This window comes from Peromyscus maniculatus, chromosome 12, assembly GCF_049852395.1.
Source record: "Peromyscus maniculatus bairdii isolate BWxNUB_F1_BW_parent chromosome 12, HU_Pman_BW_mat_3.1, whole genome shotgun sequence".
Taxonomy (NCBI): Eukaryota; Metazoa; Chordata; class Mammalia; order Rodentia; family Cricetidae; genus Peromyscus; species Peromyscus maniculatus.
This window is the reverse complement of record NC_134863.1, coordinates 33,110,235-33,254,413: the sequence shown is the minus strand read 5'-3', so window position 1 is coordinate 33,254,413 and position 144,179 is coordinate 33,110,235. Positions and strand designations below refer to the sequence as shown.

The 144,179-nt window shown below is 39.8% G+C and overlaps 1 protein-coding gene across 1 annotated transcript; it reads left to right on the top strand.

Annotated features, from left to right (window-relative positions):
- The first annotated feature begins 25,600 nt into the window (after positions 1 to 25,600).
- Positions 25,601 to 120,493, top strand: Gap43 (growth associated protein 43). Its single transcript, XM_006975751.3, has 3 exons — positions 25,601 to 25,733; positions 74,236 to 74,806; positions 119,820 to 120,493. The coding sequence occupies exons 1-3, from the start codon at positions 25,704 to 25,706 to the stop codon at positions 119,903 to 119,905; spliced, it is 687 nt and encodes a 228-aa protein (XP_006975813.1). The 5' UTR covers positions 25,601 to 25,703; the 3' UTR covers positions 119,906 to 120,493.
- Positions 120,494 to 144,179: the final 23,686 nt, after the last annotated feature.

Here is a 144,179-nt window from a genome sequence, read left to right as displayed (position 1 = left end):
AATAAACTCATCTGTGCTTAAAGAAGCTCATTAGACATCACAAAAGCCACTCCCACCAGGCAAGAAATAAAATTCCAAGGGTTTTAGGGGGTTTTGTGCCAGAGACGGGATGAAGCCCAAAGTAGTTCTTTTTAAAAAATAATTTTAATTTATTCTTAACATATACAGACATACACAGCATTTGACATATTTGACATTGTGTACCTCCTTGGGCCCCCACTACTTCACAGAAGTAAACGTATGTCTGGGATATAAATATGGCCAAGATTCTGTGGCTAGGGAACTCAGAGGCCATGAAGTGAACATATTACCAATATTTCAATAAATAGAAATATATCAAACTGTGTTCTAAATATATATCTCTCTACCCTCAGATCAATGCCATTTTCAGTCCTTATCAGAGAAGCATCATTTTTGTACAGATGGTGGTTAATACAGAGACTAAGACTAATACTGGCCAAAGTGCAGAGAACAGTGGGGTCTAGGACAGACTCTAAGGGCCAGAAGACAGGGAGGGCTGGGGCAAGTATTTTAACAACATCTCATTCCCCATTTCCTTTTCTCCATCTAGAGACCATAGAAATAACAAACACATGAAGTCCACATTTCTCCAGATGGGAGTAAGAAGTGTATTAACTTCATAAAATGATCAGCTCATAAGCCTCAAAAAGGAAGCAGCGGTAAGCAATTTTAAACTGTGGAGATAACTATTGAGTGTTGAAAATCATGTCTTCTAGACTGGATGACATTTCCATCACACATTCTCCAGAAAATTCAAGATTCTTTTAGGCAGATGAGAAACATTTCATATGAAGGAAAGTACAAAGACCTTTTAACCTGGGTGGACGATCATTTAGAGAAGTAAGTTCCTTCAGCAATAGATGCATTGAAATTAGATAATCTGTTTATGGAGTTCTCATCAACCTTGCTATTTTGGGCACCTCTGAACACTTCATGCCATGGTAGACACTGCAGCCTTTCTGCCTCTTCTGTCAGACAAGGACATTAATAGTCCTTTTAGATTATGGAAATGACTCTTCAGGTTAACGTCTAAGGATCAGAGGAAATTTGCACATGAGGCAAAAGTCTAAGTCAGCTAGGCTAGGAATTCTACTTTCTAGAAAAAACAAGCCAGAAGCAGGCCAGGCCTTTGAAGATGAAAGGTTTTCAGAGACAGGGCATAATAGAACGAGCCAACCAGACCCTAAAGACCTGGTTGGCTCGCCTCAAGTCTTCTAACTTTCATTTTACCTCCCCCAGAGATCAATTGAGCCATGCTCTATTTGCTCTCAACTTCCTCACCTTAGATGCTGCAGGGCACTCTGCTGCTGACAGGCACTGGCACCCTTCTCCAGATGCCACCCGGCCACTAGCCATGTGGCAAGATCCCCTCATAGGGCGTTGGAAGTGCCCCGACCCAGTCCTTATATGGGGATGAGGTTTGCCCTGCATTCTTGACCAGATACACTCTGCTCCCAGATGGTTACCAGAATGCCTGGTTAGAGCTGTAAATATACCTCATCTGCCCAGGAGAGATAGCCCCTCTCCTGAGGAAACTTCTTCTGTTTTAAATGCTGTCCCTCCGGCTAGCAATCCAGGCTGAGGTCCTCACCCACAGCAATCCCCACCAGCCCTTTAGCTCTGTTATCACTCTGCTCAGAGTTCCTGAGGGGGGAAAGTGGAATCTTTACAGCAAACTGTGTTTGAGACCTTTCACACAGTATACAAGTCCCATAGTCAATCACGTTCTGGGCTCAGCAGGGACACTGCTTGTCACAAATCCAGTCTGACAGCAGGGGTCACGTTTCCAAGGACAGTGCTGAACTTTCATCCAAAGTGTCAGAAAGGCTTGTTGGACTTGCTGGCCTTGGTGTCACAGGTGGTCATAGCCATGTTGAGCCAGCTTGACACAGCCTGTGGCTGGCAGGTAGCACAGCAAACAGGGTAGCACCAGAGATGCCACTCAGGGCACTTAGGTCCCTTCCACCTAGACTAACCTATTATTCCTCAGATCAATTCCTAGATCTCTAGGAAGAGAAGCCACACTGAGACGACTGCCTTGACGGGAGCCTGTTACTGCCATCACCTTAGCAGTTCTTCTGGGGGTTGGAGCAGCGGAAACAGGCACAGAAATTGTTTCTCTGGTCCTGTTCAACCAACATTACTCTGAGCTTCACCTGTCCATAGATGAGGATATTGCCCAATTTGAACAGGGAATTTCTGCTCTCGAGTCATCCCTTTCCTCCCTAGCTGAGATAGTTTTACAGAACAGGAGAGGCCTGGATCTCCTCTTTTTACAACAGGGTGGCCTTTGTATTGTGCTCAAAGAGGAATGTTGCTTCTTTACAGACCACACTGGGGTAGTCAGAGATAGTATGGTAAAGGTTAGAAAAGGACTAGAAAAAGAGAAAAAGAAAAGGAGAACAAGAGCTTCGGTGGTTCTAGAATTAGTTTTCCAAACTTCCCTTGGCTAACGACCCTTCTTTCCTCCTTCCTAGGACCTGTTGTAGGCCTGCTCCTGGTCCTTGCCTTTGGGCCATGAGCACTTTCCTGGCTCACTTGGTTTGTCCGAAGCCAAATAACAGACCTGCCGGCCAGACAGATCCAGGTTCATTACCACTGCTTTGATATGCAGGACTCCAGGGTTGAAGTTTCCCCTGATGAAAGATGCCCCACACAGACCCCTTCACTCGGGGGAGGCTGCACCTGTGTATGGGGAAAAAGCTCACTCAAGGCATGATTGGAGTGCAGCTGGGCCTGCACAGGCTGGGGACCATGGTACCCCAAAATCCCGAGAGCCTGGATTATATGCCCTGTTGCATAGCGGTTGTGCAGTAGCAGCCTTGCGCTTACCTATTTCCACTCCCTCAAAAAACTGCACGGTCCATTGATTCCCGCACTATTGGGACACCTGTGGTGCTTGAGTCTGGAGAGACATTCCCTCTGGGACCTTTTCCCACAACTTTTAGAGGGATAGGGACTCTGTAATCCTCCATGCAAAGCCTGTTTCAGAGCCCTCCTTTTAGACCATTCGAACCTGGTTTATGTTGGCCCTTAGATTTATTACTAAGAAGGGGGAGATGTCAGGGACAAGGACAGAACCTCTAGTTAGTGGAAAAATACAGACCCTTATAAGACAGGGAAGTAGATCAGCTTACAGTCAGGTTGCCTAGCAACAGGACATTGAGTCAGAGCCCTTGACCCTCTCACCCTGTAAACATCCTATACAAACATCCTGTTAGTTTGCCCCACCTTATGCAGATGACAGCTTCTTGCTCCCCCCCCCCCCCCCCCCCCCCGCAGGAACTATATAAACCCTTGTGGAAGGAAATAAAGTTGCACCTTGATCAGAATCTAGACTTGGTATGTTTTCCTTTGTATCTCCTGTCCCTACATTCCCTCCTTAGGGTGGTCGAGAACCCGTTGTAGCCCTGCAGGTGGGGCAAATGACATTTGTTAAGTCTTCCTCCATAGAGCTGTCCTGATCAGGGCCAGGGTCTTCCTGAAATGCTTCCTTATGTGCACAGAGTTACCCACCCTTTGGGCTGTTTGGCTAGAAATTTAACTCTCTTCTTTCAAGCACTCAAATAGCAACTGTTTGACTTAACCTCTAACACACATTGGTATGTCCATTATATTTCCTTATAATTAGTCCCTTGATCCAATTGGTTGCCCATGACCTCATATGACCTTATCTACTATCAAATCACGTGGCCCAGCATAGAGCAAATGCATGCTTATATCTGTAGCCCAGTTATTGCAGGGAGGGTCCTACTAGTACTCTGCAAAATGCTGCTGCCAGAAAACCAAATGCACTGAGGTACATTGGGGCACACACAGAGAAGCAAGGCAACACTTAAGTATTGGTGATTTTTTAAATAGTTATTTAGGAAAAAACAGATGATTCTGACCCTTTATAAATAAAGTTGTGTTATTTTTTTTTTTTTTTTTTTTTTTTGGTTTTTCAAGACAGGGTTTCTCTGTGTAGCTTTGCGCCTTTCCTGGAACTCACTTGGTAGTCCAGGCTGGCCTCGAACTCACAGAGATCCGCCTGCCTCTGCCTCCCGAGTGCTGGGATTAAAGGCGTGCGCCACCACCGCCAGGCTATAAAGTTGTGTTATTAATATAAAACATTTTCTTTAATTGTAAGGTTTTGGGTGTTAGCAAGACATTGTAGAATTCATTCCCCAGGACCTGCATGTACTAAGCCACTTAGTCTGTTCTAATAATTTCATTAAAGAAATCAGCAAACAAAATTATTTCCTCCCCCAAATACACACACACACACACACACACACACTGACTATTCATTTATCAAAGCATTAACTTCTAGCTAAACAGCGTTTTATAGACCAAGCCCAGAAGACAACACAAAGCACTCGCCAGACATTGGAAGTTAAGAAGATTTTAAGTGGAGAATGATAGACAGGTCTGTCTGCAAGATGCGAGCATGACATGTCCAGAATAAATGTTCTTAATATTTGCATATGGATTATAGTCAATCTAAAAATATATATGCATGTGCATGCCTGTGTTCAGCATATACTTACATAAATGTGAAAAATGCCATCTGCATTTGTTAAACCTTTGCCTATATGTAAAATAATTTACACTAACATTTGCTTTTGAGGAAAAGTAAGGCAAGCTGGAAAGCTCACATAAATGTGACAGAGAAAGCTGAAACACAGAAGAAAATATGTTTCCTAATTTTGCAACATACTTGTGTAAGTCTCTGAAATGAACAATGAGTTCAAAATGAAGACTAATGGCTTTACAGATCTGTTGCTAATAATGTAAATTAAGAAAATCAAAGTAGTTAGAAGCTAACAGTGATGGCGAGCCTAGAGATAACAACAGGAAAATTGAGTGTTTCTAGGCAATCAGAACAGGAAAAACAAAAAACAAAAAACAAAAAACAAAAAACAACCAAATCATAAAATGCATAGAAACTGAAACCAGTGTGTGTTTGGCAATTGTGTGTGTGGTTGCTTCATAGAACTGATCAAACCAAACACTGCCAATTTGTTTTAGTTTGTTTCCTGCCCTCATAATGGATGGATACTGAGAAGTTGATTGTATCATTGTTCAGTTGGCTGGATTTGGTCATTAAGATGGATGAAATGATTGAATCAAGTATCCCATGGTCTGATGATCTTGTTCACTTTAATAATAATAATATTGATTATAGAAAGATCTGACCACCATGAATTCTCTTCCTCTTCAGTTGATATACTATTATATAATCTATACATTTTTCTAGTGGCTATTTTCATGTTATCCCTGTTTACAAAATAGTCTCAGAGAAATAGGCTGTGGCTAAAGAAAATATAAACTTAACACAGATCAACAACATAACTATATGAACACACATAAATCTGTAAACAAGTTGTAAGTAATAAATTCATGAATACCACCTACCACTGAGATGCTGTTTTGAAAAGGCTACAAAATAAATTTTTCCTACAGAATTATCAAATTAAGCTTATGATTCCTGACAGAATTTCTCCCATAATCCACCCCCAGCACTCAGGTCAAAAATTTAAACATAAATTGAATTCTAGCAACTGCAGAATATAGTGATATAGTGCCCTATCTTCACATTGAATTCATAGTGGTAGAAGCCACCAGCCTTAGCCCTGTCTCATGCCATGGAAGAATGCTCAATGAGGCTGGGAAATAAATCTGGAGCCCAAGACCTGAGGCCTCAAAGTTTAGCTATGGCTGATGAACTTTCTTCATGTTTTATGGCTGTCTTTTGCTGTTCTTCAGAACCAAATACTGAAATTCCAGGGTGAAACTTGGATGCCCGGGGAGCCAGTGCCTTAGTTCTTCCCTGATCCTGGCTCTGTCTGAGTTTGCATTTGCCTAACTTCTTCTGTCTTGATTACAACCAATCATCCTGAAACAGGTCTCTGTCTCTATGCTCAGAGTGACAGGCTCTATTGCAGTACATTTGGCCAGTCCCTGGGCCCCACCTGGCACCTGTCACTCCACCCCAGGAGACAGAGCCTTGCCCAAACTCAGCCTTCTGTCAGGGCTTCTGCAGCATATGGGCACATCCCCTAGAACCATGACCGCCACCTGCCTGGCTCCCAAGGGCTCACCCACTGCTGTGCCCTGTCCTTCCACATTGCACCTAATGCTCAAGATTGCCTGAACCATGCTTGTGTTTTCTCTGAGTCCCTGCCCTCTCCTGAACTATCTCTCCACTATCATTTCCACAGCTCTCGTCCCACTTCTCCAGTATATCCAATACTAATGTTTCTCATGCAAAACCAACTTAGGCCTAGATCTAGCAGAGGAAATATTAGAGTGAGGTCAAGGAAACTATAATTGTTAGCATTGTCTCAGTGGTGAATTTAATAATGCTGTGACCCTAAAGGCTTAGCCCTGTAATCCTAACTAGTCATTTTGACTTTCTGTATCTGTTATCTGAACTGTAAAATGAAGGGTGTTAGAGCATGATGCCCCAAACTCCCTTTAGTTATAATTTCCTTTGACTGCACAAAAAAACCTAAGGCTTTGGCTTAGAGATGTGAAGACATTGTAAACTGAGGATGCAAACAGTTGGTTAGAAATGTTTGCACCAGGGTGACTCAAAAGTCAAAGTTCTACTTTCCAATTTGGTTCTAATTAGTTTTACATTCATGATCTGGGTAGGGAAGTATCAGCAGCATGCTGGTGATATACATTTATATTAAAATTTGTACTCACAGCTATATTAGAACGTTGGTTACAAAAATATCAATGAATGTACTAGAGAAGAAAAATGATTCAAAACAGGTGTTTCTTAGACCTGCAAAGACTGTAGAAATCATGTGCAAACTATCCAGGAACAACTTTGGTAAAAAAAAATTTTAGTTAAGAAAGCAATGGAGTAATATAAATTAATGGTCAACACTATTAGAAAATATAGAACAGTGGTTAGGTGTAGAGCTGATCTAGTTCTCTATAAGGAAGATGGGAGCTGCTTTTGAAATCTCCTTCACTCTTTACACACACACACACACACACACACACACGAAAAAACAGAGACAGAGACATAGAGGCAAAGAGAAAAGAGACTAGCTTTTCCAGTCTCCTGTTGTCTACCTTGGTTGTTCAGCTCAACTCAGTTCTGTGAGTTCTGACAGGATTTTGTGAAAGCTATTAGTTTCAAAGAAAAGACAGCATTCATAGAACCTGACAATGCCTGGAACCATAGCAGCCTTTTTACCACCAGAGGCAACAAACCCGTAGAACTGGGTGGTAAGAAGCAAAAAGAACCAACACAAATAAAAACATTAACAAGGACTAAGTAGATGAAAAATAAAAAGAGAGTCTGGGTCTCTAATGATGCTGTCCATGAATTGAAATGGATAAATGCAATGTTACCTACTCACATACTTTTATTATGTAATCAAGTTTAGCTCATCTATTCAGATATCATTAGCTGGGTTTAGTTCCTTATAACTCTATAACGTTTGTAGGCATACCCCCTGATTTTCTACACATATGCACATTGAAATTACTTTGCCCGCCAATGAGAAGTCTTATGTAATTGGAAGAATATTTATACTTTTACTTATAGAGGTAGAGAGCTACATTTAGGCAAATTTAATTTGTATTTTTCAAAAATTAAAGAAATGGCTCACTGGGTAAAGGTGCTTGCTGTACAAGTACAACTACCAGATTTCAATGCCTAGTCAAGCGAATCTCTAGATCTGATAGCACCATTCAGAATCACAGCATTCTCACCTAGAGGTGGGAGTCAAAGACAGGAGAATGGACAAAAAGCAGCTCAGGGAGATATCTAAAACAGCAAGGGAGAGAAAGAGAGACCTGCCTCAACAACATAGAAGGTGAGAATTGACTCCTCAGAATTATCCTCCAGTATCTCTCTCCTTCTCTCCCTCTCTCCATGCATGCACAAGCACGCACACACACACACACACACACACACACACACACACACACAGAGAGAGAGAGAGAGAGAGAGAGAGAGAGAGAGAGTAAATAAATGAACAAACATTATTTAGACATGAAATACAAGAAATTGAGAGTCATCCATTTAGTGAAGGTTTATTAAGTCATGTAAGTATGCTCCAGGCCCTGTTCTGGGAAACTGGAGACATGAAGATAAATAAGACTGAATTCTTTCCCTTAAGAAAACTTGATGGTGTCTCAGTTTCTGTACTGAGAAATGGTGGAAACAGGTTGGTGAATAAGCACTGTTGATAGCAATGTGGTGAGAAGTGCCTGTGTAAGAAAGAAGACCAGGTGACCTGAGGAGAGTGGTCACAACAGAGTCAATTTCGCCTGTTATTTGGAAGAATAAGAATTCGATCACTAAACAATGAGGGAATCATCCAGTGAATTGAAGCCACTGTACACAGAGGCATGGAGATAATGAAAGTGTAGATGTCTGGGAAGAGGGCAGAAATTAGATGTGCAGGGCTGATACTGGAGAGAGAGGTAGGCAAGCTGCGTGGGGATGAGACATTTGGGGGATTTCCTGCAATAAAATGAGTTGCTGTGGGGCTTGAAGGAGACAATGGCCATGATCAGGGAGGTCTGCTTAAAATGATGGTTCTGAATCTAAGTAGAAGATTGAAGTAAGAGGCTGTACCAGGGAAAGCAAAGTCTTCTTTAAAAACTTGCTTTGCTTGACTATCCCATTCCCTTATGTTCTCATCCCCCAGTAATCAATCTGTGAATAGCCTAACTTTCATCTTTGAGCCGAGATCCAGGAGTCCAGTCCAAAAGAGAGAAAAGGAATTCTATGAGCAAGGGGCATCAAGATTATGATGGGGAAACCTAGAGACAACCAAAACAAACTAGTGGGAACTCAGGAACTTTAGACCAACAGCTGTGGAGCCTCCACGGGACTGGACTAGGCCCTCTGCATAAGCGAGACAGTTATGTAGCTTGATCTGCTCAAGGGGGGCCCTAGAAGTATAATAAGGATCCATCCCTGGTGTATGAGCTGGCTTTTTGGAGCCTACTACCTATGGTGGGACACCTTGCACAGCCTTGAGGCAAGGGGAGGGGCTTGGATCTGCCTCTACTGAATGTACCAGGTTCTGCTGACTCCCCATGGGAAGACTTACCTTCTTATAGGAGGGGATTGGGAAGTGAGTTGGGGAGGACAGGCAAGGGGTGAGAGAAGGGAAGAGGGGGATTGGTGATTGGTATGTAAAATGAATAAAAAATTTCTTAATAGAAAAATCTGTTTTGTAATAAGAACTATAAATCTTGACAGTTAAAGGATTTCATGACTTAGTGAATGGAGGTAGAGAAAAATCAAGAGACTTTTGGGATGTTTTGGCCTGGGCAAGTGGGCAGGTGGTGGCCCTCTATACCAGAATAGGAGTTACAGGAAGAGGTGCATATTGTGGCAAGAGGATTCAGGGGGAAGATAAGATGTTCATTTTGGGAGAATGAATCATGAATATGGAGAACTGCATTTGAAGCAGGATTCCAATAATGTCTGGGCTGAAAATAGAGGTTTAGGAGTCATACACGAAGCTGCGGTGGTGGTGGAATTGTGGGCACTGCTAAAAGGACCCAAGCAAGTGGTGGCGGAAAGAGAAGCCTGATGAGGAGAAGGCATTCAGAGTTGGAAATCAAAATGAGAAGCTAGATGTCACTGAAACAAAGACACCAGGGAAGTACAGGAAAATGAAATCCAACAAGATTAGTGAGTGTAAAAGCTGCAGAGAACACTTGAAAGGTAAGAAATGAAAAGGTGTGTGGTGGTGGTGGTGGTGGTGGTGGTGGTGGTGTGTGTGTGTGTGTGTGTGTGTGTGTGTGTGTGACTATGAAATTCCCAGTGACTTATTGCACTCACTAATTCAATGAATAAAAAAAGTAAATTGCTGTGAGCTGAGGTTCGAAAAAGAGGAAGTAAAGATGGCAGGGGGGGACAATGAGATGGATATTTGGGGTTGAAGGAGAGCATTTTTTAAATAAAGAGATGGAAGAGGATACAGTGTTCTTAGAAGATGAGGCTAAATGTTTGGTTGAGAGGGAAAGGTGTCGTGTCGATGTGCCAGGGAATAGAAGAACCAGGGTCTCTGTGGAATGAAAGGAGACTTTTCCAATTGTGGAGGAGAAGCCTCTGCCTCCAGTTGGCCAGGTCCTGATGCTGCTGAACAGGAAGGTGGCAAATGAGCAAGTGGCTGATGTCTCTGGCTGAATACATTTACTTTGCGAGTGGGAACAAGGTCATGGTGTTCATCATTTGTGGAGAAATAGCAGAGGGCAGATTTCCCTCTGGTAAGGCCAAAGAGCAGAGAAAACTTGAAATGTGAACTCTTTCTTTTTTTTTTTTTTTTTTTTTTTTTTTTGGTTTTTCAAGACAGGGTTTCTCTGTGTAGCTTTGCGCCTTTCCTGGAGCTCACTTGGTAGCCCAGGCTGGCCTCGAACTCACAGAGATCCGCCTGGCTCTGCCTCCCGAGTGCTGGGATTAAAGGCGTGCGCCACCAACGCCCGGCTGAAATGTGAACTCTTTCTAATAGAAGGAGAAAACCGAATAGAAAAAGCAGAGGTGCCAGGCATTGCTTTGATGCTGTGTTTCTAAGGGAAAGCTGGGGGAGTAGACAAAGAGGTTAAGAGACAAAGCAGAGGGACGGTTGGTGGATCCTGGGGGAAAGGGACCGGTTCTGCAGAGGGGCAGCATAATCCTCTTCTCTGGCATGAGGTGGTAGTGACAGTTTCTAGACTTAGTCTCACACTTCATTAACGAAATCTCCAGAGTAACAAGGACAAGGTAGAGAAATTTGGAGTGGGTACTGAGTTAATTGAGCAGACAAATATTTTGGTGATGAATGTTCTGGGCTTTGTATGGAGAGAGTTCTATTTTCATGGCCATCGATACTGTCTTTGGCTCTGTCTTAACAGATTTTTTTTTCTTATTAGAATAAAAAATGCTTCCTTCATCAGATGTGGGGATAACCCGAAGCTAGAAAGGACAGAAATGACAGAGATGTGTGGTGACAGAATTGGGATCTGAGGAGTTATTGACAAGGTGGAATAATCAGTTGAGTTTACAAGATGAAAATAGAACACAATGCATATATAGTATTTTACTCAAGGGAAAGAAAAAAAATCAAACAGATCTTAACAATAGGGGCAGAGAAGTTCAGAGTTGTAGAAAGGACACTTCGTTTTTCAATATGTCATGTCAAAATACAGATTGGAGCACACTGGTGCTGTCCTAGACATGGCTGTGTGAACTTCTATGAATCAGCTGTTAAGTTTTCAGTAATCTGAAGGCCAGTGTTAAATGCAGTCATTATTAAAAACCAAATTGTAAAAACTGAAAATTAAAGCTATATTAAAATGAGTACTAATTACATCCATTTCTAATTATTTATCTATGCCCTTTTTGTGAAACAGGTTCTCATTGTACTTTTGAAATGGGGAAATGCTACAAATATACATATCCCATCCCTGACAGCCAGTTGTTAGAAAACTCACCCCTACACACAGACATATCCACACATGCACACATACACTACAAGTTCTCACAGTTCTCAGATATATGCATTAAAATGTAGTACTTACGATGATGATTTGTTCACTCTTCCAATCAAATTCATTCTCACTTCAAATATTACTTATGGATGCTACATTTAAAAAGTCAGAAATAGGGGCTAGATGAGTAGCTCAGTGGTTAAGGGCACTTACTGTTCTTGCAGAGGACCCAATTTTGGTTCCCAGCACCCATGTTAGGCAGCCCACAACAACCTGGGACTCCAGCTTCAGGGTTGTCTGGTACCTCTGACCTCTGAGGGCACCTGCACTCATGTGCACATCCCCACATTCAGAAACACAAATGCATGCAATTAACAGTAAAGAAGTGTAATCAATAAGTAGTATACTATCTTGGAAAGCAATAGAAAAGCATCTCAGAGTCACATCCAGTGAACTCTAAAGGGGCGTGACATGAAGAAAGCTCAGGGTATTTTGACTGTAGGAAAACACTTGCTGAAATAATATGTCGATAGATTTATTCTTGGTGGTCAGAAGTCCTGCAAACAGGACTCAGAGGATAATCACATGGATAGGCAAATAGCCCAACAATAATCCAAAGTTAAAGATGAAAACCTTTGGAAGTTTTCTTTAGTGTAAAATATTTTAACCTTTAACAGTGTCCAGTAGGGAGATGAACCAGCATCTTATAGATGATGCTGTCTGACCTGGAATCTTTGAAGTTAAGCAGCATGCAAGGTAGGCCTGAAGGCATGCAGCAGGGACCAATTTCTGTGAAGCTAATTATTTCATGGCTGATTAAAAGGGAGCCCACGTCCTCATTGTCATTCAGACCATTAAACACATCCATTTTGATGGAAGCCTAGAAGATGACAATTTACTAACATTCGGCAAGGAGACTCCCAATATAGCCAATATCAGAAATGAGGTAGATAAAACTTCAATGAGAGGTCCCCGAGTTTCAAAAAATGACAATAAAACTTTGGAGAGATTAGCTGGCAGTAGGGAGATAAACAAGGTGACATTTTTGAACTTTAGTTCTCACTTCAAATAATTCTAGTCTTCCAATGCTTCAAATAAGCTAAAGAAAATGGATTAAAAAGTCTAAGCTAAAGCCAATACACCACTTTCTATAATCATCATTTAAATGTGCATTTGAAAGATTATGTTGTGGGTGGTTATGTAGAGGAGCTGCAGACAGCTTTCAAGAATTAATGCTTCATAATTTTGTCTTGGAAATGCAGAAGGGTATCTTTGTCAGCAAATAGTTTTAAGATGCCTGGATGGTTGCCATATTTTGATGGAACTTTAAGGAAGTTTGGGATTTTGAGATGAAGTGAGGAGTAAAGACTTGCCTCTAAAGACCTTGGATGCGCAGAACTAAAAACCATCGAAAGAACTGTGCAGAAAAAAAGAGACAAATAGGTACTAAAACCAGTTTAAAGAAAAAAACCAAGCGAGCAGTAATAGGAACATTTACCCCAGTGCCTTAAAATGAAAAAGATGGAGAAGTCTGAGGAAATTCTGTGGGCGGAGCCCATTGGCTGCCTGGGGTCGGCTTCATAAGCTCTCTAGGAAGGATCTTATTGTAAAGGGAAAGGGGAGGCTTAGCTTTCAAGCACCAAAGGGTGAAGGTTGCTAAGACCTGATAGGATAGTGTTAGGTTGGGACAAGAGTACAAGTAGAAAAATAAGCCAAAGGACAACACAATTCCCTCAGGATGAGGCTGAAGTTTGGTGAAGCTTTAAGTCAAGACATGCCAACAATGTGACGTTATGAAGGTGAAAGTTCATGTGTTATACAACTACAAGTTGTATGCTACATATACTACCCGAAACTGTCCCAATAATAGAATTGTAGCAGGAATCTTAAAAGTTCTTATTAATAAAATCATACCCGAGGCCAGTTATTGGGGTCAATGCTGGTAGATCAGAGAGACAGAACAAGCCACAGCTATCTCACCTCGCCGGATCCTCAGCTGGTCCTGTTTCCTCAGACTGGAGGCCTCTGAGTCCTCATCCGGAATGGGTCTCAGCTGAATTACTGCTCAAAAGCCTGAAAGCTTAACCAGCCAAAATGCTTAACCAGCCAAATGCTTCTAGTTTCTGGTCCTCACGCCTTATATATCTTTCTGCTTTCTACCACCACTCCCTGGGATTAAAGGTTGGCTTTCTGGGATTAAAGGCGTGTGTCACCATGTTTGGCTATTTCCAATGTGGCCTTGAACTCACAGAGATCCAGAGGGATTTCTATCTCTGGAATGCTAGGATTAAAGGTGTGAGTGCCACCATTTTCTAGCCTTTGTATCTAGTGGCTGTCTGTTCTCTGACCCCAGATAAATTTATTAGAGTACACAATATTTTGGGGAACACAATACCACCACATAGAATGTTTTAGAAGAAGGTGTCAAAGTGAATGAAGAATCATGGGCTGGATTTCCTGGGGCTGGAGAGCAGATAAAGGTGATGGGTTTAGGGATATGGTCTCTAAACAATGACATCCTTTCCCATGGGATGGCAGCTGATATTTAGTGGAACCCAAATGAGGAGCTTTATATTGGGAACCCAACAAGAAGACTGTAGGTTGTTATTTCTCCAAGCTGTGTAAATTCTAGAAGTAAGTATAGAATGAGACACGTTTGGAGAATGGTGAAAGATGTCTATGATTGTGTTGAAAAAAAAAAAAAAGACTGTTGTAGATTGAAACACCTGGGTGTCCTGAAAAATCAGCATGTCAGCATTTGAAATTTAGATCAACCATTTTTTCTTTTCCTTTTCTTTTTCATTTATTCCTTTTCTCCATTTTCCATTCTTCTCTCTCTCTCTCTCTCTCTCTCTCTCTCTCTCTCTCTCTCTCTCTCTCTCTCTCTCTCTCTCTCCCTCCTCTCTCCATCTCTCTCTTTTCTTGGGCTCAGCAGAGGGATCATTAAATATAAACTTTGCTGTGAAAACCTGAGGTCTGGAGTTTGGATCCCAGAACCCATTCATAAAGTCAGAAGGATCAGCTGGTATGGTAGCCTCCTGTAATCCCAGAGAAAGGTACTTCAGGCAAACTGGTTAGCTCAAGGGTCAGCAAGAAATCCTACATATATAAATAAGCATGATTGATGAAGACACCCAATGTCAACTTAGGGCCTCCACAAATATGTACACACATGTGTACCCATACATATGCTAACATGCATACAAGCCTGTGCGCATACTACACACAGGCACATACATTATTTACTAATGATTTAATGGCTTTACACTCTAACCAGAAGACAGATGCAGATCAATTGGTTAGTTAACACAGTTTGAGCTTTGAGGCTCTTTACTTGAGTGGGACATGGTTCACATTCTTGTGTGTTTGCATAAAACTTGAAATAGTAAAATATTTTAATAGCAGTTGCTTAAACTTTCTGTTTCTACTTATTTTTTTCCTTTGCAATATTTCCCTTTATGTCAGTTTTGCATAATGACTGCAGACAATTTCAGGAACCAGATAAACGAGGTATCACAGCATTGCATGTAGATTGGGTTTAATGGGATTTATTAATGTTGCTTCTGGGGACTTCTGTGTACCTTTAAGTTACTGCCAGTGTTCCTGGAATAGGAACGGTTTGAAGAAATATAGTATGACAACTCATTGGGCATCACAGACAGAAGCCAAGGACCAAATGCTGAATGACACTATAAACATGTTCTACATCACCTGGCACATGCACCATGGTTAAGATGATAAGCAAAGCTTGGCATGTCTGACTCAAGAGGCTGTTCTGTTGGGAATTCATCCTACGCCCAGCTGTGTAAAATGTTAATTGGAAGAGTCCATTCTCTCTAAAATAGATCAAAATCAAAGTTCCTTCTGTCAAGAGTTACTTTGATAATATCATTCATATACACAATATCAATCTATCATACACATTTTTCTCATTTGATAGCAATCATTTAAAATAGAATTTTCCAGGATCCATGTGCTTTTGTATAACTGCTAGTGCCCTCCACTGCAAAATACATCTCTGCAGGTCAGTGAGACGGCTCAGAGCGTGAAGGTGCTTGCTGCTCAGGCTGACAACCTGGGTTTCATTACCCAGATCCATGTGGTAGAAGGAGACAACACGACTTTCAAAAGTTATCATCTAACCCATGAACACACACACACACACACACACACACACACACACACACACACACACACCAATGTACACACAAAGTAAATTAATAAATGTGATAAAATATGAAAAACAATCTCTATATGGGACTCACATGTGTCATGCCCCATCTCAATAATAATAAATAAACTGTGTGGAATAAAAATTCATATTATCTTTCCATTCTCTTAAAAATTCTTTTGCAGGTGGGTGGTAGTGGCACATGCCTTTAATCTCAGCACTCTGGAGGCAGAAGCAGGTGAATCTCTGAGTTTGAGGCCAGCCTGGTCTACAGAGCAAGTTCCAGGATAGCCAGGGCTACACAGAGAAACCCTTTCTAGAAAAACCAAACCAAACCAACCAACCAAACACACACACACACACACACACACACACACATTTCTTTTGCGTAGTCAATGTCATACAAAGAAGCCATCATATAAATCTTAAAATGTGGGGACGCAGTACAGACATATGCTAGCAGTTATAAAATATTACATTTTCAATGTTGTCATTATTAACCACTCCAACACATAAAACTGATCTTCTTTTGTAACTGCTCATTTCATTCTTGATTTTTTCTGTTTTGTTACTGTTGCTTTATTCTTATTTTATTTTGTTTTTGAGATGAGGTCTCATGTGTCCCAGGCTGGCCTCAAACTTGCTGTGCGGCTGAGGATAAACTTGAACTTTAGATCTCCCTGCCTCTATCTTCCCAATAGATTACAGGTATGTGCCACTATGTTGAGTTTATATTGTGGTGGGGATAAAAACCTGGGATTTCACGCATGCTAAGCAGGAGTTCTACAAACTGAGCTACATTCCAATCCTTATTTAATTCGTAATTGTGTGTAGGGGGTGCATCTTCCTGATATATTTTCTACATATGAACATGTGTGCACATACATGTGAAGGCCAAAGGACAACCTTGGGTGCTGATCCTCAGGAGCTGTCCACCTTCCTTAGAGACAGGGTCGCTCATCTTCCTAAGACTCACAGAGATTCAGCTAGAATGGATTGAAAACCCCAGGAATTCTCCTTTTTCACTTCCCCAGCACTGGGATTACTCTTGCAAGGCTACACCAGGCTTTTTATGTGATTTCTCGGGGTCAAACCCAAATCTTCTTGCTTTTATGACAAGCACGTTGCTAACTGTCCTGTCTCTCTAGCCCCCTGTATTATTGGTGTTATCAATCTTAAAAGGCTGACCAAATTATAAAAGCTTGAGGTCCTATGAAACCCATGTATATTCCCGGAAATACCCAGAAGAAATCTGAAACCCAAGACACTGTGTTTGCTATCTGGAAATGTGCATTCTGGGCAAAGCATAAAGAGGTAAACAGCCCTTTCCTTTACTGAATGGATAATAGAAAAGAAGTCCAGGAAGAAACTCAGTGGTTAGCCCAGTGATGAGTCAAGAAAAGCTGATTTCAGCCTCTGGAGTGTGCCCATGATGAAGCAGGCTGGTGTCATCTCCAGGAACCTTTCCACTTGGGCTGCTTGATACACTCATAGGTCACTAAGTTGCATCTATTCACTCAGGCAGTCACCAGCATGGCAAACTAAACCCTATTTTACAGGCTATGTGCCTTTCCTCTTTCCTTCCAGTGCTAAATGACTACCTGTCTAAGATCTCCTTTCAGGGGGAGGGAATATTGTCTGATCAGTGATTCAGATGGCCTTCAGGGTGTGTTGGAATGGGGCAAGGGGCATCTGGTAAGATCTAAGGCACAGCTGGAATGGTAGACAAGCATTAGAGGGTCTTAAAAATCATACAGTTTCTGGCTTCAGAAATCTCATCTGACCACAAGAAGCATGGTGAATCCTGGCAGTGGGGCCATACTGAGATGGTATCAGCCTAATTAATAGGGTGACATCATATCACAGAGGCAAGACTCACCCTGGAACAGATGTAGCCATGTCTTCCTGGAAGCCTTTGGCAGGTTCTGCTCCGCAGCAGTATGCTAGGCCAGTGATCCAGTGTCTATCTATTTTGTGCCAGCTCCTGGGCCAGGTCCTAGAAATATAAAGATGAATTAGGGAAGGTCCTTGCAAACAATAAATAATAAAATTTATATTTGAGTGTGGAAAGTAAAAGGCAAATCTTGAGATGATAATGATAAAAATGCTCTGCAATGGGACCCAGAGCAAGCAAAGGGAGCCTTTGCTAAGAGTTCAGTGACAGCTCTTCAGAGAAATTTGCTATGTATCTGACTAATGATGATTCAGTTTTTAAGACTCATATAATGTATTTTTTTCAAGAATAGCCAAACAAATTTAAACAAAATCACATGTTCAATGAACATATTTTTATTTTTATTTTAAAGTATATAAAGGGTAAAATAAAAACATGGCTGGAACAGTGAAAGGGGCTTAGGAATTTGAGTTTGGCTTTTGTTCCTCAGACTATTCTTCAAGAGTGATCCAAAGATATATGCGTGGGAATTGTCTCAGTGTATCGTAACACTGCAGACTTGAAAGTTTAGCATATGCATATGAAGGTCAACTATTTGTTAAAGATGTCTAAAAAATTCATGTTCTAACAAATTCCTCAGAAAATTTTTAATGTGCACTGAAAGGTTGAGAGTAACGCCCATGGACATTCACAAAGGGATTTTAAGAAGACCATCATGAGATTGTCACATTTTAAATACATTTCTTTTTAATATTTAGTTTTTAATTTTATCATTATTATCGGTGAGTGTGTATGTTTGCACATATGTATGTTTAAATGTATGCCACATATGTGCAACCAGAAGAGTGTTAGATCCCCAGGGAACCAAATCTGGGTCCTCTGGAAGAGCAAGAAGACTCTTCTCGGCTGTCATCTCTCTAGCCTCCATGATTATCATTTTAGATAGAAACGTGCAGGTAAAATATGAAAGGTGGAGATAAGAAGGGGGTAAATATAAAAGTAGCAAAGCTAGTTAGGATGTTCCTGCATTACTTTTCTCAAGAGGTGACGGTGGGCTAAGCCAGAGGAATTGAATGAGAAAAAGAAAAGGAATATTTGGGAAAAACTTTCAGAGATGAAGAAGACAAGCTGATTGTGGACACACCATCTCATATAGCAGCCAGAATGAAGGATCTTGTTCTCAGTGGGTTTTTTGCAGGGGGTAGGGGAGGAGGTTCTGATTCCTGCAGCTGTTGAATGTGATCCTCTTTCCTAATGATTATCAGAAAGTAGTGAACTGCCAAAGAGAAGAGGAAGAGAGGCAGTGGGACCTTGAAACAAGGAAACAGAAGAAAAGGAAAGGAGGCTAGAAGCTGGAAGATGTCCAAAGCAATCAGATCCAGATTCTGCTGAAGACTGAAGCAGAGAAAAGAGAAAAGGAGGTTTGGGGAGGTTGCCACCCTCCCATCGACTTTTGTAGAGAAGGACAGGGAATTACCCCAAGGCTTTCCTTTTGAGGAGGACTCAAGACCTTGATTGTAGTCTTTCAAAGTTGCTATTCCTCCAAGATATATGAGGAGCTAAATAGAACAAGATCTCCAATATAGCACAGCAACTTTTCCCTGGACAATATGGGTGACACAATAGGGTATAAAACATGCAAAGGTGTAATTGTCAGGAAAGGTAGGGGCAGGAAAAACACCAGCTAAACCTACACTGTGAGTGAAGAAGATCGGCAAGATCTTTATGGGTGATGGAAGAGAACAGAGGAGTCTCGGGATGCAATGGAGAAATCAGATTCAAATCCATGAACTGAAATACGTAGGTAGTGTCCTACTAGTGTGGCCCTGCTGAGCAAGGTGCAGGAAAGGTGATGAAGACTTGAAAGATGAAACCAATAAGAAGAGGGAAGCCATGGCAATGTGGGGAAATGTGTGATATTTGAGATTCCCGTCGTCCTGGATGATGAAGTGGTATGCATACTTTCAGAATTTAAGAGAGTTGAATCAGCAGTGATGTTGTTGTTGATCTCAATGGAAGAAATTTTGGTGACTGAGTGGTGAAAACATATCTGTATAATTTGGATAAATCCAGAATCTTGGATCTGGAAGAACAAGTTCGATTTAAGAACTGGAGTCATCTCCATGACCCTTACACGAGCTACAAATGTGCAATTAAACACATCAGCCTCAACAGCTCTTTGACGCTAAGACTCTTAGATGAATTCTGATAATATATGTTGATGGATCCCTTTTTGATTTTGTGGGTTGTTAATATTACATAAAAGTCTTTTTTTAAAAAAAGTGTCTAAGGCCGGGCGGTGGTGGCGCACGCCTTTAATCCCAGCACTCGGGAGGCAGAGCCAGGTGGATCTCTGTGAGTTCAAGGCCAGCCTGGGCTACCAAGTGAGTTCCAGGAAAGGCACAAAGCTACGCAGAGAAACCCTGTCTTGAAAAACAAAAAACAAAAAACAAAACAAAACAAAAAAAAGTGTCTGTCATTCCATAGACTAGCTACAGATACTTATAAAATCTCACCTACATATGTTTAGCTAGGCAAGTCTTTGAGGAACAATGAGTCCTATTGGTTGTAGTATTAAGGCAACTCCATGTAGTTAAAAGGGAGGTTTATGGGGTAACTTACAAGTAAAGGGATAGGTTACAGTGTCCGGGAAAAGTATAGCGCAGTCCATTGGTGTTCTCTGGAAAACTCCGCTCAGTCTACCTCCAGCATCCAGGATCCAGGAACCAAGAGAGCTGGCACATCTGGATCTCGGGTCTTAAGGGCTCCTGTCTCAGCCCTGCCTTGTAGGCGTGACAGTTACTAGAAAGCTTGGAAGAGAGTCAAGAATGGAGAATGAATTATTCTTCAGTGCCTCCAAGAGATGCACGTCCTCAAGTACTTTGATTTGGAATTTCTGGACTAAAGAAATTTGAGAGAATACATTTTTGGAAATTTATTATGGCAGGCTTAGGAAGCTAATGTATCCTTTTTGTTTGATATTTTTAAAATAAAATTTATTTCTTAACTGGTATAGAAAAAAATTGCACCGACAGCAGTGGCATACGCCTTTAATCACAGCACTCAAGAGGCAGAGCCGGGCGGATCTCTGTGAGTTCAAGGCCAGCCTGGTCTACAGAGCAAGATCCAGGAGAGGCACCAAAACTACACAGAGAAACGCTGTCTCAAAAAACAAAAAAAAACAACAAACAAAAAAAACCCACCAAAACACAACAAAAACAAAAAAAAAAAAAAAGAAAGAAAGAAAAAAGAAAAGAAAAAAAATTGCATGGGTAACCATGGGATATTTTAACAGATATATACATTGTGCAGTGTTCAGTTCTTCCTTTTGAACTATTTCTTATTCCCTCATTGTGAAAATTGTTGAAATTCTTTCTTCTCACCTTTTGAAATGTACAGTGTAGTATTGTTTTCTTGAGTCACTTTATTGTAGGTGTATTGCTCCAGCTTCAAAACTCATTGCTTAAACTTTCCTTAACCCCCACCCTCAGCCTCTGGTAACCACCATTGTACTCTCAGTCTCTATGAGACCAATATGTAGCAGATTTATCAGACCCTACATATGAATGAGCATATGTACTAGTTGTCTTTCTGTGCCTGACCAGAATTTTTTTTTAATGATTTCTAGTTCCATCAACATTGTTGCAAATGGAGGTGTTCTTTTGTTTTAGTCAAATCTTTAAAAATGTATTTATTTATTTATTTATTTGTTTGTTTATTTAGTGTGTGTGTGTGTGTGTGTGTGTGTGTGTGTGTGTGTGTGTGTGATAGTATGGTATGTATGTGTACAGGCCCGTGACCTGGAGGTCTTGTGGAGATCAGAGGTAAACTTTGAAGAATCAGTTCTCTCCTCCACCTGTCCTTCTTTCTTCTATGCTGTGTATTCCAGAAAACCTGGAAGCTTCCAGAGTCTCTACTTCCTGTCTGTCTGCAGGAGTAAAGGGTTATAGATGTGCATGCCACCATCCCCAGATCTTTAAATCTAGGTTCTGGGGATCAAACTCAAGTTTACAGGCTTGTTTGGCAAGTGTTTTACCTGCTAAGTTACCTCATGGGCTGGTTAATTGACTCTTTAAGACACCTGTATTCAGCCTACCTTTTCAGACTTGTCATTACTACTACTACTACTACTACTACTACTACTACTACTGTCATATGTCTGTAGATTGACAGCTTCTCAATCATGTTGTCACTATCTGTGGTTTGCCTTTTCTAATAGAACCTGTCTCCTTTGTCTTAGATAGGGTTTCTCTTGCTGTAATGAAACACAATGACCAAAAGATAAGGAGGAAGGGGTTTGTTTGGCTTACACTTCCACATTGTAGTCCATCATTGAAGGAGGTCAGGATAGGAACTCAAATAAGGCAGAATCTTGAAGGGCAGGAGTTGATGCAGAGGCCATAGAGGAGTACTGCTTACTAGCTTGCTCATTATGGCTTGCTCAGCCATCTTTCTCATAGAACTCATGACTACCAGACCAGGGATAGCACTATCCCCAATGGGCTGGATCCTTTCCTTTCAATCACCAATTAAGAAAAAGCCCTATGGCTGGATTTTATGGAGCATTTTCTCTCAATTGAGATTCTCGAGGTTTCAGATGACTCTAGGGTGTGTTAAGTTGACATAAAATTAGCCAGAACAACCTCTCTTAAACTCACTGTGTCTTCTCTCATTGTTCAAATTCTAATCATATCTAATCACAAAGCCAATCCTAGCCCACACTGCTTTCCTATTCTGATTGTTTATAGCACATATTTGACATTTAACTAAGTCGTGTTTGACTAACATTTGTTTTGCCTTTTACATGTGTGTGAATCTCCTTGAGGGAGTGTGCATTTTACAACTTCCAAAATGTGAATGACATAGATGAAGTCAGCTATGGCTAAATTGTATTATGTGACCATGTAGGTGCCAAGGAACTACTTGGTTTACTATGAAAATACAATTTTAATGCAAAGAACAAAGAGATCTGAGAGTGGAACTGGAATCTCGCTTCCTAATCCCCTCTTCTTCCAGAGTTCAGAAACTGACTGGTCATTTTATGAATTAATTTGCTAGCCTAAACCTTATCATTATCAGCTGTGAGGTTCAAAGCCATACATAGGCTGAAAATGGTGACAAGGGAATAAAAAGCAGGGTAGTAACCTAGAAAAGGATGAGGATAACCACCCTGGCTGTTATTTTCTTATTATGTATGCTCATATATGCTTTGTTGTTGTTGATTTGTTTTGATTTTGGTTTTGTTTGTTACTCATTTGGTCTAAAGTCAGATCAAGGTGTGTGTTTTCTTGTTCTGCTTCTTTTCTTTCTCATTCTTTTGCCAGCCCACAAACTTCCATAGCTTTGATAGGCGGTTGGGGAGACATCTTGGAATTGGTTCCATAGTTTTCAAACTCAGCTTCCAATCCTGAGTTCCCCTTTGGTGAAGTAACTTTTAGAGGCTCCTTGGCAACATGTAGCATTCCTGTCCAGAGAAAGGCATTCGAAACAATGAGGATTCTGCACACTGAAGCAAGAGGGTGATTAAAGACCCGTCATCTGGTTAAAAATGTACCAACGGCTATCTGGGTGAAAATATCAGTTTGTTCTTCATGGATTTTCAATAAGGGTTGGACTTAATAGGTGGTCCTTGACTAATGCTCATTTCAACACAGAATCTATAGGTTAACTACTAAGAACCAGAAGCAATGATGCACACGCCCATTGTGTGATGATGTAGCTAAGTTGTTGAAAAGGATTTGGAGTCTAAGTTATCTCCTATTAGCTGGGTGAGCTAGTCAAAGATCTTACTTTCTCTCCATCTTTGAATCCCACAAAATGAGATCCAGGCTGTCTCCATGCCCCCCAAAATCAGACAAAACAAGTCATAGAAGCTGATGAGGAAGCCAATGGCACAATTTTGGTGTAACATACTCATTTACAAAGTTCATCCATACCCATGTCTGATTTTGAATCTCCCTTGTTATGATGGCATGATGCCTCATTGTTTCTCAAGTTCCTTCCCATAAATAAAATAGGAAAGGAAACATAAAGGGAGGGCTGAGGTGGTGAAGTATATGAAAAGAAAAAGAAAATGATCTTATCACTTGAGTAATAAACCTGTTTTAATGGTTGAAAACCTGTTTCTTCTCCTGTGCTCCCAGCCCCACTGGCTCTGCTTCCTTCCTCGGGTACTTTCCACCACTGGAAGGGTGATCCTAACCCAGAACTTTAATGCCTGCATTAGAAGCCATTTCCTCACATTCTCTACCTTCTTCTATCACTTACATCCATGAAAGCTGCTTTTGAAGACTCAGCTCTGACAGGGATTACCACAAAGTTCAAAGAATATTAAAACCAGAATGTGTTTCCTTTTTAAGAGAAAGTCATAAAATATGAAAACTGAGAAACAAACTGAGTGGGGAACAGACCAAGGGGCTTGGGTCTAAAGCAGGCCGTTCTCAGAGAGAACCCCTAGGGATAATTTCTAACCATCATCGTTGTCGATATCATCATCACCTCTGGTCATCTTTCTGAGCTGGTCCATCTTAAGGGGCGTGTCCTTTGGTGTACTAAGTATCTATGGCACTCAGCAGTTACTGAAACATAAATGATAAGCTGTCTGGCTGCTTTGTTGAACAAGTTTATGTCTAGAAGGGATACAGAACAATAGGAGCTATTTAATTAGAGGTGCTTGTCATCACTAATGAACAACAAGGAATAATTTGGGAAGTTCTTTGAAGTAGTCTCTTAGACATGTCATCAACATTTCAGAAAAGTTGTCGCCTGTGAAACTGCTATTCCCTGAGAGTGGCTCCCATGTTCCTTGTGTGCATTGCATCTCATCCTATAGCATGTTGGCAAGACTGACATTATTAGTCCCATTTTACAGATGCAAAGGGCTCTTCAACCCATACAATACTAAATCTCTACAATGTGCATACTGCAAGCTTGCAAGTTACATATCCCCCCCACACACCCCCAAATTAAGGAAGGCACCAGAAGGAACTGATGCAGACTTCAGGGTATGCTTCTTTCCTCAAGACAGGACTTACTCCTATCCATTGTGCTCAAATTGTAAAACATCACTGTCAATGTTACACAAACCTGTCATTCACATATACTTGGCTTTTCCGGTAAAAATTAGAAGGAATGGCAGTTGTCAAATAAGCTTGTGTGCTAAAATCACCCACTATGTGATTTTGGATACGGATGCTAATTCCTAGACAATAGTTATTTCCACATTCAAATGCTTAGAATGCTTAAGTGCTCTGTGTGTGTGTGTGTGTGTGTGTGTGTGTGTGTGTGTGTGTGTGCAGATTGTGTATTGAAGCATAGATGACATATGTTTGTGCATATCTAAGCTTATTATATGTATGCATTTAGGTTACATAAATAAAAACAGTATTTTTGAGGAAACTGAACCTCCACGATTACCAACTGCACATAAAATCTAAATGGCATCTATAACTTATGTATCTCTAGCTCCTCCTGGAATGTTTGCTCTTGTGGTTCTGGGAAAGAGGGGAGTTAGGAAAGATACAGAAGCATTCCTCAGGCCCCACTTCCCTAAAACATGTTCCATCCATCTCTCCAACTGTCTGGAATATCCTTCTCTGCCCCCACCCCATAGCTCTCCCAATGTAGTGCGAGAGAGTCGGTGGGTAATTGGGTCCAGATTGGAGGTGTTTAAATATTCATGAGGTTGGCAGGGGACTGGGAGGGGGCGACTGTCTAGAATGGGGGTAGGGGCTACGGGAAGTGATTAGTCACGGAAAGCTAGTGAACATTTCTGAGAAAGGGACCCAGAGAGAAGGAAGAAAAAGATAGATTGGGTGGGGAGTGGAGGAGGAAAGAGAAGAGAGAGAAGAGGGGAGAGGAAAGAGGAGGGAGGAGGGACGGAAGGGAGAGAGAGAGAGAGAGAGAGAGAGAGAGAGAGAGAGAGAGAGAGAGAGAGAGAGAGAGAGAGCAGAGCATGTGCGGTGAGCAATAGCTGTGGACCTTACAGTTGCTGCTAACTGCCCTGGTGTGTGCGAGGGAGAGAGAGGGAGAGAGAGAGGGAGGGAGGGAGGGAGGGAGAGAGAGCGCGCTAGCGCGAGAGAGCGAGTGAGCAAGCGAGCAGAAAAGAGGTGGAGAGGGGGGGAATAAGGAAGAGAGGAGGAAAGGAGAGAAGGCAGGAAGAAGGCAGGGGAAGATACCACCATGCTGTGCTGTATGAGAAGAACCAAACAGGTAGAGTTAAAGATTTTTTTTTTTTACTTCTTGCTGTTGTGAAATGACCAGAGCACAGTATTTCCTTGTAAAAGGCAGAGGGGAAAAATCATTTAAAAAAATTTGCTTCTGCCCTGGTGTGGTGCTCTGGTCTTCTTAGCATATGGTAACTGATGGTTGCATCCCAGCTTTATTCTTTTCTGTCTTTCATGCTCTGGTTTTGGAATGCTGATACTAATTAGGGTGAGGGTAGAGAAATATGCCGGCTTGGCTGGAAATCCGATTCCCTCTCGCCTATTAGTAAGTGCATAGCCGCTAGGTCTCTGGTTTTGAGGGTGTGGATGTAGAAAGGGGTGTGGGGACAATGTGGGCTCTATGTACAAGATAAGAAAGCGACCCTTTATATTATTTCTGAAAAGCGTGGCTTGAGAGAATTATAATCACAGTTGAACGTTGCCGGTTCTGTGGTTTAATTTTTCTCACATGTGCTTGCGGAAGATACCTGATTTCGAGCTCGCAGGAGCTTTAAAGGGGAGCAGGTAGATGTGGAAAAACATGTGGAGATCTTATTTATTTATTTATTTAATGAATGAATGAAACTAATTTGGGAGATTTTTATTTTTAAAGAGAGCCTTAAGACAACGGGGGTTCGGGGGGAACTGGCTGTGCAGAGGGGGAAAATCCCCTTCCTAAGATCAGAGGCGGATTGTGCGCCAGCTGGTCCGGGAAGAGGGTGGACCACGCCCCTATGAGCTTTGAGCTTGGATGGGATGGGAAAGGCAAGCCAGTATTACCTGTTGGAAACCGGGGCTTTTCTCCTTCCTTCCCCCTTCCTGCGAGTCTTTCCTTACATTTGCAGTGACCAGAGGTGTGCTAATATCCCGAAGGATAAGCATGGTGACTCATGTTCATCAGGATGAGGGAAGCCTCCAAGACAAGCTAGAATCCTAAGCTCCCCTCCCCCAATGCTTAGATTTCCCCCCCCCCCCCCTTTCATTTCAAATTGCTCACTTATTTCTTGAAAGACGTTTTGGAAACTTAATTGGGGTGAGGGTGGAGAGAGCAAGAGGCATGGTATTCCGCAGTAACCCACAGCGCAGCAACACTCACCAAATGCAGCCTTCAAACATCCCTACAAGCACGTTTGAGTGATTTTTGGAGAGGGTTAAGAAAAAAAAGATGGGTGTGGGGTCTGAGTGCCTGTGTGCTTGTGTGCCCATGGTGGGGTGGGGTGGGGTGGCAGTAGTGGTTGATGAACCCCTCTGCAAACTGATTGCCTTAGGGGTGGGGTACAAAAGTGGAGGATTTGGTATTATTCTTGTGCAGGTATTGGAAACTGGGCAATGTGTTAAACACTCTGTGAATCCAAAGGGGGTGGAGGAGAGTGCAGAGGAAACAGCCATTCAGCCTGGCCACATGTAGCCAGCGCCCTGGAAGGAGGGGTGGGGAGTAGGGATGAAGAAGGTAGAGGAAAAGAGGTATAAGCAGAATGTCCAACTAGTTAGAGGAGAAGCAAGCCCCAAATAACAAACAAACAAATAAATGTAGATATTTGGTTGTAAAGGGATGCATGGAGAAAAGTCTATCAAGGCGGGGCAAGGGGTGCTGCTGACTGTATTCCTCCAGCTGCTCTTGGTTGCAGAAACTGCTACTTCCATGGGAACATTTGTAAAGCATTTAGTCCCATGTCTTCCTTCATTTTAATATATAAATGCAACAGATACAGGTGCCAGGGTTAAACACGCCCTCAAAAAAAAAAAAAAAAAAAGGCTTTATGATGACTACACTGGCCAGCTGGTGATAAAATTTAGGAAGGTAGAGCCTTAAGAAAACCAATTCTATTCATTTTAAAGGCTTGAATTTTGGGGGGAAAAGTGTGCTGGCTGACAGCTTGTTCCCACCCTATTTTTATGCATGGGAGTATGGGAGTATCCACACATCTCCTTCAGTCAAGGGAACCAAGCATGGTTTTTAGACAGGCAATTGGGGCTGAAGGAATTCCCTCCCCAATTGAGGACAGCTGCTTTCACTGGCTCCATCTCACTGACAGCCTGGAGCACTCACTCTGATGTGCAAAGTGATGAAGATGAAATTGTGTGTTTAGGGACTTGTAGGAATTTGCATGTAAATGTGTATAGCTCACGCATACTTCCCATGCAACCACCATGCATGTGCTCCGTATGGATTCCACATGCCTGCCTGTGTTATAGTGTCACCGTTGCAAAGGGGGAAATGGAAGGTGTAGAAATGGTCCTTTTTGCCCACACATTTTATAAATAGGTTCCTGGGCATGAAATGGTTATGTACCCTATGTAATAGTGTTATGTCTCATTTGCATAAGTTAGTATTTAAGATATCATTAAGCCAGACAGAAGGAAATGGTGTCTTCAGGGTGTGGGCTCATATTACACTGACTGACATTTCTATAGTATGGATACTTAAGTCTCACGCAGGTTTTCCTCTTGTGGGGGGAAATGATGCTCTCTCATTTCAGGGAGAATCTAAGGGTTTCATTTCTTCTTCTGGAAGGTGATTATCATCTTAGTTCTTAGCAGGGACTAAAACAAGGGTACAAACCTGCAAAGGTCTAACTCTGCCACACCCATGAAATCCAGTAGCAATATGGGAGGGGGACTGGAGGGCTTGCACTTCCTTCCTCTTCCACTTGAGCAGCACAAGCAAGCAGCCTTAGATATTTCTAAGTTGTAATACATTGTCAGTGGGTGAGGAGAACACGTAAATGATCTCTATTAGCCATTACTTACCACAGTAGATTATTAAAGCAGAAAGAAGAGCATGAGAGAGAGAGAGAGAGAGAGAGAGAGAGAGAGAGAGAGAGAGAGAGAGAGAGAGAGAGAGAGAAGACTACAAGGGAGTAGGCAAAGGAGGATTAAAATAAAAGATTCCTGAAGATTTTATTGGCTCATGATTTTCAAATATCTTGGGGCTTACTTTAAATAGCTCAATTACCATGCATATTGCAGATGATTAAAAACTTGCAAGGTGTCATAGTCTACAGAGCAAGAAAACTATGAGATGTTTCCTTTGTTTAAAAATTATGACTTTATTTTGTAGCTGAAGTGTAAAAATTACTCTGTAAGCAAGCAGACCCCAATCTTTACCCTGCTAGCCTATGCCTTTCCTCCAGTATGACAAATAAGTCTTATCTTTAAAAGACTGATCCATGCTTTAAAATTCCAGCCTTGCTGTTCCCTCCCCCTAAGAACATCAGGAGGTGTGGAAGGGTACAGTTCTGCTGCTGGGTGGGGGAACATTCTTTCGAGTAAGAAATTGGATTCCTGCTCAGTCTCTCTGAGCCACACCCAGTGTCATCCAGGGATTTAGTCAATTGATTCAATAGAGGCCTTCTACTTAATATAATTGAAGCTCTTCATTTTTTTTAAAATCATGGTATCTTCCACATATTTCCAAAATTAAACAGAAGATGTTATTTAAAAGGGTTTCTTCCCCCCATTCTTTCCAAATCATCTGAACTCGCAGAGAACCTTCCACAGTTTGTGGTGAATTTAGAAATGTGTTCACTTCTGATTATTAAAGTTACGCTATGGCACATGCACAATGATTCCTGATCCTTCATGCTAAGAGAGTCCTCTGAATGTCAACCTGGTATCTGCTCACTCTACTCCTGTGAGCTATGCTGAGGCAACTGGAGGAAGAAAATACAGGGTTAATTTTCCTTCTTGCTGAGCTGGTGAAACTGCAGCAACCTCCTTTGATGTGGCAATGTAAAGGGCAGAGCTCCTGCTCACCAAAAGGAAGGGTGGCCCAGGGTCTTCTGCTTCTGTCACAGAGAAATTACTAGTGACATGCCGGGGGCAGAATTAATCCATAGGCTTCAGAGTTTTACTTGGTCCCACAGGGAAGGGGTGGGGGCTTTCAGGCGATAATGGAGCAGCTATGTGTTAACTCATTGTATTCCCACTTCACCCCACCTCTCCCCGACATACTGGTCATACTGACTTTAAGACACATCTAAAATCTTATCTATGAATAGCTTAAGAAATGCCTCTCAATAGAAGCTTCTCAAAGTTCATCAAGAGAAGATACAACATTTAACTCCTTCACTTCTCTGTTAATTCTAAGAGAGTAGCACTTGTAAAAAGAGTGGATGATGACACCAGTGTATTGTCCCTTGAATTTCAAAGTGTAGACAGTCTGTCTCTGTGCCACTGAGTTGAAATCATTATAGAAGTCTCTGGAGAACACTGTGCTGTGAGTCCCTAGTTTCTACCATTTGTACACTCAGGGACTTTGAATGGATCACGTCATAGGGTGTGTTTCCTCATGTCAAGGGGATGGAAGAATAAACCCTCCAATCAAAGAACTAAACAGCCCCACCCCATTTACCTTAAAGGGTTTTTTATAAGGATTTTCTCTATTCTGGACAGGGCAGCCCTTTCCCTCCCCGCTCCACCGCCACAACTGTCAGAACATTATTTTGTCTTTTTCATCAGAGACGTTACTTTTGGTCACACTGAGTGCTCTGTCTGGATTCTTGATCTCTCTACTTTGTTTTCTCCAGATCCCCACTCACGTCTGCTCCATTCCCTTGAGATTTCCTCAGTTTGTGTTGCATTAGCTGGTTTCCCTGTGGTCAGGGGCTGTGCCTTGCCTCCTGCATTTTAGAGTCTCCTGACTCTGCAACCCCATCTCTTCAGCGCTCCAACTCACTCTCCTTTTAGAACAAAGTTTCCAATGGCATTCCATGCTCATGCTCTTCTCTGTCACTCATCATTCACTACTCTGCCTGGTTAAAGAGACCTCTGTTCCCATGATTCCACTGGCACAGGGTACCATTGCAGGTAAGTCATACATGGTTTAAAGAGACCTCTGTTCTCCTGATTCCACTGACACAGGCTACCATTACAGGTGAATCATTAGTCTATATCTTGCTTATTTTCCATTGCTCTGTCTTCTCATTGTCCTTCCTTGATAGTTCTCCCAATTCCCTTTCTCCTCAAGCAGGACCTTTTAAAGCTCTCCCCCACCACCCAAAGTCAATGACTTCCCATATGTAATCTTGGTTCTTTTTCTTTCTTTCTTTCTTTCTTTTTTTTTTTTATTTATTTATTTTTATTTATTTATTTATTTATTTTTTTATTTTATTTTATTTTATTTTATTTTATTTTTTTTTTTGGTTTTTCGAGACAGGGTTTCTCTGCGTAGCTTTGCGCCTTTCCTGAAGCTCACTTGGTAGCCCAGGCTGGCCTCGAACTCACAGAGATCCGCCTGGCTCTGCCTCCCGAGTGCTGGGATTAAAGGCGTGCGCCACCACCGCCCTCTTTCTTTTTTTTTTTTGCTGTCATACCATTCATTAATACCAGATAAATGTATCCAATGCAGAATTCAGTCAGGTGTCCTCTGTTTTGGACCACCCTTGGACTTCCTACTCCATTGCTCTAGCACTATCCATCCAGCTCCAGAGTTCCAGAAATCGAGGATGTGTCCCAAATGTGACCCTTCATTTCAACACCCACATTCAGTTACAGAATCTTTTGACTGTAGTTGAAAAGATTGTGAACACATTCTTTGCTTTTTACCACTTACCTGTTGGTATAAATAACTTGGCCCAATCTTTTCATTACCTTTCATCTGGCCAAAGGCAACAGCTGCCTACATGGACCCTCATTCCACATGCTCTGCTTTCTCTTTTCGCTCTCCTTGCAAACAACAGAGAAACTGTCTTTACCTGATGTAAATCTGGTCACACTGATTTCCTCATTAAAGTTCTACAACATCTCTCTGATGTCTACAAACCATTAAACAACTCTTCAGGATGCATGGCATGATCTAGTATTGCCTATCTTCATGGGGCCATCTTTAAATACTTCCTCCTTCTCATGCCTCAGTCTTTTGCTCACTTTACACATTTTCTTTAGCCGAGGAAATTTCCATTTCCCTCACAAGAGGTAGCTCTTTAAACTCATTCTTTCATTAATGAGGTTTCTTCTACTATTGTTATACCCATATTGCATTTTGAACTATCTCCATTACTAGAGTATCTCCAATACTCTAGTGTTGTACACTATGAGCTTCTTGTAAAAAATGATAAAATTGTATCCTCTCTCTTTCCTTACTGATTATCATACTGTATGGTTCATAGGTGAATACTTTTAATTATGAATGATCTGCTGGGCTAAACACATATGGAACCAGATGTTCAGTCTTGTCACACTTGTGGCATATTTAAATGGATAGAATCACTGGTAGATTTTAAAGAAGCTATTGGTATGAAATTTTAAAGTGGAATTATTTCATCCTCATTGACTATTGTTGAAAACTTATAGATGTGGCAACTGTCTGTTTTTCATGCAAGCAGGCACAGAATTAGCCCATTTTGTACATTGCATTTCTCCAAACATAGCTGGAACTATCTGGACACTTCCTTTCCATACCCACCACCCCTAGGAAACAATACACCAGTCCCATCCTCAGAGGTGAAGAATCCCAGTCTAGATTTGGCTACTAAATTCTTGCAGCTCCACGTGGCCTTTTCCTGGGAGCCTGGTGTACTCATGATCCTTGCTTTATCCTACAACTATCACTTAAAGACTTCATGTCCAACTTTTGCTGCTCACAGCTGATTTAGTTACTTGGCATGTAGTGTTAGCCTGTGTTGAAGAGTATATGATAATTTTATTAATAAAAATAATTAATTTTATTTACATTTGAACTTTTTTTTTCTCCCTAAAGTATCTGAATAATAAGATCTATCAACATACATCTTGTGTGGAGCTGAAGGGAAGGTGAATAGCAAGTAATCTCTTAAACTTGTGTTAAACATACATTAATCAGATCATTTGAATCTTTGACAGTTTTGAATAGACTTCATGGTTTGTGGTCTTGATATGAGTCTAGGTGTCCAGTATGGAGAAGATTGCAACCACGTATTTCCATGACTTCAAGTGCTGTATTCCCACTAGCTTTGAGAAAAAAAAAAAAAGATAAAAATATTTGTAGGCAAAGTTTGTGTTTCACTGCCAAAGTTAGATGGTATTTCTCAAACCTGATGTCCTTGTCCTATATCTTACTTAATGCTGTACGCATCTCTGGCTTGGGGTTTTCTTATCCTTTTCTCCTCCCATCCAATGCAAGTGAAGTTTTTCAGGTTAGTACACCAGTTTCTGCGAGTGTTTGGAGTTTGAGGCTATGAGAAGAGGATGTTAAGTAAAAGTGTATCTTGCCCAACTTTCCAATACGTGTTTTAGGCAAATCAGGCACTTTAAGGTATACCTAGCATGGCGTGGACTCTCAACACATATTTACTTGAGGGAATGCAAGACTCATCATGATGGAACCTGAGAAGAGATGTTTTGAAACCAAGACTGTCCTTATATACCTATTCAGAGCCAACCGGGGGTTCTACTCAATGCTGTTTGTCTTTCCAACAGGATGACTGTGGTGGAAGTTATAATTCTCTGTCTTATTTGCTTAGAGTGGCATACTTACAGCCATTTGGGGTTCAGTGTGGGACTGTGAATTTCCACATTTCCACTCCGTAATTATTTACGCATCTTGCTTTCTTAGATGTTGTTTGTTTAATGTCCTGTTCCATGTCTTTGTAGTGGAATAAATCCCTCCCCTGGGTTCTAGACCTGGCTCTGCCAATTGCTTGCCCTGTGATCTTAGGTAAGTAACTGAATTTTTCTGAGCCTCAGCTTACTCATCTGTATTATGGGCATAATAAAAAGCCTCCAACTCCTGACTCACTTTCTTTACTAGGTTGGTATGAGGCTCAAATAAAATGATGAAAAATAAAAAAATATACATTTTGTACACAATGCCTTTTTGATTATCCTTAAAGTGTTCATGGTGCTACACAAACAAGAAGTCATTGAAAATATGTATTCTCCATATCCCCCTCCTATTCTCTAAGTAATGATAGCCACACTGATGGATGAGAGCATAGCATATCTTTATCATGTCCTTTGAAAACTTGAGTGACAGAACTCAGATAAGCACACACTTAAATTGTCCTTAGCTCCAACATGTCAAGAACACGAGAAATATCCACTGTTTTCCTATATATCTTTTTTTTGCCTTTGCATTCCAATTTCATCTCTGTTTGCTAAGTCTGCTGCTTGCCTCCACACCCTCACCCCACACTTCACCTCCAAACTGGCTTCTGATGATTATCATACATGCTGTGCTCACATCTATCACATGAGGGCCCAGTCAGGCAGAAGAAGGTAGAGGGAAGGTAGGGCCACTCTGGAGCCTGAAAACAGAGCTACAGCCTGTTTGGAAGCCCAGCAGATTATTACCTGGTACCGTTTCCATAGCAGTTTCAGGGCTCCTCAGTGCACCACTGATAAACCTCAATCAGGAGAGCATGGAATCCTGAATCTTTTATAACTCAACTCTGAATGCCGTAAGTAATCTCCTAAGTCCCCAGATCTCTACAAAGGACATCGCAGTTCCCTTGGGTCCATAGCTAGGACTGGGATAACATAACAAAAATTTCACACAAAGCAAAGAAATTATGCAGTACCCACCCCACAAGAAAATGAGTTTTATATGCATAGAAAGTATTTGGAATTATTTTAAAATACAACAATCATATCATGTTAGTGCAAAAATTCTGTCTTTCCTAGAAGCCAAATATCTAACATAGGAAAACCAGCATCACACATTTTACAAGAACTAGTTTTACATAAAGGATCCCATAAAGGCTTGTAATAGAAAGTGTGCTAATGATACCTAGGAATAAACTGCTGGTTAGAAGAAAAAATAATTATATTTATAGTTTGCTAATGATCAATATCATCTTTAATCTCTCTCTAGTCTCTACTGTTATTTATGAGTTTCTTAATTAGGTATAAGTATCAAAATTTGACTTTAAGTGTACATGAAAATAATCCATTGGAAGGAACCTAGAGATCCTATGAGTTAAAAAAAAAATTCAAGCCTAGAGCAACAAGGGCAGATGTGGGAATTTAACAGCAGAAACTCACTCATGAGAGCTTGCCATTGGGGTTTTCATCAAAGCAGTTCAGTTCCTAACACCCCAGCTTCTCTGCCTTTTGATAAAGGATAGAGAGAAAAGAAATTAAAGAAGGAATAGCAAGGGGAGGGGGGAGGAGAGAGAAAGAGAGGGAGGGGAGAGAGAGGAGGAAAGGGGAGAGAGAAAGGAAGAGAAGGAGAGGGAGAGGGAGGGAGAGAGAGTCAGAGACAGAGACAGATAGACAAACAGACAGAAAAAAAGTACTTTAATGGTCTTGCTTGGATCAACTACTGCCATTTGGACAATTCTCTCTGATTGTAAGAAAACCTAAGTCAAATAGTTTCTGGAAGCCCACACCTGTAAATCTAAGAAGAGTCAATGCTGAGAAAGAGACCCTGGATCTATTTCCACATACCTGTCATGGGGCAGCTAACCCAGTCTGGAAGAACTTGCCTCAACTGTGCTAGGTCACTACTCTTTTCTTTGAGTTGTTTTTTTTTTTTAATTTTTTTTTTTTTTGCTTCATGTATTCATACTAGCTCCATCTCTGCCATTGTGATGCAGTCCCCTGCCAAAAAGCAACTTAGGGATAAAAGGGAAGGCATGATGTCAGTCAGGGAAAGCCTGGTGACAGGAACAGAAGGCTGGCTGCTCACATTTGCATCCACACACAAGAAGCAACGAGAGAGAAGTGGGGAAGACTATCAGCCCTGAAGCTCCCTGTGATGGACTTCCCCCAGCAAGGTCCACTTCTTAAAGATTCCACAATGTCCTCAAACAACACCGATTACGGACCAAATGTTAAATACATGAGTCTATGGGAAACATTTCTCATTCATACCACCACAATATGCTTAGTATTAGAGTTCTAGGAGGAAGCAGTTATCTCACAGATTACTGATTTTATACACCCAATGAAGTCAGAGCCAATCTCTATCCCCAGAGATGATTTCCACTGGATTTCCACTGCCTCTAGAAGCCTCCACCTGACAGGTACCTCGGCTCTAAGAGGAACCCTGGTTGCTGTACATTCTTGCTAACTGGGCATGACATAGCTTTGTTCCCACTTTTCTTGTTCAGTTTATAGAATCAGTTTCTGCCCCAAAATTGGGCAATATGGGTATAAAACAGATCTTCTCAATTTATACCAGAGAAGCACTACTCCTTGATATTAGTCATCTCGTTTTGAATGTTCTTGAATTAATTCCAGCAATCATCACCATATTTATCTATTTTTAGCAAATTGGCACTTTCTAAAATATTGAGCTGTTGTCTCCATATGCACTAGTTTGCTCTAAATGTAGAATGTTGGTAATTAGCCTCACATCCATTATTTGTAATTCCTGTTCCAATAACTATTCAAAATGTTGTTTTTAAATGGAAATTGGAAAAACCCTAATATCTTCCCATTAATGACTACATAAGAGAGCTAGATGAGGCAAAGACAAAAATAAGTGGCGTGAACTTCAAAGGTTGAGGAAACTCAGGAATCGGCTGCTTTTAAAAGTGACTTTAAGAACATTTTAGTATAACTAGCCTAGGAACTAAGATTTTACTCATCTTGCATATATATATATATATATATTATCATATATATCACATACATATAACATATATGAAAAAGGTGAGCCAATAAAAAAAGACAACTTTCTTTCATGTGAGCTTTTCAGATATTAAAAATGTTTTTCCTTTTATTTGTCTTCATCTCAGAATATGCCAGTCAACATTATATTTTTCCCATATGAAGTCTCTGACATTTCTATTATTGGTGATATATTTTTTTAATCTACCAGCACATTCCTGGGTTCCCAGGTCTCAACATAGAAATAACTGCTTATTTTCTTACGTTATGAAGTCACAACGTCCTTTGCTGAATGTTATTTCTAGTGTCTCTCATACCTGTTCATCTAATCTTCTGAAAATCTCTCTAGGTGAGTGTCCAGAAGAGGGCCAGGTCATAGATTTCCAAGGCCCTTATGCCCACAACAATCTATAATGAACTAGCCTCTTCTCAGTGCATTAAGATGAGTGACAGTTACATACCATCCTCAGAGAGAAGAAAGTACTTTTTGTGTTATGTGGTTCAAGCAAGAAACAAGTGATAAAATTAACAGTCACCAAGACTCTTTGTTTTCATTACACCATGTACTTACTGGCTGCTACTTAATTTTACATTTAATTTACCTTTCTCCCAGAATTCCAATGGTTTTCTTTTGTTTAGAGAGTTAATTACAATTTAATTATATGTGATTTTTTTCATTGTTCCTCAGAATTTGATATCTATCCAGTAGTCTTCTCTTCTCTTCTACTGAGGCTTTCATTAACCTGGCTTGTGAATTTAAACAAATTTAGTCTATATGAGTTATTATGTCCTTTCAAGGAAAATGAAAAATTTGAACAAAGTTGATTCCAAGGCTTCTGAAATTATAGAATATATCTTCTGTCAAAAAAAGTTAACCTTTTCTCGGACACCCTGTCTCACTGCACTTAGTATGAACTAAGGTACCAGCTGTCCTTTGCTCCTTCTCATTGTCACTGTCAAGGCTTCAGAAAACCTTTCCCCCATTGGTTAGTCTCTTCCAGCCCTCCTACTCTGAACAGAGAGTTTCCTCACTTGCAATGGCTTTCCCTACTCTCCTGGTTCTCCAGGATCACCTCCCTCCTCAGCTCTCCTGCGGTGTATGAAATCACTCTTTCCATCCCTCAAGCAGAGCCTTGCCTAATCACCACATGTGTTTATTTGTACATGATTCTCATAACTGGTTCACAAACTCTTTGAAGTTAAGACATCCAGTTCATCATCTGACTCAAGAACTATTTCTTGAAATATTGATTTATATATACTCTGTGATGAACTCTGAGTTAGACTTGAAGATATTGCACAAGACAACAGAAGTTTCAGTAGAGCCTCAGAAAGAGAAATAAGACTATCTTGCTTGACTTCTTTAGGATATTCAAAATTACGATCAATGCCTCCCTTCTAGAACCTATTTTTTTCTTGGCTTCCATAATAAACATTTCTGCTGGAATTTTCCTCTGTTGTTTTTGTTTGCATATTACCTATCTAACTTCACCTCCTCCTCCTCCCCTCCTCCTCCTCCTCTTCTTCTTTTTTTGCTAAAACCTTGGTGTTACTAAGACTTTTGTCATTATTATGACTTAATGCAGAGCACATGAACGATCTCATCCATGGCTGCTCTGCTCTTGTGGGTTAGTGAGTCTCAGACTGGAGAATTCCAGGCTCTCTCCAGCCAAACTTGCTTTCTCGAAGTTTGCATATAATTGTTTCTTGGAATAAGTCTTGATCTCTTAATTAAGTCTCTTTCTCATCTGGTCATATAATTCATAAATTGAACACTTGAGTCTCCCCCCTTATCTTACTTTTATCATTAGATGTTTGTGAATTACCTCCAGTTTCCATGAAAACAGGAACAAATAAACAAAAAAATACTATTCTGCTCTCCTTTACTCCATTTCCTACCCCCTAAACGGTCTTCCTTCTGTCTGCCATTCTTTCTGGTCATCTTTAATGCAATATCTATGGTAGAAACTAGAAACACAGGCTGCCTTATAGTCCCCCCTTTCTACACTCCATACATCAAAAATCATTCCTTCAGAAGCCAGAGTTGTCTCTTTAAAAGTGCCTCTCAAAATGTATGTCTGTCTCTGAGAGGTTTCCTCTCTACCTACAATCAAAACCAAACTCACAATTACTAAGGCCTTTGAACTGCTCCAAACCCAGGCCTTCTCTTTTTCTCTGACTTCTCAGATTCATTTTCCTGTTGGTCACTGAATCTTCAGACTTCCTTTCAGTTTATAGAACACATCAAGTGTGGCTTCTCTCCAAGTTGTTTGCATGCATTGTTCCCAGGGCTAAGAATTCTCTTTCCACTCTTTACTGAAAGGGTTATTTTCATCTAAACAATGTCTGAGTTGCTTAATGACACTCCACATTTCTTCTGTTTTTAAGATTGCTCACAATCCGAATCAGAAGGAATTTGTTAACTTACATGCCCCTGCTTAACTCTTCAAACTTCCAAACCATCCAATTTTCATCTCAGACTTCATTGCAATTCTGTGGTCTCAAAGAATGACCTACATAATTTCACCATTTCCTTCTTCATTCCTAAACACTATTTTTTTTCTGATTAGAACCCTCCTTCCACTCTTTACCTGCATAACACAGTTCTGGCTACTCAAGTGTGATTGTCCTCTCTCTGTTTCCTGTATGCTACTGTAACATCCAATCCACTTTATTATATGCATACTCACCACTATGTCTTTCTGAACTAAGAGTTCCTTTAGGCAGGAGTTGTGCTTCATTTGCTGGCCATGTATAGCTTTAGTTCAATGACTGGTAGGCTGGCTGCCAATAAATAGGAGTTGAGTAAATAGCCCATACAAATGAACAAACATTCATGTTTCATGAGTACTATGTGGTGGCAAAATTTGGTTAGGACTAAGAACGACAAAGGTTGCCAAACTCCCACTGATCAATCATAGGCACTGCCCAATTATGGCACAGTTCATAATAGGGCACCTAATAGATATCTCACACAGAACTAGGACCACACAGTCTTGGATTTCACCCAAGTAGTGCCAGCTGGCTGCTTCAGCAAATAACAGTCACCATTTTGTAGAGAGATTCTTTATTGTGATCAGAAATACAGTAATACTAATACTATCAACCATTTTCTTGCTACAGATGCACAGTTATTTTAATTGTACAGCTTTGTTTTCTCAACCAATAATTATGTCTCCTAAATCAAGTCCGGAACATTCTGCCCATTCATAAGGCATCTAAAACTGTTGTTTGGTATTGCTGCTACAGTATTACTGGTTCAACTTTCTGTTTATTATATGACCCCCACCCCTACACACACACACACACACATACTTTCTTGACTCCAGTCTTTAGTTTCTCCTTAGAATAAGTATGTACAACTATGCTTAGTTACTGTTGTTTTTCCTGGCCTTCATCTACTGTGGAGGCATCTCTCTGATACTGCTGTACTCATTCCCAAACTCATTAACACAAATTAAGATACTAATAGATTTCACTGGAGATGGGTAAGGTTGGACACATTAATGGCTAAGAGGTGATGACTTCAACATTCAATATCTTTTACACACAGCGATAAGATTTCGGGGAAGTGGGATCAAGCTTCTTCATGGAATTCTGATGAGGAGGATATTCCCTTTTCTTTGTAAAAATCAGTTCTGTGAATCACAGAGGGGGATGAATGGCCCATGAACATTCAGAAACTAGGTCATTTTTTTTTTTTAACTAAAAAAGCTAGCTGACATAGAGAACAAATCTTCTTTTGGAATTTTGTCTGCACGAAAAACTAATACTTGTTAAGAATTATCCTCCCCCCACCCCCCGAAACAATAGTGGAAATTTTAAACCAATAACTATAAAATTAGAAAGCTCCAAACCAACAACTTTTGGAATATATTGCACATGAAAGTCAGATTTGGCAAGAACCAAAAGAATATCATTTTCCTGTTCAGAGAGCAAATGATTACAAGAAAAGCAACGGGAAGCCGACCTAAGCCTAAACGTCTATGACTCACCATTCTCAGTTGTGCATTTGTATTTTGGTAATTGTGTGGGAGGCCAAGAAGATGCTGGAGTAGTTTGAGTTACTGAGAAAGTGGATTAGCGAGACCTTCAGCATTGGATGAATTTTTTTTTTTTTTTTTTTTTTTTTTTTTTGGTGAGGTATGGTAAAAAGTGAAACAAACCAGTCAGGGATAAAACCACAAAGAGCTGCTTACAGAAGAAAGACTTATTTTTTTCCATCCCATTGATTGACCCTACATGCCTCCACTTCCAGTCTTTACAGATGATATTTTTAGGTAACTTTCACAACATAACCTTTTTTTGATGGACTATAAAGCTACACCAAATCGGACTCCTCAATTGATGTTTGCCTTGGTTGGCATACCACAGGGTCAGGCCACCGAAGATGCTCAGTTAGTTATACCAATAGTCATGTGATGCCCCGGGAATGGCCAACGAATCAGTTATTCCAGTTAAATCACACTTATGCTGAATTCTGTGGAACTAAGAAGTGGGTTCTCGGGGATCCCAGTAGTGTTTCAGCAGGTCTGTGTGGATACAAGAAAGCTAGAGATCAAATTAGGGAGTGACAAATATTGCCAGGCTCACTTCTTACAAATAAACTGTTACTACCTCCTAGTCTTGAAGCTGATGAAATTTCCTGAACTGAAATACTTTTCCTCCACTCTGTGCAACCTGCTGCTACATCCAACCATTCTATTGAAATGTCACCCATTTTATTAAATCACTTCAGATACTTCCACTCTTCCTGTTTGCTGCTCCATGAACACTACGGTGACCTCCATTGCAATTTCTTCTGATGTTGTTTTATCTCTTTTTCTCTACAAAACATATATTATAAACACAAACATAGAGCCTGCATGTGTATCTATGTCTATAAAGTATTTACCCTTGCGTGTGGGTGTGTGCACAAGTTTGTATACACGTCTGTATGGGCATGAAGGTGGAGGAGAGTGGTCAAGGTTTGGTGTCTTTTTAGATTACATTCCACTTCATTTTTAAGTTGTGATTAGTTTTTTTTTTTAATTCTTTAACAGTTTGCTATATGTAGCAAATGATCACTTCTGGTCATTTTCAACACCCATTACCTCTTTCTCCTATGTGTCCCACTGAAACCCTTCTTTCTCCCTTACAAGTCCCTGTAGGTTTCTCACTAAACTTAGAACTCACCAATTGGCAAGAGCCCTAGCCAGCAAGCCCTGTGAATTCTCTTGCCTCTCTTCATACACTGAAATTACAGACACATGAATTATCACACCCAGTTTTTTCAGGGGTGCTAGGTATCTGAACTCAGCACTTATGCTTGCACAGCAGTTTACTCATTTTCCCAGCCCTTAGCATTTATGTTTTCATATATAGTATAATTATTTTTTCTTTAGAAATGTCTCAAGCCCCATTTCTAAATTTCCATTCTTTAGACTATATCGGTCACTGAACAATGCATGCGCACACTAGGTCTACTCTTAAAGCCACCTACTAACATTTTATTAAATCTTTTAAAGATTAGCAACCTCATTTTCTGTATAGATAAAGGTAACTACTGCCATTGATTAATAGAACTCAAAAGATACTGGGGATTAGTGGTTATTTTAATTTTTTTTTTTTTTTTTTTGCCAACTGTACTTTTTGACTTAGGAGAAATATTGCTCAGACCCCAAACATATTATATGATTAAGATATGCTGCTTTGGATAAAGCAAAGTTTGGTGGTCCAGTAATCTATTTAAGCAACCCCACCCCATCTCTTCTGGGGCCCTCCGATGAAGCCTAGAGGATGGAGGTTTTGGAACACTGATGTATGAACAATCTTCCATGGAGTTGATGTTGAGATGTTCAGTGCTCGAGGTCCTTCATGTTGGAGAGGGCCAAACTGGAATTTTAATCTTGTATCAGTCTTGATCCTTTGAAGGAGACAGAATAAGATCATGTGACAGATCTTTGGATGCCCATATCTTTGTACTTTTAAAACGTAACTCAGACTTTATGTGGTCCATTAACAGGTTCTTTTACAAAAGGTGACCACAAGTCATTTTGCTGCTTTTTGCTTTTTGCCTCTGGTTTCCATCATGTTAGTCTTTTTTTTTAAGATTTTATATTCTGAAGAAAGTATTTTCCTCAAATATCATAAAAGTATATTTTATTCATTTAATATGAATTTATTAATCATCTACTCTGAGTCATGATTACACCAAGCACATAAAATAAAGAAATAATATTCATTTAAAAAAGAAAACAGTTTTTGTATGTGTGTCAACTTGAAAGTCTGTGTTCTATACTATCTTCTGATTGTTTTTTTTTATTAATCTAAGGTACTATCTCCAAGATTGTTCCAGAATATTTTCTAACATAGAAATAATAGACTTGTGTTTCTTTTTGTAAAGTTGGATTGCTGGAGGTCTAGAGGATGAATTTTGTGAACAAAATGACATTCATAGGTCTAAAGATTTAAATAGTACAGTTCTTAAAGATTTCAATGATTAAATGAATGTACACATACACACACATTTTAAAACTTAACTGGCACGTAGTAAACACTTAATTTTAGCTATTGCTTATTCTTGTTGATGCTACTACTGACAGATCCATGTTAAGAGAATCACATATCTAGGTATGTTTTTATAAGGATTCTCAGAAGTCCAGTTTCTGGATTTAGGGTTATGTATGTGTATATATGTACGTATATATGTTATATGGAGTTCAGTGGACACATAATTGGTTAACAAAGGAAAGAGATATTAATGCTACTGAATTGTGTACATTCTGGGATTTCAACACTCTTTAGGCCTAAATGTATTGGTTGTTGGAGTCTGGAAATCAGAGGTATAATTGGCAAAACATACAGGTGTGGCCAACATGAAAGAAGGCTGAGCCTTCCTTAACTCAGGCTGCAGAGGCTAGCTAGCCACTGCTAGGAAGCTGTGCATGGGCAAGACTAGATTCACCCACTTTTATCCACTTTGAACCTTCAGTCAATTATGCAGAGATGCAGTGCAAATTACAAGTTATCCTCAGTGGTTTTGCCACACAGGTCCTGTGGCTGTGCTACTGATGGCCCATATTTTATCCAGTTGGCCTCTCCTTCATTATGTTCCCCCAGACCACTTTATTTTGGTTCCTGCCTATGTTTTGAACCTATTTCTCTGGCCTTCCCATCAATAGCATGAATTCAAGTATTATTCTAATCAAAGCCAAGTTGTATTGTCTGCACAATAATCTCACAGGTACAACATTGTGTCCAGAAATCAGACCAGAAGTAACAGCATTTTTTACCTAGTTGATTTTGATAGTGTTGGGGCTTTGCTTCTGGGTGCTCCCTCCATTTGAAAGGCTTGTTTATGACATATATTCATGATTACCTCCCTTACTTCCTTGAACTCTTAGCTGTTCACTCTTCTCACATGCAACCCTCACCTGTTCCTGTTCACACACGTTCATCTTTACCTCTAGCCGTGGTTTCAACCCCCGGTGCTAATTTATTATAATCTGTGCACGCAGTGGGATGCGAACTGCATGCAGGTTCCGTGACTCTGCTGGTGACATATATTTGCTGTAACCTACGGCAGTCCCTGACATATCGGAGTTATTTAAGAAATGTGTATTTAAGGCTGAAATACACACGTTTAAATTCTGCTGAGATCTAATAATAATTAGCAAAGAAATGCAATCACTAGAGAATCCATTCCACCTCTCCCCTTGTCAATCCTGGTTTTTGTCCCTTCATCTTGACTAACAGCATCTCAGATGTTTCAGTCCAGCTGTCAGCACAAGACATACGATCAAGTGAATCTCCAAAGAGGAATGAAAGAAAACTTTGGTTCTGCCTACTGCTCTAACACATCTATTTATTTCTTCTTTTATATCTTAATTGTTTAAATATTTGGGGAGGGTTTTCCTGCTGTGATAAATTTATACTCATTAAATTGTCAAATGTGACTGTATTATTTATTTATTTATTGCAGGCACTGCTGGGGAGCTGCTTGCTTTTGCCACTGGCACCATCTGGCTTTGACTGATTATTGCATTTTTACCTGATAGTCTCTGGGCAGGACTATCAGGGTGATGAATGGGCAAAAGTAGGAGGAGGTCAGATTGTGGTTGAGGAAGGTTAAAGAACCTGGGGCAGTGAGTCTGACACCAGACGCTTCCTAAGCACTAAGATAAAGCATTCACCTGTATCCCATTTGCATTCTGGGTTAATCTTCAAAGAGTGAACATGGCAACATACTCAAGATAAAACTAGCAAGATCTTCTAGAACAGATTTAAGTTTCAAAGCAAAGAGACAAACCCTTGGGGATACCGGCTGTGCTGTGATTCTAGTTGAGATTGCCCCTAAAATCTCCCACACTTCTTAACATCCATGACTTATGAATGGGGATCTTTTTTCAAGTGACCCTTGCAGGACATTTTAAAACACTCTGAGAGATGTGGAGGAACTGAAGGGGAGAGTGTAGGGTGAACTGGAACAGTGGCAGGCATAGTTCCTGGGGCTGTAACAATGTCACCTCATAGCACTTGATGCACTGGGCTTCCCAAAGCCTGATCTCTATCAAACCTTTCATTTGAGGTGGAAGTTGGGGGTGGCTCTGTGAATGTGGGGTGTGTTCAGCATGTCTGAGGTCATCTCATGATCTTGCTGTGGCAGGGAAGCTACAGAAGCTATTTAATCGTTCATCTTTCCCCAGAGGGAGAAATATCTTTAAAGTATATATATATATATATTTAGCCCCAATATGTCCCAATGTATTAATACCTCCATTGATCTCTAAGTTGGCAAGGATTTCAGAAGCTATGCTATCTTCGAATCATTCATTTATTCATTAGGAAATGGTTATTAAGTACCCAGTATAAAGAATGCCAACTAAAGCCATGCTATTGAAATAGTTAGGTACAGGGATCAGAACAATATATGAATGCAAGTGCTAAAGAGTTAATTATTATTGTTATTATTATTAATAATAGTGGCTGTAGTTTTGCTTTTTGGAATAGGGTTGGCTGTGTAACCCAGTAGGGCCTTAAATGAACAAATTCTCCTGCCTCTACCATTCTAGTGCTGGGGTTACAAACTTTTGTCTTTATTTCTTGCATTTCACTCTCCCTGGCTGTTTTCTGAGCTCATGCAGAGATGGACCAATGCAAGGCTATATGTTTACAATATACATGTAATATAATTTATTCCACAAATAACATCTTGCAAAGCCTCTTCATGCATCTCAGAATGCTTGTCCCTGGTATTAAATGAAGCCTAAATAACTTCACTTATTTTTATTTGTACAGTTACATTCAAGCTTTAAAGTAAAGCTAAAATGCTAAAATGAAATTCTTCATGTGGACAATGCTTATAAATATCTCCAGGAAGATATTCTTGAAGCTTTTCAGCACTGACCTTAGAAAGACTTAAGGCATTATAAAGTCATAAAATAGAAAATATGGTGCACACAAAAATGAAAACTCTGGAATTTAGAGACTTGAGAGATTTTATATCTTAGGTGTACAGTAAAGGTTAATGTTCATTAATCAGTAGTTTGATTTTAATGATAACTGGTAAAAAGAAATATTAGACTAATTTTCAAACTTTTAAATATACCACTTCAAAAGCCTATTGGATTATGCCTTCTTATAGGATTATTCTTAAATCATGACCTAAGAGTCTCCTGTTATTCTCTCACTGCCAGGATCCAGAAACTTGGTGCCAAGGGTAAGTCAGCCTTGGATAAACAGATTGTCTGGCCTGGGCCACCAATCTGTCCCACGTTTGTGACCTATAAAGATTTTTCCTGCAGGCAGCTCTGCTTGTGTCAACTGTGTGTGCATAGTGGAAACTTCCAAAGCTGTCACATCCCAGGTTTGTTTTGCTTATACAGCTAGTTACTACTGCCCTGTCCCTCTCCCTCTCTCCCTCCTTGCCCCCGTCTCCCTCCTCCCTCTCCTTCCTGTTATTCTTTGAATTCAATAAAGGCTTGATGAAAGTGTACCATTTGGTCAGAGATTAGAATACAAAGACCTCAAGATTGTAACCCTTAAGCTTCAATGTGTTTGTTGTGTAGAGGGACTGGCGTGGTTGTCACATGTGGCCAAAGGAAAAGGAAGCCTTCTAGTATTCTATATTAAACATAACCTTCAGAAATATTCGCAGGGCCCTAAGTTAGTAGGCAGCCATCTCTTATAGACATAACATAGTTAGGGCTGAACCCCAATACAAGAGACTTCCCAGCTGAGACTCATTTGTAAGTAGGCACCACATATTAACGCATCAAAACCCCCCTTCTTACCCTGTTTTGCATTATTAACCACCAGTTGTGTTCTCCAATCCCTTATGGTGAATCAGTCTATTAGATGCCCCAGGGCATATTTTGGTGGGGACAGTGGATTAAAATTCCCGTTTTCACAGAGGGAGGATGCTATCCTACGAATGATCACACCACACCCTAAGCCTCACCTGTTGAAATTCTAACCCTTAATGTGATGATCATGCACTGTGTAAGAGCCAGAATGCGAATCTTCTCCAAACACTAACTCTGTCAGCTCTGTAATCCTGGACACCCCAGTCTCCAAAACTCAGAAACAAAATTATGTTGTTTATAAGCAATCCAGGTTCTACTATTTTGTTATAGCAGTATAGACTCAGAGAGGAACAGGGCTGATATTTAGTAAATGTGTACAAACTAAGAATATCATTCAAGAAAATAACAAAACAAATCTGTTGATTAAACCAGGGCTTCTTGTTTTTTTTCCACTTTTTCCTTTTTACATAGGAAATTTTTACATGATCCCAGTATATAGTTATATAAAATGACTACACAAATAAAACATTTACTGATAATAATTCATAAATATATTTAAGTCAATTAATATGCATATTACTTCATCACTTATTAAAGACAAAAGCAAATCTTTATGTTAATAAGATGACTATTTATGCTTATTTATTTTTATATAAATAATTGAACCTTGGGTGAATATTTGATGTAGCAGGATACGGACTGTGTTCAGAGCTTTTTAGTGATGATCAATATTTTGATGATTTTCAGTGATGATCAATTTCAGAATTGCCAGTGCTGAAAATACCTGCTCATAAATGTGTATACAACATTGTAGAAGGATGGCACAGGCCATTTCAGGAATTGTTTGAAATTCTGTCTCAATTCCAAGCTAAACATCATTGAATGACTTTTGATGAAACTCAAGTCAGTGTCTCAAATAGCAATGCTTAAAAAGTCAGATATTATGAAATAATACAACCCTAAAATACACCAATTCAACACTTTCATGATGAGGAGTATTGGACATTAAGAAAATGTTCCATCTTTCTTTTCTGTAATTAAATCTATATATTCGGTAAGAGCAGGGAACTTTCTATACACAGTAAAAACATTGCCATTCATAATATAGGACCATCTCCAGCAATCCTAGCTGAGGTGCTATAGTCAGTGTGTGGTGTGAGGCAATGTACAGCGCAGTGTGTTCAGAACCAAGGCTCCAGTGAAGTCACAGGATGCAACACTGGTGAGAAACTGCTAGAAACACCTTGGATTCATTACACATTCGATTTTGAGCTAGCCACTAGTTTGGGGTTGTTGAATGTTCAGAAACCCTTTACTGTTACTGATTTTTTTAAAATATATATTCCTACTTGACAATGGTAGGGTCCAACCTCCAGTTTAAGAAGTTTAACTTTTAAGAAGAGAGGCATGATGAGAACCCAGGGAGGATTCCTTGGAGGAGACAAGGGATCCTGAGAGCTCCAAAGATAAGGAAACCAGGAGGGTTCTCACAGCGCCTCAAGGGACCATCCTGCAAACCATGAGGAGTGGTAGTGAGGACTAGTCCATAGAAACGAGTGTGTAGGCTGTGACCTAACTCAAACCATTTTGTGTTACATAGCAAGAAATGTGTGGTTTCAGCTAAAGGGCTGACATAAGAAGTACTCGAGGCAGCTTGCACATACCAGATTGCACAGGAGTACAGGAAGACATATTCAGAGTTTATTTTAAAAACACATACATATGAGGAAATGACACCTTCAACTAGAATTCTCCAAGTTGAAATCTAAATGTAAAGCTAGTTGGAGAACCTTGGGGGCGGGGAATGAGCCATTTTCAGTACTTATATAGAGAAAAGTCTCTGCTAATGTACATAGTCTGTGACCTTTCTGAACTGGCTGGCCAGGTGGTAGGGTGTACAGGAGCTCTCCTGACTTTAAGCAATTACCATAGGACCTTCTGGAGATCCAACTTTTAGTTTGTTTCATCATTATTAGATTGAGATTCTGATACCACATATTTTGATCGTATTAACAGATTAACCTCATCTTCCAACTCTGCCCAGATCGACCCTCCTTCCCGTGCTCACTCAACTTTGTATCCTCTTTTTAGAAACCTGTCAAATTCAGTTTGTGCTGCCAATATACTGTTGGTGTGTGGCCAGCTTCTGGAGTGTGGCAGACTTATTGGAGGCCAAACCATTAAAGAAAACTAACTTTTCCCCACTCTCAGTAGCATCACTTTCCCATAGCTGCTTAGGTAGGGTAGGACTTTATGCTCACTTCCTCCCTCCATGCTTAGATATGTCTGGCATGAGTTGGCATAGATTTGTGTTGTCACAACCCCTGTGAATTCATGTATCCAACTTCCCTGTTGTGTCCAGAAGTCAACGTTTTCTTGAGGCCGTCCTTTGCCTCTGGTTCTTACCATCTTTCTGCCCCCTTTTGCAAAATGATCCCTGAGTCTTAAGAGGTATGAGATACTGATATCTCATTTAGGGTTGAGTATTCCAAAGTCTCTTATTCTCTGTACCATGACCATTTGTGGATATCTGTGTTAATTGCCATCTATTGCAAAAAGAAGCTTCTCTGATCAGGGTCTAACTATAAGTGATTGGGAGTTGGTATAATACTATGCCTACTTAGCAGAGTCATTCCCCCCATGGCCTATGACCTGTCTAGCCATAGGTTAAAAATATAGATATTATCTTGTAGAGTGTGTCTTAAATCTAATCAGAAAGTGATTTATTACTGCCATGACATTTCTACCACTGTTGTACAAGTGAGCTTCTCTTGAGCGGTTGGTCATTGTAGCTCACAGGGTTCACAGACGGGTAAGATTGAAAATCACTATTCTCATCACGTAGCATGCATACAACTTATGAAAACTAGCCAGTAAGAAGAAAGCTTCCAGATTGATTCCCCCATGTTCTTTGTCTCAAGGATGTGGTGTTTTCAGCAACAGGGTCTTACTGTCAAGTTCTAGCATGACACAAGAGCAGGGGCAATAGCTTATAGAGTGTGGGGGCCAATGGGATCTCACTGGCCGTCAACTCCAAAAGAGGTGACTCATTCCTTCCTGGTACTGGGCTTTATGTTGGTGTTGTTGTCAGCCTACCTGTGTCATCTTTTTGTAGGGTGGCTCCATTTACCATCTATAATGCATACACACATGCGCACGCGCGCGCGCGCACACACACACACACACACACACGCATATAAGTTTCTGCAGTCGCAGGCTTTCATGTGGCTTTTTACAAAAGAGCTTTGGTGTTAGTAATCTCTTCTTGTACTTTCTTTCCCTTAGGTTTTAGGCTGCTATTTCCATGCCCCAACCATGCTTGCTACTCCTGAATTCTTCTTCAGTGTACTCCATTGGATATTCTGTCTTAGCCTCTGAGATAGGGAGCCATCTGTCTATGGGGCTGTTCTGCTCTCTAGCCTTGGGCACTATCTAGTATTTTCTCTTCAAACCCATTGAACCTTTAAGTGAGGCCAATTCCTCTAATTTTCTCTGGGATGGATAGAAAAATTAGTATGATTTCGAGCTCAGACTTGCAGAGTGGAAGTATTTTTGGCAGGAATGATAAACATGAAGGGAAAAGTTCAGTTGATAAAGAATACTTAAAAACAAAACAAAACAAAACAAACAAATAGAAAACAAAACCAACTTTCCCAGTATGCTCAGCATGAGTGAAACTTCAAGAAAAGAAGTGTTTACTTGGAGAATCTGAGCTAGAGGCAGGGGACAGGGAGCAAATGACTCCAGGAACAATTGAGAGACTTCTTAACTTCAGTTGACAGAGATTTACAAGCAAGCCTAGAGAAAGACTTACCTACTCCCCTCCCCATCAATGCAAGACATGCTTTATTGAAAGAAACAGAAAGATGAGTCAGCAAAAGAACTGGCATGTGGAGTCAGAGATGCCAGTGAGCAGAATGCTGCATATTAAAATGATCAAAACTTGAACCCAAGTGATCAAGAAGGGTGAGAGTGGAGAACTGGCCACTGGATATATAAATAAGGAGGCCATTGATAGCCTCAGAGTGGACAATGCAGTAAGTGCGGAGGAGGAAGGGCAGACTGAGGAGTTCAGAAGGTGAATGGACTGGAAGGAATGCATGCACATGGGCAGGACACATGTTGGGATGTTTGCTGTTTGTTCAGCTGCAGTCCTCACAGCATATCACAAACTCAATGACTGATGGACAGTAGATATTTATTTCTCACTGTTTGGGCATCTAGGAATTCCAAAATCAAGACACCAGTAAGTCACGTGTCTCGGGAGGGCCTTCTTCCTTTCTGTTGTCATCCTGTTGCTGTCTGTGTTACCACATAGTGGAGGACAAAGAGGAATAAACCCATGCAAACTTTTTTTAAAACGAGTACTAATTCCATTCCTGCAGGCTGGACCTTCATGACTTGATTATCTCCCAACAGTTCCATCCATTAATGCTGTATAGGAGGTTCAATCTCAACATGAATTTAGGGGAGACACAAGCATTCCAACCCTAGCAATGTTAAATGGAAGAAGAGGAGTGAGACTACAGTGAGAGTTTTGCCCTAAACCCACCTGATCTGAGCACATAATAACCAGCCCCTCTTGCCAAGAGACTCCCAAAAGAGGCAAATAGATCCAGAACTGTGCAGAGTATAATTTATTGGAGAATTACAGATAGAAACATCATCTTGGGAGACAGAAAGAAGAGGTAAATGCTCATGATTTGTGTTGGAAACAGGAGACTTGTATAGTCAGGACAAAAGTGACTTCATCCAAGCTGGAATCTATCTGAGTTATCTTAAGCTCATATTAAGGACATGACACATTCCTGTCACTGATAAGTCCAGGGTTATCTTAAAATTCCACATGCCACTCCAGATACTTAGTTTATACTATGCTGGGAAACATTCTTTCTGTCTCTCTATCTCTGTCCCAGTGTTTGTGTGTGTCTTTGTGTGTATGTGTTTGCCTCTGTGTGTGTGTGTGTGTGTGTGTGTGTGTGTGTGTGTGTGTGTGTGTGTGTGTGTGTTTATTAACTAGGATTGTCATAGAGCAATCAGGGTTTAGATGAGATGGTCATGTTGGGCTGAATCTATACAAGGATGCTATTTTTCAAGCCAGGAGCAGACACATGTTAGAGGAGATTGGAGATTGAAGAAGAGAAGGAATCCTGGAAGACTGAATAGGGAGTCAGCATAGCATGAGAGGGAATAGGTTAAACCACTTAGATTTCCAGAGGGCTCCTTGTGGAGAAATGAGATGAGCTGGAAATAGAGAGGAAGTAGAGGAGAGTGGGAAAGCACTGATTTGGGAAGGTGTATGTTCTGGGACCCCATCAAAAGTCTGAGCCTCATTGTTTTTCTGATGGAGCACATTCAGAATGAAGATGGGGAAACAAAATCCGTCAGGAGGACTTCCTGAGTGAAGACAGCTAAGTAGCACTTCCCTGTGTCTTTTGTGGGTAACTTGAGCTTATATCTTCCAGAGAAGTATCAGTTCTTCAGAATATTCTTATGCATTAAATCCAGGAGTGGATTTTGCTGGAAGATGGAGCTATTTGAAAGTTTTGACCAATTTAGGAACATAACAGGAAGATACATGGCCCTCTGGCTGCAGGGAGCTTCCTCTTCACAATCCTCACAGTGTTTCCTTCTCTGGGTATATTGTCAAGAAAAAGACTAGAACTCCTCCAAGTATGTGTTAGCATGGTTCTAGGTTAGGTCCATCATATCTGAGAGATCATTAATGTTCATCTGTAACTAAAACAAGAATCTCAGTATTGGTTGAGCACATACATGAAGTTCATGATTTCATACATATGTTTATCTACTGAATTGCCTCCCAGTCTACTAAGAACTTATATCACGTTGACATCTGAAGTCTCATTTTTTTTTTTCTGTAGCCTTCTGGAATCCAACATTTTTCTCCAAACTTTGTTTTCCTTTGCATCCGCTTATTGAATTTCTTCCAGCCTCCCTGATGACTCCATGAAATTTCTAAATCACATATTTATATTAACCAAGCCACATGCTTAATTCTGAGTGCCTGCTGCCTGTGTCTCTCACTTCTTTCATTTTATTTTGTCTATTTTGAAGACATCTCTACATCTTTGTCTTCCCAGCTCCTATATACTTTTCAAGAAATGATTTTTTTTGTTTGTTTTTGTTTTTGTTTTTCGAGACAGGGTTTCTCTTGTGTAGCTTTGCGCCTTTCCTGGAACTCACTTGGTAGCCCAGGCTGGCCTTGAACTCACAGAGATCCGCCTGCCTCTGCCTCCCGATTAAAGGCGTGCGCCACCACCGCCCGGCAAGAAATGATTTTTTTAAGAAGATATTTCAATTAAGTTGCTAATAGTTTGTAATGATCTCTTTCCTGGTAAATTTTGAAAGCACTGACAGATCATGGAAAAGTTAGTAGATACAAAGATTTAATATTGGTTTGAACCACCATCTTGGGACCAAATGGCAGCTAGTAAATTGATAGGGGCAATTCTCTAACTACTGTCAATAGAAGTCCTTATGTAACTTTGTACACTCCGTTCTGTTTGGCTCTTCAGCATCTCTCAAAGAGACAGTTACCAGCCAAAACATTATGAGGTAAATTGAAGGTTCTCATCAGATTAGATTAGCTAGATCTCCAGTGTGAAGCAGGATGAGCTAAAAACCTGAGACTGGATGTCTATACCTCACCTGGGAGCACAAGGAACACTAGGGAGCATCCATTTTCTTATATTTGTTTTTGTTTGCTTGTTTTTTTATTCAAAAAATATTTATTCTTTGTGTCTTTCATATCATGCATCTCAATCCCACCCACCTCCCGTCCCCTCTCATCTACCCTCTGCCCCTGCAACCCCTCCTCAAATAAAACAAAATAAAATTTAAGAGAAAAAAAAACCCAAACATATGAAAATGGATGCTCCCTGAGTTTACACTCTTCTCCCAGGTGAGGTATAGAAATCCAGTCTCAGGTTTTTAGCTCAGCCTGGGGGTTTACTGCGTGACTCACTGTGTCACACTGCAGCTTCCATGAGGAGACAGTTGGTTTTTTAAACAAAGTGTGGAGCAGCTTTTCAATCTCAACAGACAGAAAGATGAGGACTGGCTTCCATTCCCATGTTGTACTTTGAATCACTGATTCACTAACTAACCTCTGGCTCTCCAATGCTTGTGTCTTCCTGGCACTGTGTTTACAGGTTCTCAGCACTAAAGGGTTGGAAAGGACCTGCCTGCCTCATTCAAATCTCTCATTCAGAGGTCCCCTGTCTTGTTGCTAATCTTGGTTGTAAGTTTGGTTTTCTGATCTTGTCGCTGGACCTTATCTTTGAGGCTCCTGCTCTGTATTGGCCTTAGAGTCTGGGTAATTTCATCCAAATGTAAATATTGCTATCTGGACAAATGTAACATTTTGCCTTGTTTGTGTTTAATGGCTTTTCCCATGAAAAGCAGACCCAGTACTGACTTTTTAAATAGTATTTGAGCTTTTAAAAACGAATGCTAAATTTTTTTAAATATATGAACCACCATTAGAGAGGAAATACTGGCTATCTTTTCCCCCTGTCCATTCACCTCACACCAAATCCACCTTGTATACGAACTTGGGTTTGACTTTAGTGATCCATCTTTCTGTTAGGGTAGAAAACTTAGTGTAATGGATTCTCATAGGTCAGAAGTTTTCTGTCTTGGTGTATAATCTTACACATTTCACCCACTCATTGTGTTCATTTTAACTTACCAACTGGCCACTATGTGTATAAAGCAGAATTCATTGGTGCTTAGTAAAGTGTTAAGTAATTCAAGAATTGAGCTAATGTGTTCATTTTCAGTATGGCCTTAAGCAAGTCACACACACACACACACACACACACACACACACACACACACACACACACACACAGCTGCAGGAGATAAAACAGCAAAGTACCTGAGTTTAACTGGAAAGTTCTTCTCCAGAGAAAGATACTTAAGTAATATAAACTATCTTTAGTAAAGAGCCTGGCTCTTCCTGGAAGATCCTAGGAAATGATGAGCAAGCCCAACACTACGGCTGCATTCTTCTCTTACAGCCTGGCTTTTAAAAGCTCTGTTTTACTTGAACATTATGTTCCTGAGTCAAAAGAGTGCTTCAACAAAATCTGCTTTCCTGGGGGCAAAACTAATCTCACCCAGAAAGGGTTTCAGAAACGGAGATACTGCTGAACACTGACAAAAGATATTTTTTCCCTCCAGCAGAAATTGCTCAAATTGCTTGAGAAAGAAACACAATATGATGTTTATCCATGTTTACAGATGTTTAAGCAATGCCCCCTTCACAGGGTCATGTGACTACAAACAGCATCATGGCTAATTATATCTGCTGCTGCAAAAAACAGATGTGTAAATTGGTGGTTTCTTGAGGGAAAATAATGCCAAGTCCACTTTCCAGAAACGGACACAGCGCAGTGCGGTGCAGCTGCGGCATGCTGTGCGGTTCTGTCTTCCGCGCTGGAATGTGCCTGCGCTTGGAGAACGTGAAAACTCAGAAGGATGTTCGGCAGGAAAATCTGGGGAGAACCAGAAAATGACTCTGGTGATTTGAGGAATTTAAATTTTTCTGCTGATGTTGGGCAAAACTCAGCATTCAAAGGGGATGGCGGCCATCTTTGTTTCTCAAGTTTCTCAGGCAAGAAGTACAGGGTGCCCTGAGTAGCGAGGAGTAGAATTAGGAGCCTCTCAAGCCACATGGGCCTTTGAGTGAGTGGGTTGTAGATATAAACAAGACCTCAATGAGGTCTAATTGTATCAGAATAATCAAACTTCTTTCCTGTGAATGACAGATGATTCTTAAATTTACTGATGGGTCTGGCAGCGACTTGAGAACTAGAGTTGGCGGGTTCCTTATTTCTTTCATACACCTCTATCACCACAGAGATAAAATGAGATGACAGTGCTTCTACCACTGAATTTATTGTCTCATAGTGACTTGCTTTCCCCAGGATGCATGTTGATGTGAATATACAGTAGTCAAGATTATCCTGAAAAATCAAATCAGAGGAACATCACCCAGATTATTCCATTAGAATAGTTTACTAAAAAGGTCTGTTATTGCAGGTTATATCACCACCACCCTCACTACTTTGTCTCTGCATAAATCCTATTTTGCTCTTAAAGAGTGACAAGCAGTGTGTGCAGAATGTTGCACTATGATCTAGCAGGTGCCTGAAGGATGGGAGTTATCCATACTTTCCTAAGTACTGAAACTTTGTAGAAGACTAATAGGTAGCCTATAACTTAGTAGATGTGATAAAACAGTCAAAGTTAATTTGCATTTATATTGGATATTATATTCAAGGAAATTATGCAACAGGAGCCTAGCTCCTGGGGCAGGAAAGCATAATCTGCTCTTTTCAGGCCACAGTCCTCAGCTTTTATGAGCACATACTCACTACACAGAAGCACCACACCATGTCTCTATGATTGAAATGTAGCAGAGGAAGGAGCTTGTCCGCTAATCTGTATCTTTCAGGCCCAGAATGGAAGGATAATAAATTGAGACTTGCCAAATGCCTGAGGCTAAAGCATGCCTTTGACACTAATGATCTAATTCAGTTATCTACTTTGTCCCAAATTTAGCTTTCTCATTCTCTGTGGCCTGGGATCTCACAGGGGGGAGGGGGGGAGGAGGACACTGGAGATGAAGAGAAGTAACCAGCCTCAGCTCTGTCACTGTGTGCTTTAGTCTGTAAGCTTGCTTCCAAGGCCAGGTGTGATAACATGTCATTCTGGTTTTTTTAATTGGAATTTAGAGTAGGGATTATTGGTCATTTTGTGGAAATAGCTACTAATGCTGAGTATCCATTGGAAGGAATGGGATAAAGTAGAAAATTCTGACTTGATCAATATAGCCATTTTTAATACATTCATAGAAAATACTTGGAAACATAGTGTGGCTCAGGTGAAAGCCAGCTCTCAGTGTAATCTATGGATCACTTACTACAAGTCACCAGGATGCCTATCAAAAATGCATCTGGTACTTCTCATCAGACTCCTCCCCTCAGTATCCTTAGAGGTGACTGAATGAGTCTGTTTTTATAATCATAGTCATTGGCAAATACATGCATTGAAAGTTGCAAACCCCTGATCTAGATGGAAGGGCTCTTTTCCTGCTAATCTGAATTCTGGTTGGGAGAAAATCATGTAATCGCCCTAAGCCTCAACTTTGTAACAATGTTATCTTCCATTATCCAGAAAGCAAAGGTACCTTGGTGGAACAGCCTTTTAGAATAGAAGCCATTCTCACAGACTAAATCTCAAAAGTAACAATAGTTAAACTTGAAACTTAAAACACCTTCCCCGCTGTAATAACACAAGATGGTGTTAAAATCTCTACATCTGTATATAAAACTTCAAGTTGATCCAAAATGGAGCTGGAAAGCTGTACATTTCTTATGGAAACAGGAGAAAATAACATAACTGGGTTATGAAGATAAAGCCATTTTAAAATATATTTAATGCATTTTATAGCATAGATGAATTATACACAATAATGGTTTCATTATTATTATATTTTCATAGATGTATGCAGTGTATTCTGGTCATGCTTGCCTCTTCTTCCTTTCCAGTTCCCTTTTTTAATCCCTCTCTCACTCCTGATAATCTACTTTCTTTTCCTAACTAGTTCCCCTTCTGATTTCATGTCCATGGGTGTGTTGTGTACCAAGTAAACTAATTAGTTTCATTAGGGTTGTTTATATGATCATGGGTACCTTACCAGTGATCACATCACCACAGAAAACTCTCTCTCTCTCTCTCTCTCTCTCTCTCTCTCTCTCTCTCTCTCTCTCTCTCCCTCTCTCCCTCTCTCCTATTTCATCAACCATTAATTTTATATAAGTCATCAGTTAGAGGTTCAGGCCCATGTGTGCTTCCCCTAACCATGACAGGGTCCTCATGTATCTAAACTTGACCAGGTAATCATAGCTACTGAGCATTGGAGAGTACAAAAGCCATGTTCTGCTGCAAGACAGAATAATGCATTTATACTTGATTTCATTGGGGGAAAGGATGTATGCTTAACACCACATATACACACCTCTCCTTTCTGATCTGGGTGGTATGCTAGCCTATTCAACGCTAGGAACCTTTGTGTCAAAATGAGATTCTCAAGAGCAATGCACTAGAAAAGGAGGGCCAAAAAGGAAATTCAAAGGAACCCTCTTGCTGCCTGGTTAAATGGTAGAAGAAACTGTTGAATGAGGAGAGAGAAAAAAAAGAAAAGATATATTATTAGTGGGTACCTGAGAAGGTGATGCACTGAAGTGTAAGTAAGTATAGGAGAGGAAAGTCAGACCCAAAGAGAAAGAACTGTTATATGGTCATCCTCCAGGCAGATAAAGGAACATTGGGTAAGGGATTTTTCTGCTACCCATAATAACTATTGAATGCTGAAAATGATCCAGAACAGCTAGGGTATTGGCCAGTTCATTGTGAGGAAGAGAGAGGAATCCAAATTGCTTACTGACTCATTCATTACTTCCACAAGTGTTTATAGAGTGTCCCCTAAGGCCCACGAACCATACAAGAAATTGATATTAAAATGAAAAATGGGACAAGTCTCTGCCTTCAGTCAGCTTGACAGCCAGGAAAGAGAGGCCCCCGTGGGTAAGTAAGATGCTAATTCGTATGGGTGAGTTAATGGTCTTCCTGTGTGATGATGTTCAGGCTTAGTCCCCTTTGGTCTGCCTCATGGTTGTCCCCAGGGAAAACTGAAAGATCACCAATCCTCTTTCTCCAGCACTCTGCCTGTACTTTGGGTGGTATACCTCAGGGATATATTTGGAAATCTTGGTATCGAGAACCGTCTCCTAGACTCCCACCATCCAGTCTTCAGTCTCCTCAGAAGAAATGTAACTGCCTTCAATGCCAGTTCGTGGTTAGGAGAGTGGTTGGTGTCAGTCTTATGAACCAAAAATTGTTATCACCAAATTCCTCACTCCTATCATTTACAGTTTAGCTGTTTCTTACGTTTTGATCTTTTTCTTTTCCATAATTCGGCCTAATAACAATGAATCTCTTTTGGAAGTAGAGAAGTAATGGGCAGCACCGACCTGAGAAAAACTATGGGCACTCAGACAAGTAATCAAGTAGACACACTGCATGCTGGTTTGGATTCAGGGACACCCTGAAGCTCATCCCCTCACCCCTAACATACAAAACATGAATAAAGTAAGGAACTGACAAAATCGTGGGCTTTGGGGAGCGAGCGGAGGAGGGGGCTGAAGGCAGCTGGCTTTTTTCCTAAGCAATGCTGGTTTTGACTGGCCTCTCTCTGCAGTTTCTGCTCTCCCTTGGACACATTGATTTTTGGCTTCCTTTCCGTGCTTTGGTTTCTCAGCCCTGCTCTCTACATTTTGACATCTGTTTCCTTTGGTCATCCCTACTTTGCTCTTCATTTTCTCTCTTCCGTGACAGTCCCTGGCTCCTTCCGGGTGATCTCATCGCTTTGTTTCTCCATGCGCATCTCTCTGGGGCCCCCACCTCTCAGCTTGAGGGGGAGCTGAGGGCGTGGCATGATGCTCCGGGGTCCTATGGACCCCAAGGCATGGCAACAGACAGCTCACTGCTTGCATGCCCCACCTGCACAGCCCTAGTACCACTCAGAGGTGCGGACTCGACGCCTGCAATCTGGGAAGCCCCTCCTCCAACTCTGCAAACATCCGCAGAGGCTTATTGCTCTCTCGGAGCACTAGGGAATTCTTGTGTAGGAAATAATTGCTTCTTCCCTAGGCTTGGCTTGGAGAACAAAAGCTTGAGCCTATGCCCCAGACCTCTTAGAAGAGCAGTGAGGGCCAATGAGCAGGGTCCCTCCTTAGCCTGCCTTAGTCAGCCTGATTACACACTGCTTATGCAGACAGAGACCTGGGTAGTGTCAAGGTTACACAGCGGGTGAAAAAGAATGGGAAGAGCTAGCTGGGTCAATTGGAAGCCTGTTTCTCCAGTTTTTTTCCCCTGCTTTAGAGGCTGCAAAGAGTACATTAGCATCCCTTAGGCTGTGTTCGCCTTTTCCTTCAGCGGGGCAAGGGCTGGATGGTTTCTTTACATCAGCAGGATCATACTTTTGCAAACTAAGTAGGAATCCCTTGTCATGGAGGATGTCACAGGAGAAAAAGCCAGCCAAGGCAAAACCAGAGACACCTTTTGAAAACAATGGCCCTTTATAATTAGTATTCTTTTAAGGGTTTTAGGCTTCTTGATCAACTGCACACAAATCTTTCTTCCTTCTTCTCTTCTTTCTTTCTTTCTTTTTTTTTTTTTTAACTTGGGAGGACAGTAAATTAAGCGGGTAGAAAGAAGTGAAATTACTGTAGATGTTGCCAAATTTAGACGTTGTGAGATTTCCTCTTAGTCCGGGAACTCCTGGCACCGGTGCCTTCCATTCATTCAGTAACATGAATGAATTCAGGACACTGGCAATGGGATGGGCTTTGTCATGGCTGTCCATGACTCACAAATGGAAAAAGAGTGAGAAGTCAGGCAGCTAGCTTCCGTGGGTTTCCACCTAGGAGGTGGTGGCTATGAAAGGACTTGGATCATGCAAAAGCTACTGTATAGAAAGATGCCACTGGGCTGGCCAGCAGGATTCTGATGGGAGCTAGAATTTTCTTTCCCTGCTTTCAGAACTCTTTTTCTTGCTTAAATGGGTTGAAATCAATGGCGGCAGAGGGATTTGCTTATCTTCTTCATTTTTAGCAACCTGCCTCTCTTTCTCCAATCAGCTTGCACTCATTCTTCACATACACTCTCAATGTGGCTTTTGAATGGTATCTAAGGCATTCCTTTAGAATCTTTGCCTCCTGTATCATAGAGACTTTGCGGAAGTTATAGCTTTCTACTGACTGATGAATGGTGTGGTATCAGCCTTTGAAGAGAGCTGGTATCAAGGTGTTATCAGGTGGTATTTACAGGATGGTAGTGTTCATTCTATGAAGAGATGATTCATTTACCACCTCACAGGTATTATGGTAAAGGAACCCTGCACTGTAGAGGGTCAGGCTTCAGACCACAGATGCCACAGTGGGTTTTTCCCTTTTCGGCTTGGTCCTCTGTTGGAAATGGCATATCTTCTGTTTACATAACTACATAAAAACAACATACAAATGTGCAGCTGTGTAGATGAACGTCTATACATATAATAAGGATGTGATAAAGTCAGTGACAGTAGAGGACAAAGTCTAGGGAGGAGACCCAGTCCATACTAGATTCTAGGGTTAAATCACCCAACTTCTCAGGTGCTTCCTTTCCTGGGGAAATAGAAAATCAGGAAAAAAAAAAAAAAAGTACACATAAGCGTTTGCTGATAGAAATTTGATGCTTGGAATGTTTGACTCTTCAGATAGACAAACTAAACTCACTGAAGTATAGAGACTTTTGCAGGTCTTGGAATGGGAGGGTCAAGTAGACAGCTCTGGACTCCTGTTTAATGATTCTGGTCTTTTACAACCCTCCTCCTCCTCCTCTTTCTCCTCCTTCCCTTCCTTCCTCCTCCTCCTCATTTCTCTGAATCCAATAAATAGACAACCTCTGAAAACATCTTTCCATTTAGAGTGCTATTCAGAAGGAACTGTGAATTTCCCAGAACAGGTATGCTGAGTGTGGGTGATGCTGCCAGTACTGTTCGCATTGATGTGCCTAGATGTGTTAAGATGTAGATCCTGATGCAATAAGCCCAGGCCAGGTCATAGTCTGCACTGAGAGTGGTTAGCACCAGCTGCCCTCAGTGGGACAGATGCTGCTAGTCCTCGTGAGCAGCACCAACAAGTAGCCCACCTTTCCTCCTAGCTTTTTCTTAGCACAGATCCAGCAGCCTTGGGGATTTAAGGAGCCTTTTATGTTCCTGTTGCCAGGTCACTGCCTGCTTCACTAATGTGGATGCTTTTCACTGCCTGTCCTCAGCCAGGCTGGAAATTGTTAGAAATCATCTCCAGAGGCAGGTGTCTTGAGCTAAAGGGTGTGTGATCTTTTGTCTAGTGACTTAGCACCATTTAACTTGGTTCCACAAACCTTTCACACATAGGCAATTTGCTCGACTCTGATGGCAAAAGGAATGTCTTGTATGGCACAAGCGTCCTCTGGCTGTCACTCATTTCTTTCCTTCTGGGAGAGCAGCTGGGGTGCTGCTAGCTCACAGGCCTGGCCCTTCCACCGGGGCTCAGCATGTGTCTTTGTGCATCTTTTCACCATTCATTCCTTTCTGTACATCCTCGTGTGACATTACCTTAGTCACTACATGTCCAGGTGAATAAATAACTGGGCAAAGGCTCTCCTAAGGCAGGCAGACTTCAGTGTTGCCCATTTCTCAGTTCTCTGAAGCTTGCTTACCTCCAAAGTGCCTTTGCCACAGCCCTGTAGATTGTCCTGTGGGTTCATTTTCAGTCTTTCCTATTATAATGTGCTCTCTGGATAAAAATCAAGAGGTATGTCATATTATGATGTCTATTTCCCAGGCATTATTAAGACTTTAGAATGTGAAACAGTGAGAGATGTTGAACTCCAGAGTCAGGCAGCCAAGGCAGCCAAATCTTAGCTCTTCTACTCATTAAGTATAGAGCCTCCCTAAGCATTAATTTTCTCATTGAAAAATAAGATTACTTAACTCATATATTATAATTATAAAAATGCCTACTCCATGCATATAAGAATTTCCATGCAAAGCCTTAGTTCAGTGTCTGACAAGGTGATCAATGATTGCTAACCCCTATTATCAACAGTATTATTATGACAGTTTTCCTTCCCTCTGAGAATTTACAGAGTAGTGGAGTATTGGGGAGGAAAGTACACGAGTCACTTTAGCTTTAAAACAAAACAAAAAGTTGGAGATGCAGTGGGGATTTAATATAAAGTTAATAGTCTATTCCACAGGTGGGCAAAGTGGTGAGCAAAATGAGAGTAGCTTTTACATTTTTAAGTGGTTGAAAGAAACCCAAATTGATAGATATATGTTATGGCTCCTTGGTATTCTCTAGAATGCAAACTTTTCCAGTCCATAAATAATTTCATTAGAACACAGGCATACTCATTTACTAGGCATTACCCATGAGATATTTCACACTATTATGATGGAGCTGAGTAGTAGAGGTAGAGACCATATGGCCCAGAATTTTTTTAATTTAATTTGTAATTTGACCCTTTGCAGAATAAAGATGCTAACTCCTGATCACACAACTGAGCCAAAGCAAGAAAGTTCTCCAGCCAATGAGCTGGGGGTTGCGATGAGTCACGAGGGATGTTGAAGATCTTCAGCTGACATACAAGACAGAGACACTGAGGGAAGCCACATTGTTAATGAGCACACAGACCTTGGCTAGAGAGGGCCATATGAAGAGTGTGAGGGTTTCTTTGGCTGAAGTTCAGTTCACACTAGGTTGACTCCAATTCCAAAGCAATGCATATCTTCTTAGCTTGAAAAACAATGCACATACTTAATTTATTTTGAGCTTGGGAGGAGAAGCACACTATGATAAAGACACTATTCTATTTTCACTTCATATGAATTGAGTGGAAAACAGGCTAAGCAAAAGAACTTCTTAGATTGAGTATTATAGTGGCAACACCCAGTGTCCGTTTTAAAGCTTAAAATATGGAAATAATGTGCTCAGGCATATTTGCTAATGGAAAAAGAAATCTTCATCCAGATTTCCTTTGCACTTCCCCCAACCCCCTGCAGCTAACCCTGTTAGTTCCCTGATCACTGTCACTCTGTTGAAACCATTTATCACAGGCTGGTTTTATCAAGTGGTTTTTGTTCACTCAGTTCTGTGTCTGTGAGTTTGGTTTGGGGACAATGTAGATAATTACTTTAGCTAGGAGCCATCATACTGCCTCAGTCTCAGGGTGAGTTACTGAAGATCTGTGGGAGTCTTTTCTCAGTCCTCTCATTGCTCAATCTGAGACGCACAAACAGGAGGAAGAATTAATTTATGATGAATACATCAGAATTTGGGGAAGAGAGGCAGCAGCCTGTCTTCTTGACTAAGATGCTAGAAATGTCTTCAGGCTTTCCGTGTGCATCATTTTCCCCATCTTTCACTTAATGATGCACCAAACTGAAAGAAAAGTAGCTTTTGCTAACACACATATGCCTGAATCAGGCAATACCTTCCTGTTTTACCCTGTTTCGTTTAACTGTTTAGCTCAAAGAATGAGTTATCATAAAATCCTTGGGAAAGCCACAAGAATTCACTCAGATGTTATGAATTTTATTTAAGAATTTCAAAACAGAAAGGAGGGATTGCCTCTTCATAGGTACATAGCTTTAAAGCATGCAGTGTTTCTGCTTGTAGGACCACAAAGTGGAAGGGGTTATAATGGTTTCCATGACAATAACAGCCACTAAAACAGGTAAAGCATTCCTTCAAAGAGCAGATGACAGTGGTAGCTAGTATTGGGAAGCTAATCAGAGCTGATTGCCTATGTGTGTATTTCCCTATCTGCCTCACTATAACTGTGGAGAAAAGAGAAATTGTTGGTGCAAGGAAAAGGCAGTATTTAATTCAGAAACTTGGACTGGAATTAAATTCTCAGACTCGGGAATAAGTGGCAGAACCTACCCTTTGCTACTTTTTTTTTTTTTCTGTAAGAATTCACCAGGGTAACTCTAGTTAACCCACTTACTTTTCTCATTTAATTAAATAGCCATAATTCCTGATCTAAACCCCACCCCTTTCTCTCCTCTTCTCTCAGATTGCTTCCTCTGCTCCCTGATAATTTCTCTCTCCTGCTTTCAAAATTAAATAGGAAAGCTGGCCTCAGAGCTGTTCTCAGCAATTCAAGTGTGAATCTTTCCCATCAAAATCTTCACAAGGAAAACGAGTCGCATCATCACTGAGGTGACAAGGTCATGATGCCACAGCTCCTGCTTTGAAGATTTGTTTCTATTTTCTTTCTCTTGGAGAGAGATTTTTGAAAGGGGGCGATAAAACCGGGGTAACAGTTCTGATGATTCTTTTAGAAACTGATCAGCGTCACCAGACACTGGCTATGATAAAGCCCTATTCTGAACTGTACTGCCCCCCCAACTCTGTTTTTTTTCATTTTGCCTGGTATGTTTGAGAGGGAAATCTGCAGAGATGAGAGATGCCCAGTTCTCACTTTGGCTTCTCAACTACCTAACTTTCTGGAGATATTTCACCTCCAGGTATCATTCAAGCATTTCGTTTCACATCCTAGCTCTGCTATTTGCTGCTGTGTTATTCTGAGCAAGTTAGTGAGTGCCCTTGTGCCTTAGTCCCTCTGTTGTAAAATAATATTATTTATTATAGCGTTGGTGCTAGGGTTACCCATTATTGCATAAAATATATTCACTGAACATGTTTGGCACTTATATGAATAAATAAAAACATAATGAAGTGTTTATGATAATACTTAAGATTTAAAACCATTTTTGATTGGTTGTTAACTTTACACATATAATCATTATCCTCAATATTAGTTTTTGATAAAAGCACATGTTGTTTTTAAGAGTACTTCGCAGTGAGAATTTTTATTCATTTCTGTGAAGGAATGAAAAGCATAAAATGTTTAATGAAGAATTCACCCATTTTTTGGTGTCTGTGAAAGAGCAAATTTCACTTTGTTTGTATTGTCCTGTTCCATGGCTCTGTAGGTACTATATATTTCCAGAATTGGAGCTGATATTAGGATTGGTACATACTCAATGATACTTTCTGTCTACTATTAAATAACTGGCATGAATTTGGTAGGTGTAAAAATTATATGAGATTATAACTGTGTATATATAAGACCCATCCTACTAGCTGTGGACCTATTTATTTATTTCACTTGTTTATTTCCTTAGTTTGGAAAAGTATAAAGTGATAGCAGAATCATTCACTCTAGGTCACAGGGATTCTTTGAGAAACAATGTTATTAAGTTTAAAATATTGCACAATGAATCATACACCAATTCAAAACACTGTCTTCCCCTACCCCCAAATGGTATTTCAAATTTCTTTTTCATCACCTACCAAATAGATTTCATAATAACATGCACTCTGGTTGTAGATAACATGTACCCTTTCTAGATTAGGTACATGACATTTGGGTATTATTAATTTGCCCATGGGGGTGTGTTGAATGAAGTTGAATAATCTGAAATTAAAATGATTCTTTCTCATAGGAACAAACATTCACCAACTAATCCCCCATAAAGTGTATGGCATTTGCATTTGTAACTTTTAATCAGCTATGGTTATTACCAGTCATAAATGCACAGTAGTTCTCAGAACCAGCTCAGGCAGTTATTCAGACATACAAGGGATATAAGTGGATCAGTTGGACATAATAAAAAATAGTAACAAAATGGGATTTTTTTGGTGAGGTCAAATGAAGGTCATATATTTTGAAAATGAATAGATTTCATCATTTCTTCTGGACATGTAGAGGTTTGGAGGAAAAGTAAAGTTGGAGAGGAAGAAAAAGGAAGCAGTTAGTGTGTGTCAGGTAAGAAATGAGTGGGACTGTTATTCAACCTTGGCAATGTAAACATGTCTCTCTCTTCCCAGGGATAGGAAAGAAATGAACTTCATATTGTGGCATTTGCAGACAGTGTACCGCTTATACTTTTGAAGATAGATAGCTCATCAGTACAGGGGAGTTAAGGAGTGCCCTCAGCCTACCCTCGTCTCTGGATGGAAATGCCACAAGCCAGGTGATAAATAAGGTCTAGTGGCAAAACCATCTTTGATATTTATTATTGAAAGGTCTTAATTTAGTCTCTTGATGAGGTAAATATTACACTGAGGGGGATGATGATGTCAGTGATTTCTTTTAAAATTTGTTTGTTTGTGTTTTTGAGGTAGGGGTCATGTAGCCCAGGATGACCTTCAACTCAATGTAAGGCTGAGGTTGGCCTAGAACTCCTGATTTCCCTGCTTCTGAAGGGCATATGCTACTGTGCCTGGCAAATGAAAGTTATTATGAGAGGAAATTTATCATTTATCCATTCTGAGACTATACAATGTGTCAGGGACTATGTTAAATGGTGTCCATACATGAACTCATTCCGTTATCACAGCACAATGGGATAGTCCTATCACCCTTCCATCCCACAGGTAAGGAACCTGAGACTGACCTGCCCAAGGTGCTGAGCAGTTAAGTCTTCAGTAGGACTGGATTTCAGACCTACATTTGTAACTCATAGCCCATGCTCTAAATAATCAGGAAATTTTGACTTTCTGCATTTAAAAAAAAGCACTGGACCAAATGGGACCAAGAATGGGCTGTGTCATTTAGAATCTGGGCCACCCTGCTTTCTTCCATTTTCTAAATGTTGGGGTTCTAATTCAGGCAGCATCATGTGCTCCTCACACAGTCATGATGAAGACTTAATTGAAATATTTCATGTATATACTGTTCTCTCATTACACACGAAAAAGGATAGAGGAAAAGGACCACTGGAGAGTGACTTGATGAGCATCTCCAGGATATCCAGGCAGCTGGCTGAGTGTTGAAAGTTTGTACAGTCTGTGTTCAGCAACACAAAGGGGTATGTGTCACTTAAAAACCACCAGTAAGTATTTTCTAAGGAGCAGTGATGTGCTGACACCCTTTGAACTGCTATGATGCTGAAGGTGTACAAAGCTGAGATGGTTCTGTTCTCAGAGGGTTTATGGTTGAAAAAGTTTACTTAATAGTAGAATGAAGGCACATGCCAGTTGAGAAGGAAAGGAAGTATTGATCAATTAGTTGTTACTATTTTGTGTAGAAGAATATAGTAGAAGAAATAAATGTCCATTTCATTGTATCTTGTGTTCTTGAATGTTTAATTAAAGGGATAGCTTCAGTGTCTGTCAGGGAAGATGTTTGTTTGATGTTAAGTTCTACAAACTAGGGGCTTCCTTCTTGCTGGACAGATCTGACCATCTTCTCCAGAAGACTTGAATGTTGTTCATTCTTGGGACTTTTCCCTGGGAAGGATTCACCCATGGTGGTGGTCCAGGGGGATGTCTGAGCTACTCATCTATCTTTTCCCTACATATGACTACTCTTCTCCTTTACACCCTAGTTGTCACCAGCTATATTAGTTACTTTTCTGTTGCTGTGATGAAAATACCATGACCAAAGCAACCCACAGAAGAAAGAGTTTACTTTAACTTATGGCTCCATGTGGATCAGAATCTATCTTGATGGGGAAACATGGCAATAGGTAGCAGGCACGGCAGTGGGAACTGGAAGCTGAGAGACCACATTTTCACCAGGAAGCATAAAACAAGAAGCAAACCATAAACACCATGAGACTCTAACCTTTTGATGATGTCCTTCCTCGAAGAAGGCTCCACACCTAACCCTCCCCAGGTAGTACCACCAACTAAGGACCAAGTAGAAGCCTCATAGACTCTCTATGGTTGGTCTGTCAGCTTTTTGAGTGGCCTGATAGGGAGTTTCTCTCTCTTCCACCTCACTGATCTCCAAAGAAATAGTGACCTCTGAGAGGGCAGAGCCTAAATGTGCCTGTCAGTGGCTTTGATCCTTGATTCCGTCAGGCAACCTATTCCCATGTCTGCCATAACCATAAGAGTTTAGTCAATTTCTGTCTAGCATGTGCCCAATGAAATGGCTAGCATAAATATATGCCTTTTCTTAAGCCTAGATTCTTCCCAACTCCAGTTTAAAGGGGGAGAGCATCATCCCACTTGAGACCTTGAGAAATACATGGACTAGGTATCAATAGAGGGAGAGAGATATTCCGTTATAATCTTCAAATATCTTCATAAATTTCACTGATGTAGAAGAGGTAGATATTGGAAACATTATTTTATTGAGAAGACTTGCTAACCCATAGGTGATATGAGTTGCCCATGGCTTGGCTAACTCTAAGTACTGGCTTCTTGTGCTTGCATCAGGAATGGCACACCTGTCGTCTTGTAGCTTCTCTTTGTTGAACTCCCCTCTCTCATCTCTATGCTGAGAGATAGATGCTCCTGAACTTCATCACCGGGAAGAGAAGGCTTTTCACAAAGTTGGCAAAAGGAAACCCTGACATCTTTGTCTATCCTATTTCTGAAATGGCATTTGGAATGTTAAATGTTTGTGTGTGTGGGGGGGGGACCGCTGGTGTGCATAGGTGCACATGGAGGTCAAAGGACAACTTTGGGGAGTCAGTTCTCACCTTCTACCCTGTGGGTTCCTGGGAATCAAGCTCAGGACGTTAGTCTCTGTACCGAGTGCCTCTGCTTGCTGAGGCTAAGCCTTCACCTCTCTAGCATAAGATGTTGGAATTTTTAGTTCATCAATATTAAACAAATATTAATCCATCACCTGCCATGTGCTGATTCCTGCATCAGTTTAAAAACTTGGAATCCAGAAGCAAATATAAGCAAGTTCTTTCTCATATGCTGAGCTTCTCTGTTAGAAAGCATAACTATTTCTTTAGTGGTGTTTAAACCATCTAAAACATGCTACTTAATATTATTTAGGAAATAGGTGAAAAGTACATGCTAAATAATATATGAAATATACCATAGACCTATTTTTTAATCACTAGCTATTATTTGAGAATTTAACAGTAGTGTTATATAGAATCTCCCTTATTTGGTTCCTATTCTGACAGCTCAAGGTCATTTTTTTTCTTACTGATTCTGCAACAGCAGCAATATGCTGCTCCCTTCCTTAAGGAAAAAAAGAAGTTCTTTCACCACTACTCTGTCAGGATTTCCAGAATCCCTCTTTGTTCACACATTCCCTTGGGAAATTACTCGGTCATGAAAGTATCTCACTTGGCCTGTGACTAAGAAAGGATTTTTACTAGACCCTGAGTCAGAGCTGAATCAAGTTATGACAGTTGCTGGAAAAGGTTTAAAGGTTTCATTGCTTCAACCTACATTCTCTTTCCTTTTCACCTTGGAAAAATCTTCAAACCAAGAAAGCATAGTGTGGAAGGAACCTTGTATGCTCCAGCTGTGACTATTCTCCTCTACATCTGCCCAGAAAAATTCGAAGACATTTCATCTAAGAAAGTAGAGGAGGCTCATCCATCCCTCTTTCTCATCTAGAAGGGGGCATTTCAATATAATTATGGATTCTTAACTACATTTAAAGCAAATGTAGAGGCACTAGTGTAAACTGGTTTGATACTTGCATAGTTTTCCTAAGGTATGTTGATAAAGTATCAATTATGACCACAAATAGAATAAAACTTCATTAAAATAAATTATTAATAAGAATAGAATGTATCATAGGTAGGTGTTTGCTAAATTTCATATGTGTGTATTAATATTTTACTCCAGTTATTTTATAGGCCAGGTCAGATTTTTTTTCATATGCACAAAAACTTTGTGTTAGAGGAAACTTTGTTTAGCACATCTTTTGCCCTTTGCTGATGTTTCTTAAAAATGACTTGCTCAATCAAATCAGTCATATTTTAGTTTACTAAAGATGTTCTCAACTTCTTTTATTTTTTTCTTTTGCTCTGATAAAACACCCTCACAAAAGCAACTTAAGTTAGAAGGGGTTTATTTCCACTTACAGTGCAAAGGTACAATCTATCACGGTAGGGAAGTTAAGCTACAGGAGCTTGAAGCAGCTGGTTGTGGTATTCCCCACAAATAGGGGGAAGAGAGATAGAGGTATTTGTTTAGCTCATTTTATTCTTTATATTCAAATAGGCAAGGACCTGAACCAAAGGAATGGTCCATTCACTTGTAGGCTAGATCTCCTACCTCTTTATCTTCATAAACATAATCCCTCACAGGCATGCTCAATGGCTAAACAATCACTCAGAGGGGTTCTTGGGGGCTGGTATCTTAGATTCCAAAAGTTGACAATTAACACTAACCCATCACAACTCCACCCTTTGTCAATTTGGTTCTCAGGTACACCTCTAAGCCATATCCTCTATCCTTGTTCCCTTAGACAAGTAATCATCTTATAGTGCAAAAATACATCCAGTTGAACTTTAAAATCTCCATAGTCTTTAATAATTCCAATACCCTTTAAAAGTCCGAAGTCTCACCTGAGACCTAATACAATTTCTCAACTGAGAGTGCCTATTAAAACAAACAAACACACAAGCAAACAAAAAACAAGTTACATGCCATACTTCTAACATATAATGTCTAATAGCACAGAATAAACAGGCATTATTCCAGAATGGAATAATCACATTTAGAAAGAAGAATTGCCACACAATAATGGCTGTTAAAGTATTTAAAAATCAGTCATATCTCAGAGGAAAAAAAATGAAAAGTTAAAATAATATTTGTAGTTGACAGAAGTATAGAGCATACCGAAGCTGTGCTTTGTTTGGAGGATTAAGTGTTCTCATGATAATTGTAAAACCTTAACTGCACTGAGGTATCCCAGAAAAATGCAAGTTATTTTTAGTTCTGAACCTTAGGCACTTATGAAACCTTGCATCCATCTCCTTGCTGGTGTGTGTGTGTGTGTGTGTGTGTGTGTGTGTGTGTGTGTGTGTGTGTGTGTGTGCTTAGCATAGATACTCTGTTGTACATAGTGGCAGTGTTAAGACAGTGTTTCACGGAGTGTTGGCTACAAGAAACTTCAAGCAATCCTAGGTTTGTAATGCAATAAACTTGAACTTGAGGATGAGTACACTTGGTAAAGGAACCTAGTCCAAACATAGGCTGGACCACTGACTCGTGCTGTGGATGAGGCAAGCTGATTTTTCTGAGTACTTGTTTTCTGGATTGATCTCTGGGGTCCTCAGGAGTCAAGTGTCCTTAGTTCTGCTTGGAAACCAAAAGCAATAGAAATGGCCTGTGATTTGGGGGGATTGGGATATGCGAGGGGTGGGCTTTTCTGAGCCTCTATGATTAATAGCGTATAGTGAAATATCTCACTTCTGGCACTGAGATTTTTTTCATTTGAATAACTCATTTTTATAGGGGAAGCATTGTCCACCCATATAGGAGTTCAAACATCATTTTTAAAAATTGTACATTTTTTATTAGGTTACAAAGCAATGGGCTTCCATGATGGTTTTTATGTATCCTTAGTTTTGGTTTACTCACTTCCTCCCGTTTTCCATTTTTTAGATATTTGTGTATTTTAATGGGGCAGGGTAGCTTTCTTGAGTCACTGGAGGGCCTCTTCGGCATGTTGGCCTCATATGAAATAACTGGTTTGTTTATCCACAGAAAGAGTAGTATTTATATCGAAGAACCACTTGGCATCAGCGCCTCCATGCAGATGTCCTATCATATAAGCTAGTGCCTCATTCAGAAAATCCACAATCGAGTACAACAAATAACATCTTGGCTTTATTCTGTGCTCCATTCACAACTGTTAATTTTACAGGGTTATGATTTCATCTCTGAGCAGAGGGCTCCTGGCAGGGACAGATGCTCTGCTGCCCCAGATTGTGCTGTGTGTGTCCCAGTAGGAGCCCTCAAGAGCAGCAGGATGGCAGGAAGGAGGTGATGCCTCCAATAGAGAAGCAGTTGCAGCATGGCTCTGGGAGGAGGCAGGAAAGAGGAGGATGGGACTTGTCAAAGCACTGTCACTTCTCTTTCCTTCTGTACAGAATCATATGTGTGATTAGCCGAGGGAAAGGAAGAGCTTGCCTTGAATTTTATGGAAAATATTGTTGATCTTGATTTTCGACTCACATGTATCTTATTTTAAAAGATACCTTTGTGTATCCACTAAGATGATGATGGGTCTAAGCAATGACAGGTCCGTACATTGGTCCAAAGAATATCAAACAGGACCACATCATGATTAGCTGGATCTGGGTCACTGGGTTTGGGCTGGTGTGACAGGTGGAAAAGCATACTGTGTGTTGACTGCTGTGGCTTACTTCTTAAACTAAAGCAAAGGGCAAAGTCAAAGCCAAGGGCAGATTAGGATCAAGCATGGGACACAGTACACAATAAACTCTTTTATTAATTTTTTTAGAACAAGTTGCTATACTGCTTACTGAAATAACTCACAGCCCCTAGAACAGGATTCACAAATGTGAGCAAAAGCGAGATGCTCAAAGCTTAGCCATTGTATTCATGAACTCATTTCCACACAGGATCTGTGCATGATTGGGTTCCTCAACATTTCATTTCCAGTGAGGAGTGCCTATGAGACTACTCCTTCCTCTGGGTCTGTGGGCTGTTAACAGTTGCTGGGAGAGGGAGTGGGTGTCATTTTCTTCAGTGGTATAGCTCTGATAGTTTGCCTATGCTCCAGCAAGTAATTTCCCACCCATGTTCACGCAAGCAACTTTAAACTCAGTGGATCAGTGGATCACATATAAAAAGGAGGATATGAAATCAGCAGTATGGCTTCTTGGGAAGAAGTGTTTTGGCAATAGAAAGAGGGAGCAGATGATAGATAGATAGATAGATAGATAGATAGATAGATAGGTAAACAGTAGAGGGTGTGTGAAAATAGGTAAAATTCATTGTATAAGTGAATGAAACTGTCAAAATAAAAATATGTAAATATATATGAAGATATATATGTATATAAATTATATATATATGAAGAAAAGGTAAAGGAAAAAATTAGAGACTATTAATAGCCAGCCAGGGCACCATGGTGAGTATCAATATGATGCAGAATTTTGTGTACTTGCCTATTCATTTCTTTCCATGACTATACCTTTTGTTCCTACCTTCTGATTGAATTTCCAAATAGAAAAAGGTCATTTGTTGCACATGTAAGACCATAAATGTTATTGCCAAAAGATATTTCATGTCTGCACTACTAGAATGCTTTATTTATGATAATAAACACTAATTTTAGGTTTAAATTACGTTGGGGCTATGTTTGGGACTTAGTGAATTTGGACCTTTTTTTAAAAAACAATCAAAATAAATTTTCTCACCTTTTAAAACTCAATGATTATTACTATTTTCTATATTCCAATTTTGGAGGCCTGGTATGCTTATTGAGATAGCATTGAGATAGTTAAACAGTTGGTCACCAGCATCATAATTCATCACATTCTGAATTGCTCAAAGTCCTGGAAGTCATTTCTATTTTGCATAAACCCCTGATGGAATTTACTGTTGAAATATTTAGCATGCTCCTTTCCTTGAGTATATTAATGTTCTGATCATGCTTGTAAGCTTAGGGGAGAGAGATGGATAGGCTGTTGCATAATATTTCTTAAATCATTAAGTTTTAGTCCTCAGAAATCCTGAGAACCCAATATCTTTGAGAGCCCTTTTATAAAAACCTAAGGCAAATGTGATTTGAGTCACATCTAAAACAAGGCTTGTTTCAATTGCTCTATAGAATAACATTGACTTGAGAAAAAAAAATATATATCTGAGCTAACATCAGTAATTTTGTTTGCTTGTTTGTTTACTTTTTGTTCTTTAAAGTAAGGGTGTGTGTCTCACATTGTAGCCTAGGCTAGCCTGGAATTCATTATGTAGTTCAGGCTGCCCTTGAATTTGCTGTAATCTTCTTACCTCAACTTCTTGAGTTCTTGAATTATAGTACTTCTCCAGGACATCCTTCTAATTCTTGGAGGTCAGAGGACAGTAATATCTGGTTAGTAATTTAGTTCTGTAATCCCTGAATAGGGAAGCTGAGAAGGAAGGAGCGCTCATGCTTCAGGCCAGGCAGGGTTACACAGCAAAACCTTATCTCCAAGGAGTGGCTGGAGAAGCGTCTCTGAGGATTGATTTGAATCAGAGTGAACCACTCAATAGCTCTCCAATGTCTAGATTTGAGAACACCCGCTGAACTTTCCTTTTTGTCCCTCTTATGTCCACAAAGGTCGAAAAGAATGATGAGGACCAAAAGATTGAACAAGATGGTGTCAAACCGGAAGACAAGGCTCATAAGGCTGCGACCAAAATTCAGGCTAGCTTCCGTGGACACATAACAAGGAAAAAGCTCAAAGGCGAGAAGAAGGGTGATGCGCCAGCTGCTGAGGCCGAGGCAAACGAGAAGAAGGATGACGCTCCCGTGGCTGATGGCGTGGAGAAGAAGGAGGGAGACGGCTCTGCTACTACTGATGCAGCCCCAGCCACCAGCCCCAAGGCTGATGAGCCCAGCAAGGCAGGAGATGCACCTTCCGAGGAGAAGAAAGGTGAGGGGGATGCGGTCCCCTCCGATGAGAAGGCCGGCTCAGCTGAGACAGAAAGTGCCGCTAAAGCTACCACTGATAACTCGCCGTCCTCCAAGGCAGAAGATGGCCCTGCCAAAGAGGAGCCTAAACAAGCCGACGTGCCTGCTGCTGCCACTGATGCTGCTGACACCACCCCTGCTGCAGAGGATGCTGCCACCAAGGCAGCCCAGCCTCCAACGGAGACTGCGGAAAGCAGCCAAGCTGAGGAAGAGAAAGGTGAGCACTGTAGCAAGGGTGGGTCATGGGTGGGATGCACCAGGGATATTAAGCCTGGAGCCAGACCGCCTACACCATCCAGGGGGAACTGTCTAGACAACTGTCTGGAAATCACTAAAGTTATACTGAATTCCCCCAAATCTACAAGCCTAAGAGAAAACCGAGAAAGAATTACATGGCAGCCAGTACTGGAGAGTTCAGACAATTATCTTAATTGGATTGATATAAACAGTCAAGCTTGATAATCCCAGTTAAAAGAAAATGTGCTGTATGCTGATAGACTTAGTTTAATAAGTAATTACTGAGACTACATTTATTTCATGGGTGGGAATTAGCTAATGTGATTATTTGGCGTTAGGAAGAGCCTCCTATAAATACAGCCAACTCTTTATTGATTATCTAGTGTGTGAATTGCCAGCAACAAAAATATAATCTCAGCCTTCCTTTCCCTATCACAAAGTGTTTCTGGGCATTCCACCCACCACCAATTGGTGAGTAGTATGTGTTTATATGTGTATGCTCTAGAGAATGTGAGCTATGACACTAATTGGGGTCAGACACAATTAGGAAAATAAGTCTGTTGATGTTGCCAAAAACAAAGGAAAAAAACCCAAATACATAAATTATCATTTTATTATCAAACACACTACTCTCATATGCATAACTAATTGAGAGTTGACTGTGAATATGAAAAGGTACTGGATTCTCTTCAGCTTGGAACTATAGCATGGAAGTTGGAGTGTTTTTATTATGACAGCCCAAAGAGCCTGCACAGAGTTGGAATAGAATATCCTAAGAGTAGGATAAATGTAATAATAGACTTTCACCCCGGGAGCTGGTCCTGTCCCTCACTCCAGCATATCCACAATGGTGATGTCTCCAAAGTCTTTTGATAATCTGGTGTAACCAAGAATACCTTTTATGTTGCCTTCATCACTGTGAATATTATACAAGAAAAACAATTTAAGGTAAGAAAGACTTATTTTGTTGCACAGCTTCAGATGTTTTAGTCCATAATGGGCTTGCTCTGTTGCAATGGGCATGTGGTAAAGCAGGATATTATGGCTGCAAGACTGTATGGTAGAGCAAAGTTGTGTACCTCGTGGTAGCTAGGAAGAAAGAGATGGGATATATATATATATATATATATATATATATATATATACATATATATACACATATATATATGATAGATCTTTTACAGATAGATAGATAGATAGATAGATAGATAGATAGATAGATGAGGTATACTCTTCTAAAGCATATGCATATTTTCAACTAGATCTCACCTTCCTTAACTCCACCATCAGTTAAAGTCTATTTTTCATCAATCAGTGGAAAAACTATTGATTAGACAAAGACTTCTGAATCTGACCCTCCCTGAAATCCCTTTCATGGATACACACTGAGGTGTGCCTTACTAATCTCCTAGGTGACTCTCAAATTGACAATCAAGATTAACCATTGTACCTTTTAACCCAAAGGTCTTTAGACATAAAGTTACTTCAGACTAGTTTAACTGGGCTGGCTTGCCACTTTAGAACTTTATCTATTTATCCTACAGACTAAGGGTCTAAATTTGGGACAGATCACTGTCTTGAGAAAGTTCATAAGACTAGACTACAGACTAATCGAGGAATGTTAAAACATCTGGCCTTCAGATTGAGAAAGAAATCAGTGAACATTTGCCTAGATGCTAAATCATGGCAGATGATTATTCTGTAGTTTCTCAGGTCTGTTTTATTTTCCATTTTAGCCCCACATTCTTTAAATCTCTAGAGTATAATAATTACCATAGTTATCAGCATCCTTTCACATTCCAGCTCCAAATAAATCATGATTCTTTGTACCAGTGACTTATTTTCCCAGTAACAGCAAGGTATGTGACTAAGGCATTGGTTTCAGATTATTCAATAAAACTGTCTTGATTCCTTTTCTTTCAGCTTAGAGTTTAAGCCTCAGATAAGATGTCTGGGAATCACTTTGCAGATATCTAGAGTGTCATTCTGTAACTCTTGGAAGCCAATCATGCTTTTCAAGTCTATGACATGTTTGACATTCCTTAGATCATATTTTTAAACTAGAATTTTTAAAGTTTGGAGAATAGACACAAAGATACAATGTAATTATATATATATATATATATATGTACACTAATTTGGTTTGGTTTTATAGAAAGAATTTGTTGAATTAATGAAAAATCTAATATATATATTTAAGAATAGGCAAAGAATTGCATTTATTGTTTTTAAGCTTTGATCATTCTAAATGACTGATTATAGTGTTTTAGTATTCAATAAATGTTAAATATTAGAAGACCAGAAATTTACTAGATCTAATTTATATTTAATATTTTTTACCTACCTATAGAGTCCTCCTGTAACTTTGCAAATTCTAAGTCATTTATTTAATTTAAAATGTGTTTAGTCACTGAATGTGGATAGAGATCATACTCTGTCTTAAGCTTTTTAAATTCCAGATTAAAAAATATCTGAACAAAGGAGACTGTATAGTGTACATTGAAAGGTTATTGGGAGTGTAGATGAAGTTTATCATGGAGGTAGTACAGGAGGCAGTAGATGATGTATTTGGTTCCCTCAGGTCATATGTTTTAAACTGAGATTTCTGAAGTTTGGAGAATAGACACAAAGACGTGGTATAGCTTTAGGTCTATTGCATCTAAGCTTTGGATTGATACTTTTACTTAGATTCTGAAATGCAGCTTTTCTGGTCTGAATTCTATCAGGCTCCTTGTTGAGTGTGACAAGCACAAATTATTCAGTCATGGTGAATCTCCTGGAATCACAGAAACTAAAGGTGACAAGGAGATTTATCATATGATATCAGTCCCAAATTCCCAGAGACTCTACCACGTTTCCTCCTCCCACCCCATCATTGAGTTTCATTCTAATCCTGGTTAAAATAACAGAGTAATTTTCAATCTGACTATATTATTTGGAAATGGACAGCTACCAGGGGTTGTTTAAGATGCCATGGCTGCTTAAAGAGGCATGAAGAGATAGGCTAGCTATGTACAATAGAGGCAGGGGTCAAATAAATCCTAGGGGATAATCTAAGAAAATAAAATAAACCAGGCAGTGGTGGCACATGCCTTTAATCCCAGCACTTGGGAGGCAGAGCCAGGTGGATCTCTGTGAGTTTGAGGCCAGCCTGGGCTACCAAGTGAGTTCCAGGAAAGGCACAAAACTACACAGAGAAACCCCGTCTTGAAAAACAAAACAAAAAAAAAGAAAAGAAGAGAAAAAAAGAAAAAGAAAAAATAAAATAAAATAAAAATTTTCAAATAAATTCTGATCACGGCTTTAATACATATGGAAATTATTTGTAAACTGTGAATATATTACTTACCTATGCCTTTTACTATTTATAGCTTTGTTATTGGTGAGTAACACTTGCAACGATAATTTCTTCTCTTGTTTTTCTTAGTTTCCCAACTATATATATCCCTTCTTCTGTTTGCACACACTCAACACTCAGTGTGCCTTTGACCGCTTTGTAGGAAGATGATTCTGTTATAGGAAATAGGATGTTGGAACACCTGTAGAACACTCCCTCCTTCACTGATGAAAGGGAGAACCTTCAAGCCTCCTTTAATGTTATTGTCCTCGGAGTTTCCTACTGAGCAGTCAGCATGCACATTGGCTTTCAATGATGGAGTTCTTTGCTTGTGTCCCTTACCTCCAGTACTGCTGGTGGATTTTCCTCAAAGGGAACTCCAAAAATTCTATTGATATAGTATTAGCAATGTTACCCACGTAGGAGACTATCAACCAGTGATTTGACTGGGTGGTTGACACAGAGCATGTGACAGATGCAATAGGAAATATAATTTTGAGTCACCTAAGTATTCTGGGTATTGATTCAGTTAAACTTCATTTATTTATTTTAATTTAAAAATTATATTCCCTTATTTGTTAAGTGAGTGTTGGGGGTTGCCACATACACATGGAGGTCAAAGGAGCCAGTTCTCTCCTCCCACCATGTGGGTCCTGGGGATCAATTCAGGTCAGCAGGCTTGGTGGTGGGTGATTTTACCCAGTGAGCCATCTCATCAGTCCTATATTTTATTGTAGTGTCATTACATCTTTCAAAGTGGGATTATCAACACTGGTAAGGGAAACAGGGAAGTTTACATTTGCAACTCTCTGCTGAAGAGAGAAATTAACTTACTGCCTTCCTTTGTGTCTCTTGCCTTCTCTTTTATCTTTCCTTCCTCTTTTCCTCTCTTAATTTCATCCTCACTTTCTTTTTTCTACTTTTTTTTTTTTTTTTTTTTTTTTGAGACAAGGTTTCTCTGTGTAGCTTTGCGCCTTTCCTGGAACTCACTCTGTAGCCCAGACTGGCCTCGAACTCAGAGAGATTCGCCTGCCTCTGCCTCCCAAGTGCTGGGGTTAAAGGCATGCGCCACCACCGCCCGGCCTCATCCTCACTTTCTTTATTTCCTTCCATTTAGAATAACTTCTGATGTTGTAGGAATCCATTTCACAAAGATTTGTAAGATATACTCCTTTGATATCAGGGTATTCTCATTTGTTAGGGGAAGTTTGATGAAATCCAGTGAGTGGCATTTAAAATAATCACATTAATAATCTCAACTGAATCATGCCAATAGGTATGGGATATTTTTATTTACAATGTTCTTTAGGTAAAAAAAACAAACAAATAAACAAAAACCGGTGCTTCAGTGGCCCAGATGCAATTTAATCTATGCCATTAAAAAGCTTTGCATCATACATCTACCAGTAGCTAAATTATGAGCAAACAAAACAGATGAAGATTGATAATTTCTAAGATAATTATGTTTAAGAAAATGAAACACTCAGCCTACAGTTACAGATTTAGAGAGATTCTTTCTTCTATTCTTTTTTAGTCCCATCCCACTCTTTAGCTCGCTAAAGGACAAGCCAGTTTCACCAGGCTGTGTGTTAAGAGTGGGATTTCCCTTGGGTATTCATGATTGCTTGGCAGGGTGCCACAGAAGAGGTTTAGATTTGAAATGTGGCTTCAACCACTTCCCAGATTTATATACAACTCATAAAGACTGAAATTTTGAATTGTGAAAGTCCATAAATGTTGTTTATAAAACATGGGCACCCTGTCAGCTTACTCAGTGGAACACAGCTTAAATACTGTTGATTATTAAGCTTTTATGGAACACTTTTATATTGCTAGAGTAATCATTTTTATTGCCTTCACTTGACAACAATCCACTTGCATTTGTTAATATTTTCTTTTCTATTTTTTACAGTCTGAAGTTGAAGTAAAAATGTATTCTGCCCACAGACAGAGTCACTGACTGACAAAGGAGGGTCACACTGATAGGTCTCTCAATCTATCTTTGCATAGCTGTGTAGTTTTTAAAGCTAAAATGTGAATCTCCTCTCCTCTCCTCTCCTCTCCTCTCCTCTCCTCTCCTCTCCTCTCCTCTCCTCTCCTCTCCTCTCCTCTCTCTGTCTCTCTCTGTCTTTCTGTCTCTCTGTCTCTGTCTCTGTCTCTCTGTCTCTGTCTCTCTCTCTCTCTCTCTGTGTGTGTGTGTGTGTGTGTGTGTGTGTGTGTGTGTGTGTGTCTTAAATCTTAGTAGTTGTGCTAAACTCTGATTGTTCTTTTGAAGTCCCAACCAGGACATTTCTGAGGCATGTTCTGTTCTGCATACCTCTAAGGTAGGCAGGGGGAAGTATTATGGAATGAATCAATGGAAGGTCTGGTCTCAACAGTACACAGCATTTAATAAAGAGTTGATTAAGAGCCAGTCTCTATGTTAAATGCTGCATGGTAAGTATCTCATTGAATCACTGTAACCACTCTGTGGTATAAATCAATGCTATTTCCTTTCCCCCTTTACGTGAGAGAAATGTGAAGTTCAGAGATTAAGTGAGGTTCTCAAATATTTTCTTACTGTTTTTCTTTTTATTTATTCTTCTCTCATGCAATGCATCCCTACCACAGCCTCTACTCCCTCCACTCCTCCAAGCTCTTCCTACCACTTCCCCTCTCCCCTAGATTTACTGGTCCCCCATTTCTTTTTTAAAAAGAGCAGGCATCTAGCAAGCATCAAACCAGAAAGCCGGCTCCTACACACTGAACCCTTACATACACTCAGGCATATGCTATTTTGGAAAAAAAAGAGAAGAAAGATGACCAAGGACTCAAATATTTAGGCTAACATAACAATATCTCCCTTATTTGAGTGCTCCATGGTGTTGTTGGGAATTATTAGTGATAACACTTATGGGGAGGCATCCAGTAATGCTCATAATCCTGATCAATTCCCTATCAAGCTCCATCACCCCAGAATTATGAGAAATAGTAAAATGATTTTGATCTTAAAGTCCGTATTCAACAGAAGTGCCCCACTTGTTAGAACCAGGTAAGCTACAAAGATCAGTTGAAACTGTTCAAAATAGAACGGTTGCTAGTATCATCAGACATACCTGGAAAAGTGAGAATTACAAATTGAAAATTTCAGGTCTTTATTGGCCGCAGCAAACCACTTAAAATTAGAATGTGCCCAGCCTAAATTTGGCTTCTCTGAATCAGATCCTTTTCAGATACCCATTTATACTTCATCCCTTTCCCCAGTAAGTATGTTTCCAAAGGATCCAATGCCTTTATACTATCTGGGACTAGATTGCTACAGAACTTTCTAGAAAACACAAATTGGAGTATGATTTCTATTTCTGTAGTTCCAAAGGAAGTAAACAAACAATAAGATGAAGAAGTAAACTTAAGAATCAAAAAATACATTCTTGAGGCCTTTTATATCTTCTTTCATTGTTCATATAAAATTATTGCTCTCATTTAATGAAAAAAAAAAAGCTAACAAGCAGAAAGGCATGCATATCAGTGCCTTAATTTTAGAATTGCTATATTATGCTTAGCACTGAAAATAGAATATATAATAAAATATATAATCTAGAATAGTTTCAGGTATAAATAGGCATTCGTAAAATATTTTGACATGTGCACACATCCACATCCACAATCTTGGGAGTATTACGAGAAGAAGCGTGAGCAGTAAGTATTACACTGAGAGTTCATTTAGCTAACCATGGAGAGAAAGCAGAGTGCTCAGTCTAATATAGAAGAAAGCACTGATTGCTCAGCCTTCACTCTGCTCTCACACCCATAGCTCCATTACATGCTGAATGCTTCCTAGAGCCAAACATGACTGGAAAGAAAGAAGGAAACAGTGGAGCTGCTTCAAGCTCTAATAACTGTGTCCTTAAAGATGTCTCAAGATGCGATGGCTTACAGCAAAATAAAGACGTAGAAAAGGCATGAAGGCATGCCTAACTTCTTGATCTCATTTGAGTTTTCTATGTTGAGAAATTGAGTAAATCAGGCAATCAAAACTCATTCTAATTCATATATAAAAAAAGATTTTCACTTTAGCCTATTTCAAAATTCCAGACATTCATTTCACAGCAACAAATCTTGGCTTTTTAAACAAATATTTATTTGGGGATTGCTTTAAAAGAATATTTACAAATTGTCTTAAGGGTGATGAATAGCAACATGTCCTAAATAGATCCATATTATAGGCTACACTTGGAGCAATTTCTCAATATTTAGTGTAATAGATGACTTACCACCTCAGATTATGAGATTGAGTTCTTAATCAGCTTTAACTGATATTTCAGGCTAGCTGTTTGTACTTTAAGCTTAGTTTTGGTATCTGTAAAGCGTATTTGACTAGGTTTTCTCTGCCTTCCAAAAAAGCAAATGGTAGACCAAAGGGACACATTTAAAGTGTGGGCAAATGCTGTCTTCTATAAGCATGGCCACTTTGCCGTTGTCCCTTGTTATCTACTAGGCAGTATATGTGGAGGAAGGAGTTGAGAAGAGAAAAGAGAGAATTAGATAGATGAGTTCATTGGATAGAAGGGAAAGAATCAAGGAAGCCAGTTCTAAGAAATTTTGTAGTCATACTTGAGGTTCAACAAACAGCGAAAAATGGAAGGTGCTTTTAAATCTATATTATACTTGAAGTTAGAAATAAAGATTTGGAAATGATGATTCCCAATAAAGTTAAACTCCTACCTTATAGTCCTCCTAACCCAGACTCTATCATGGAAAACTATAATTATGTTGACCATATTTTGTTGTCGATAGTTCCTTTTCCTTCTAGACTTAATTCATTATTTATGTAAAACGTTATATCCACTTTATTTCATTAAGTGGTTATAGTGGTTTTTATTGTCAACTTGATTGGATATATAATCACTAGTAGATTGGTGAGGTATACACTTAGGTATATCTCTGAGGGTGACTCAAGAATGGATCAGCTGCTGGGAGGAAGAAACCATCCTATTGGTGGGGACTGGAAGGAAGAAAAGGGATAACCTGGAAAAGCCATCTTGGTGCTGGCATTCCATTCTTTCTGCTTTCTGGCTACCATGAAGCAACCCCTCTGCTACACACTCCTGCTATCACGATATATAACCAACGACTATGGAATGGACCATTGGAAATTGTGGGCCAAAAAGCCAAAGTTGTTTCTGTTGGGTGTTTTGGCCACAGTGAAGACACAAGTAACACAGTCAGTAAAACGTTAAGCATTTGAGATAACTTGGAGAGTTGGATTCTCTCTTAAATAGAGAAAGGACACATCCTTTCACATCATCAAATATCTGATGAGCTTTGGAAAGATTTGCAAGCAGATAAGACACATTATATGGAAAGATATGATATAATTTCCTTCTAATTCCTTAAAAAAATTATATTCTCTGCAATAGGCCATTTAATCATTGGTGAAATTGGCTGATAGTCTTCAGCATTTGCAATTAGGCAATATTAAACATCTGTGGAAAAGATAGCATAGATAATACATAATATATGTGATTGCTCAACAATTCTCAAACCTGTTTTCAGTTTTCATGCCACAAATTAAGAGACTGTGAAAGAAAAAATATTTTGGTTTGTCCATCTCATCCCACCCTATTTGGGAGGAAAACTCAAGTACTTATATTCAGGTAGAAAAACATACACAAAGAAGGCCATTTGCCCTTTTTTATAAATTATGCTCACTGTAAGGGCTCCACATAGGTGGTACATGAACAGTAAAATCATTTCTGAAAGCTAGCCTTTCCTAACCCAGTACAAATTTTTTAATCAGGAAGAGAAACCAAACGGCATCCCCCTAAAATCACCCCATATTGATACATGAAGAATATGTGTTTCAGTAAAACTGGAGATGAACATTTTTATAGTCAACAAACACTGTTATTTTTGATGTGTGGTATGAACAAGTGAAGAATATAATTTAAATATGCTTAAGTTCTCATGTCTGTGGTATATCCTTCTGCCAACACACAAGCACGAGCACACACACACACACACACACACACACACACACACACACACACACACACACACTCAAAATCTAAAGAAAGACCTGCTTAGGAAAAGAAAGAATTTAGGCTGTCAGAAAATCTGGAAGAACAATGAGTACATCACACTCTTTCTTCGCTCTTTATTCCGTAAGGAATTGCAATAGTTCCCGGACCAGTTTTCCGTTTCTTTGAGAGTAATGGTAATTTTTTTTTCTTCTTTTGACCCCTTGAATCTACAATGGAAATGCAACCCAAAACTAAGACTATGCAATTTCTGAATTACAAATATTCATTTAGTTATATCTCTGTGTGGGTGCCTAGAAGCTGGAGGGTCTCCTGGGGCTTGAGTTAGTGGTGGTTGTCAGTTGACCAATGTGTGTGCTGGGAATTGAACTTGGATTCTCTGCAAAAGCAATATGTGCTTTCAACCACAAAGTCATTCTTCTCTGTGGCTCTATTTACAAAACACATAGAATCTGAAAATGAAAATTTGGCATAGGCTAATTAGAGGAAACGTCCTAGGAGGTCTTGATATAAGTTGCCTCACCTGTCTCAAAGAACAATAGGTATCTAATAAAAAGGAATAGAGTTCATTAAAAAAATAAAAACCCACACCTGCGGAGCTCTACTTTCCATTATTTGAAAAAAATGCAAATATTTAAATTCAAGCCCTAATTCAGGAGTGGGCAGTTAAAATTAACCCTCAATGGGAAAGCTGATTGTGGATTCTGCATCTTTACTAGTGGTTTGGTTGGAACACAGGAAGACAATGCAGATTTGGTGAATTAGTCAGAATGAATGAATAATTGTATATAGTGGGGGAAGTCCTAAGCTGCTCCAGGAGACTGGTTTGTAACTTCCAAACTTGGCCATTTCTTTGATTCCCTGAGTGTGAGTTTATCTTTTCATAAAGCAAAAACATCGGGCAGAGGATCACAAGATCATTAGTGAAAGATTTTGGTGATAGCCATGTTATGATGGGTTCCTGTTTTGTAGGCACATTCTAAATAACAAATGGTTATTGACTATCATTTATTCAAAGTATCTACAGTGCCATGAATCTCTCCACTAATTTGGAATCAGAATACAAGCACTCCCTGGAAAGTGTTGCTGTTATTTGGAGCCATACGTCCTCTCTGTGGTGGCCAGAATTTAAACCATTTAGGGCTTCCTAGACCAAGGGAGGCACTTTGCATTATGTTTAGAAACATATTGAGAACTGGAGGAAAAGCAGAGCTGCTTCGTTTTGAAGCAGGTGATTAATTTCATGCCAGCCCCATGAGTGACCTGTGGGTGACTCTTGCCAGTGTGTGACAGGCACACCCAGAGAAGAAATAACCTGCCAGGTTTCTTGGCTCAGTTCCCTCTTCTGACACATCTCAGTAATCTTTGCAAGGTATGTGAGAGTCTACTGACCCTTCCTTCTGCTGCCCCACCATGGGATGAATGGTTTATGCCTTCTCAAACTAGGAGTGTTGGGACAGAAAGGTGAAAACAGGGTTTCCCTCTCCTGCTGTCTGGTCTCCTTTCCCACAGCCCTACAGACAGAATTTGTGCACAGCCTGTGTGAACTCCTTCAGACAACAAAACAAAACAGAGTGGAAGATCAAATAGGTTCCTCCACATACATGAAATACAACTCGTCACAGCTCGGGATGCAGTCAGCAAAACAAACAACAGACAAAAAGTCTATTGCAATTTAGAGGGCTGAGCAGCCTGGAGTTTACACAGTTTGATTGCATCATTCTCCTATTGGTAGGACTACAGCCTTCTCTGAGGAAAAGCAGTAATGAAAGAGTTTTATTTCTCATCTTTCTGCCCCTCTACTACTGACATGTTAATTAAAGAAGCTTTAGAAAAGAAACCCAGAGCTCTGGAAAGGCTCAGTCATAACAGTGGGGAAGCAGATGGACAGTCAGTGATGCACTGCTTTCTATAGTACATTGATGGTGGTCTGGATTTGAGGTCATTGCAATTGTTAGGATACAGGTCACTTAAAAAACTGAGGAGAGATATAGATTTTCTTAAAACCAAGCTAAAACCAGTTTTATTTTTTGTGTCAGAATACCATTTAAAATTCTTTAAGGGGAAAAAGAATATTTCTTATGGCCAAGATTAAGCTGGAACTTGGGTTACATGCCTCTCTCTACAAGAGTCTTTTCCAAAAAATTCACTTGAATTATGAGTTGGAATGGGCTATTATGAAGTTTTGAGGTATATGAGGATAATATTTTTTCTGTATTCTCTGTATTCATTGTAGGCATGTTTAGTCATTTGGTCATGGATGCATTATGACCACATACATACATACATACATACACACACACACACACACATACACACACACACACAAATAAAAGGGAAGGAGGTAAGAGAAAATGAAGGGAAGTAAGGAAAAAATTGGTAGAAAAGAGCTTTGGAAATGTCTCTGTCAGTAAAATGCTTGCCAAGAAAGCATGAGAACCTGAGTTCAGATTCTTAGAGTGGAAAACCAGGCAGTGGCTTGTGCCTATCACTCTAGTACTGGTAAGGTGGATACGGGAGGATCCCTGGAGCCAGTCTTGTCAAATGGTGAGCTCAACGAGAGACCCTGTCTCAAAACATAAGATGGCAAGCAACATAGGTAGATTGACATCTGGCCTCTACATTCACATACACACACATGTGCATGAACATGAACACTCATATATCACACACACAGAGAAACCCAAGGAAGTCAAAGTATTCACAGTGATATTATCCATACCTCTAATTACATGCTGACAAGCTGGCTTCCCAAAGCACAAAACTCAACATTTTAGAATTTGCTTAGTTCCGTTGTCTAAATACACCCATTGCGGCCTATTTCAGGCTCCCAGTGTGTTATCACTGCATACACATTGGGAAGAGGCGTCAGAGAGCTCCAGCATAGGCTCACATCGGTGTGTTTTAACGAGTTGATTAATTTTACTTTGGGTAACTCTGAAGCACTACAACAGCAATTATCAAGTCTTAGCATTTCAGTGTTGGAGCACATACAGATCCACTTATAAACCCATATACTTACGTATATGAGCCTGTGACATCATGGGAACTTGCTGTCACATTTTCAGGCATCAGTTGAGCTCAGTGAACTTCTTAAAATGGGTAAGGATAAAGGCAATGCTGAGAACTGCACCTGATATTAACTCGAAAACTGATTGCTCCCAAGTGGGTAAATGTGTGGTCCTCTGAAGTGTGGGCTGAGGGTGGTGCAAAGGCTCAGGTGGTAGTGGCATTTGTCTGCAAGTCCCAGGGCCCACATGGTGGAAGGAGAGAACCAACTCCTGCAAGCTGTCCTCTGAACCTCCAGATGCACACAGTGGCATGTGCATGCTGTCCCCTGCCTCCTCCAGATGAATGCATGTCCAGTTTTTTAAAGTTAATTTTTAACTAATTATAAGGCTTTTAATTTTTAATTTTTTATTTTTTTAGAGACAAATCCCGGGTCCACATGGAAATGTAACTATTGCTCACTTTTCTGACCTCAACGCTCACTGTTTTCTTTTCCTCACACTAATTTCAGTGCTAGGAAGAACATTGAGAAATAACATATTCGGAGAGGGAGGGGTGAGATTAGTGAATAGCTGTAAGAGCAGACTTTTTTTTTTTTTTTCAATTTGCTAACGTGGGCACCAAATAGCACTACTGTGGTTGAAGATTGTAGGGGAAACAGAGTTATTTGGAGAACACTGAAAGCTCCTTGCCTATGTCTCTGTCCCTCCTGCCCAAGAGGATCACTTTTCAGCTCTGAATTGCTTGTTGAAAAATTGCAAATTTAAGGAGATCCTTTGCTGCTATCTGTCCATGTGACCAGGGGAAAAATGGCCATATCCTTTGATCCCTACCTTCTATATAAGTATGGATAATCACAGTCATGCTGGTGCTTTAGACCATGTGCATTATTTACAGGACTGACAGAAAATGTGACCTTTTTAAAGTCCTACTTTTTGCTCATTGATCTGGGTCACCCCTAAACATTGGATTGGGTTAGATAGGGTAAAATTTCAACAATATTAAGACCATGCAAAATATACTTAATAAATACTTTAGAAATACTTTATTCTCTAAAACTTTGTGTTGAAGTTCTAAACCAGTGCACAACTATATTACTGGAATCCTAGAGTCCAATGGAGAAGAACCTCAGAGGGGTACTTTTTTGAGAACTGGGCTGTTTGGCAGAGGCAGGGGTCAGTGGTCAGGGGCCACAGTGTTCACCAGCATACAATCTCCTTTGTAACACCCCTGTCCTCAGATATTTCTGATCTAGATTTTGGAAGAACTTTGAAAAAAGTTTTGTTTTGTTTTGTTTTTCCAAGACAGGGTTTCTCTACATAGCTCTAGCTGTCCTGGAGCTTGCTCTGTAGACCAGGCTGGCCTCACTCTCAGAGATCCTCTTGCTTCAGCTGGTATTAAAGGCATGCACCACCATCACCTGGCCAGAACTTTGAAATTTTAACCAGTAGTAATTAACAATTGTTATTCTGAACTTAAGGATGTTTTCCAAAGATGCTTGATTTTGATATAGCTAAGTGCAACCAAAAATTCAGAACTCATGTAGCCACCCACTCCGCACTTGGGTTGAAGTGTGTATTTTCCAAGCAGATATTCTTGCTAGACACCCCATAGAAATTGCTTGTATTTCAAGAATTTGCTTATAATGTTACTCATAAGCCATTGAATTTTAGGTGAGTCACCTAAAATTATTAGCCAAAGCTCTATAAAGCAACAATATATGAATGCTGAGTTTTTAGGAAAAGCAAACTGAAGATGCAATAGTAAATTTTCTATTTTAACTTGCAATATAATGGTATACACGAATTTTTTTCAGATGTTATCCTACTTAAGAAATGTATCTATGTAACTTTGAAACATCAACAAAAATTGGATTTATAGAAATTGAAATCTGTGAATAGGTTTTAAGTATTAAAAAAATCCCTAACCTTTGTTCTACTGTTCATCTCCAACAGATGATAGCTTGTTTGCATGTCTGCTTAAAAAGATGCTCCAAAGGGAAACATTTGTGAACTATGGCACCAATTCCTATTTAACTCCAGGGATTGACATCCTAAATATCATATTAGCGAGTCACATCACAGTATGGCAAACCCCAGCTGGGTAAAGGAGAAGCTTTAATAATTATAGGCTTTAGCTCTGAGGTGCTTTGGCTTCTGATAATTGCTTTATTAACTTGCATTTTTATTATACTTATTTATTTATTTGTTTGTGTGTATATGCATGTATATTGCAGGGCATGAAGGGATATACTCATGGAGATCAGAAGAACTCCTTCCATCCTTTGGGTGTTGGGGATCAAACTTAGGTCCTCAGACCTGGTAGCAAGTGCCTTTAACCCATTGAGGCACCTTGCCGGCCCAAGCTTCTTTTGATTTCCAGTAGATTGTTCTGAAGACCACTCACCCAAAGCTCCACATTTACACTTGTCCAAACTGTACCCTTCAGAAAGTCTTCTGGTGCTTATCTTGGCAGCTGGAATGAGTTTGAAATTATTACTTTTGCCTACAGGACCTCCTGTGGGCTGGCTTCTGCTTCTCTCTGGTCTTGTGTCCTTTGAGACCTACCCTTCGTCACTCTTTTCTAGCCACACTCTCTTTCTCAATATCTCTAATAGGTTCAGCTTATTTCTGTTGGTGGCTTCTGCACTTGCTTTCTCTTAGCTGGCTTGGCTTTTATCATTTAAGCCTCTATTCCTGTGAGAGGACTTCCCCCACCTTTGTTCTGAGTAGGAGCATACCTGCCTGCCTCATAGTTCTACCACATCAACCTGTTCAGTTTGTCTAGAGCATCCTTGTTTAGAGCATCCTTGTGTCTAACATGATGATATCACTGTTTGATAGCTTTGTTTTGTTTCTACATCATTAGGCTTTTCAATCCTTGAATGCAGTGACGACACCCTTTCCCACAATACTCCGTATCCTAGTGCTGAGAGCTCAACACATAGGCGGTTTTCAGCAGACATTTACCGATTGATTAATATCCTACATGGAGAGATTTATTTTAATAAATAGCTTGCAAAGAAAAGACATCTATCAGTTTTCAAATTTGAAGGCCTCCCCACTTAAAAAAAGAGACTGCATTTTTCCAATTAAAGTATCTATATTGCTTGTAACTCACTCCTTTAAGTGTTATGAATCATTCATTTCCTTTACATGCCCTATTTCTGAATATCCCCACCCCCAGTCTGAATTCTTTAGCATCCGATTCCAGCCAACCCCACCTCACCCAACCAAGAGTCACTATCTACTTGCTTCCTCAGCAGGAAGAGAGGAGGTGAACTTCAATATCTCCTGAGTTTAAACATTAGCTACTTCCATATTTAATACATTGCAGATTCCAAGTCAAGTTCTAGAAACAAGTTTTACCTAGGATACCTCATGAAGGAATGGTCTTAGAACTTGTCAGGTAGGCCTGGATTCTATTCCAGGTGTCTCTCTGCATAGCTTTAATGATTTTTCCAACCCCCTAGACTCTTCATTGATAGCATGAAAATATGACTGCTACTCTACACATTTATTATATTTAATAAGGTACCACATCTAAAGACATGCATGTCAAGCAGATCCTAATTCACCCCTTTCTTCTGATAATATATGAAATAATCATTTCTCATCCTATTCTTCTCTTGCCACATGGAGAAGATCCTCTAAGCAGATCTTTATACTAGAGAAAGTAAATCAATGATTGTTATCTCTTTTTATAGAGAAATAAGAAAATATTTGCTTGTTTGGGGGATGAGTGAGGTGAGGTTGCATTAAATACATGTATAAAATTGTCAAAGAACATTTAATTTCAAGTAAAGGTTAGTGGAAGGTGCTATTTTATCCAGTAAATAATAGTTGACATTTACAAAGTGATATATTTTAAATGATGTAAAGGACTCCTTTTATAAAAGAAAATATGTTATGCAACACTTGTTGCATCAGTAGACAGAACATTGCAACAGCTGTAGGTTTAGGTAAATCTCATCTTTGGCTGTGACAAAGGAGGAAGATCATGGGTCTTGGCATTGAACCTGAAGCACAGACATGGCCCCTAAGGAGCTCTGTCAATAACTCAGTGTGGATTTCATCATTGTGAAATGGTCTCATTGATGAACCCAGTTAGCATTAAATGGATTGCATATAAAGTATCTACAATGTATTTTATTAAACACATAGCAAGTGTTTAATAGAAACTGACTTCTTTTTGTCCTGATTTTGTTTTTCATCTGAAGTTATTGGAAAACTTACTTTTTCTTCCTTGGCACTAACCCCCTGACTTTATAAAGGAAATTAATGTACAACTATGACTTAATTTATTATGGTCAGCTAGAAAGACAATGACATGCCATGTCTCCTGGGACTCAGAGGCTATTCTATTTGGCCTACTTTGTAACTCAGCAACATTACCAAGTACTTACATTATCAGTAATGATTGAGCCTGGAAGTTAGCCAAGGCCACCAGGTAGTGATGGTAGGATTAATTTAGGCTTCCTGTAATTGGTCCCTCAGAAACTGCAATCTAGGGATTTGATAGAAAGAGTTGGGAACCCTTAAGAGAAATGGCTTATGCTCTTTCTAGGTAGATAGTGGCATAATGATTTCATCTTGCATTTTAATCTTACAGGCTTATGCATAGAGGAAAAGTTAGACATCACCTTGACCTAAGAGTGGAGGGTTTCAGGAGAATCTTTTCATCTTCTGAAATTGTTTGTAACATGTTTTACCGTGTGTGCATATGGATGATATTCTTGTCTTTCATCAGTTACTCAGCTGGGACTATGTCTCAAAAATGTTCAACCCACTGCTCTTGAACAGGACAGGCTGTGCATGTGTGTATTCTAATGAAAGGTGATGTGTCTTGTAGGAGACACCTTGAATGGTCACGTAATGAGTTAGGATCAGAGTAGAGGTGACGAGCTATCCAAGCAGCACATTTCATTGTCACTCTGATAATTTTCATTTGCTAGTGGGTGTAATTTGCACAGAGCTCTAGGCATAATGAGGGATACAGGCATATAAAAGTGGAAAAAAATATGCTGGCATTCAAGGTACAGTCTGGTCGGAAGCAAAGTAAGGCACGCAAAAGAAGCACACAAACAAAAACAAAAAATAAAATTATTCCAGGGCCGGTCAAGAACAACATACAAGTACGTGCTTGGCTGAAAACTGCAGTCTTAACTGCAGAGGATGAGTTCAGATGCTATGGTGGTGGGGGATATCTGAATAAAAGAAATGAACATAATTAGGGAACAATGGGTGTAGCAACAGGGAGAAGAAGGTGAGCGTGTTGGGCCCTAAAATATTCAGACCTAAAGTGATTGGGGGTTTAAAATAAAGAATGGTAGGCATTTTTACTATGTAAAAAAATAGTATGTCTATCTGATGCCATACTATTTTGTAGAGTTAAAGGTCTTAGATATAAGTAAGACCTTATCCTATAGAGATAAGGTTGATGCAAAGCATAATCCGCTCTTGCAATGCATTTCACAATTCCTTTTAGTTCATCCACTCACATGATTTCAGTAAAGAGTATTTCTAGATTTAGTTTTTGATGACCTTATGAAGGGCTGAAAAATAAAATTAACTTCAGAACTGGCTTCAAAGTAGGACCTTGTCACAGTAAATCATTCCTGCCCCATCTCAGGGCTGTATGCTTTGCTTGGAGTCCCTGCTGGTCTGTGGGCCTCACAGTTGGGAACAGTATTACGCTGTTGCCCTCTGCTGGGACAATACGGGAAGTTCACCAGGAAACAATGGTGCCCAGGCCTTTTCCATTCAGGGACTGTTGATGATACTGAGTCCACAGCAGCCTCCGGGCCCGGATTCATTTAGTGCTATTTACAGGCCTCCCAGTCAGGTACGCTTGGCATAATGCCTGTATTCATTAACTGAAAGGAGTAATTGGATTTTTACTGCAAGTATGTTGTCAGCTAATTTTAAAAGTAGATCAGAAATTGGTCCCGCTTTGTCTTAGGCTTGAGCGCCGGGTGCTCCTTTCACAGCGCCCTGTATTTGATTCACCGTGGGTGGTGACCATCTTGCCACCAGAATAAACTAGGGCGGGGCTCCGAAGTCATTTTTAAATCCTGTTCGATTATTATATTTTTTAATGGTGAGGAAAGCACATTGATATTCATGACTGATTTTCTTGTCTCAAATAATCGAATTAATGCCTTGGTGTTAAATTAGATTTAGAGTGTCTTCTTTGGTGTTCCGTTGGTTCCCTGCTCAGCTGATTTTTTTTTTTTTGTTTTTGTCTGTAGAGGTGAAAAATCATTCACTGTAATTAAGAAAGGGGTGGGGTGAATGCTGAGAGAGAGAAAGAGAGAGAGAGAGAGAGAGAGAGAGAGAGAGAGAGAGAGAGAGAGAGAGAGAGAGAGAGAGAGAGGCGGGGGAGCTGTGAATTGTCATGTGTGCAAATTGGTGACAAACTTCTAAAAGAAAACGATGGGAAGGAGTGAGGTAAGAGAGAGGATGAATTGGAATGGTGCATTCTAACGCCCCGTTTTTATTTTTATTTTAAAGGATCAATAATATGTACATGATGGTCTGCCTCCGGTTTCCATAACAACCTGTCTCATTGAAAGACGGCAGGCTCCGCAAATCTCCAATTATCAGCCTTCCAGGGCTTATTAACGGAGCCGAGGATCCCAGTGAGGCAGGCAGCTCATTGTTGGCACGTGCCTGGTGGGCTGGTGAGAGGGTGGGAGCAGAGTGAAGTGGAGCTGTGTGGCGAGACAGCAGCCATTTGTCCCCTGTCGCTTCTGGGGGGTGCGGCCACTCAGAAGGCTTGAGTGCATCTTCTAAAACCCCAAGGGGCTGTGCTGATGTGGCAGGCAGCTCAGAAATAGAGGGCGGAGACCTCCTTTCCAGCTCCACACCAACAGTCATCTACATGAATATAGTACACACTCCATATGTCTATTGAACTCCTGTAATTAATTGAGGATTCCTCACAAAAAAATGGTGACTCTGTTTCCAGTACTACCCCAAAACTTAATTAAAATGGGAAACCAATCTAATGCATATCTGACAGCTTCGAGCTACTTGTCTTTGGTCTGGCATTCATTTATTAGGTCCTTGCATAAGGTCATTGAAAGAGCAAATATAAAGTGGGCTTGGTGGCACACACCTTTAATCCCAGCATTCTGGAAGCAGAGATGGGTGGAACTCTGAGTTGGAGGCCTGCCTGGTCTACAGAGAAAATTCTGAGACAGCTAGAGCTGCACAGAGAAACCCCATCTCAAAAACAAAACAAAACAGAAAAGCAGGGGAAAAGGAGGGAGCAAATTTAACACTGATGAAAAATACAGATTGTGTATGCATTTGTTCTAGACTAACTGCTAAATTCTGTACATGCATATGAAGCCTGAGCAGCTCTGTGATGAGGACTAGTGATGTTCCTTTTCATAGATACATACGTAAGCAACGGATGACTTCATGGGTTGTGAGTGTGAATGCATCAGGGTCTTGGTTTGTTCCCTCTATACAATCATCAGGTTGATACTTCTATTTTTCCTTTATGTTAACTTATATTAAGATTAAAAAGGACCAACACAGTTGTGTAATCCAATGTAATTAAGGAAATGGTTATTCTAATGTTTGATTAATAATTGTTACCTTTGTCATTATTGGATTTCCAATTGTGGGAGGTTTGGATATAATAAAATACATACAACATTAGAAATAGAGAAATCACGGCCATAAAATGCTTCAGGAGCATTATACAAATGTCAATTTTTATTGGAAGGCCACAGTGCTAGTTGATAAAGACTTCTGTTTGACAGAATGCCACATGAACTGACTTGGTAGTCTGGAAATGTCTGCCTTAGCATTTTGAATAGTCTTTCACAAACCACAGTGAAAATTCAACCTGATTAGGAAAGAAATCTTTTGAGATCTTTCAAAAATAAAGAAATTTGAGAAAATAAAAACCTCAAACTCATTAACTATTCAGAATTGCTAGACTGCCTTAAAAAAAAACCTAAACATCACATTAAGCAGAAGAGTGGAATTATGGTATGCCCTCTTGCTACTCAACCCACAGCTGTCATAAAGCACTATGAAAATAGACCAGCCTTGGCAGTATTTTCACCAAAATTACTCGAAGAATGTTTATTATTCTGGACTCTAGGACTTAGAACAGAATTTGATAGCAGAGTTGTCTTTTCAAGGATGAAGTGACAGTCTCATTTACTCCTTAGCCATTGATGTGCCTCACACAGCACAACAACCCTCTATGGTAGGGTTTATCACTGAGGAAGCCGGGGTGTAGACAGGTTGCATGAGGTGCTTAAGGTATCACATTTAGGAAGTGATGGATTCCAGATTCACACACGAAATCTGGCTCTTGAGTCTTGTGGTCTCACAGGGTTGTCTATGCTCAGACTCCAGGTTACTTCGTTAGGCTTTCTCTTGATTCCTAATGACCACACCCATCTTTCCAGCTTCCACTGAAAGTGCCTTGTCACAAATGCCTACCATAGTGGGAAACCCAATAGACACTTTTAAGTTCTCCCTTCTTGACCCAGCATTTTATAGTTAACTTCCATTATAATTTAGTTTCCTCTCTGTTGTGATGATAAAACTGACCAAAAGCAGCTTGGAGAAGGAGAGGGTGTAGTTCAATTTACAAATCACAGTCCATCATTGAGGGATGACACACCAGGATCTCAGGTAAGGACCTGGATACAAGAAGTAAAGCAGAGACCATAGAGGAACATTGCTTACTGGGTTTCTCTAAGCTCACATCCAGCTACCTTTCTCACACCTTCATTATACCCTTTACCTGCCCAGGGATGGCACTAGCTACACTGGGTCCTCCACCATCAATCAACACTCAAGAAAATGCTACACAGATTTGCCTACAGGTCACTCGGACACAGATATTTCCTCAACTGAGGTTCCCTCCTCTTAGATGTCAATGTCTCTGGTTTGTGTTAAAGTTAATAAAACCCAACCAGCACAGTGCTTTACTTAGTCCTATATTCCAGCTTTTACACACTTTCCTGTGGTGATATTTTATTTGTGCTGAAATGTGATGATATTTTATTTTTGCTTTAATAAAGCTTGCCTGGAGATCAGAGGAAATAGCAAGCCATTTTAAGTGAACAAAGAAGTCAGGCAACGGTAGCACATGCCCTTAACCTTATCACTTGGCAGGCAGGATCTCTGTGTGTTCAAGACCACACCGGAAATAGAGCCAGGTGTGATGGCACATGCCTTAAATTCCAAAACCATTTAACCATGGAGGTCTGAAGGTCTGTACAGATAAGACAGGAAGTTACAGAGCTGGGCAGAAAGAGGAAGTGATGTAGCTGGGCAGAGAGACCAAATCAGATGGCAGAACAGCAAGGCATATAGGCATGGGTAGACAGGAAGTAACTGGCATTTGGAAGCTGCAGAGTTGGTGAGGTAAGGTTAGCTGTGGCTTTCCCAGCTTCCCTCATCTCTCTAAGGCTTTTACCCCTATATCTGGCTCAGTGTTTATTATTTAATAAGACCATAAGAAAATTAGAAATTCATCTACACTTTCCATCCCTTTGTCCACAATGTTTTCTGGGCTCATGGAATGATAGATGTCTCTTAAAGGGTTGAACTGCACTTAAAGCTATATAATACGCTATACATTTTAATTATTTATTTGTGATATAAGGCACATGAAGACAGGGTATTCTTTGTTTTAGTATTGTTTTGTACATTGCTGTATTCCTAGCAAGTAGAACATGTAGTAACATTATAGAAGACATGTTTTTACTCTGTGACTGAAGAAGCCACCGATATGACAAGATGACCGGCACTTCTTTGGTTGTGATCACTTAAAGGAAAACGAAGTAGCCAGATCAGTTCTGAAAGACAGCACATAGATGGCAAAGAAAAGATGCTCACATTTTCATAGGTCTTTCCCTAGTGATCATTAAGGTGCTTCTTCTCTTTACCTAGATAGATTCTCCCCCAGCTTCCTTTGCTTCTGTAGACTCTTTGATAATTCACATCATTGTACATGTAATAGCCTCCTAGTAACTGACAGCCCTCAGCAGGGTATGGTGCTAAGGCATTTGATCCTCTGATCTTGTTTCACAGTCCCTCTCTGGGTGGGAGACTAGCCATGGGTGGGGCACATGGTCTCATTCTCCCGAGGAAAAGACTACATAAAGGGCAGAGAACAATTTTAGCCAATGTTTTGGTTTAAGTGTAAAATGTCCCCGACAGCTCATGTGTTTGGACAGTTGGTCCCAAGCTGGTAGAATCCCTAGGAAGTAGGGCCTTTCTAGTAGTGGGTCACAGGGATGGGGTTGAAATTTTGTGGCCCACCACAATTTTCTGCACACTCTCTGCTTCCTGATTACGACACAAGATGAACAGGCCTCCTCACACTCCTGCCACGGTGCCTTCTTCACTGTGATGGACTGTATAATTTCAAACTGTAAGCCAGAACAAATTCTTTCTCCCCTAAGTTGCTTCTTGTCAGGTGTGTAGTCACAACAACAAGAAAAGGAAATAATACATGAGCCCTGCTTAATCCCAACCACTGGGAATTCTCTGACTTAAAATAGATGGTAAAACTCACATTTGCATAGGAGTGAGCTGTTTTTCTCTCATGTTGAATCAGCAAATCAAAGTCATGGAAAATTTCGTGTCTACAAAGTCTCAGTGGATTAAAATTTTCTGTGTCATAAGTTATGATTAACTCAGCATTTAACCCAGCAATGGTTCTGCTTTAGTATGCTGGATCTTCTTACATGCTGATTATAGCTCAATATGATTTAAATATTTCTTTAATGGGTCCACTATATGAAAATATATGGAATATACACATTTGAATTAAAGAAACATGGAATCACACATATAGCAATTTGTAAGCATGCACACACCCGTGTGTGCACATACATGCACACATATGCATACAAGCCACTCTTTCAGTTTCAAGTGATGTCTTAGTCACTGTAAGAATGGTTTGGGTTCACAATTCTGTAACGACACAGAAAGTACAGCAGGGCGGCCCCATTCATAGCAACAGGAGCATGTGGCCTAGGCTATTCATACCATGTGGACTAGTAAACAGAGAGAGCAGAACAGGCACTACAGACCAGCTCCTCTCTAACAGTCAAAACAAGGAAGGCTCCACCTCCTCAAGATTTTTTAGTCTCCTAAAATAGTATTACTAGCTGGGAAACAACTATTCAAGATGTGAGCCTAGGAGGATGTTTCAAGTTCAAACCATAAGATTGGTCATAATCTAAGGATTAAGTTCCATGTCAACTATCAGCACTGTTCATTTGAAAAACAGTTGCGATCCAAAAATGCCTGTAAACTCAGTAGCTTTTCCTTTTCCCTTTGACTGTAGTTTGGAACGGTACCTGCAAAATGGCTGAACACCAAGGCCAACAATAAACCTAGTATGTGTGACTGTGCATGAACTTTGATGAAAAAGGACTGTGGAAAAGGTTTAGGTGCTGTTGCATTTAGAAAGTGAAATGAAGGAATGTAGCTAGGACGTGAATTAGGAACACATTGTGTGATGGGAGATGTAGGGGTGAGAGTGTCAGTGCAATCAGAAGAAAATCAAATCCAAAAGGAAGTTGTGGTTAGAAAGCATCAGAATGTCAGGAATCGACCATAAAGCTCCAGAATTGGTGGACTGAGAATTCCAATGATGGGAGACTGTATGCAAATAAGAGAACAAAATACAGTTGTGTGCTTAATGATTTTGACCTAAACTGGTAGAAATATCATTCCTTACTCAATTTTTAACATAGCCACCATCACCCCCTTTTACTGAAACTGCTGACCCACCCCTATATTTTAAATGGGTAAGTGGGAAAAGCACAAAGGTGGGGAGAAGGGATAAGAGAGTTGTAATTAACATTTACTGGTGAGTACTTGGAAATGTGGTGGCCATTCTTGGGGATTTCCTACTCTCAAGGCTTGAGCTGATGATTCTCCATTGAGTCTGTTTACTGTGCGAAGCATTGGCTCACTGAAGAAGTACTTTGGCACTGGCAGGAGGTTAATGGGAATATAATCATTCTGGCTCAGCTATTCATCTCTAGCAACCTGTGTCCTGAAACCTGCTGAGTACAGTAGATTTATAGCTTATCACCATGAATAAGGTGTTTGAGAGAAACTGTAACAGGGTTAATGCTACCCTTTCACAAAACACTTTTGTTTTGTCTTATTGTGTGCCATGTTATTCCAACACCCTCTGTGCCATCTATCTCAACCTCTCTGTCTCCCACCACCACCAAGCTCCCACCAGATCTACAGAGAATCATTGCTACTCAGCCCATCAGCCAAAGTTAGTGGGTTCCCATGGCAACCAGGCAGCTGGTGTCTAGACACTAAGATAGAAGCTTTGCAATTGAACTGCAAATCTAGATTCTAACACACCCCCTCCTCTATTCCCTCCTCCTCTTTCCTCCCATTTCCCTTTTATTTACAACAAGCATTAGTGCCAACACTGGATGATGTTTCCTTTTGACAGACCATTAAGGGAAGGAGGGGGAAGAGAGAGCGGGTGAGAAACCCAAACGTACTATCTTGTCATATCAGTTCAGTAAAAGGACAACCGAGTTGACAGACTCTGATCGCGCCTGCTCTTTTTTTTCTCACGAAAGATTTTATTTAATTAAAATATTTTAAATTAGAAAACAGTGCCACTAGTCCACTAGGAGTCATAAGCATCTTTAAAAGCCAATAAAAGCATTTTCAGGGTAAGGCTTCAGCTAATACACTGGGGTAAAACAGAATTTTTCACGGGCAGCAGGTGATCAATATAATTTCTCTTTCTATGTGGCTCAGGGGAATTGCATGTCTTTGGTATTATAGGGAAATATAAGAAAGGACTTTAAGTGACACCTCATATCAATAAAAGTCAAGTTGAAATCTTCTTTATTTCTCTTGAGGAAGAGAAAATCTGTCCTTAAGAACCAGGGTCTAGTCTGGTTCTTATAAGTCTTTTTTAGAGTTCTCCTGTGTATATAAACATTTTACAGAGCACAAAAATTAGGCAAAGGCACTTTATGTAAGACAGCTAGGATCATATATGAACATAATCTAAGTATAAACATTGCCCAAACTACAAAATGGCCATCCATATCCTTAGTCTGGCTATATAAACAATTAAGTTTTTCTAGATGATATTTGTTGAGGTACCCAGTCATAAAATTACCCATCCATGACATTATCTCAATGCACAGTGTATTCTGTTTCCCAATTCATCTCCAGTACACCAAACACAAACTCAAATAAATCATTTCTGATTCTTCTGAGATGTCTCATGTTTCCCTCTGGTGTGGTGTGTGCTTTCATGGTTACAACCTGTCAATAAACCCAGCTACATTTAGCTACACATAAGCTCCTGGCAGTCTTTGGATAGAAAGTGTTGATGTCCCATAGAATTTCTGTTCCCTTAAATAAGAAGTTTTTTTCTCATACATGTGATTATTTTTATGTGCTTTTTATTGTACATTATTTTTTAAACTATACCTCACTAAATTCAGAGACTACCTTCGAAAACCTAATGGAGAAAAACAGAATTAGGGCTGGGGAAATGACTCAGTGGATAAAAGGAAACTGAACACCTGAGGTCAGATTTCCAGAATCAAGCCAGACATAGAAGTTTGTTTTTGCAATATTTGAGCTCCTATGGTAGATGAAATGCAGAATCAACAGACTCTTCAGCAATTTGCATGATAGTTTGGTTTATGCACTGGCAGATAATGAGAGACCCAGTCTCAAACCAAGTGGAAGGCAAGAATTGACACCCGAGGCTATCCTGTGACTTCACATGCACACTGTGAAACATGGTGTCTGTCTGTCTGTCTGTCTGTCTGTCTCTCTCTCTCTCTCTCTCTCTCTCTCTCACACACACACACACACACACACACAGAGAGAGAGAGAGAGAGAGAGAGAGAGAGAGAGAGAGAGAGAGAGAGAGAGTAAAACGAAACAATTCACTAAATTGTTTTTTTTTCTTTATAACTTTTCCATTTTTATCTCAACAACTCAGGGCAGTGTAGTTTGAGAGCTTCTTCCTGTACTCTTTAGGTGGGAGTTGGCAGCAATACTTAAGCTGTGTGGCTCAGACAGACAGCTGCATCTGAACCTGTTATAGCAAAATTATCGTTTTCAAATTCAGTATATTTTCATTTAGCTCTGAAGGCTAATTATGCCCCAAGTTTAGGTTCTAAAGTTTCAAAGAATTAGTTTAGTTGGGATATAGTCATCTCTTTTCTCTTTCATGTTATCATCTATCAGCTTTAAGCGAGCTGTTTTAGCTACTTGAGAGTAGAAAGGCATATTACGATGTAATTACATTAGTTCAGGTGCTAGTGTTTTCTCCACCACCTTCTGCAGTGACAGCTGGATGTCTTGCCATGTGTCTACGGAAGCCTCACCAGTAAAGGTGGCAAACGTCTTTCAGACTGAGTTCTGTCCTTGGCATTGGAATGTTCTTACTCCTAGGTTAAGGTTGTTGAAAGAACCCTTCTCACAATTATCCCACTATTGAATCAACTTGTGCCAACCAATAGTTTGGAAGCTCTTCTACTAACTATGCTTTTGGTTAGTTTGCATTACGTCAGACCCTACATCATTTATCTCTTTTTAAAATTTCAGCTGATTTGAGACTCAAACCCAGACTTATTGTCATCCATACTCACAGAGCCAGAAATACTATTGTTCTTAAGCACATGATTAGAGAGTCTCTGTGCTTACTGATAGATTTCTATAATTTAGCTCTGATGTCTCTGAGCTGGCCTCCTCCTAATTACTGTGTTCCAGCAATCTCCACTGCTTATTTACTGACTGTGGGACTATTTCCATAACCATGGACTTTAGATAGTTCATTTACTATCTTCCACCCATCACCTGGGTTCATGGCCAAAGAGTAGCTGTGTGGTTGATCTCTGTTCCTTTTGAATGTGACATGCCTTTATATCAACTTTGTCAGTACTTTTTAATTTCATGTTCATGGCCTCAGTTATGGAGGTGTGCCAGAAAAAGGAGAATGAAGAGATGTTGGTACAGAGTGAAAGAGGATTTTAACCTAGATCACTGAGAGATGATAAGGCCAGTCTGATTATATTTATAGAGACAATGGCCAGGTGATGTTTAGTATAGTTTAAAATACAGGAGTGAAGTTAGCAGGCAAGTTAAGTATAAGGAAACATATTAGACAGCAGAATCTAAAATTTGGCAAATGTGATACAGAGATAAAAGCAATGTGCTTACAAGACTGTTTAAAGATTAAGAATATAATGATTGAGCGGATGAGATGGCCCAGCAGATAAAGGCACTTGCCACCAAACCTGATGACCTGAATTAGGTCCCCAGAACTCACATAGGGGAAGAAGAGAATGGACTTCTTCAGTTAGTCCTCTGATCTCCCCCGAGATTCCTTGGCATGCGAGCATGTATGCTTGTACATATCCACAATAAATAAATAAATAAATAAATAAATAAATAAATAAATAAATAAATAAATAAATAAATAAAAAAAAATAAAAAATAAAAATAAATATTATAGAGGTGATAGCATGCATTTAATGGTTCACATTCAGGCCATTAGAGAAATGAATCTTTGAAACAGTCTGCAAAAATGATGTGAAGCTGACTCTTGGGTTATAATCATATTAGGGGCAAAGAAAGGAAGTCTGATTCTACAGGGGCAGAAATAAAACCCATAGCCTATTCTTAATAAAAGATATGAAAGAAAACTAGTAGTGTAAGAAGTCAAAACCAAAATGTGACAATAACAGAAGAGATACTTTTTAGCAGGTAATAGCAATTGGAATCCCATGGCTGGCATCACAGTATCTTGGTTTTCTCTAAGAGTGCTATAGGCAGGAACAGACTGGTCATCATCGGTGAGGTAATTTACAGTTGGGGTTGCTTTAAACTAAGAGAAATTTCATTCAGCTGAGCAAGATTTGTCTTCCATGTGTCCAGCTCATTTCAAAGGGACAAACAATACCTAGTCTCACCTAAACATGTTATAGACAAAGAATGCTGATTTGGGGGTTCCATGTCTGGTCCGGTCTTGTCAGTAGTTTAGGCACAGGGGGAAAGGTCAATGTTTGGCATTGTTACAGGTAAACAAGAGTGGCATGCCAGAGTCTTATGGGAATCTTGATTGTGAGAACAGCAAATTATATGAAGAGGTTCTTTGTGGTAAGCCGCTTCCTGGAGTACAAACGGATAGGGGTTGCTCAGGAAGCAAAATAATGGGAGAGTTTCTTAACTACTGCTGTTTTCTCCATCCTAAATCTCAGATAAAGGTTATTACTCAAAAGAAAGAACAAACATTCAAAGAAAGGTCTGGAACAATGGTACCATGATAATAAGGGTAACTGAAGTTTATGGTCTACAGTGTAATTGTTCTGTTTTGTTTTGGTGAATTCAAAATAGAAAAATAAGGAAGGAAAGGTAAAGCGAAGATACACAGTTAATAGCTTTTTTTCTTGCATGAGGTTTATTGCTTGGAGATGAAAGGAATAAATAGGTTAGTGCACGTCACCAAGACAGAGGTAACCTCTAAACTTTATGAAAGGCATTGGATAGAAGAGAGATTTTTAATTTATTTATTCTGTGTTATTCCAGTAGACAGGCTGCATAAAGCTTACAGTGGTAGATTTTTATGGAACATCAGGATAATTTACACTGAAAGTTCTGGAACTAGAGACTGTCTGTCTCGGGAGGTGTCACTGTGGATACCTGCAACAGATTGGGGGTGTGGGAGTGTCTCTAAGACCACTTTTAACACTAAGGTGCTGTTGGTGCATACCCTGATCAATTTCAAATAATTTTTAAAGAAGAACTTGAAAAAAGGAAGAGATAGGAGATAGTTTCTATATATAATATGTCCTAGAGAATGACCTTATTGGAGAGTAAAAACATTGGGTAGAGAAACAGAGAGGGGTGACTTTCTTCTTTTTTTATTTTCTTTTTCTTTCTTCTTTTGACAGAGTCTAACTCTGTAACCCAAGCTGGTCTCCAACTCATGGTGGTCCTTCTCCATTAGCTTCTCTAGTTATAGGATTACAGATATGAGCCACCATGCCCAGTTCAAAGGATGAATTTTCAAATTGCACTTTATTATTTTTTTAAATTATAACATCATTTATTGAGTATATATTTCATGTCTGGCACAATATGGAAACTTGGAATGGAATAATAAGCAACACAGACATGCTTGTTTCCCCTTGTGCAAGACCTACAAAACTGCTAAAAAAAATTAAAGAACTACAACTTGCAATCAATGGAACAGAAGAAATGGAGTCACAGGGTCAGTGGATGATGCAGGATATATTCTGGATTTGGTGGTTAGAGAAAGCCTTTTCAAATGAGGCACATCATCTTATAATAGAGAGATGTCCCATACAAAGATTCCAGAAGAGGCAAAGCTAGAATTTGAAGGAGCCACAAAAAAAATTCTCTATAAGGAAGCACATGAAATATAATGAGGGTGGAAAAGTAGGCAGTGTTTATATTATTGGGTGAACAGAGTTTAGATTCAGGTTTTAGGCCTGACTTAGGGTTTTCAGCAAGAATATGACAAGGTAAAACTCACCAGTTACAGTTGAGGGTTATATTAGGTAGGGATATCGTCTACATGTCACTAGGGTTGTGAGAACTCTGCAGTTGATTTCCACTGTACACTGGCCCTCTTGTTTCTATTCACTATGGTCACTAATAATGAGTGAGCAGATCCTGGTCTTTCTGATGGGGATATTAGGAGGGTAGCTGGTGGCACTCAGACTGTTCTACCTTCCACATGAAGCCGTTTGGCTAGACCATAAACACTCAGTGGCACTGCCTTCAAATTGCACATTTAAATAATGGGTCTATGATTCTATCCTGGATAAGATTCAGACAGCAGGAATCCCTATTCTTTTGCTGATTATTCTCCTAATGTTCCCAAATAGCCAAAGCCATAACATTCTGTCACTGTATATAAGAGAAGAGCTTCGAGATTGTGGCCAAAATGTGAAAAAAAAAAAAAAAGTACAAACACTAATATTACTTTTCCAATACAGTTTTGATTGTGTTCCAGTGAATGCCATTGATTCCTAAAGCAATTCTTTTACTCAAAGGCAGCACCATAATTTGACAAGCCCCAGGAAACTAAAGTGTACAATGAGTACAAAATGAATTGTCCCAGTAAGAGATGGGATTGCATCTATTTACCCACGTGTAAGCTTATAATACAAACGCCTTTTATGGGGTTTGCTTGTTACAATAATGTTTTTTAAATTAACTTCAAAATTGGGTTAAACCTTCACAGTTGGTTTTTTAACGTTCTGCTACCACCAGAGTCTGGAGGGGGTGGCTGATAGAGGAATGGTATTCACTTTTATTTCCTCCTTTGCAGAACATAAAAATGATCTCTTATGGATTTATAGCTATGACAGCATCTGTAATAATTTCATCCACTTCTGGTCTCTGACTATCCAGTAATTTATTATTTAATTTACAAAATGTATCATAATCAGTTGTTACTATTCAACCTAATGAATGCATTTAGAGGTCCCTAATTTTTGCCCTTTCTGTGTAGGATTTCCACTTCATCTCCTTTCAATCTGAACACAACATTGAAATTTTATAAAGCAGTAATTCTCAGTTCTGGTTCTGTGAGCCTCCAGAGAGTCTAAGATTACTTTTGATAGCTCTTACTAACTTATATTGAATTGCTTTGTATGTCACAAAGGAAAATGGGAATGGAGGAAGAGGAAGATGGAGGGAGTAGATACACAGTACATTTAGGACTTCAAGGGAGAGGTATAAAATAAAATCAGCATTAGAATGCACTTGTCCACGAGGATGGCAAAGATCACTATGGTCTCCTGGAAGGATTCCGGAATTCTGATTTGTTGTGTGACTTTAGGGAAAGCACAGAACCTCTGTCTTCTGTTACTCTCTTAGAGAAGGAGGGGCTGAGATGAGATCATTTAAAGGGCTCCCCCAGCTTTCACTAATTACATGAACAATTTACTGTAATTTTATGAATCATCACAAGCCAAGTCTGTGATAATATATACAGACTTAGGATTTTTTGTCCTGAATTATGTAGTTCAGCCATTTGCATTGATAAAATTAGCAAGACAACTGCCAAGTTTCTAGTTTGCTTTGTGCTGTGTAGACACAGCCATAAGGGAAAATTACACAACAAGGATAAATAATTGTCTGCCTAATCTCAAGTTCTACCCAAACAAATCACAGCAAGTCATGGCAAGAAACTCGCTGATTGCTATCCATGGGTGCCATGCTCCCAACTTAAGGGTTTACATCTCACCCAGACAATGGGTGTTCACAAGCGGGAGAGGCTTCTAGGCAACTGGAACAAGATTGGTGTCACTCTCCTAGAATTGGAGTCATGCCCAGCTTTAATTTCTGAATGTCAGCCCTGGAATCAGATAACCAGATCATAACATCTGATATCAGATTGTAGGATTTAGAAAACCCTGAGGTGGTTTTTTTTTTTCTGTTTTGTTTTGTTTTTAGTTTTTTGTTTTTTGTTTTTGCTTTTAAGGATGAATGTTGAAATTATCAACTTTGTAGTCAGCCATGTTAGTTGACTCAATATATTTGAAAATATTGTGGATCAATACAGGCTCTTTTAAACAAAAGTCATTACAACCTGGAAGATAGCTCATTAATTTTCTCTAAGTCAGACACAAGACACCAATCACAGAAGGAGGCTTTCAAGTCAGTTCTAGCTCAAGGGCCTTTGGGTCCCCCCTTTGAAGTGCATAGTGTCTTCAGGAATAGGGACTAACCTTCCACTCTGAGAGTCAACAAAGGCCTATAGCCTGTCATGTTTTGGGACACTCTTGGGTAAGATTCAAAAGCTGTTTTTCATGTGTGGTGTTGGGTTTGGTTATAACAGACAATCTTTGGCTCTTGGAGGGAACATTGTTGACCCAGATGGGAAAACACACATACACACACACACACACACACACACACACACACACACACACACACACAGACTTACTTATATTATAGGGCTTTTGTTTTTCAGGTAGGTAGTTAATAGTATGATTCCTTGTTACTTTTCAGACATCCTTACTATTTCAAATATAAGGAAAACAAACAAACAAACAAATCACTAGATAAGTTCTTGGGTGACCCTTTGAAATGCCACACAAAGCTCATACATAATTCAATTGAAGAACAATTCTGATAAAAGAAGACAAGAGAGTATATTGATAAAAAGTGGCCAATTGGCCGGGCGGTGGTGGCACATGCCTTTAATCCCAGCATTCGGGAGGCAGAGCCAAGTGGATCTCTGTGAGTTCGAGGCCAGCCTGGGCTACCAAGTGAGTCCCAGGAATGGCGCAAAGCTACACAGAGAAACCCTGTCTCGAAAAACCAAAAAAAAAAAAAAAAAAAAAAAAAAAGGCCAATAAAAAATAAAATTGCTTATCCTATTAATTTTCTCTTGGTATTAAGCCTAATAAATGATACCAAATACATCACATCTGAGTGGTTTGTTGTGGGGTTGTCTTTTTGTTGTTTTTGGAAAGAAGGTAGACTTTACTTGGCTCACAGTTTGAGGAAACAATCTGTAATGATGGGCAGGCAATGGTATCTGATATTTTTTTTCTGGTTGCAACTTCCTCCAAAGTGTGTCAGGGAGAAATTATAGGAAAATATTTTTCAGGTTGAGGAGGAGAAAATGAAGTGCCAATTTCTGTCATGTTTGATAAAAATTCCCAAGGAAGTATGACTTTTTTTTTGGCCTGGGAAGTCATTTGAGAAGACAGCCACTTCCTTTCCTGGCCAGACAGTTTATGTGTAGACTCTGGTGGGATTTAGTACTTGGGAAGATAAAGAAACCATGGAGTATGATGCATGAGTGAGAAGAATGGTCACATCAGGGAAGTCCTCTCTGGGGATCCCTTCCTCAGCTCATCCCCCCGCCCCAACCACCACCACAGGTGACCACAAGACTTCCTAGAAATTAAAAATCTTTCTCATAATAGAGCTGGAAAATCTCACTCGATGTGATTATTTTTAAAGCTTAAACAATGAATTCTTAAAGTATAGAATTCTATTAATATGACTGAATAAAGGATTTTTTTTCTTAAAATTGTCTATGATAACCTGACCTCTAGAAACATCATCATTCCCAATGTAACTTGTCCATTGGCTGCTAGATTCACTGCACAGCTAGGAACAAGTGGCACTTTGGATCCTGCTCATTCAATGTGAGTACTCATGTTTTCTACAAACAGAGCTAAGTCCCAGTATAAAGCTATTGCATTTGAAATCAACCGGTGTGAAGTTTAGGTAGGAAGTAGGTAGGTTTTCCTGGTAGGTGAGCTGAGGCTTCAGCAGAGATGTCATTAACTTTTGTATAATTCTGCTCAGCAGCCTTCAATGTGATCTTGAACATCTGACTTTTCATTTTGCTGCCCTGCCATTTTGGCCAGTGATCTATCTTTGCCTTTGAGATAATTTCTGAACCTTGGCCCCAACTTTAAAGCTTTGTTTTCAAAGAATTATCTCTGTATATTTTTTTCACCCTATAAGCAAAAGCCTAATAGGGCAGATATTTCTTTCCTTTTTCTAAGTTTCTCCAAGATTGGGTGAGTATTCAGTAGTGAGGTAGAGGGAGAAGACAACTCCTTTATTAGGTATCCCTGTGAGCCAGGAAGTGACACTCTGTTAGTTTCATTTTCTTCATTTGATTTTCAGTTGTCTTCATGTCTGTAAATTTATTATTCCTCATTTATGAAAATATGAAAAAGCATGGAATGTAATTATTGGGTTGTTTTATCCCAAGTTCCTAAATACAATACATTGCAAACAGTGGACAATGTTCTCTTTCAGAGCAAGCACATGACTAAAACATGAAGTGCATTGTGAAGGACTTTAAATCAACACATTTAGTTCTTATAACAACCCTGTGAGAGAGGTACCAACATTACTGCCAATTACAGATAAGGAAAATGAAGATACAAGAGGTTAAATAAGTTACCCAAAGCTATAGTAAAATTTCACAGCAGGGGATTAGTGCAGTCTGGTTCAAGGATTATCCCATAACCACTGCTCTAGGCCATTTAAGAATAGTTATGCTTAAAATATCTATCTTTTAGAAACTTTCTTGCATATCTCAATAATTGTTAGTAAAATGAATAATTATAAAAATTAAAATTAGCAAGGAAATGGAGGACGTCTTCCATGGCCATGAACTCTGGTTTATTGGGAATCATTTTGTAACCCCAATTTGAAAGTTGTAGTTTCATTATAGGTCCCAGTTTGAGGTTATTGAAGTTTTATTTGTATTTAAAAAGCATTTGTGGATTTTTATTTTAACATATTTGAAATGTTTTTATCATTTGCAGTATTTTGTGAACATAGATATAAAGCATGATGCTAGGACTTGGAGACAATACAGATGCACACTATTTTTAAGGCATGTTTTAAAGACTGAGATTCATAAGCAATCATTAAAAAAAACCCTGCCTTTGTGGAATATAAATTTGTGTAACTATATCCCTGTGGGGGGAAAAAGACTTTAGCTTATGATCAGCGGAAGACTAAAAAGACACCATAAACCAGCATATAATACAAGGACTACAGTTTCCACATGAAAGAAAGAGTGATTAATTCTCCCTAGAGCAGTTTAGAAATGGGAAACACAGTTGGGCCAGGTCATGAGAGCTGGTGAGCATAAATTCAAATGAAAGAACTTTGAGTATTTTCTGTATACATTAAATAAAGTACCAGCTACTCAGCCTTCCAATCACACCAATTCTTGGTGAAAAGGATAGCTTTGGATCAGAGCCTGAGTACAGGATTTTTGTGTAACTAAAGTATTGGTGGCACCCTCTAAGGAAATAATTAATAATTGAAGAGAGCAGGGCTGAAGAAGATGGGCAAAGATGAAAGTTGAGAAGTGTGGTCTTGTCTCATCCCTCAAAGAACTCCGAAACAGAGAATGCACCACAACGCAAAAGTAGGGGATCCAGAGAGACAGGACCCTTCTGGCACCTGAGATGGAGGTGACTCCCAGTTTGCATCGATAGGTCAAGGAGGCAGGTGTGGGTTGTGGCCAACCAAACCTGCAGCAACTGGGAGATGGGAGTCAGGGCCTGGTAAGGTAAGTTTTGCACAGGTCACAAATAGCACAGTTACAATGTACAATAACCTCCTGACAGGCACAGGTAAGGATCCAGAGATGAAGAGCATATTTGAATGGCAAATGAGGGAAAAGGTAACACTGAGAAAGGTTTTTTCTTTTTTCTTTTGTTATGGCAAGCTATTTATAAAATCAAAACTAGATATGTGTTTTACTTATTCTCAAAAGAATATTGAAGTGTGTGTGTGTGTGTGTGTGTGTGTGTGTGTGTGTGTGTGTGTGTGTTATTCTGTTATTTTTTAAAAACAAAGAAATTTTAAGGTGGTAAGGCAAACTGGGCCAATATTACAGTGATCACTTGCAGTCTGCTTATAGCAAACTGAGTAGGATCTGCAATGCTAAGAAAGCAAAGACAGGACTTAGGCTTTTAGAAGTCTCTGACATGTTCACCTGTCTTGTCAGAATGGAGCTTTAAATTTTAGAAAGATAGGTAAGTCTACACACACACACACACACACACACACACACACACACGTGCGTGAAATACAATTAAAATCATTTAATTTTATATATTTGTTGCATCTTATGCCAGAAATTACTGACAGCTACTAGGCTAGTCATGTCAGTTTTAATTGTCGCTCTTTCTGCATGTCAGTAATAGGAGGAGATGGGATATTGATTTTTACTGATTGTGTAGGCTAACTGTGTAGATACAGTTTAAGAAGTTTCTAAAACAAGTTGACCAATTCTTCTTTGGCTCTTGTCTTTAATCTTTGGGTCTATTTTCCTTTCAAATAAAAACACCAGCTTTCCTTTCACTGACTAGAAAGCCTATATTCCCTACTAGCTTCTATAGCAATGATTTCCCTTGGGTAATAATCTTCCTTTTACGAGTGTCTGCTTTTGTGTGTATACCTCTTCACAAGACGCATATCGTTTTCAGCCAGAGATATAGAAGTGTTGTGAGGGGGCCTCATTTTATCTAGAAAAGTAAAGAGAAAAAAATGTTTTTTTTTTCTTTCTTTGGGATTTTTTTTTTTTGTCTCAGAATGAGAATTACAGAATCCATAAGTTAGACTAAAGTCAAAGAAACCTTAAACCCCTAGTTGGTTAAATATTCAACAGACTACACATTTTGTGAAGTATTATAAAATATCTTTTCACAACTACCACACAATCTTCAGTGAGGGGGAGGGCAGGCAAATTGTCCATATTTTTGTTTCTAGATTAGAAAACTGAAGCAAAGAAAAGAAATGTAATTTGTCTGAGCTTGTACAACTAGTTGGTGGAAGAGTCAGGATAAATGGTAGAGTTGCTTAGTTTTGAAACTTGCAGGGTAGTAGAGAACATGTGGATGTTGTGTTTTGGGTATCACTAAGACCCCCAAGGCAGCTGCCTCTGACATTTCTTCTTAATTAAATTATTTGTTATTATTTGAAAAATGTAAGTGAATAATGGATTATTTTCTCTCTCAAAGGCTCAGAAAACAAGGGACAAGGGTGAAGGTGTAATTTCAATCATTATCTTGACATCAAAAACTATGTATACAGGCTCAGTATTTTAATATAATTTAAAATATGAAACAAAGTGACGGCAAAGGAAAATTTGGGTCCCAGTGACAACCAAAAGCCAGTTTAGGCTCCAGATTGACATCTGGTGTACAGCTCAAGAAAAAGACCATGTGAGTCACAAAAAGGGCCATATGTGAGTAAGCTACTAAGTACTCCTTATTGCTTTCCTCTGAGCTTTTGAGGTTACGATGATACTTAATATTCAAGAAAGATGAAAATAAAACGGGAAAGGGAAGTGCACCCCAGCCCAGTGGTGATTGGTAGAATAATTGTGGGCATGGCCCCAGGATGATAGCAGATTCTATTTAATCAATGTTGACAAGGCTGGGGAGAGCTGGGCAGGTCCCAAGAGGTAATGTTTTACTCGGAAATCCACTCAACCTAATTTCAGTAATGTAGGGTTGTGGAGGGACCTGGAGAAGAGCCAAGAAACGGGGCCATTAGAGCTCCATGTGGGCGACGGCAGCTGGGAACACCGCCATCCCTCCAGCAGCACTGAAACCAGACTGCCTGGATGGGCACGCAAGCAGCCGCTGCTGCATATGGTCTTGGTGTTTGCTCGTCAACAGAAGGAAGGCACAGACATACTATTCTCACCCTTTCGAGGAAATGAATGAAAACCATCAAAGGCAAGAACTCCTTCCAGATTCGCTTTCAGCAGGGATAGGAGAGTCAGGTCGATATAGAACTTGAAGAACCACGGTGAAATTGTTCACTCAAATCTCCTTTGTAGTTTTGTCATTTTTGACTACTGTGCAAATGGACACAGAAATATTTTTACATATTTATTGTTCTTTGACTTTGATCTTTTTTTTTTAAGAATGATAGTCATGGAGTTAAGGGTCACTGAGTTAAGCTCAGTGATAGAGCACTTGCTTAGCATGCTTAGCATTTACAAGGCTCTGTGTTCAATAACCAGCACAGGAAAAAGTGATGTGGGGAGAGAATGGTAGTCATGGGTCACATAATGTAGAAAAAACTATGGAGGTCTTCCATTTTTCTAAATGCATGAGATTGTTCAAGAACATTCAACTTTGCAAGTTCAAGAGAAGTAGCTCAAGAAAATGATGGTGAATTCTGTTATTCTTTTCTTTACCTCTTTCTCCAATGAGCAACACCTCATTCTAGAAACTACTAGCATATACAGTCCCAGAAGATAGACACTCTTGATTTGTGTTTCATTGTAATCACTGTCTACTCCTAACTCATAGAATAGTATGTAGCTCAGTTCTTTCATCAGATACATTAATGAATGGATGAACACACTTTCTGTCATTTTGAAGTGTCTTTCAACTTTGACACATGAATAATATATGACTTTATTGTCTATGATATTGGCTTTCTCTTTTTAAGTTAACACATAAATAAATGATAAAATCAAAAGAGGCTTCCTGCAAACCTCTTTTTTTTTTTCCTGCGAGAGGTCTTTGGGCTTAGAAAAGCAAGATTTTGCAAAGCCTAAAATGCTGCTGATGCAAGTTACAACTATTTGTTAAATGTTAAAATCATCTGTCTTAGTTGTCTCAATATTCTTCTTATAACTAGGTGGCATTCATGTGACTTAGATTATTGCATAAAGAAAGTAGATTAAATGTTTTTTTTTTAAAGTTCCTACCTTAAGCTTCTCCTGTGGATATAATTGTTTACTCTTAAAAATTAGACCATGTCTCTCAATCTCATACCTTATAGCACATAATTTTTTTTTTCTTAATGCAAGCCACTAAAACACATTTCTAGTCCTCATAAGGGGACCACATTTTGGGAGCTGATTTTGATGTGATGAAAACCAACTTGGGGACACATCATCTGCTACATGATACCCCTCCACACACACACACACATACACATTTATATGTATATATTGTCAGAGTATTTTAGCTTGCCTGATTTATAAAAAAAATTGGGTGGCTTTTCAGAAACAAAAATTTACTTCTTACTCCTTTGGCAGCTGGTAAATTTTAAGTCAAGTCTACAATTAAATTGCTTTGTCAAGTGAGGGCCTGAGGTCTTAAAGATCTAACATCCTTACTGTGTCTTCACATAGCAGAAGGAACCAGTGAGTGCTCAATGGCCCATTTTTAAAGAACTTTCTGACAAGTCACATGTGCTCCCTCCTCATGGTCTAATCATTGGCTAAAGACTCCATCTCTTATTATTCACACCAGGGATCAAGATTTCCACATATGAATTTGCAAGAATACAAACATCCAGACCATAGGGCCATGATTCTTTTTCCTATACCATCTTAACCAAAACATCAATATTAATATTAATTTTTTTTGTGCTTAACGTCATTAAAAGTAGCACCCAGAGCTAAATGACTAAGAAAATTGTGTTCTACTCTTTATCTTACAGGATTTCTTCTTTGCTTCAGTATCCCATGTCAGACTCACTCTGCCATCTCTGAGCCCTGTTACCTCTGCTCCCTTGTTTGATGTCACTGGGCACTGAAAATGTGACTTTAGTCCTTCAGCTTTCTCGGCCTCTTACGTAACAATTGTTGCAGAGGGAGAGTGCATGAGGAATGTAGTTATTTATGCTAACTGGACTGTGGCTATTGAAGTGACCAGCTGACCTCAGCCATTCATGTCTTTCACACTCACCACCATGATCAAAGTTTTTTGTTTTTGTTTTTTTGCTTAAAATACCAAAGATTACATAGTAACTCATCTCTAGCATTTGCAAATTACATAATTAGCACCAGAATGTGCCAAAGCCAGCTTTTGTATTACTGAACACTAATGAGGCTTCTTCCTACCATTTTGAGCCATTTTTAGCAAGTCCAACTTCTAGATTTTATTGACACTGAGACTGTATAACAATGGACTTGTGTCTGTCATTGTTCCCACTGAGTCCATCCATACTGATTGGGCTAAGGGGAGAGCAGAGGATGTGGTATCAAGAGGAAGGCTTAAACAGGCCCTATGACAGGCTGAGGTAAGCTGCCACTTACCATCCATGTGTACAACTTTATGTAAATTATTTACTCTTTTGCCTCAGATTTCCCAGATGTAACATAAGGTTGTTAGAGTAGCTGCAAGGATGAAAATGAAGCAATATGAATCTGCTTACAACTGTTCTGAGCGTTAACAACATCTTAGAAATATTGGTTTAAGCAAAATACCTTACACAAAGGGTCAGGATGCCATAATTTACAGCTACTTCCAGGCATCAAGACTAAAGAAAACACAAAATTGTAGATCTACAACTGCATGGCCAGTGTGATTTATTATCTGTAAGACTTGTTTATGGTTGGCATTGGTGCCAATGAAACCCGTTAATCAACCAGAGACGTTTCTTTCTTGCATACAGGTTCAAATGGACCTACTCTAAATCACAGATATCCTAAAAAAAATCCCTTCCACTTGGTCTTAAAATTCTTCACAGGCTGCATTTAGTGTCCATTAAAGTAGATATTAGAACAGGTATAACCCCACATTGGACTATGCTTTTTTTCATTTGTATGTATAGTTTTCTTTAGTAGTAGTGTGGGTTCTTCATCTTAGCTGGCCTCACTTTGTAGTTGTTAAAGATGAAGAGACTGGCATTTTCCAGTGTTTCTTCCCTCCAAGCTGGTTTTCTTTCTTCCTCCCTTTCTTTCTTCTCCCTTCCTTCCTTCCTTCCTTCCTTCCTTCCTTCCTTCCTTCCTTCCTTCCTTCCTTCCTTCCTTCCCTCCCTCCCTCCTTCTTTTCTTTCTTTCTCCTTCCTTCCTTTCTTATTTATTTATTTTGCATAATTTATTAGGGGCCTATCAAAACTTCACTGAACACCCTGACTTGATACATATTACTTTCTTGAAGCAGTCAGCTCATCATCTCAAATGAAAATGACCTTTCTGCTCAATGTTTAGACAGAAAAGTTACTCATGTTTTATGCAAAGTAAGGTAGACACAGAATTAATTGTATATGTTCCTCTGAATTAAGTTTCAGCTAAATGACTGACATTTCATTTGAATCTCATCAATGGTCATTTTCTGGTATTTATATTCAGGAGCCTTAAAGAAAACCTTAGTTTTATAGGGAAGCAGAAACTTCTAGACTCTAGCTACTAGTTTTCTGTTGCTGGCTCTGCAGCTGTGGTCCTGCTGTCTCTGCTCCCAGAGGAAGTGGGGTGAGAAGATGCAGAATCAACAACACAGATCCTGGGAGTTGCAAGCAAACTCTCCTTTACTAAACAGAAGGCTGAGGTTTATGTATGTGGATTTTTGGCAGGCTCTGCTCTTAACTACTGTGGCATTTCTTGGTTGGCTCTGAGGCTGCTTGTCATCCTTTCCATTTTGGAGTTTATGGGTCAGGTTTCCTCTGACCAAGTGCTCTCTGTGCATGTCACAGCTCTTTGTTTGCTTAAGGTATGGCCCAGTGCTTTCAGCCTTACCCACCTCAGTTTTCAGTTGGTAAAACAGGTATTGCTCTGACCTCTGCAGCTCAAGCTTGTTATGCTGATATAAAACAAGTGGAAGACCTAAGCTTTAGTCCTGGCTTAGCTCTCAGCAAACCATATGACTTAAGGGGCATCTCTTTATGTACTTCAATTTCCTTATCTAAGAAATGAAGATACATATTCATTGTTTCACTCAAAAATCATTGAGGGCTTTTCCTGTATTGTTTGTGCTCAACACTAGGGATTCAAAATAGAACAAAAGTAGATATTGTTGCCCCTAAGGAGTTTATATCTAAGTTGTTATGTTAAAGATCCCCTTTGTTGATCACACTCTATAGCTATAAATATTTCTTTGTGTTAAATAAATGTGATGAAATATTTCAGTTTGGATGGGGTATTTATTATTGTTTTCACTGTCTCCCCAACACAGAATATTTACCATACTGCAGATGTATATCACATCATTTAAGTAAATAACAATTATATATATATATATATATATATATGATAATTTGAAGTATCAGTGGAAAATTTGTAAGTCTCAAAGCTGCCTTCATAGAGAACTGTCAACAATGACTTTGTATCATAATAAACAACTTTTTACAAGTGTTCATCTTTGTGCTAGGCCCAGGCAAAGAATGACAGGAGAAAGTGTTAGAACTGAAGAAGATTTAACTTGGTTCCATCCCAACAAAGAACAGAAGCATCTCTGCTTTCCAGAATCAATGGGAATCTTTGACTTCTGTTTATTCTCTTAGAATTTCTTTCCTTTATATTCCACAAGCACAAAATCCTTCTCATTTTACCCAGCATGCAACCTCTTTTCTCTTGAGTTTCATAATTTCCTTCAAATCATATATATTGTAGTTCCCAAAGTTTTATTTCAGTAGGAGAGATGTGAAGTGTTCTCCTGCTTCAATAACTGACCCTTCCATTTGCTGCTGGGTCATTTGAATCCTGCTTCTGTAGTTTTAAAAGGGCTCTAAAATTGTTTTGTGGAGCCAATAGAGATATTAACCACTTTTGGCATACTCTTAATATCCAAAGGTTTGATCAGTACTAGGCTCCACATGAATCCTCTAAAAGAATTCTAGATTGCTACACAAGGACCTTGGTCACCTTAGTCATTGCACTCTTTTCTTCTGGATTACACCAAAAGTTCATAATCTTTGAGGAATACTGGCACACACAATATTATTTTGACAAGATTGTGTTTGTTTTATCCAAATATATGAATTGAGACAATTTTTTCAAAGTCAATTGTTGTCACTTGGAAAGCTATCTGGTTGAAGACTCTAAGTAACCACTGTGTTGCAGAAGTAACTCACCCTGAATTGTGAGTCCTACAAAACCTGTAAGACTTTAAAGCTTCAGGTATAAGTGAGGCATTATAAGATGAAATTATTGCTCATAGCTGCTTACATTATTTACCAGATAAGAATGGCTCGATTATAGAAACCATGTACATTTTCAAGGACATTTTTTAGATGTATTTACAAAGAAGGATTTCCAAAGGTATGCCTGATAGTGGTGGTCTTATTTAAATGTAAATATCCAGCTATAAGTGAATGCCAGTCTATGTGTGAGAAACTTGAAAGACACATACATTTTTATAATTCTTCTAATGGCCTGCTAAGTGGGGTCCATTTTGCTAACCTCAGCATCTCCTTCCAATAACAATCCATTTTATTTAACATTGCTCATTTAATCTCCTTAAAGCAAATCTGTTAGACTTTTTTTTCTTGCTTTAGTGTTTTCAATGCCTACCCATTGCCTTCTCATTAAATACAAATCTGCCAGGCTAATAAGATCCCACTGTCTAAGGAAAACTGGCAGCAAGTAGGTATGAAGAGAGGAAAGCAATAATAAAAGCTACATTTATAAAGGGCATAGGTGTCTTTAACACCAGAAAGTGTGGAGAAAAAATGCTAGCACAGTAACCTTGGGGCTTTTATCCTTAAGTTGGCTTATAACATTGACTCATGACTGGCACCTGTGAAGAGTTCTCACACGCCCCTATTTGATAAGAATGATAACAGAGTGCAAACAGGGCACTTTATGTTGAACAACTGTTTTCATTCTGAGAGTCTGGCTTCAGTTCATGCTAAGCAGTGGGCGCTTATGTGACCAGTTCCCAGTGCACATCTGAACTTGTAGGCTTGAGTGGGCATCCCTAATAGATGCTGTCTTACATGTGTTCTCACAATTCACGGCTGGAAGGATTAAGCATATCCTTCACACTCCACGGGGAGAAGACTCACAGTTCCTTGTGTCTGTTCCCCCATTTTTGCCCCAGGCAGTCTTCCCCTCCATTACTTATTTTGTTTTGTGTCCTTCCACTATCATAAATTATAGCCATGAAGAGTTGTATGACAGCCATGGCTGAGTCTATAAGGCCTCTCTGAAAAATCACTGGACTAAGGGGTGGTCTTGGTATGGGCCATAAGATATGCCATTAATTGGCACCAAGTAATTTTAGGGACAATGGATTCTATTGAGACAGGCTGGCATATTAGTAAAATGTCTGACAGCACATAATCAGTTGATGAAGTTATCTAGGGAAAGCTTTGGAGTTGGGGGAGTTAACCTTCATAAAGATGAATCTACCTTGTTAAGCAAAGCAATGCTCACTTCATGGGTCTGTGTATCCCCTTGGAATGCACTTAGCTATAAGAGACTGTGAGCCATCACAGTGGTTTAAAGTGGTTGGTTGTTTAGCTCCCTCGATGAGAAGGATGATAGAAAGGTGTTCAAGTATGGTACACTCCACGTAATGATGAATTTTCTTTGTGTTCCACCATATTTACTATACAAATTGTGTCTTTGTGGTCATAAGATAGGTGTTATAATTCCAGGTACTTTTTTGGTGCTCCCTGTATTGGGAAAAGGAAGCCACAAAGGACAAAACCAACTCTACCCTCCCAAGGGAATCTTCCTCTTCCTAATCAAACTGCAGTTTTTAGTGGCCTCCTCTGGCTCCCATAGAGGGTTAAAATTCATGTAATTTATTTTCCAAACTTCACATTATTAGAGATAAATGGTAATATAAACTGGAATGAATGCTCAATGAGCCATATGAATTATCTGCCAGAATTATTCTGACACTAAGCAACAGAAGAACAGGTTATTGTGGGTGCCTCAACTATAAGGCTAAAAGGTTAAAAACCAGTGATGGGCAGGAGATATGGGTCAGTGGGTGAAGGTGCTCATCACCAAGCTAGAAACCTGAATTCAATCCCAGGAACCCACACAGTGGGAGGAGAGAACTGACTCCTTCCTGCAAGTAGTCCTCTGACTTAAATAACACACACACACACACACACACACACACACACACACACACACACACACACACAATGTAATATCTACAGAGTGACAATTTGTCCTTCACTTCCTTATGTGTTACTGAGCAGCCTCCCAGATTAAAAGTTTCTGGTCTGGGAAATTGGATCACTGGGATATTACTCATCACATTACCGCAATCTCTTATGCAATGACTTGAAAAGAAAAAAATGATGCATTGTACCATTGAACCGATTCATGAGACAGAATACTAACTAATCCTCCTCTCCCTCTCCCCATCTTGTTTCCTTTCTCAGAAGCTGTAGATGAAGCCAAACCTAAGGAAAGTGCCCGACAGGATGAGGGTAAAGAAGACCCCGAGGCTGACCAAGAACATGCCTGAACTTTAAGAAATGGCTTTCCATGTTGCTCCCACTTGAACCCTGTTGCTCCCGCCCTTTCTCTGCTCCACTCTGAAGTTTCCTCTCCTGTCCCGCTCACGCGTGTGAGCCTGTCCTCTCCTACCTACTAGCCCCCTCTCTGTGTGGCAAACATTTAAAAAAAAAAAAAAAGCAGGAAAGATCCCAAGTCCAACAGTGTGGCTTAAACATTTTGTTTCTTGGTGTTGTTAATGCGAGTTTTTGGTAATGATGATGCAGTCATCTTGGGAAATTCTTGCACTGTACCCCAGTTTTTTGATCTGGTGCGTGTGGCCCTGTGGGAGTCCACTTTCCTCTCTATTCTCTCTCTGTTTCAAGTGTGTGTGCGTGTGCAATGTTCCGTTCTGAGGAGTCCAAAATATTAAGTGAATTCAAAACCACTTCTGTTTCCTCATTTTCAATGTGGTGGAATGAAGAAAAAGGATAAAAAAAATCAAAAACCCGGTTTGTTTTAAAAATAAATAAATAAAGCAAATGTGCCAATTAGCGTAACTTGAGGCTGTGAGGCTCCTTTTTCAATCTGAATATTAATAAATCATGAGAGTAATCAAGTTGGGTGTCTCTGTGTTTCTTTTCCACATCCCTTTGGTCGCTCTGTTCCAACAGACTGGACTCACAGTTCATCCTCTCCCTGAGCTCTTACACTGCCACCAACAGTCCTGAGGAGGGAAGCGCCGGCCAGGACCAATGGCTGCAATCCTGCTGACACAGTTGGGTACCACAAAAGCTCAAAAGCTTGCTAGGAGTGCTGTGACAAAGAACCACAGTTGCTGTGACTTAAGCAACAGGCACTCATCATCTCACAGTAGTGAAAACTAGACGTCTGAAATCAAGATGTTGGCAGTGTTGATTCTTCCTGGGGCCAATTAAAATGGTGTGTTGCAGGCTCCTCACCATGGCTTAGTCTAGAAGGCTGTCTTTCCCCTGCATTTCTTCAGGTCTTCCCTCTGTGCACATCTTAGTGTCCAAGTTTTTCTCATATTGGAGGGAGTAGAGGTTAGGGCTTCAACACAGGAATTTGTGGGAGAGGCACAAAGTTCAGCCCATAGAAATCCTAAGGTTTACTCTTATTAAAATAACTCTAAGTATGTTAATGATCCAGAAGTTTGGTTTATTGGAAGGAAGGTGCTCTAGGTTTCACTAGGTTAAATATCACAGAGATGCTCATATCTCTCAGAAACTCTAAGGCTTTTGTTTAGATGATTTATTTTAACATGAATATTGAGACATTCTGTTCTATCTTTTCCCCCTCAGATTATGAATGTCTATCTCCACACAAGGCAGGTAAATAGTTATAACCATTGAACCAGCTGATACTGATATGTAAGGAAAGGTATACCTTACAGGGAGGAGCCTGAGGCAGTTCAGTGGGTAATGTCCTTGATACTAGGCATGAGGATCCATTTGATCCAACAAACCCACTTTAAGGGCTTTAAAGAACCTAAGCAAGGTGGGGCTTGTTTGTAATTTCAGTTCTGGGGAAGCAAAGAGAAGTGGATCTCTGGGTCTCACTCACTGGCCAGCCTAGCCAAACTGGCAAGTCCCAGCTTCCAGTGAGAGACACTGTCTCGGCAAACAGGGTGGATGATACTTGAGGGACAATACAAGAGGTTTACCTGGGGCCTTTGCCTGTGTGCACATTCAGGTACACACAGAAAGAAAGAAGGAAGGAAGGGAGGGAGGAAGAAGAAGGGAAGGGAAGGAAAGGAAAGGAAAGAAATATTTATTGTCTCATAAAGATTTATTCTTTATGAAAGAGTATGTAACATTTACTAAATTCATATTACACATTTTCAAATTTCCGTCGAGTTTTAATTTTCTACAATGCTTTTGTTATTTGATGCAAATTTATACAAATCCAATAGCTAGAGGATTTTTTTGAGGACAGACATGGTCAAAGAATTTCTTTCTGCCCCTATGCTCATCTACACCCAGAGTTTTTAAGCTGGGAGGAGAAAACTAAGAAAAAGATAAAGATCTCAAAGTGGGAATGATCGTGGATTTAAATAAAATCATTTTAAGAGATACAACCTATACTTTGGCAACTCTGATCAGCTCCACAAGGCAACTAAATGCTTCAGAGAAACCTGTTGCCACATGGAGCTTGAGTCCTATGTGAGGCAAAGGAGATCTTCACTTGGCTACTGACACTAAGTGGAACTTCCATTGGCAGAAACAACTACAAAGAAAAAGACCATAAGCCATCACACCACATATTAAAATGATTTGAATGTCTGACTTTGCTTTGAGTTGATGTTATTTGTGGGAAAGGCATTAAAGCAAGTGCTTGGAGTGCAGTCTCAATCATTATCTCACCAAAGCACCAACCTGCATAAAATATTAGGAAGGTCATTCTTAAATTGGATCCACCCCTCACAGAGTGACCAAGAAGCTACTTACTGCTCTAGGATTTCTTTACCTCACTTTTTTTTCAGTTGGATCAATGTTTCAACCTGTCCCCCATCCCCAGTCTATACTTCAGATCAACATTGCTACAACTTTGGACACAGAACTTCTTCATGCATTCTAAATGTTTGCCATCAAACCCACTGCAAGCAATTACAGGGGTTTTGAAAATTCATATTAATATACATACATGTTTAGTGGTTTTCAGCTTTCTGATAGAATTGGAATTTTCATCTTTCTTATGCTTATCTATTTACATTTTCCTCATAAAGTCTTGGCTTCTTAGTAGAATTTTAAAACTGAGGAAGACACATTAGAGTCTGACAGTAATCTTAGAGACATATAAAGGAAAATTAGCCTGCACTTTGATACAAAATCATTCACTTAAACTAATACATTATATTTGGAAGTCGGGGTGATGAAGTCATGGACCATGACTTGAAGACACAGAAATATGCATTCTGAATTCTAAAGCAAATAAGCTGTTTACACTATGATATCTACTTCACACTATTTTGAAACATAAAAATTAGATTCAAGATAAGTCTAAAAATCCTCAGCAAGGGAAGGTGATTCCTTCTAAGGTTAAGACAACCGTAGGCACCAGACCCAGTGTCCCATTCATAGCATAACCATGGCTTTCTCTGTAGGAAATAAGTTATTTTGACCAAGCTGCATTATTTGAGTCTACAATGTACCCCAATGATGTACCCAAGCCTCTTTGATGATAAAGGACTTCCTGAAGTAGAACTTGTCAGCTCTGTAGACATACTCCCAATTTGCTGCCCCTCTAACACGATCAACATTCTCTACCTGATGGCGTAGTTCAGAAGTCTGGATCCTACTTTTCTTTACATACCATTTAATTCACATAGTGGCCTCCAGAGGGGGGTGAGGGTACAACTTGCATGTGTTGTCCTGACTAACCCTGTACTTTCCTTAGCCAGTTAGGCTCATCTAGGCAGACTAGATAACTAGGCAGTTATCCCTTTCTCTTTCCAAGTCATCAAACAAATGAGGACAGGATAACTAAACACTTCTCTAAATATATCACCTTATAGGCACTTGGAAATCTCAAAAAAAATATGCATTGTTCTCAACAATGGCCAGCCCTGTGAAAGCCCGTGCAATAGAAAAACCAACTGCATGAATGATTTCTACACATCATTATTAATCTCACCACAAGTTCCATTAACCTTTTAAAAAATCTTGTTATGTACCATCTGTTGTCATGGAAACATAGCTTCTGTTCACCTGACTATAAAAATAACTTAATTGGTGACCTTTCTAGTGAAATGTTAGTTAATGAGGGTAGTATTATACATGCAGGCTTCTTTAATTTCAAATGGGACTCTTGCTTAACTTTATTCTCTACAGGGTTAAAGCTACCTACCAAGCCCATGACTTTCATGTATCGATCCTTATAGAACTGTAACTTTGTTATTCCTTGTTAACAAAAAAATCACAGTCACCAGGAATGTGGAAAAGACTGTAGCTATGAGAATGGTAAGTGTTAAGGCACCTAGGACATTTTCAGTGTATGTTTTCCAATAGGTTGGTTGCCTGGTTAGTTTCCTTATAGATGTGTGTGTGTGTGTGTGTGTGTGTGTGTGTGTGTGTGTGTGTGTGTGTGTGAGATGGCTGGCAATCACAGCGGGTATTATGACCCAGATGGTACCATTCTACAAACATATCAAGGAATTGCAATATCTCAAGATGGGAAGGAATGTTGTTGGTGATTAATGGCAAGGTGCAGAAGACTAGGATGTGGAACCACACAGTATTCTTCTAAGATGTTTTCCTGTTTGGGATATGGTCTCCTGTATAACAGGCTGGCCTTGAACTTGCTATTTAACCAAGGATGACCTTGAACTTTAGATCCTCTGGCCTCTACTTTCCAAATGTGCTCTGTGTATCCCAGGGAAACACTGGCTCAAGAGAGCTATACTCTGGCTTTCTCCTAAGAATCTTAAAACAGTTTTGTTGCTTAGTTACTCAGACAATACTTTTTGTTGTAGGAAGATAGAAAGTATTTGACAAAATAAGGTATAAATAATTTACAGTTTACCATCCCGACTGAGTGATGCTGACGTTTAGAGATCTAGCCTTAATACAGTGGGTCTGCTTAGCTGCATTTGCCAGTGGCTGTGGTGTGGTGTGGTGGTGGCGGGTGTGTGTGTGTGTGTGTGTGTGTATGTTTGTATGCATGTGGGTGTTATGTGTGTATGTATGTATGTGTGTGTGTAAGTATGTGTGTATGTGTGATGTGTGTATGTATGTGTGTTATGTGTGTGTATGTATATGTGTATATGTGTGTGTACATATGCATACCACTTTTCTTTTTGCTGTGACAGAATATTTGTCAGAAGCAAGTTAAGTGGGAAAGGGAGGTTTTTTGTTTTTTGGGTTTGTTTTGTTTTTTGTTTTTGTTTTTTTGTTTCACAGTTTAGACCAGTAATTTTCAACCTTCCTAATACAGCTCTTCAGGTTATGGTGACCCCCAACCATAAAATTATTTTCATTGATACTTCATAACTGTAGTTTTCTACTGTTATGAACACAGGGTAAATATCTGTGTTTTCTAATGGTCTTAGGTGACCCCCATAGGTTGAGAACCACTGGTTTAGAGGGTACAGTGTACCTTACAGGGAAGGCATGGAGACTGGAATGGATTGCTTCCTGGGGCTTGAGTTGCTGTGCAACCTACTTTCTCACACATTGGAGATCAGGAACCAGAGACCTTAGTCCAGAAGCACAGCTAACCTATAATCCTCAAGGCCACCCCCAGTGACCTACATTAACCAGCTAGGTACCAAGTCCCTAAAGTTCCAAATGCTCCCCAAACAGTGCCATCAGCTGGAAACCAAATGTGCAAAATCATAACTCCTTGGAGACATTTCGAACTTAAGGCATGAAACCATAAAATATCCATGTTTATTTACATGGACTATTTATTCAGAGACATCTGCAAGGATACCTATAACAACAATGAGCTCACACTACATTTATTTTGTAAGCTGACTTAAGTATTCCACAGGAAATTGTAGGACTCTTCATGTAGGCAAGTGCACATTTACAACCAGGTAATTTAGTTATTGCACTATGTTTTATGGTATTTAATAAGAGAATTTGCTTGATCTGATCCATAAAAATGAAAAAAATTGAGTCACAGGACATGAATTCTTATGGGCTTTTGATATAGTTCCCCTATTAAAGATGGAGGTCTTTAAATTTGTGGGTACTGTTGTGACTTCTTTGTGACTGCAGAGCTCTACTGAAGGTTGAGCTGATAGGACAAATATCCAACCTAGTACACAATTGTCAGAGAACTGTCCCTTATTTTGAACTGAGTGGGGAAGTTATAAAAAGCTCCACCATCAAACCCAAACTATCCATAACACGTCGTGTTGCTCAGTCTATTGACTGAGTCTGTTGTCAGTTTCACAAATCTGCCTGCTTGTGTGCATGAGGATCAATTACTTTGCCAGACTGAGAAGGGGACTAAATGGGGGTGGGGGAGGGCTGACTCTACTGTACAATAATAAAGACTCATAAAAAGCAACAAACAGGGCCCTATCTTTGTAGATGAATTTCTAAACAGTCTTATTAAATAAGAAACACAGAGCCAATACAGAAGTATAAGCCATAGAGATCAAAGCAATAGCCTCCAACTAACCTTAGCTTACCATGTCGCCATAGCTTCCCAAGAGAGCCTCTTCCTGTCTAACCTGTGCCTTCATTGCTTTCCTGTTGTGCCTTCTCATTGGCTCTAAGCCCAGCCACATCACTGACTGTCTATACAGACCTCCAGGTCTCTATGGTTGGTACTGGGATTAAAGGTGTGTGTCACCACACTTGACTGTGTCCTTGAACACACAGAGACTCTGCCTGCCATGTGATTGAATTAAGGGAGTATGCTACCACTGCCTGACTTCTGTTTATGGCTATGATCTCTGATCTCCAGGCAAACTTTGTTTATTAACGTACAAATAAAATATCACATTTCAGCACAAATAAAATATCACCACATATCTGTGTTTTTTAAAAGTTCCTTTTTTACTTTATAGACAGTTCTGTATTATTTTCATGAAAACATGACATTCAAATAATTATGTTTACTACTTTTGATGACAAAGCTATACATTTTGGACTTGAGGCAAACGCCCAACTTGTTTTATCATTTTGCAGTTCTTTTTCATTGTGTGTATATGCATGGGGGCATGAATGTGAGTAGAGGTGCCTATGGAAGCCAAAGGTATCAGATTTATCAGAAGCTGGAGTTATAGGTGGTTGTCAGCTATCTGGCATGGGTGCTGGCAACTGATCTCAGGTCCTCTGCAAGAGTAGTGGGTGCCCTTAACTACTGAGTCGTCTCTTCAGTCCCACCCCTTCCAACTTGTTTTATCTTAACCACTATCCTCTTTCTTCAAAAATGATAGAATTATTGTTTTCCTTATAATATGGTTTGAGTGCCCCCAAGGGTCTATTGTATGTAAAAGGCTACGGCTTCCATATAGGTACTGCTGGGAGGTAATGGAGTCTCGAAAGGTTGGGGCCTAGTCAAGGTCCACAAGTTAGTGCCTTTGCAAAGACCATTGATTGATGTGGGATGTTCTGTATGTTGTGAATATGTTGCTCTGATTGGTTGATAAATAAAATGCTGATTGTCCAGTAGCCAGGCAGGAAGTATAGGTGGAATAAACAGACAAGGAGAATTCTGGGAAAGTAAGGCTGAGTCAGTAGATGCCAGCCCGCCGTCCAGGGAGCAGCATGTAACAGCACACAGGTAAAGCCACAGAAAACGTGGAAACATATAGATTAACAGAAATAGGCTGAGTTTAAATGTAAGAGCTAGTCAGTGGTAGGCCTGAGCTAATGGCTGAGCAGTTTTAATTAATATAAGCTTCTGAGTGATTATTTTATAAGTGGCTGTGGGGTCCATCAGCTGCAGTTGATAGTTCTCATTTTATCCTTTGAATTCTGGCCAGTGTGTTATGAAAAGAATAAACCTGGCCTACCCAGCATATCCCACTCTAGGTTCCAGATGTAATCACTTGCTTGTTACTACACAGGCTCCTGCTGTGTGGATCATGATGCGATGCGGCCAAGGGACCTTCACTATAATGCCACTTAGGCTTTCTGCCTCCAAAACTATGAACTAAATAAATCTCCTTTCACAGTAACTTGTCTCAGATATTTTGTGTTAGGGATGAAAATATGACTAACATAAAAGATAACCATTTTCTTACAGTTATTAGGCAGCTGTGACAGTTATGTGACATCTTAGTAATACGCAAGACTTGTAAGGCTTTAAAGTGGGTGAAGATATCAATACTTTGGAATTAAATGTTTAATTTTCCTAGAGATTTAATAAGATAACTTTAAGAAGTTTCCCTGATTTCCAGAGAAGATATTACTATGGGATGGAGGTTTGCATACCCTCATAATTCATATGCTGAAATCTAATGCTTGATGTGATACTGTTTGGAGGAGGGGCTTTTAGGAAGTAAATAGGTCATGGGGATAGAGCCTTCTTAGTAGGATTAGTGCCATTGTTAAATTGTTGCTAAAAAGTTAAAGAGACCCTCTCCCTCCCTCTCTTCCTCCTTTCCTCCTTCCCTTCCTCCCTCTCTCTCTCTTTCTCTTTACAAGATACTGGGATTATGTCTGTCACACACAGCTTAAAATATTCTTGGCCACTTGACTCTACATGAGCCTGTTTTTGCTTGCCCCAACCCCAGTATCTAGGTGATTCTGCTTAACCTATTCTAGTCTTTTGCCTCTAGACATGTTTATTTTATGAAATAAACATGAACTGTTATCTATAACATGTCCTTATCTCCCCCATACAGGTCAATAGTTATTTTAAACATTTCATCTACAAACTGACATCAGACACACAAGGAAGGAATAGTTGGCATTAACAGCTAAGGTTGCAGGTGAAGAGTTACCAGGAACCTGGTTTTCATCCCCAGACATTTAGGGAAAAAAATCACAAAATACATTTTAAGCTTAGAGAAACAGGATAGTGAACGCAATCTATTTTTGAAATCATAGGTGTCTCCTTCAAAAGCGAGACATGAATTTACATCAGAACAGCATATGGTTTGAAAGTAATTATACATTTTAACGAACATGAATCCATTCCTATTAGCAAACTTATGTTGAACAAATATTTTTAAATATTTGCTGTAGATATGTACTGTTGTGATACAATAGAGTGGGTGTTTAACAAATTAAAATTAGTATAGTTTCATTGCCTACAGAAGAAAGAATTATTCTGTCTATATACATATAGATACATAGATATGTTGCTCATATACATAGCTGCACATATAATATATATGCATGTTATATATGTACATAAAAATTTCATATGATGAAGAAATACAAGATAATAAAAATAAAATGAAAATAAAATTAAAAGATAACATTGATGCCTTACATTAATAGCAATAACACAGAGTCAATTGTCACTTGTTTCCATTATGGATACAAGTTATGGAGCCAAAATCCATAATTTTACCAGGATAGCTCTTAAAATGGGCATCAGTGGGTACCATCAAGACCTTCTCTGGCAAAGGCTTTCATCATATTCTCAAATAGGAAAAAAAATCCCATTTTGTTGTTTTCTCTCTGCTCTGCTTCCATTTCCCCCAGCAGTCTTTGGAAGCTCTACATTGAAATGTCATGCTGGGTGTTACAAAACCCAAGTTCCTGCCTACTACTTCAAAACCATAATCAGGGCAACTCAAAAGGGTTCACCTCTTAGTTTTGAAGATATTACTGTGGGATAGATGTTTGCATCCCTTCATAATTCATACACTGAAAAGCCTAATGCCCAATGTGATAGTTTTTGGAGGGGGGTTAAATTAATTTTTAAGATTTATTTTACCTTTGAATATATCAGTGTATGTGTATGTGGACACGAGTGCAGGTGCCTCCAGAAGCCAGATGCATTGGATACCCCTGGAGTTGGAGCTCTAGGTGGTGTGCTGAACAGCTGTACAGGCCTAGACACAGTAGATAACAAGAGAAATAAGGTGTGAGGAATAGACAGTGCAAGGTTATGATGGCTCCTTCAGGGGAATAAAGAAAGATAGGAGCAAGGAACTGTGTAGCTGGTAAGGATAGCCCCCTGGGGAAGGCAAAGTCAGGAGAGCTTTTCAGGTAAAATAGAAAAATGATGCTCTATCCCTCCAGGTCTAAAGATGTAAACGAGCCTGCTTTGAATAGAAATGGCAGGGGGTCGGGGATAATGTCTAGAGACAAGCACAAACGGATATGTGGCTTCTTTACAGAGGAAGCTAGAAAAAAAATGTTGGAGATAGCTGTAAAAATTTTAGAAGATGCAAAAGGATTTTGGGATAGTGCATAGCCAGTGATATTCAGGGAATCTGCTTTAAAGGTTTCTCTAGAATAGTACAGGTGATATGAAAGAGGGAATTGGAAACGTAGAGAAGGAGTCTTTAATTGGGGAAATGGAAAGAAGGACAATACAGAAGGAGAGAGAGGAAGGATAAATAACACCCAGGATGCTTGGAAAAGACATAAAGAATCATTATTTTATGGCACAGCCATATCTGAACAGAAGGGCAAAAGTCATAAAGCCAGCACAACTGCTTGACAAGGATCCAGCAAAGCTGAGCCGCATGATGGCTACCATACCACCTTTGGTTTTCATCTCAACCTGTTGCATACTTGGGAGACTTTTAATACTTGCATGATTTGGGGATACTGGATTGATGGGAAATTTCTTATGAACCATTTATGCCTTCTCCCAGAAGTACTGCTTCTAAGCTTCCCCAGGAAAGTCCTAAACATACCACCCCTCCAGCTTTTAGGGAGATATCCTTATCTACTTGAAGGTCTTCCTTATACCTTGGAGACAGTGACACACACAAAGAAGCCAGAGGTCTCTTTATGAGGCCAGGAGATATTTTTGAACCATTGGTCTGCATACTTACTCAGGAACAAGATAGTCAAAACAAAGTAAACTTAAAAAGGTCAACAAAATTCAGTGGGCTAGAGGAGTTGGCCATAGTTCAGATTGCAAGCCTGTTCCTGCTATACACTCAGGCAATTATGTGACATATACACAACAAAGTTAGATTAGCTGTGGTTAATTCTGCCCTACACAGAGACTTATATTGATGAGCAAAGTATGAAGTGGGAAGATGATAAAAGAATGAGATGTCAAGACCTCCCTTTCTTAGAAAAGTTAGCACATGAAGAGCCATTGTGGTGCCATATGACCAAGAAACAACAGAATGCCAGGATTAGACATATAAACAAATTCTATAAAAGTATAAAATATAAACATTGTATTATGCCAGAATTTGAATAATAACTGCAGCAGTTTTGGCCTGAGTAATTTTCCTGGGCACTCTGACCTTTAAGAGTGACTTAAAGGTCACTGCTTGGGACATGGCAATAGGCCTGGGCTGGCTTGAAGATTTTGTTTTGGTCTAGCGTCCTTGAAGCAACCAAAGCTACCAGAGGCAGGCTGTCATATGTCTCTAGATTCTTAAAAATTGAGTTGTGGTTTAATAAGTAAAAATGATAACTCTGTTCATCAATGATGTCAAAACTTGAGCAAAAATGATTGGAAATGGTAACTCTGTTCTGTCATTAATGATGACTAAAAGATGAGCAAGAGGAAGTGAAATACATATCCCAAAACAAAAATGTTATGATCTATGTTTTGGAACAACATGAATCTATCACTGCTTACTAAATTTTGTATAAATAAAAAAGCACTCTGATGTTAGTCAGTCAGGCTGCAAGATTCTCCAGACCATCATGCCTGGCTTACTCCTTTTCCCACTGACTCCTTACATCTTCCACTAGGACCTGTCCACTGCTGGGCATGGCTACCGGCAATTTTATATTTACTAAAATTCACATGTAACCCATGTAAGTGTATATTACACATATATACATATTTAAATGAAGTTAAATGACTTAGAGTGATAGTACTCTACCCAAAACACATAGACTAAAAAAATCCCAGTACCAGGAATGAGAAACCTCCTTTCAAGTTGTTGGTCAGGCAAATCAAGAGACTCCTGAAGCAATATAGGTTATTGCTATTGCTCTTAGTTGGCTTCCAGATGCTGAAGGTAAGCCCTAACTGCTGAAGACACCACACACCTTGGACATAGGATACAGAGGGCTTGAGCTGGAACTGACCCAAAAGTCCTCTCACCAAGGACTAGCTTTCACAGTACCAGAAGGTGATATGCAAGCTTCTAAGGAGTAAAGAAATCAATAGTGCTACTCACTTGTGACACTTTCTTTGTCATTGTTCTATTGCTGTGAAGAGACACCATGACCAAGGCAACTCTTACAAAAGAAAGCATTTAATTGGGGATTTGCTTAAAGTTTCAGAGGTTAGTCCATTATCATCATGGCAGGGAACATGGCAGTCCATAGGCAGACATGGTACTAGAGAAATAACTGAAAATTCTATATCTTGATCCATAGGCAGAGAGAGAGAGAGAGAGAGAGAGAGAGAGAGAGAGAGAGAGAGAGAGAGAGAGAGAGACTGAGACTCTAGGCTTGACATGGACTTTTGCAACCTCAAAGCCCACTCCCAGTGAACACTTCCTCCAACAAGGCCACACCTCCTAATCACTGTAATCCTTTCAAACAGTTCCACTCCCTGGTTATTAATAATTAAAATACATGAGCCTATGTGGGCCATTCTTATTTAAACCACCAACCACCACAGATACCAACCACAATAATAATCAGCATGGCAAGATATCCCAAAAAGTGCGATAGTGATGCTTCCATCTTGGAGGTAACCTACAGCTATCTAATTAGACTCACAGCTTCCTTAACAAGAGGAAATAATGTTTGGCACTGTAAATGTAGCCAACTCCACTTGGCTAGGCAGATCGTGGGTCTTAGAGGAGAACCTATTACCACCACCTTCCTAAAACAATATAATTCCTAGCTTGCATTCCAAGTACTTATCCTTATACCCACAGATAAATGTAGCTCTCACCTCTAATCAAAGAAGATTCTTTTTGTAGCAGTAGGAGACCATTACAGAAAACCATAACTTGTAAAAAAAAAATGCATAAAACAACTGACCATAGGCTGCCCAGCCCAAGTGATCCACCTACAACACATCTCCTGCACCTAGAGCTCATGAAGTATCACAGAAAAGAGGATCAGAAAGATTGTAAGAGCCAGAAGGTCAGAAAGCCTGCTGTGAGATCCCACTTTCTATCTATGATTGAGAAGTAACACCCATGAAACCTCAACATCATGTGCACTAACAAAGGCCTCCCGAGTAATTGCAGTACCTGTTGACATCCCAGCACAGAATTGTGGAATAGCATGGAGTCCTACTCCTAGATGAAGAGCTACAGCAATTAACAACCACTGAAGGAGGGAAAGCTAGTCTTCCCAGGGATGAGGCCATGATTGCTTATCCCACACCAGTGGGCAGCCCTAGAAACATATAACAAGCAGGTCACACTCAGAGGCCCCAACAGAACATGCTTATATGTTTATCTCTGTGCATGTTTGTATATATACTTATATGATTATATATTATATGCTATTTCATATATCCTACACATATTATTTATATATAAATATTATATATGTATATACATACATATATATATATATATATATATATATATATATATATATATATATAAAATCAACAATGATTAAAGAAAGGGAAACCTTGGATTTAGCAAGGAGTGTCAGTGGAGGGAGTGGACATAGGAAGGGTAGGAGGGAGGTGAGAGAGTAGGAAAATAATGTAATCGTATTTTAATTAAATTTAAAATGTAGCAAAAATAAGACAAGAAGTTGAGGACACATGGGGAAGTGGTGAGGTGGATGGATCTAGGAGGAGTTCAGGGAAAGATGGGGGATGAATATGATCAAAATACATTGTATGACATTCACAAGGAATTAATAAAAATACTATATTAAAAAGATTTATCTAGAATAGATTTCAAAGGGCTCATAAACTTGGATTTTTGTGTGAAATTTATCATTTCCTCTTCAGGTAGAACTAAAAATCAGCAGTGCTAGCAATCTCGGTGACTGTCATCAAAAGTAATCAAGTATTGTCATTTCATATTATGGTTGCAGATACCTTGACATGATATGTATGCTGTTTAAAATTACAATAGGTACAAGATCTATTGCTTTATCTTGTTATTTGATGGGTTAAAACAGAAGCACACTGATAAGTATTCATCACAATAACTATTTCACAAAAGCATGCTTGCATTATGCCTGTGTGCATGTCACCTTCTATTTTAAAATAACGTTCTGAGAATAGTGCCTATGCCTTCTCAACTGTAAAAGACCCTACCCTTTAAAAGGTTGAGAGCCCCGTGTTAGCGATATTTCAGAGACTGCATTTGTGGTTTGGGAAGAACAGGAGCACAAGGATGAGTGAAAAGCTGTGACAATGGAAAATTTAGTTAGGAGGCTAACTGTGATTAGATGAGGGGCATTGTGGAACGAACAGAAACACTAACAGTAGGAGTGGAGAAGAAAGCTATGCAGAGAAGTGGGAACACTGGGAGGGAGTTCGGAAACCAGGAGGCTCCAAGTCCTAAAGGGGGTAAATGTGATAAGAAGGGGAAAAAAAAGCTGGGCTGTGGACCTGGGAACTGGTGAGTGTAGGGTGGAGTAGGGTAGCGTGTAACTAAAAGAGAAGGACGGACCAAGTCCCCTGGTTGTTGTAGTCTTTATAAGGAGACTGTCTTTCCTCAGAGAAGAGGAAGGCACTTCAGATCTGCAAGCATGGAGGCAGAGTGGTTTTACTCATCTTGTAGAAAAGGACTCATTGCATAAAAAGATTATCGAGGGGGAAATTTGAAGTCAGAAGCCAACCACACGATGATGCTGGAGGCTCTCACAGGAGATGGTGGTGGGGAGGGGAGGAAGAAATTCAATAGAATGTGATGGCTGACTTTCTGTGTCAGTTGTGGTGCACAGTAATTGCTCATTATTTTTCTGGGTGCTTCTACTGGAGTGCTTTAGATGAGATTAATATTTAAATCAGTGGGTTTTAGCGAAGCAGATTGTTCTCTGCCATGATCTGGATGGGCTTTATCCCCCAATGCGTTGACAGGCTAGTCCTCAGTGTAGAAATTTTAAAGCACGGAGACCTTAGGAAATGGATCTGGGGTTGGGGAGGTGTCTCAAGAGGTTAAGCGCTTGCCATAAATCATGAGAACTTAAGTTCAGAAGCAAGCCATGCACTTCAGTGCACACCTATAATCCCTTCACTGCGGGGGGGAAAAAATGGGCTCCCTAGACAGCCAGTCTAGTTGAATTGGTAAGATCCAGGTTTAGAGACAGATTCTGTCTCAAAATACTAAGATGGAAAGTAATTGAAGAGGACGCTCGATATGAATCTCTGGCTTCCACAGGGGCGCGCACGCGCGCGCGCGCGCGCGCACACACACACACACACACACACACACACACACACACACACACACACGTGCATACACACACGCACATATGTTCACACAAAGAAGTAGATCCTGGCAGACGCCATTGAAACCATTGGCCTATGAAAGGACTGCATACTGCCAAGGGCCTCTGAGTTCCTGGGTGAGCTGACATAACTAATGGGCCCCTCTCTTTTCCCTCTAGCTTCCTGTCTTGCCCAATGTGATCTCTCACCATGGGTGAGTTCTCATATGAGTCTTTATCATGATACCATCTACCATGGGCTCCTCACAGAGGACTACACTGTACCTGCTCTCTTGGCCCCACAATTGTTTTGGGGTTGTTTTGTTTTGTTTTGTTTTTCCTCTGAACATGTCTTTGTGCTTTTTGCAACCTGGATAGGCTAAGGATTTGCCTTACTTTTAGGCTTTGCTTCTCTTTTAATTATCAATACTATCTTGTAGTTCTGTGTCTTTTTGCCTTTTCTAAGCGGTCAACAGAAACTAGGGACACTATGAGCCACTTTTGTGTCTCTCTGACCAAATTACTTGACAGAACCAGCTGGGAGCATCTTACTTCGCCTCAGGACTTCTGAGGAATCCTTGTCCACTGTGGTGGCGAAGGCAGGAAAGATCATGACGGTTCTGGTGACGGGAACATGAGACAGTAGCTTAGTCACAGAATATCAGACAGAAAACTAGCCAGCCAGACTGAGAATAGGGCTGGATAAGCTCCTCCTAGGCCCATGCGTGGTCCCCTGTTTCCTCCATCAGCTGCATCTCCTAAAGGCTCCACATGCTTTAAAAAACCATCCCACAAGCTGGGACTCAAACTGAGAGGCCTTGGGGGACATTTCAGATTCAAACCACAACACTGCATACCACACTGCAAACCCCACATGTATTCTTAGGTAGTTCTTCCTCCAAATATCCAGTTTTATCCATCACAAACTCCAGACTCCACAAAGCTTTAGGCTACAAACATAATTCAGTCAAGCTCTCTTGTCACTTTATAAGAAACATTGCCATCTTTCCAGTTTCAGGAGCACATTCTGATTTCTACCTGAGATTTCATCAGACTGGATTCAAAACTTTTTGTTTGTTTTTTTCAAGACAGGGTTCCTCTGTGTAGCTTTTGAGCCTGTCTTGAAACTCGCTCCATAGAAGAGGCTGGCTTTGAACTCACAAAGATCTGCCTGTCTCTGCCTTCCGAGTGCTGGGATTAAAGGTGTTCACCACCACTGCCCCGTTTGGATTTAAAATTTTTATTTTTAACTATGTGTATGCCTTTGTATCTTTGTATTTGTGTTTTGGGTATGTGCTCAAGTGTGCATTTGCCTAAAGAAGCCAGAAAGGGTACCAGATTCTGTGGTGCTGGAGTTAAGGCTGTGAACCTTTTGAGTGCTGGGAATCAAACTTGGGGTGTCTATAAGAACACTACATGCTCTGAACTACTGAGCCACCTCTCCAGGCCCCAGATGGGTTTTAGCATCTGTCCTCCTGCCAATATTCTGAACATGACAATTTAGGCAGTCTCAAAGCTCTCTTTCAGCTCCTTTCTTCTGAGTTTTTGCCAGAACTGCCCCCTTATTATCCATGCTTTCACTAGCATGTAATTTGAAGTTCTTCCAGATTCTCCCCACTCTGGAACACCAAATCTATCTCTACAGTTTACATATCTTCCATAATAGCACCTGATTTCTGGTGCCAATTTCTGTTTTGTTCATTTGGGTTGCTGAAGAAAAATACTTTAGACTGGATAATTTGTAATCAGCATAAATTTATTAGAGTTCAGAGAGCAGAAAAATTCAGAAGTAGTAATCAGAAAAAAAAACACAAGAAAACGTATTTTTATTTTATTTTATATTTTAGAAAGGAGTATTTAATGGAGAAAAGGTGATCATTGCACTAAAACTATATAAAATCTACTTTATATAGATAAGAATAGTTAACTGCACTGTACTGCTCAATAAGCTTTGCCAAATATATTCACTTTTGTGGTGGTATTGTGTTCCCCAAAATATTGTGCACTCTAATAAATTTATCTGGGGTCAGAGAACAGAACAGCCACTAGACAGACATAGGGGCCAGAAAATGATGGCACACACATCTTTAATCCTAGTATTCCAGAGGCAGAGATCCACCTGGATCTCTGTGAGTTCAAGGCCACACTGGAAACAGCTAGGCATGGTAACAAGAGCCTTTAATCCCAGAAAGTGATGGCAGAAAGCAGAGAGGTATTTAAGGCTTGAGGACCAGGAACTAGAGCCTCCTTAAGCTTTTAGGCTTTTGAGCAACAGTTTAGCTGAGATTCATTCTGAATGAGGACTGAGAAGCTTCTAGTCTGAGGAAACAGGATCAGCTGAGGAATTGGCAAGGTGAGGTAGCTGTGGCTTATTCTGTTTCTCTGATAATTCAGCGTTCACCCCAATACCTGGCTCTGGGTTTGATTTTGTTAATAAGACCTTTTAAGATTCATGCTACACGCTTTCACAGCCATCACCACAAGTCTGATAAAGGGGATTTCTTTTACCCACAAAAGGTTCATTTGGTGTTTGATCACTTCCTAACCTGCCAACAAGTAGGAAGACTCCAACTCTCTCTGAACATGAATTGTCTCTTACAGGTTATTATTTTTTTGAATAGAGAAGTGCTATATGTTTTCTTTTCCATCTGGCTTCTTTTAAGCACTGTAGTATTGAAGTTCATGTTGCTCAATCCACTAGTTAGTTCTCATCTTCCTATTGCTGATGATGTTCTGTTATTCTATCATATGGTGGTTCACCAAAATATTTTTATCCATGTACATGTTGTTAGATTTGGGATTATTTCCAGGCTGAGAATATTCTTGCCAACAGTTGTGTGCACATCTCCATGTTGGCACATGTATCATGTTTGTGTTTTCTGTGGGTAAAAATGAAGTTCCCGGATCATAGAGTCAGGTAAATATTTAATGTTAGAGGCAGTGTCAAACTGTTTCCCAAAGAGGGAAAGTGCTCTCTTTCTTTCTTGTCAACAGAAGGGGATTTTGCTTGTTCCAGACTCTCCCTCCTCAGTTCCATGATGTATGTCTTCATAACTTTAGATATTTTAGTGGACGTAGGGCAGTTTATTGACTTTATTTTAATCTGCTTGTCACTGGTGATTAACGATAAAAAAAAACAAACTCCAGAAATACATTTCAAGAAAAACAGACGAGTTAATTTTAATGCTTCTTCAGGACACAAAGAACCTAAAACATGGGGAATATTTTGGGGGAAAGGGCAGGTTTTACCATCTCATTTTAGAATTTATTACAGGACTAGAGTAATGAAGACAGAGTGGTATTGTGGTGTATCAATGAGCCAAAACAGTGTGTTTAGAGGCAGACTCATAAGCCCAATTGATTTTTGCTGAAGGACTAAACTAAAGTCAATGGGAAAAGCATAATTATTTCAATAAATGTTGCTAAAATAGACAGCCATAAGGAAAAAATAAACTTTAGAACTTGCATGATTCGATATACAAAATTTAATCCCAGTTAAATCACATTAAACAGAAATAACAAGACTACAGAACCTATAAAAGTTAGGGGGACATTTTTACAAACTTGGGAGAGACTGTTTTTTACACAGAACGTAAAATCATGATTTACAAAAGAAAAATTGATAAAAATCAATTTCATCCCAGACTTAAAGCTGGTATAGAGCTTGCCCAGCAAGTCCAGAACATTTGACATAGAAGAATTTTCAAAGATGAATCTCATTTTATAATTGCTAACATATTAGCAGTGGTTATTTAGGCATTTAAGAGATATGTGCATCTATTACATCCTATACATATTATATTTGCTCTTCATAATGGGCAGAAAGATAGATAAATGATAGATAGATAGATAGATAGATAGATAGATAGATAGATAGATAGATAACAAATGAGTGTTATACATAGGTAAGGGCTCATCTCTCCACTATCCAAATCTTCACTGTTCTTGTCCACAGTTGCTCCACAAATCTTTTTCAGATATGTTAGAGTGTACCTGCTTTTGATCAGTGTGTGTGTGTGTGTGTGTGTGTGTGTGTGTGTGGTGTGTATTCAGAATTGGCATTGATCCTCACTGCTCAAGATTCTTTTTTGTTGTTGTTGTTGTTGTTAGCCTTCCATCAATGAGACAGGTATCTGAGATAAACGACCTAAAAGGAAGCAGGCTTTTTATTGGATCCTGGTTTCAAAATTGTCAGTCCTTGCTCAATTGACTCCATTACTTTGGGGCCTGTGTTGAGGCAGAAAAACATCATGGTCAGTTGTGGTGGTATTGTGTTCCCCAAAATATTGTGTACTCTAATAAATTTATCTGGGGTCAGAGAACAGACAGCCACTAGATACAAAGGCTAGAAAATGGTGGCACTCACATCTTTAATCCTAGCATTCCAGAGATAGAAATCCCTCTGGATCTCTGTGAGTTCAAGGCCACATTAGAAATAGCCAAGCATAGTGACACACGCCTTTAATCCCAGGGAGTGGTGGTAGAAAGCAGAAAGATATATAAGGTGTGAGGACCAGAAACTAGAAGATTTGGGCTGGTTAAGCATTTAGGCTTTTGAGCAGTAATTCAGCTGAGACCCATTCTGGATGAGGACTCAGAGGCCTCCAGTCTGAGGAGACAAGACCAGCTGAGGATCCGGCGAGGTGAGATAGCTGTGGCTTGTTCTGTCTCTCTGATCTACCAGCATGGACCCCAATAACTGGCCTCGGGTTTGATTTTATTAATAAGAACTTTTAAGATTCCTGCTACAGTCAGTGGTGCATGGCTGAACAAAACTGTTTGCTTTACCACAGGCAGAAGAAAAGGAGAGACAGGAAAAGGGATGGGGTTCAGGCTCACATTCAAGGGCATATCCCCAACAACTGAATCTCCTTCACTAAGCCCACTTCTTAAAGGTTCCAACTTTTCCCAACAGCACCACAAGCTGGAGATCAAGACTTTATATGAACCCTTGGGGAACATGACTGCTCCAAGCTAAAGGACATCTTCTATTGAACAAGATTTCAGATATCCTCAGTCTAGTGCAGAGGTTTATTGTACCCACTCAATAGTATAAACGCAAGTGTTATAAAGCATGGGTAAATATAACCCCACTTATAAAATGATACTGTTGGCCACTATGTCTTTGACATCCTGCTAAGTTATCCTTAATATTGACTTAGATCTTAACTCAGAAGACTCTCAAATTGTAAAAATTCAATAACAACTTGAATGATGCATCACTGACAAAATTTCCAGATAATATCTAATTGTACGATCTTTAGTTCACACTTTATCATAATTAAAAAATTGATCAGCTTCCCATAGGCAGATTAGGTTTCCAATGGTGCTTACGTTTTAGAAATCTATTTTTAGAAATCTGGTTGGCTCATTTAGAAAATGAAAATGGATTTTAAAAAAAATAAACAAAAATCTCTTTTTGCATTTCTGTAAGGAGCAGAAAAGAAGAGAACATCCTGAGACAACATAGTTAGAAAGAAGTTGAGGTTCTTCTCCTAGTATTCCATATTCAGCCTTACCTTCAGAAATAATCACATTGTCCCTTTGTGGTGATTTGAATAATAATGGCCCCCACAGACTCATGTGTTTTGATGTTTGACCCATAGGGAGTGGCACTATTAGGAGGTGTGGCCTCATTGGAGTAGGTGTGGCCTTTTTAGAGGAAATATGTCACTGTGGAGGTGGGCTTTGAGGTCTTATATGCCCAAGCTACACCCAGTGTGAGACATAGTCTTCTTCTGCTGTCTGCAGAGTACTCTTAGTTCCTTCTCTAGCACTGTGTCTGCCTGCATGCTACATGTCCTGACATGATGGTAATGGACTAAACCTCTGAAACTAAGCCAGCCCCAATAAATGTTTTCCTTTATGAGTTGCCATGGTGGTGTGAGTCTTTCTCTGTCCCTTTAGCCAGCTCCAAAATCATGATACAGAGACTAATTATTAAAATGAAAGCTCGGCCGATGGCTTAGCTCTTATAAGTTAAATTAACCCATTTATATTAATTTACATGCTGCCACATGGCTCATGGTTTGTTGCCTCATCTTCGACATGTCATTCTTTCTATGTGTCTCCTTGTGACTCCACCCTTCTTCTTCCCAGCATCCTCTCTGCCCTGAAAGTCCTGCCTAACTCTTGGCCATTCAGCTTTTAATTTTTCCAATCACAGTGCCATATCTTTACGCAGTGTAATTGAATATCTTACAACATTGTGGTCATGGTGTCTCCTCACAGCAACAGAAACCCTAACTAAGACACCTTTCTTTCTCACTTGCTGGCACCAGGCAAAAAGAAAGCTTCTAGTTGTGGAAGCCAGCTAGATGAGAAAACATGTTGCCTTACCCCTCATTACTGACTTCAGCTCTGTAGCTAATAAGGAAACAGTAGTGTCAGAGCTTGGGATGCGATCAGATTACTTGAGGCTGGATCAGGCTGCCACCTGGATCCACTGGTCAAAGAGAAAAGACAGAAGCAACAAATTGCAGCAACAAAATATTATCATAGTAGCATGAACAGTGTATGCACTGCATACTTGTCAAGCCCTAGAAAGGCAACTCAATGCCTGGGGAGTGTCTGAAAGGATTCTCCATGGAGGTGACATTTAGCTGGAGCCTTTGAAAGATGAGCCAATATTTGCCATGCAGAAATCAATTCAGTCTAAGTAGTAATAAATGGAGCTTAAAGAGGCAAACAGCCAAGCTGTTTATCTATGTCATGTATCCCTGCAATCACACATTCCCATCCATCTTCCTTGCCACTGGCATCCTGTATGTCTCAGACACAACCCAGCAGCCATTTCCTCTCTCCCCCTCCACAGCCCCTGCCAGTCTATCACCAAATTCTGATAAACTTTTCTCTGCATTTTTTCCTCAGGAGTCCACCCCATTACCATATCCTAAAAAGAAAGAAAGGAAGAAAGGAGGAAGAGAGGGGAGAGGGAGGGAAGTGCAGGTGTCTATGAAGGGTGTCCTCTAAAGACACAGGAAACTCTGGGAATATCGAGATCATATTAATACAACCTTAACTCTTAGGAAGCCTGTAATTTATTTGAGAGTGAAAACCTTGAAATGGTTATAAAGCAATGGTATGAGGTACGTTCAGGTTATAGTTTGTAGATGGAAGTTAATGACCTATATATATCAGATCACAACTGGGTGAAGTTAACTGTAATAGACTAGCTGGTAAAAGTCTCCCTTAAAGTATGAGACCTGAGAGCAAATAATTGTTCTGAAGCATTACATTTGAAAATTTTTCACTGAATAGAAATTGTGTATCATGCATGCCAACTAGTTAATCCTTATCCACATTTTCCAGGACTCAATTCAAAGGCCGCGGTTTCTGAGGAGTATCTCAAACCCCTTTCCCCCGCTCCCACCCCCATCTGTTTTCTCATTGCTCTTATATGTACCTTACTCTGGCATTTCACTTTTGTGTTAGCACACCATGACATTATAAGTACCCATTCCATTTCTTGCCTCCCCTACTATGACCCCAAACATAGAGGCCTTGAGGATTTTTTGTTTGTTTGTTTGTTTGTTTTTACACAGGTAGCACCTAGGACTATGGCTGAGAATTAAGGAGGCATGCAAAAATATTTGCCAATAGAATTTCTCCATGACTTATACAATTCTACTGAGAATTCTGGAGAATACAGATTAACTGATTCTAAAATACCCTGGTCACTTCCAATGCTGTCTCTGCTTTAAGGAGAGTATACAAGGATGAAATTATAGTTCTTGAGTTTTCTACTCCATGACTAACACAATCACAAAGAGATACCCAGCTGAACTGATAATGAAAAACATGGATAGCCTGACACTCAAACGTGATTTTTATATTTTATAAAGGTGTGCTAACAAAGGAGAGCACAGAGGCATGTTTCCTGGCCAACCTAGAGAGCAGAAGGCACTGACCACCACACGTCAACTGACTTAACTGGTCCTGACAGTGCACAAGCCCTTAATAAGGTTTCTAGCCTGCCTGATGCACATGCAGTTTTAAAAGCCCTATGTCCTCGAGGACCATTAGGAGGAAAATTCACCCACCACAAGATCTGTGTTTGTCGACTAGACCTATTGGCTGATTGACACGGGCCATGCCAAGACTGGCTGCTGACCTGACGGATGCGGCAGGTGGAGTTGTGAGAATGTTTCAATAAAGGCAGGAAAATATAAAAAAGGAACATATAACAGTAAGATACATTTAATAAGTGACTGACTTGTGTTCTGAGAGGTGACTGTACAACATCAGCAGTGAGAACTAGAGATTCAGACAACCTGTTGGGAATCTCAAGCTCCAGAGTGGAGGGAGGGAGGGAGACATTGGGGGGGGTCTCCCACCTAGAGGTTCAGCTGGGAACTCGGCCTCACTCCTCTCATTCCAGACCCTGCCCAAAGAAAGCCTGCCAAGTACCAGCTCCTTCCCTGGAGCTCTTCAAGACCCGCCTACAGGGTATTTAAGGTCGGATCCATAGACTTTCCAGGTGGTTTCTCCTCTTCCCCAATATCACCCAGGGATGCTTGGCTCATTAAATCTGGACTTCTCATTTGGTTAGATTTGGCTTATTGCATCGGCAGACTTACCCACTGCTGGGGGATTTCTCATAATACTTAGCACAGCCTACGCAAGAGACCAGACTCCAGCCAGGATTCTCGACCTAGACAGGTCCTGACTTTAGCCGCTGTAGTCATTGACAGCCTCTGCCTCCCACAGTGCAAGGACATTGGGGACCTGAAAAGAAATGACTAACAGAGATGGCTGGGGAGGAAGTTTGAGATATTTTTGTGGTGAGGAACATTTTATTTTGTATGTGCCTGTTTTGCGCCGAAATCACCCTAGTACCTCTGAGCATTTCATTATTCAGCCTCTATTTCCATTTACCGAAGAGTTGTTGAGGTCTAATGCAGTCCCTTGGCGTTTGGCTTTGAAATATTCATGGGCCTTTAGCAGTTTCTATCATGCTCACCCTTTCCCCCGTTAGGGAGGAAACAGAGGCGAGGCACCAACATAGCAGTGTTTATTTCTAGCTAGCTGAATACTCGTCCCCCATGGAGCATGTCTACTCACCTCGACCTGAACAAAGGAACTGTACAAAGGGAGAGGCCTGAGTAAAGAGATTTCACCATCTTTTCTCAGTTTTTATTCCCCTGCTCCCTTAGATGAGAGTCTAAACGCTAAATAGGACAATGAGAAATTGCTCTGTGGAGGGACTTGGGGAAGGGCAGCTACTGAGATTGTAGCATTCACTACGCTCACACTTTTCAAAACAGCACCTTCTCATTGCTACCTTTGGGACCCGATTCCACCTGCAGACTGCTCTCATGGTTCTTTGCTCTGTGTGATCCAGCTTTCCCTTCTCAATCATGT

Bases quoted from the DNA above. Each gene is read 5' to 3' on its own strand.
- Gap43 (XM_006975751.3), top strand. From the start codon at position 25,704: ATGCTGTGCTGTATGAGAAGAACCAAACAG. The intron at 25,734-74,235 runs GTAGAGTTAAAG...ATGTCCACAAAG, and splicing joins GTATGAGAAGAACCAAACAG to GTCGAAAAGAATGATGAGGA. The intron at 74,807-119,819 runs GTGAGCACTGTA...TTCCTTTCTCAG, and splicing joins CCAAGCTGAGGAAGAGAAAG to AAGCTGTAGATGAAGCCAAA.